Source organism: Patella vulgata, chromosome 6 (genome assembly GCF_932274485.2).
Source record: "Patella vulgata chromosome 6, xgPatVulg1.2, whole genome shotgun sequence".
NCBI lineage: Eukaryota > Metazoa > Mollusca > Gastropoda > Patellidae > Patella > Patella vulgata.
This window is the reverse complement of record NC_065884.2, coordinates 43,811,447-43,955,625: the sequence shown is the minus strand read 5'-3', so window position 1 is coordinate 43,955,625 and position 144,179 is coordinate 43,811,447. Positions and strand designations below refer to the sequence as shown.

General features: G+C 36.4%; 1 protein-coding gene across 1 annotated transcript; it reads right to left on the bottom strand.

The window, feature by feature from the left end:
* Positions 1 to 27,386: 27,386 nt before the first annotated feature.
* On the bottom strand, positions 27,387 to 89,610 carry LOC126823583 (buccalin). Its single transcript, XM_050552502.2, has 3 exons — positions 89,470 to 89,610; positions 41,595 to 42,458; positions 27,387 to 28,919 (listed from the first exon to the last, which is right to left on the bottom strand). Exons 2-3 carry the CDS (start codon positions 42,429 to 42,431, stop codon positions 28,896 to 28,898), a joined length of 861 nt encoding a protein of 286 aa, XP_050408459.1. The 5' UTR covers positions 42,432 to 42,458; positions 89,470 to 89,610; the 3' UTR covers positions 27,387 to 28,895.
* Positions 89,611 to 144,179: the final 54,569 nt, after the last annotated feature.

Sequence of the window (144,179 nt, the reverse complement as noted above, 5' to 3'; positions counted from 1 at the left end):
AGCTGACGATAAATGATTACTTTATTTAAAGAGTTCTTGTATTACGCAATGAATAATAAAGGTGTCTAGACCTTTTTTATTGGTATAATATTATGGTCAATATTATAGACAATGTTACTATGAATCTTATGGCCATTAAACAACCAATCTCAACCCCTTGCATTATGACATGATAATGATTTATACTGTAATAAAATTTTAGATACTAGGCGAATTGTATCATTATAAATTCGCTTGATTGAAAAAATAACCATTACTACATTATAACTCTCAATAATTTTATATAGAAACTTATCATTTTATCATAGAATAATGTGTATATCAACTAAAAGTTCGAGGTAAGACTTCTGACAAGGTGGCGATTAAGCCAAACCATCCACACAATCAACAGTCTACGAATTCGACTTGAACATTTATATTCTCATAAATTTGTTTGCAATATCACAATCTTGGAAACGGACGGTAAAATCCTACTAACAAACACATCATAGAAATGTGTAAACAGAACGTTTAGCCATCCACACAGTCAAAAACCTACGAATTAGACTTGAACTTATATACATATAACTTTGTCTGAAATAAATATGTAAACCAACTCAAAAGTTCGAGAAAAGACTTCTGACATGGGGCGATTAGTTCAAACCATCCCAATTAGAGTTAATCTTGCATATTTTTATAAATTTGTCTGCAATATCACTATATTGGATGCGGACGTTAAAGTTCTACCAGCAAATACCTAAATCACAGTGAACTTCATTGTTATCGTGGGAAGTTCCATTTCATGGTGCTATAACGTACAGAAAAAAGTATTTAACACTCATTTATAATAAGACCTAAAATGTCCAATTATTTATGTGAGCCTGACAGGCTTGGCTTTTTCTTTCTCAGATCGAAGATAGTTATACATCTAGTATGATTCTACTTATGTTAAAATGGAGATTGGTGGAAAATTGCTTGCTGTAATAATAATAGGGTAGTCAACCCAGCAACGTACATCTATATTTAATCTACCAAAGTAAGTTACGGGACATGGAACTTTTATAAGTTGTAATCAATAAAGAAATGTCATCAAAACCTGAAAGCATGATTTAAGATAATGATGGCATACTAATTCTTTAATCAATGTTGCCGCGTAGAAATAGAAGAACACATTATATTTCATCACATGAAAAATAATCTGTAAATTGAAGAGTGAAATATTTTCTTGTTAGAAAAAGGATGATAATAGATTTTAGATGATGTTCTGTCATTTTCTGTAGACTGGGTTTAGTTTAAATATAGGATAGTAGTGGTAGGTGGCCCATCGATTATAATCTACGTCTAGGGTCAATATAATGGCCAGGGTTTAGATGATGGTCAATCATCAATCGAACATAAGTTGTTGGCAAGTATCACAAATAACCCACACAGAATGAGGGCGAATATACTTGCGAAGATATCAATTTTGTAGATAAAACTGTATAGTTTTCAGTATAAAGTATCGCATAATGGTCTTGTTATCAAAATACATAGCTTAAATTAAAAATAAGGAATTAAATCAGAACCATAGGCCTATACATTATACCAAATTGTAGATATTATATGGATGTGCAGTTTCCAATGTTAAGTTTCGCATAATGGTCTCGTTTGCATCCCGTGTGGATTGAAAAATAAATGTTATACATACATATACATTATACAGAGTTGGAAACATCCATAGCATAAATAGTACATGTCCCTAATAAGTGTTCGCCGTTTGCAAAATAGAAAGTTACATAGATAACAGTGAGTTCAAAATACAGACCTTATATTATACTATACTTTTGTCTAGTTTAATTCAAGTGTAAATTCTGTATTGATTTGTCACGAAAATCAAAAACATTTTTTTAAATATGGCGTCCAAGGACTTTTGACTATCTTTTAGGAATACACCCAATTATTGTAGCACATTGGGAAATTAGAAATTTCTTACACGATTGATTATTATTGTTATATATAAAGTGTGAATGTTTTTACTTTATACATTGTGTATTTCAAAACTGACTTAAGTTTAAAGCACATCAATTGATACAGTAAATTGTCTTCAAAGGAGACCAGACTAATCAACAAAATTTTCATTTTATTTATTAGGGTTTCACACTGGATATCTTCGGCTTTACTGGGAAAGTGGGCGTGACTTAGAGATTAAAGCTATTACGAACGTTCTGCGACAATGCGAAATGTCCGAAATAACCGAAGTTGTCGTTTTTTGTTTAAAATATTGGCGTAACATTAACAAAAATCTTCTGATTTTAACATTTGATATTTTTTGACATAGCCAGAGACAAGTGACTTAGCTACGGTTCTTTAGATTTTTGATTTTCGAAGCATCTTCGGAAATATTGGGCGGCAAATTTTGAAAATTTAAATTTTGACAAAAATCTATTTTATTAATGAATATATTTTGATGCCATTTTACTCAGGGTTAAAGGGTCGTCTGATTTGAGCCATTTTACCCAGGGTTAAAGGGTCGTCTCGATAATTTTCCATGTCCGCTATTGGCTAATTCAGTTTATTGGTTCTAGATTAATTATTTAACGTTTTCTGTCGGCATCAGATGTTACACTATTTTTCTAAAAACTCCAATTTTGTCGAGTCGAAACGATTTTCGCTAGCAAATGTTAATTTTTAAAAATCTTATAGATCAAGATGAATGAACCTACTAAAGGCGCAAAAATATTCCGACTCAGTTTTTTAAATTTCGGTTTTGTTTTTGGCCATTTCGATTTAAAGGTGCAAAAAGGTGAAAAAATGAGCTATATACAACCCATTCAGGCTTTTCATATTTTAAAAATTTCTTTGTAAGTTTCATACGAAGAGAATGTATCTCAAAATTAGTTTGTAATATGAGCAGTTGCCGAGGAATGGTCAATTTTACAGGAGTCACTTTTTACGCTATTTTGCCTGTAAAACAGTCAATTATTTTTGGATTTTAATAAAAGTGACGCCAGTTGATGCATAAAGCCAATGTGTGTTATATCAAATTGACTACAATTTACAATTGACACCGGAGGTGACGGCATTGTGTCAAAAACCGTATATTTAACCTTTAAAATCAGTATTTTTTTCAACTACGAATTATTTTATATGTATTACAAATTTTAACTTTTAATTTAAATCAACATATCAATAAAAATGATACGGTCAAATAGATATCACAAAATCGTTCCTAACTTGTTCAGCTGAGGTGAGTATTTTTGGTCCTTAAAAGTGTCAATTATTAATCGATTTTCATAAAATGTTCACCATGTGATGCCTTATGTCATTTATGATTTCGTAAAATTAATTTAACATTTCCATTATCACCGGAAGTAATGTCTTTTGGGCAAAAACTGTAATTTTAGCCTCCAAAACAAATATTTGTTTAAAGTGATATTCATTATTCTAAAAATTAAGATTTTGTCAGGATCACTTTTTAAGATTTTTCGCATTTTAATTTCAGTTTATGGGTTCTAGGTTAATTATTTATTGCCGGATTTGTATAAAAGAAAAGCTCATGAGTTCCTTGGTACAAATTGTCAACGTTTTTCTACCGATAAAGTTTTCTGTCGGCAACGAAAGTGTCGTAATTTTGCCCAAATTTTGTCGGTTTTGTCTTTGCGACATTTTGATTTAAAGGTGAAAAAGGGGGTAACAATGAGCTATTTACATCCCATTAAGCGTCTCCATATTTTAAAATGTATGTACGAAGACAATGTATGTCAAAATTAGTTTGTAATTTTAGCAGTTGCCGAGAAATAGACAATTTTATATGAGTCACTTTTTACGTTATTTTGCCTGTAAAAAAGTCAATTATACGATCTTCATAAAAGTTATACCGTTTGTTGCATGAAGCAAATAAGTGTCAAACCGATTACAATTTAAAATTGACACTGGAAGTGACGCAATTTTGTACAAACAGTATTTCTAACCTCTAAAATCAATATTGTTCTTCAACTGAGTAATATTCGCTGTTGTTTGAAAATTTTAACTTTTAGTTTAAATCAACAGATAAATAAAAAGAATACGGTCATATAGATATCACAAAATCGTTTCTAACTTGTTCAGTTGCGGGGAAATATGCGAATTTTTAGAAGTCACTTTTCATGGTTTTTGGTCCATAAAAGTGGCAATTATTATTCAGTTTTCACAAACTTTTCACCATGTGAAGGCTAATGCCATTTATGATTTCATAAATTTAATTTAACATTTTCATTATTGCCTGAAGTAATGTCATTTTGGCAAAAAACTGTATTTTAAGCCTCCAAAATATATGTTGTTTTTTTTGAAGTAAGTTATATTCATTATTCAAATAAATTTTGATATTTGATTCCCATGACCAATTAGAATGAATCAATGAGATCATTTTGATGTCACAAAAGTGTGTACTGTGTCTGACATCTTTCCTTGCCGAGAAATAACCAGTTTTGTCAGGACCACTTTTTAAGATTTTTTTGGCTTTTTAGTAACGCTTTATAAAGGGTTAATGCTGTTCAATTTTTAATTAATTTTTCTGTCATTCAAAGTGATTATTTCTGTAATCCAATTTCAATATTTTACTGATAACAGAAGTGATGTCATCGTGTTGAGTCTTCGTTTGCTACTGTTTATTTTATGATGTAACAAATGTAGAAATGGAACTGTTATTGCTGGATTGCAATAGAATCTGATTGCAATGAGAATCTGATAAATTTGTATGTGCAGTGCTCATGTGGTAATCTGTTTAACGGTTTCGTTGGTACAGGAGGTAACACCAGTTCCAGGGTAACGTGGCACTGTAGTTCTAGTTTTTGTTGGTATGCTTATTAATCACTTGTGAAACCTTGTTGAAACGTCGCAGTGTAATAAACTATGGTAATTGTTCTTCATAGTGTTTTATTTGAAGGCGGAATTTATCACGTTGAACAGTTTTCAGTGGCGAATTGTAGCTCTGTTCCCGTTATGTTATGTCACACAGTACAATACATGTTATTTCTGAGGGGTGAAAAAAACTTTTCAATGTAGAATGATTAATTCTTTCTTTGATTATAACACGGTGACAAATTTACTTCCTTTTAGCGTTCAGTGTGGGTTCAGAGAGATCGAATTTTTCTTTTTTCTGTTTTAATTAAATAATCAGAAAAGATGTTGAATTAATGAACCATTTCTAGCACAGATTAATCTCTGTACAATTATTGATGATGTAAGGGAATGATCTAAAAATCCCATTATAGTCTACAGCTGTCTAATAGCACGTGATGTTGTTCCTCTTTAGAAGACGAAATTCAGCATCTGTCGTATCCCATAGACTTTAAAACAAATTGTAATGAAAATCACACGCTTCCTCCCCACTTGTTAACGCTATTAAAACCCCCTTTGATTATTTTATATTAATTTATTAATCAACTAAGATGGAAAACCGCTTAGGTTATTAGTCCTTTAAAAGAAGAATCAAATAAATGAAATGAAACTACACACGTTTTACATGTAGGCCTATTAATACTATTTATTAAGGAAAATATGTGTACGATGATATTTACAATTTTAATTATTTATAATTGTACCTGGATGGTTAATAAGTAATTGCAAATACGTATCTGCGTGGTACTTGGTTGTATAGGCATTATTGGCTTAGACAGCAGTTGGTCGTAATGAAATCGATTAAAATTAACATTAACATACAACGAGCAATGATTTCGTAGCGCAATGTCGCCTGCAAAATATAAATTGTTACGTGTCTCCCATATTTATTGGCTCAATCATCGATTCAATGTTTATTTTCATGCAGGGTTTGGCCTTTCACATTTTTTTGAACATTCAGATGACTTCCATCTGTTTAACCACAAAAGTTCATTTCGCAATATTTCTTATAAGAGTCTGGCCTGGACTTTAAACCCCATTTCATTGATAACAAGCGGATGCCATGATAGATATGCCCACTTTTTGCAAGAGATGGACAGAGAATAAGCTAAAAAAGCGATTTTTTGTACTATCAGTGGCTATAGTCCAGGAAATTAAGGTCCGATACGCGCAATTATCGACAGGAATTGAGATCTTTGGGATATAAATATATATTTAAGCTTCATGAGAATCTGATCAAACTTATGACCTCTAGACGATCCACAACCTTGGTATTACATACTCTTACACTATTTGCGTAAGGAGGGCAATTTTAGCGGCCAGTTTCGGTCCGATTTTCACGAAACTTGATTAACTCAACTGGCCTCTAGAGGGTTCACAAGCTAAAAACGCGATTTTTCGTACAACCATGGAAGTCGGGATAGTGGTGACGACAATATACGCCCACATGAAAATGTAGGCGCATAAAGATCGTAAATATGGGGGTGGCGGAGGGGGAACCATTTCAATACTTTGCTATGCGACATATTTTCCGGACAGTTGTTTTGGAGAGGATTTCCCCACCAAATGTCAGTTTACCTTCAGCTTTAAAATGATGAATATTCAATGGCAGAAATGTAAATTGTAACCTATTGTGGAATCTAGATTTAACAAATCAACAGCAGAAAAAACAAAAACTTAAATTTGATGTAGATGAACTTTGTCTAAGTAATTACCAGTCTAAGTCCTTATAGTTGTATTCTGTTCTCCCCAAGTACTTCAAAAATAATCAACCTCTGAGCAATTTATACACCCGTATGTGACTCCCGCGGATACCTATAAGATTGCGAATCACTGGATAAAAGCACTACAAGGGGCCACTAGACTGTGACAGCCGCTAGAGTATGAAGTCGCGTACACAGTCTCTTATGTTCCACCGTTTGGAATACAATTATCAAACTAATCTTTTAACTTTTTAAAGAAATTATATAGTACTACTGAAGGAAAAAGTCCGTAAAAGGAAAGGCAGTTTGTCTAGCGATAGAGGAAGTTTTCTAACGACAGTTCTACGAGTTGTATAGTTTTATGTTTTCTCTCATTATTACCGATATCATCAATTCTGCTATAAGTGAAAATTGTGCCCCTGATGTATTTAAGCATGCCACTGTTTTTCCTTTAATCAAAAAGCCCAGCCTCGACAGAAATCTTGAAAGAAACTATATAGACCAGTGTCTTATTTAAGTTTTATATTGAAGCTTTTAGAACGTTGTATTTCAAAACAGTGTCTCATATAAGTGATCATGATTTATTGGAAAAGTTCAAAATCGCCTACAGAAAATACCATAGCACTGAAACTGCTCTCATATGTGAACACAACGACATCAACTTATCTGTAGATAAGAGTGAATGCGTTCTACTTGTACTGTTGGACCTATCGACAGCTTTCGACACTGTTGACCGTCTAATACTCCTAAATCGACCACAGAATGTGTTTGGAATCAAAGAAAAAGCTCTTAAACTTATTACTTCGTATCTAACAAACCGACACCAACAGTTATAGTTGGTGATCACGCTTCGCCCAAAAGCATTCTTTCTTGTGGCGTTCCGCAAGGATCAGTTCTGGGACCGATACATTTTAGTCTCTATACATCACCCCTTCCAGACATGCATGCGGTGTGTTTGCAATTATACACAGATTTATCTCTCATTCAAACCCTCTGCTGACAATCATTTCATATTTTCTAGTCAAAACTTGAACAGTGCATAGATATGATGTTCTATTTCGGCCACTTCCCCGTCGCGTGCGCCCTTGAAGAAAGCAAAATCCGCGTCGCGCGTCGCCCTTTCCAATGTTGAGCTATAGAGAAAAAAAAGCGACGTCGACTTTTTAACACGACGTCGCTCTTCAAAAGGCAAGGCATGGCGCGTCGCTCGTAGCTTTTTCTAAAAGGATATTGTTTATAGTTTTGGTGATGAAATGCGCATGTACCAGGAGAACTCATTTGCAGTTTATTTTCCGTTAGGTATTTTATCTTCAATACAGTAATTTATATTGGACACAAGGAACTGCCATTAATATCCTTTCTATAACAATACATCTCTATAATACCCAGATTATATGTTATATTTTAAATCTCTATTCTAAACTTAAAATCGTAAACTCTGGTGTGAATGAGTGACCTCATACACTACTATAGTTAAACACACGATGACAGGGTACTGATAACGCTGTGGGTATGGTTTCCGTTATTTACAATCAAATATCAAGAAATTTGTTCGTACTAATTCTGAAATTATAAACCACTATAAACATAGGTTCTCAAGTGCTGTATTACTTATGAATATTCCATGACATTTTTGCTGACAGAATTAATACGAGAATATTGTTTTTGTGGATATGCTACTACGAATATATTAGCAACCCAGAAGAAATCAGTCTATAATCATTGAATGAAATATGGGAACGAAAGTCAGCTACTCACAAGACCCTCACACGCCTATGTGGCGCCCCAGGGCAAAGTTTCAGTGATGCCGCCCCCGCCATTGCATGCTGTAACTGTTTTGTTCAGTGTCGTAGCTCAGTTGAATTTTGATGATTAAAGAAATTTTAAAATACCATTTTTTATACTTTTAACACTTTGTCTAAATAACTATTTATGTAAAAAAAAATTATATTTATTTCCCCTTCAACTCTCTATTTGATCGAAAACCCCTATAATATGTCTTGTAAAAATCATAATTCTACCCCCTCTATTTGCTGAAATATGTCCTGGTTTACACATGTTTAGGAGGAGCGAAGACCGGGGATTTGTTATCTCTGCCTCTAAGATAAGCGCTCCGCAAGAAGAACTGCTTCGGGCGAATGCCCCACTCAGTACCCCTACACCCACCATGTGAGGGCCCTGGCTACTAGTACAAAATTTCTGAGATAAAACATTATCTCGGTTTATAAAGGGTCGAAGTCGTGTTAAAAAGTCGACGTCACTTTTTTTCTCCATAGCTTAACATTGAATAAAGCGACGCCGGAAGTGGCCGAAATAGAACAACATACATAGATGACAATAAAACTTGGACGACTTCAAACTTTCTTAAATTAAAGGATGACAAAACTGAATATCTACAAATTGGTTCTAAAAATGTGACTAGTAAAGTTGACTCCGATCCTTCAATTCGTGTGTGTAAAAGTGTTATATCCTCATCACAATGATCTAGGTTTTTTTTTAACTAATATAGTGAGAACTGCCAGCTCTTTATCTAATCTCCCATAATTCCCCTTCAATGGTTTAGCACCTCTATACTTGTCCGAAATGATACACATTCACACGTCAGTGAGAAACACAAGGTCTTCTAGTGATGATTTACTGTTAGTACAACCTCGAGTCAGACTAGCATCCTATGGCGAGAGGGCCTTTTCATTTCATGCACCGTTACTTTGGAACAAATTACCTTATGTTATTCTGAAATCACCTTCTATTATTACATTCAAGTCGCATTTGAAAACTCATTTATTCAAACAGGCTTTTTACTGATTTTACACATATGATTGTTTTATGTGTAGGTAAAATTTTTGATATCATTTTTACATTGCCTTTTTACTGTTTTACAACTTTTTGTTTTATCATAAATTGTATTTTTACTTTATTGTTAAGCGCATCTAAACACTTCGATGAAAGATACGCTATATAAATGTATTAAACAAATGATAATAATAATAATATATATTAGAACGAATTCCAATTTTAGAGCTATGAACATTATTTTGCTCTGAAACCTTATTAACGTTTTAGAGCTTAGACCAATCAATCTCATCGGTGACACCTATTTATGAGATGGGCGAATTTCACGTCATGGGAATGATATAGCCCTAGCGATTTGAAGAGGAAAAGTCGAGTTAACGAGTTAAACACCCTCCTTCTATACCAAAAAATACCTTCTTGATAAAATATGAATCCTCTAGAAGTTTGTGATCACAAAACAATAAGCTGTTAGTTATTAAACAATATCTCCAAAGTCTTCCCCAGTCTAGTCTATCATTGGAACTTCGTGCCATTAAAAATCTAACCGTGTAAAAGTAAGTTTTTATATTTTTAAAAGCAGGTTTAAAACACAATTACTGTAACAATATTTTGGATAAAAATTATGTACTGAACGGTGTTGTGTTATTTCAATATTTAGAGGCATGTCCGCCTCGGCATAAACTGCAGACATGGAAAGATACCCATCCCCCTCCACCCACGCCTTTCTTCAACCCCATCAGCCTTACTTCTTTGATTATTTAGAAACTACAACCTATATATTATTCAAGTTACATTTTCATTAAAAATTAAATTAATTTATTAATTTGCAGAATTCAGCTTTACCAATACTCCATCAAAACCTGCGAACAATACGTTTCCTGAGACGTTTTATACATTTTCGTTTTGCAACATTAGATACATTTGTTCGTTACCGTAACAATTACACATTGATAAGGTGGACAGCAATTCACGCCATGTTCCTAATGATATAGACTATTTGACATAGGTTCTTGTGGTGGCAATCAATATTTGATATATTTTTTACAATTTACCTAATGATTAAACTAAATACTTGCGGAAATTATTCAGTTAAAGCACGTAGCGCCAGTAATTATTCTTTAATTGATGTAATTAAAGTCATTTAATGCCAGTCTACTAGATTAAGGCAGTGAATATCCGGAAGAAGTACAATTGGTGGCTTGCAGGTAATGGAAATTAACTATGCAATGATTTGATGTCTGAGACCTTTGGATAAAAATACACATTAGGATGATTATATTTGGTTTATGTCCTGGGTTTTAACCCGGTATTGTATGTCACCATCATATTTCTTCGTACAATTCACCTGAAGCAATATATATAAAACATTAACCAATTAAAATGAATTCCACAAAATGAATTACACCGGAAAAGATACCCCACGGGCCTGGAAAAGCTTACTAAAAAGGGTGGGGCGGCTGTAAAATGAAGATTACTTATGCGTTTATCTAAAATTCCACCGGAGGTTTATTTCCTACTTCAAAATTTTCCGGAATGATTGGTCTTTAGCAGTGAGAGGAAACTGAAGGACCCTGAAGAAACCTACAAGGTTGGCCAGGCGACCTTACTCCTTGTCATGTACAACCGGGAAATCGACACCACGCCAGTTGAATCAATGACAGACCTTGTGATACAACGCACACGCGCTAACCATTCGACCATCTAACCCCCCTCCCTCCACAATCATCTGTGGATATCTTCCAGTGTTTATGTCAAATTTCTCTTCAATGTTAGCCACATACCGAGGCACATGGTGCAGATATTGTACCCATGTCAATAATATTTGGAATTAAAATAGAAACAGTTATTTTCTAGCAAATATTTAAAGCCATCCCACCCATTTGATAGGTTTCGTCCTCTCATCATTGGCGTATATGCCGGTAAGGGAGGGTAGGGTAGGGGGAGGAGGAGCAGCTGTCCGCAAAACTGGCAATCAGATCTTTCCTTAAATTGACTAATGGGTAAACCAGTGTGATAGTTAAGGTCGAGCGCCACCCTATAAATGTAAAGTAGTCTTAGCGCATCATCATTTGTTTCATCAGAGATGTATATGGTGCCATGTGAATACAACGGCAACAGTCTGATTGACTTCTTGAATGGAATTCAGATGGGTTATGTTGGACCACTTTCATGTAACTGTATTCTCGGGCTGAAATAGCAGGAAAACGTGTTTTGCGCCCGTTCATATGTCGGGGAGTGGGGTGCGGTGGGGTGTGCGGGTATATCCTTACACCACATAACGCTCGAGCTGGTGACCCAGTCTACCGGCCGCTGCTCCGAAAAATCTGAGCGGGATTTTTTATTTTATTTTAGGCGATTTCATTTCTGCCACCCACTCAAGCAACATCTGGAATCTATGTGGCTAAATTGCACTACTTTCTTGTTATTGTAATAACGCGCCGGAATAGCTGGAAAACACGTTTGCGCTTTTCTAATCTTCATAAATTACAGGGTCTTCTGGCGGCACTTTGTTACTGACCGGCTCACAGGAATCTGAATATGATATTTTTTCTGCCATTTCAATTCTGTCCATCCTACCCCCACCCCCCCCAAAAAAAAAATCAAAAAAAAATCAAAAGATCTGGAATTCAGGTCGGCACAGGGTGGGATTTCGGTTCCATTGGACTACTTTGCTCCTGGACCAAACGGGGGGGGGGGGCTGTTTCACGAAATTTTAAACTAAGATAAAATCCAAATTTTAGTAATTTGATTGGATAATATTAGAGAGATTTTAGTGTTAAGCCAATCAGATTTTAAAATAGTGGATATTAAATTACCCTACTTAAATCCTATTGATGAGTGTGGGTATTTCCTACAGTATCTGTAATCTCCGTTCTATGTCACATTCCAATTCACTGTAAAAGCGTTTGTTAGTTTCCGTGCAAATAACAGATGAAAACATACAAAAAGCACCCCACACCACTCTCAATTTACAAACATTTATCTAGTAGTAAATTTAACATGTTTCCAGGAAACTGTAGCCTCACCCCATCCTTTGATACAATGATACCAGTTTGTTCATCTAAGACTTGACGAAAGGATGAAACCGCTTTTTAGACCAATTACCTTTCGCCATTTTGTTTAATCCCGTGGTCTCCGTCATTTCCGAGTCGATTGATAACGGGAAATGTAAGATCAAGTTAAAGTAACGTATTCACTAATATTTTAAATATTGATTTTTTTAAAGATAATTGTAACTGATATCTAATAATATAGCGCAGTTTACAGTCGTTTGAAGTCAGAAAATAACGGGAAACGCAAGATCAAGTAGATCCTGTTAAAGTAACGTATTAACGCTACTGAGCTTATTGGCTTGTTTTTACTATAATTGTTACCGATATCTAATAATAAGTGTCGACTGCCCCATCTTCTCGGTACTATCATAGAATTGATTCTTCAAAATTATACATATGATAGCAAATGAAGGGTATTAAAGAAGAGAGTTCGAGATAGACATTTTATGCCTTCTATGTTTACTTGAATAAAACTTAAGCATTGGATTTCGACGTATAGGAATTTTATTTACAAATATGATATTTCAGATAGCAGCAAAAATATAAAATATTATGAAAACGCATTTTTTGAACTGAAGTTTTTTCCCCAGCGCATTCGCACACCAAACACAGACATTTGTAACGAGCTAAAGGAAATACATAATGCAGAGGGATACCAGTGTAACTTAATGTCATAAATTGGTATATGGGAGCCAGAAAAACAAAGTCTGTCAATACACGAGGCGCGTTGGGCATTCAACGAGAAGACACACAATCCCAAGTCTGCATGGCGTCGACAACAAAGACCCTGCAAAGCATGCAAGCACAGCACCGGAGGTCCTAAGTGTTTTGTGAATGGTAATGTCCTTTCTCAGATAGTAACGCCCTAAGAATTCTATCATATAAATTGGGAGCATTATTACTCAGTGAACTCTGGGTAGTTTTGAACTCATACTAGACATGGACAGCTTACTCTTTCAAAAACACCTGATACCACATGCCTTTAACTCTACTGAGAGGGATATAATTTGTGCCAGGCTAATATAACATAATTCAAATCACTTTTAGGCCTAAGATTGGATATGTTTGCAAAGTTAAGTGTGTATTTGTTTCGTGTGGGGTTTGCTATCCGCTTTTTGCACATTGTATAAATTGATACAGATAGAGGTTGGTTGATGATGTCGATAAAATTAAAACTAATCCACGTCAAGACAAAGTAATCTGGATAAAAAAAATATTTCTTTCATTGTTATTGATTTATACACCGTTGTTAATATCTTATACTCTATTCTTGCTTGAACAGGTTATATGGTGTTTTGGTGAGATTAATGTAACAGGAGCTAACTTGAAGCTATGTAAAAAATATTCAGAAGCGCCAACTAGGGGGTATTTGAATAATGTACAGCGGAGAAATAAGTTATAGACTGGAGGTTCAGTGCGCGAGGGTTTCCATCAAATGGGCACAAAACCAGACCCAACATTTCTAGTGTAAATTTTTTGCGTAGAATACGATGCCGAGTGGTAATCAGTTCGTCGTTGGGGCGTTTTCGAGATATTAGGGTCATTTGCACCTAAAGTGCAGCCATTCTTGTATCATGAAAACATGCCGAAAATGATCGAAAGTAATCACTCTTTCAATAAAAATGTAAACTTGCTAAATTCACCTTTGTTCTTTGTGACCCCGGAGGGGGAAAGGTAAAATTTTTCCGTTTATGCACTAGGAAGATTTAAAGCAATAAAATGTCAGCGCAAAATAGAAAAACTTTGCAGGCTGGAGTCTATCCATGAAATTATTCAATTGTTTTTTCGGACAACTAGTTTCATTATGTATAGCAATCGTTGTGAAACTAAATCGGAGAGATTTTGATTTGACAGTTTTTACGTATTTTTTAAACAGATTTCGAAGTGTTTTGGTTCTGTTATGCAAGATCTTTTTCGACGTTCCAAAGTAAAAGTTCGGTGCTAAGACCACCTAAAGATAAATTTCAAATGTTACTATTATTAATTAGAACAGCTTTCGCTTTATAGTGTGGTATGACATGTGATTCCGTAGGATTTGTATGCTAAAATTGATTTTATTGTTGTTTTGGGTTGAAGTTGGACCAAGCTATCCAAAAATGTGGGGGTTCAAATTTTCCGACCCATTGACCCCTCTGGGAGGGTCATATTTTAAACCAGGATCCCTCTGACCGAGGCCATGACTATCTCTGCCAATAATGGTTGAATTTTCATGATATGAAGTTCATTCTAGTGTTTTTTGATGATGCCGATCCCATCTATGCGAATGGAAGAAGTCTTCATTGACTTCCGGTAAGAAATACCAATTTCCGGTGTCAAATTCGGATCGAATTCAGCCAGTAACCTTTGGATTTTCATGATCTGATGTTCAACTGGGGTTTGTTCATCATGTGGACCCCATTCATGGGATCAAAGTTTTCGACCCTTGACCCCTTTGGGAGGGACCTTTTTGAAAGCCGGGCCCCCCTGGCCGAGCCCATGACTATCTCTGCCAACAATGGTTGGATTTTCATAATCTAAAGTTCATTCTGGGGTTTTATCATCATGTCGACCCTATCTATGATACACTTAAAGCAAATGGAAGTAGTTTTCATTCAATTCCGGTGGGGAATACTAATTTCCGGTGTCTCACTTTTTGTGGGTTTTGAAGCATGGTAAAATGATTCATGTTGTCACTTTTGGGTGAACATTCCAGTCACCCAGTTTGTAACAAGTAAATAAGTTTAATATCAAAAAGAAAAAGAAGTCGCCAGAAACGAAACAAAAAGGCCCTATCTTGGAAATAAATACAATGCAGTTCATTACATCAGTTATTCATCATTCTCGTCATCCTGCACACCCATGGTCATATTGGTACGGTCCCTATCAAAGCACGTGCAGAGAGATGTATAAGGCAGACCATTTTTGTGGCAACTGCATCGCCCCGTGCAGCCCGTTTTGCAACAATATTTTGTGAGCTCAATTGCAGCACGAGGGGCAGGTAAATCAAGATTTTGCACAGGAACATAAATGCCTTTGTCCAACTGCCAGCCGCTTTCGGTGTACTTTGTTCCTGTGATATGGGGCAGCAATGCAGCACGAGTCTGTGGAAGCATCTCTTCCTCCAAGTTTTCTGAACTGAACAATTGCCATTTAAGTGCTGGTAGGTTTAATGGAACAGATGAAGAATATACTTGTCAGACAAATCTCTCCAATTCCTTGACCTGCGAATTTAAGTCACCATTCACCAGCTCAGTTGAGATGATACATTCTCCAAGCTTCTTGAAACATATGATAACAAGGTCATCACCATCAAGCTTCCTGTATGCTCTAACCCATGTTTTCTTTGTGATGCCCATAAATGTACCTCTCAAGTCAGCACCAGAGAAGCTGCGAAGTCCAATCAGACCTTGAGACTTATGACTTCCAACGACACGCACTCGCTCGATTACATCTATCTATAGATCTCTGTATTTTGCGGCCTTCTCAGTTACAAACTTGAGATGACTGCGAATACCGAGACGACCCTGGTTGAATACAGTTGAGGACACATAGTATTTGGTCGCACATGAATAGGATGACACACTCATGCCTCACCAAGTCCTTGCATCTGTAGCTTATAGTAATGTCCTCACAACTCTCCTAGACCTTGTATCTCGAGGTCGTCTCAAGGTTTTAACTGCGACGGCCAAAATAACAGAGACAAACATGTCATTGGAAGTCACAATTAAGTGGCAAGGCCTGATTGGATTTCACAACCTCCACGGTACTGATCGGGGAGGTAAGTTGTGAGCACCACAAAAATATATGGGTAAATGCATACCTTAAGCTTGATGGTGACGACCCTAGCTGTAATCAACTGTTTTAAGAACTTTTTGAGGGCGTGATAATTACTGAATTGGTGAATTACACCGCCGTGCGCGACAAGTCGAACGTGACCAGATCCCCGAACCTTCCTGCCATTGAACAAACTGACTGGCAATTGGACAAAGGCATATATGTTCCTGTGCAGAATCTTACTCTGACAGACCAGCGTGCTTTAATTGAACTAACAGAAAGTGGTTGTAAAACCGGTTGCACGGGGCGGTGCAGTTTCCAGAATAATGTTAGACCTTGTGATCAGGGATGTGCAGGGGGACGAGGATGATGCATCGCTGATGTAGTGGGGTGTGTTGTATTTATTTCGAAGATAGGAATTTCGTTGTTTTCGTTTCTGGCGAGTTCTGACTTGTTATGATTTCTTTTTGTTTTTGATATCAAACTGATTCACTTGTCACAAACGTCATATTTGTCTTGAACCTCATGACAGAACATTCCAATGACCCAAAACTGACTGCATAAAACATTTACCAAGCTTAAGAAGCCACAAAAAAGTGGTACTTCCTGATAGATTTTTCTAAGCTGAAATCAATCCGAGTTTGACACTACTACTTCCATTCGCTTTAACTGTATCATAGATGGGATCGACATGATGAAAAAACCACCCAGAATGAACATCAGATCATGAAAATTCAAAGATTATTGGCTGAAATCAATCTGAGTTTGACACCGGAAATTGGAATTTCCCACCGGAACTCAATGGAAACTACTTTCATTCGCTTTAAGTGTATCATAGATGGGGTCGGCATGATACCCCCCCCCCCCAAAAAAAAAAAAACAACACAAAAAAGACACCAAACAGAATGAACTTCAGATCATGAAAATCCAAAGATTACTGGCTGAAATCAATCCGAGTTTGACGTCGGAATTAGACCGGGAGCCCAGGAGGTTAGCCTAGCTGAAAAGTGTACCAATTTTCACATATATGGCATCAAAGCATGCATATCTGGTATCATCAAAATGTAAGTCTGCCGGGTATCTGGTGGTGGGGGTGGCTGTGAGGGCTGCGATACTGGGCATGAATTCTTGGGCTAGATTAGCTCAAAAGTGTACCACATGAAAATGGCACAGCAGTGTACCTTACATCTTCAAGTATTACAAAAACATTTTGACAGACATTTCTAGTGGTGGGATACCCCCGACAGAGCTATGTAATTGCCAGACCACAGCTAGGCTAGATTAGCTGAAATCTGTACCACTTAAAACTGCGTTGGAGTTGTTCAGCACCACCACAGGAATCATGAATGATCACTGCCAGACAGTTTATGCGGTGGGTTACCCCTAACAGAACAGACACATCCAATATGCCACGCCTCCCAGCTAGGCTAGATTAGCTCAAACTGTTTGGAAGTCATTCAGCACCACAGGAATCATGAGTGATCACTGCCAGACAGTTTGTGCGGTGGGCTTCCCCTAGATTAGCTCAAATCCGTACCGCCTAAAACTGCTTGGAAGTCATTCAGCACCACAGGAATCATGAGTGATCACTGTCAGACAGTTTGTGCGGTGGGCTACCCCTAACGCACATGCCCAAAATGCCAGCCCCGCTCCTCCCCACCTAGGCTAGATTAGCCGAAGCCCGTACCACCTAAAACTGCTTGGAAGTTGTTCAGCACCACAGGAATCATAAATGATCACTGCTAGGCAGTTTGTGCGGTGGGTTACCCCTAACACTAATAGACACGCCAAAAATGCCACGCCCCAAACTAGAGTAGTCTAGCTGAAGCCCGTACTACCTAAAACTGCTTGGAAGTTGTTCAGCACCACCACATCAATCAAGAATGACCACTGCCAGACAGTTTGTGTGATGGGTTACCCTTGACAAACACGCCCAAAATACCACGACCCCCCCCCCAACTAGGCTAGATTAGTTGAAGTCCGTACGATCTACAATTAATTGGACGTTGTTCCGCAAAACCTCAGGAATCAAGGATTACCACTGCCAGACAGATTGTGTGGCGTGGTACCCTTGACGACCGGCCAAATTGCCACGCCCCGCAACTAGGCTCGATTAGCTGAAGTCGGTACCACCTAAAACTTTAAACTGGAGGTTGTTCAGCGCCACCACAGGAATCAAGATTGACCACTACAACACAGTTTGTTCGTGGGGTACCAATGACAAAAAGCCCAAAATGTCACGCCCCGCAACAAGGCTACATAAGCTGAAGGATGATGCCACTCTGGGGAAATTTTAATATTCAAGATGGCCGTCATGAGACATTTTCTGGTTATTTACTTTAATTTAGTGGGTTAAAATTCCGGAGAGATTCTCTCGAACCTTGGTATGAAGGTGGTTTCTATAAGAATTTGACCCATTGAATCCGACGAGCTTGGGTGTTCCTCCTAAAAGTGACTGCTAATTCCAGTAGGATGCCAAATTCACAATGGGGACTTATTTTTGAAGGAAACTCATAATGTTCCCTAAAACGGCGTGTAATATATTGAAATATAGGTTTTCGTTGTCAATTACTTCAAATATAAACATAAAAAACATGTTTCGACCAAAAGGTATTCCAATCCGATGATATTCTGTCCCTTGTATTCTGATAAGGACACAAATTATACACGGTCAAACAGAATTAACCATCGAACCTCATGTAAAAGTCTAACTTACGCTCGCTTGAATCACTGGAATACTTGAATCAGTATAACAGTCTGATTCTTCTGCTTTCATCATTATCATGTAACGGAGTTGAACCGTGTCTTGACAGTTATTAGGTCACTCATACGCGCGGGTAAAGCTGAGGTTGGCAAACATTTTCCATCCCTTCTTCCCCTCTGTTTTTTGGTAGAGAGGGTGTCATAGTGAATCATAATGTATCCTTGACAATTCGCTCTATGAATTCGGCGAATCAGAAAACTTATAGTTTAAAACATTAATTACATCGTTATGTCTCGCCAAAATTGGCCGCCATTTTGAATATGACCTCAACCTGGAATACCTTTTGGTCGGAATATGTTTTTATGTTTATATCTGAAGTAACTGACACTGAAAACCTATATTTTAATATACAGCACACCTTTGTTAGGGGACTATATGGGTTCCCCTCCAAAATAAGCCTCCATTTTGAATTTGCCCCCCTAGCGGAATTAGCCATCACTTTAAGGAGGGATAGCAAAATTCATTGGATTCAGCGGGTCAAATTACGATATAAACCAGCTTCATACCGATGTACGAGAGAATCTGTCCCGACTTTTACCCAACTAAATTAAAGTAAATAACCAGAAAACGTCTCATGTCGGCCATCTTGAATATTTAAATTTTCCGAATCTACACATATTAAAGACATATAATCCACTCAAAACCTACATTTCAATATATTGCACATCTTTTTAGTGAACTTTACGAGTTTCCCTCTAAAATGAGCCTCCATTTTGAATTTGGCCCTCTAGTGGAATTAGCCATCACATTCAGGAGGAATACCCTCGCTCATTGGATTCAGCGGGTCGAATTCTTCTAGTAACATATTCAAACCGAGGTCCGAGAGCAGCTGCCACATATTTTACCCCACTAAATAACCAGAAACCGCCTCATGTCGGCCATCTTGAAAATATAAATTTCTTCAGTTCTGAAGATACACATATAGAAGATATATAATCCACCAATAAACATTAGGTGGGCTATATTTCCATGTCAAGGCTTAAAATGGGGTTTGGCAACTGGACTTGATGGTTCGTATGTCAGTGGTCACTGAGTTGAACCACTACTTATTATTCTTCATACGATTACTTAATCTTTAATAGATATTACTTACTCATGAAAATATGTAATACCCAATAAGTCTGACCCAGCTGATAAACCCAAATTTTTGGGAGGGGGCGCTTGGCTGTCGTGTCTCTTGGGAGAACCCCGCCAAACAAACCCTCTAGCAATGGGCAGTGTGATCCCTGGGGTGCTGAACAATTTCCAAGCAGTTTTAAGTGGTACACACTTCAACCACTCTATAGCCTAATTGCGAGGTGTCATTTTGGGCGTGTCTGCTAGGGGTAACCCACCGTACAATCTGTTTGGCAGTGATCATTCTGCTAAACAACACCAAAGCAGTTATAGGTGGTACATATTTCAGCTAATCTAGCCTAGTTGCGGGACGGGGAATTTTGGGCGATTCTTTCAGGGGTACCCCACCGCAATATCTGTCTGGCAGTGGTAATTCATGATCCCCGTGGTGGTGCTTAACAACTTCCAAGCACTTTTAGGTGGTACGGACTTCAGCTAATCTAGTCTACTTGGGGGGGGGGGGTATTTTCGTCGTGTCTGTCGATGTAACCCACCGTACAAATTGTCTGGCAGTGATCATTCTTGATACCTGTGGTGGTGCTGAACAACTTCCAAGCACTTTTAGGTGGTACGGACTTCAGCTAATCTAGTCTAGTCGGGGGGGGGGGGGGTATTTTCGTCGTGTCTGTCGGGGTAACCCACCGTACAAATTGTCTGGCAGTGATCATTCTTGATACCTGTGGTGGTGCTGAACCACTTCAAAGCAGTTTTAAGTGGTACAGATTTCAGCTAATCTAGCCTAGCTGTGGTCTGGCAATTCCAGAACTCGGGTACCCCACCACTAGAAATGTCAGTCAGAGTGTTTTTGTAATACTTGAAGATGTACGGTACACTGCTGTACCATTTTCATGTAGTACACTTTTGAGCTAATCTAGCTCAAGAATCCATACACAGTATCGAAGCCCTCACAGACACACCCACCACCAGATACCCGGCAGACTTACATTTAGATGATACCAGATATGCATGCTTTGATACCATATATGCGAAAATTGGTACAATTTTCAGCGAGATTAACCCCCTGGGCTCCTGCTCTAGAAATTGGTATTCCCCACTGGAAGTCAATGAAAACTACTTTCAATTGCTTTAAGTATATCATAGATGGGGGTCGATATATAATGAAAAAACACGAGAATGAACTTCCGATCGTGAAAATACAACCATTTTTGGCGGAGATAGCCGTGTCCTCGTCCATAGGGTCCCGATTTCACAATTGCCCCTCCCAGAGGGGTCAAGGGGTCGGAAAATTTGAACCCCGACATTTTTTGATAACTTGGATAACTCAAAAAAAAAAAAAAATCAATTTTAGCATACAAATCCCACGGGAGCTGTTTTGATGACATGTCATACCACACTATTAGTTTTTATGTTTTACATTGATATTTATTGCTTTAAATCTTTCTAGTGCAAAAACGGAAAATTTACCTTTTTGACCTCCGGGGTCACAGAGAACAAAGGTGAATTTAGCAAGTTTACATTTTTATTAGAAGGTTGATTACTTTCGATCATTTTCAGCATGTTTTCATGATACAAGAATGACTGTGCATTCACTTTCAGTGCCCATTTGCCCCCCCCCCCCGCGCACTGAGCCTCTAGACTATTATGCTAGGTTCTGTAATACTATGGTCCTTGCGACCATATTGTATCTTTAACTAATTATTTGATTCACATTTTCTATAGAGTCAAATCACACATACTTAATGAATTGAATGATATATTTATATATATATATATATATAAAAAGTGATATTTTGCTAAAGTCCTTACCATTGTCAAAATATCCATCTCATTCTACCTTGCGTATGACATGTGTTTGGTAGACCAAATAAGGTAGTGTTCTCCCCCAGTCTTTGGAGAATGGGGATGTTTATTCCATATTTGGGAAGGAAATTAACGTCAAGGTCAGTCTATGACGTACAGTAATTAGGGGGTTATAAAAGAGGGTGTTCAGCGAAATTCACCAGAGCCCACCCAGAATTTCGAGCAGCTATCATCTATGCTTTATTGAGAACGAGGACCTTCGAAGCTAAAGAGTATAGCAGTAACGTTGTCGAAACGAACTATCTTGTAGTTCTATTTACGATCACAAAGGAAACACAAAAAGCAAGTCCGATATTACTACAGTTCCCACTTTCACGATTCGTGCTACGATTGAAATCTTGGCTTTAATCGTGGTGATCCTATCGATCTTATCATATTGAGATCAGTCGTAACAATCGCATTGGCCGCATCGAAGGGTATCCGAACGTATCTGCACGTAGCAGATCATGGACTCAATAAGGACAATCCTGTCGTAACGCATCGCACGACAGTGGGAACCCAAGAGATAGTTTAATGACACTTTCGTTTACACGCCACATTCTAATGCGGTCGTATATTGCTATTTATACCGGAATAAACTACAACCACCTTTTAAAATGTAAACACAAAATCAACAAAAAATATCGCTCTCACTGTTTTGGATCGCGTGGCGATTCACTACTATGAATATTCGGTTGCGAATTGATATGCCCATTAACTGTTCGTTTTCAGATGAATTGTCAGTGAGCTGAAATATTGTGTAGACGTTACCGCTCTCTACGTCAGTCCATGACAATACCCGATTTCCTTTTTCCTTTTCATCAGGCCCGAAAAGATCATCTCGTGATTTTTAGTGTACATGCAGTTTTCTGGATCAAGGTTCTGTACTGTATAATGATAACGATTCACGTTATGTCTAATATCCGCTAATCAATAGTCACGATGCAAAATGGACGAATGAACATGATTAGGGTAATGTACTTTCATCGTGATATTATATTGCTATATTTAAAAAGATTGCTGTAATTGCTTGAAACAGACCAATTAGCCCGCCTTAATTTTTACGGGAGGTATTGAAGATAAAATTTGAGTTTAAAGGTAGTAAACCTATAACTTAATATTATCCATAATATTCAAAATTAAAAACACAGATATTAGAATTCAATGTTGGTCCATTCCATTCAATATAGATGTTGTTATCTTATTAAATGTGAAAATATGGGATCTGAATATCCAATATTTAAGACACGAAGAAAATTTATAGTCAGTACACGAGTCAAGCACTTTATGGTTTCGGTAGTCATTTGTTATTACGAAAGAAAAACATATCCCAGGGGATAATGCGACAGTTATTAAAAATGGCTGATTCACAAACGACAAATTCAAAACACCCGCGAAGAATAGACTAAACAGGCGCAAACTACTGCCGTTCAACTTGGACTGTTCACGTATTTCAACGAACATAATTAATTAGAAATTACAAATTGTATTATTTGTTTGATGGAAATCCCTTTATATACATTCATTTTAATTAATATGTGATTTTAGACTCGTTACCGTTTAAACATACATTAATATTGTAACATTATGCAAGAGCTAAATCTGTCTATTGCAGGTCTTTCTTTAGGCCTGAAATGTTATCTAAATTATTAATTAGACATTAATTAACCTATCCAAACCATAATCAGCTCTAGATGTCATCGCTAGCCTGCAAGCTTTAGTGGATTGTGAGCCGATTTACTGCATAACTTTGCTTCACGATTTAACGATTAAATGGATAATCGAGACTAGGCGGAAATTCAATCGCTTTGTTCTCGGTTCATAGTGGATCAATTTGAATGAATTTTCAGCAAATTGCCTTTACATTATCTAGTTTTTAACTATTATAGTGAGAACTGCCAACTCGTTATCGAATCTCCCATAATGTATCTTTAAGTTTAAAAAAATAGAGAGCTATACGGCCTTTAAAACGTCTTATTAGTAATGAACTTTGAATAACAGATCGGGCCTATAACGTGACGACACATTAAATTTGGTGATATCATAATGCTATATTTATACAGATTGATGTAATTGATTGAAACAAACAAACCAATTATCTTCGTGCTGACGGGAAGTCTGTTTGTATTGTAGATAAGGTTTGAATTTAAAGAAATGACCAGGCCAATGACGCCAAGCCACATTAAATTTGATTCTTGTTTTGTGACGATCATGACGAAGTAGACCACCATTAATTTTCACCATCTCGATATATCTTGATCTGTTGAAGACGCCGACCTATTGTCTCAAACACTCATCCACAAGAACTTGTATTGGGCATCTACAAGAATCCTTTGTAATTGTAATACTCTGACCCACTCTTCGTGGGCTTTTTAATACGGAGGCAGTTTCTCTCTTGAGGTGCAGTTTACTTACCCTTTGAGCCCTCCTTTTTACGCGCTATGTTTTAAACTGAATGAAAATATTAAATTTGTTTGCTCGGTATGCCGGAGGCAAACATTAATAAGCACTACTGGCTTTTTCACGTTCGTCAGGAATAATTGTCGCGTTTTAACCACGTGCATAACAGTTTCGGGCTGTACTTCTGGTGCTCAGACCCGTGTGTGTCCAAAACACGTACTGTGGGTTGTGAGCTAAGCTTAAGCTATTTTCTAGGTGTTTGGTCAAAGATGGCAATCATGGTATGGTCAGTTTTAAAAATTACAGGTCTGTATTTCAAGACACCATTGCCCCAGTAGCGGATAGTAGCGGAAGCGCAAGCCCCCGACCGGATTTTTTTTTTATAGAAAATCTCCAAAAATTAAACTGAAAGAAAACTTGACATTGACCTGTGACCAGGGCCCCCCATCCAATGAAGAGACCCCCAGTGCAAGAAAAGGGATCCTGAATCAGAGAAAGGGACTTTTTTGACTTCAGTGCAATGGCCCCCGAGTCCACGAAAAGGTTCCTGAATCGGAGAAAAAGGCCCCGTTCACATCAATGCAAAACTCAATAGTAAGGAAGATGCTTCACCCGATCATTCATCAGTGCCGTTATCCCTAGGACAAGTTCTCATTAATTAATGTTTCCTTATCTTTGTTCAACGCAACGCATTGGGCGCTGGATATTCGCTAGCCTTTGATATCAACATTCTTTAGTTGATAGCATATGTACGTTTGTTGTTTATTACTTGCAATGTCTGTGTATATTCTGCGGGTGTGTCTTGTGGGTTTTTGTTTATGTATGGTGCCATCCCCATGCTCTAGTGTCAGTCGCGAATCACCAGCGTTTACCTATCTGGACTGCAAGTACTGCCATGCCCCCAGTATTTTGTTCAAAAATATTAATTTTTACATGGCTAAGAACTTAAATACATTCAAACACTTTGCTTTATTTAAAAATACATTATGCAAGAGCTAAATCTGATTATTTAGGCTTCAGATGTCATAGAAATTATAAATTAGATCTTTATTTACACAAAATCAACTCTGTAGACCCACGGATGGCTTGGATTCAGCTTGGATTTATACGGGATTTCGTTGACTGATTTAATTCTAAATGGCGTCGTGGGCGGAGATTAACCGTTACGTTGACGTCATACTCCCGGATCGAGGCTAAAATCCGATAGAGTGTACGAAGTGAGGCCGCTGTTCAGCGATGCCTTAACAAATGACATCTAAACTATCTATCTAAAGTGCAATAAACTAAACACAGATAATGACAAATTATACAATTCCTAGAGACCGTGTGATGACTAATACAGACGGACAGGTAAAATATTTTTATTTCCCGGATAGCAGGCACGACGCCACTGGTGTATACCTATAAATTTATCATAATTGTATTATAATATTATGTCCTATATTCAATTGATTTAATGCATGCCCAAAATACAAGTAAGAATGAAAATTTACCCTCTCACTCATTTTGTCCAATTTTTATAAAAATCCAAAAAGGTAAAACACAAATTCGGATATGATGACAGCAGACAAAAGACAGCAGAGATTATGTAGGTGGAGTTAACGCCTGTCAATCAAACGATTGGCCATACTAAGAAGCGGTGAAGATGGAATTCAATCCCATTTCTAGTCAAAAATTACACTGGTGATAACTATGTTCAGAATAAAGTAATTTGACTGAAATTTTCAATATATTCTTCTTTCATCATCTATTTTTGAACTTATTGCAAAAATGGCTAACTCCTTATAAAAAATCTCCCATAATGTATCTTTAATTTTTTTCATACAAATTTATCCAACAACTGAAATAACTTTTCACTTAATCTCTGGAGGCCCTCCAGCTTACGAAGGTCCCTGCTGCAGCCTCTAAGGCCCGTGAATGATATTGATCTCGAGGAAGTCATCAACATTTTTCCAATTCAGAAAGCTTGAAATATTTTATGAAATATTTTGCTTGTTCATTACCTCATAATTAATGGTGTGGTATTTTACGTGTCTTTTTTGTTTCAATGTAGCGGGTTATTAAGTATTGCAACACCACTCTCCAATTAGCGCTCCCAATCTTTATGGGGCAAAATTTCCCCCAGAGTACATTGCATGGCGTATGTCCGTCTTCATTATAAAACCTAGGACCCCTCTTCGTGTAACTCCAATGCTGTGAGTAACCTATATGGCGAATTGTTCATTATTTGTGTCTTTTAAGTTTTCAGTGCTAAATTCACTCAATATTCATCTTAATTCACATCCACCTTTATTGCCCTTTTATTGCAAATTTGTTCCTTGAGTGTCATTGCTTTCTATAACTGCTTTTATAAATAAGGCATACTTTCTTTTAATCTTTGATTATCTTAACTTTTCCGACTTGATGTAATTTGCCGTACATCTTTGATCGTCTGCTTGCCTTGTTTTTCAGTTGAATAATGATTCAATGGAAGGAATATTTTTTCTACACGGATGTATGTTATGCTTGAAATGTATTATGTTTCTATTTTCTGTCCTTTAATTTCTTATTTATATTACTTCCCAAACAACATAAATACCATTTTATTGATTCCGAAGTTTTAGGCCTGTGGAAACATAAAAAAAAGAATAAGAGAGTGTGTGTTCAGAATCGGTCAATGCAACAATTGGCCTATTTTCAATTATCTAGGCCTTGATGCCTTTACTGCTGACGCCAAACTGAAGAATACAATAAGTTAAATAAAAAAGCTGACTTACCACCCTTGCTGCAACAAAACGGATTTGAAAGATTTTGACCAAGTTAAGGCTAAACTGTCTGCAGTTGTTGAGTTTCGGATGGATATATGCAATAAAGTGGGGTTTAGCGTACTATTTTCTGCACCAATCGGGGAAATGATGACGGTGGGATCGATAATCTGCTAATAAATTACCATTGGACCTAAAATCTTTGTTTATCTGATATCGTGCCATTTTTCAGTCAGTAATAATGACTAATTTCTTTTATTAGAATTCCTTATGTATTCTTCATTCGGTGTTGCGGATCAACTAAAGAAGAAAGATATCTATGTTAAAATTATATTTGGAATACGTTTTGACCAGTTCTATTGCATATCTAAAATAGATGGACCCCCCAACAGTGTCCTCTGAAATGATACAAAACAACAACTCATTAAGCTGTCTGCCCAGCGTTTATTCCTCAATTTACATGTAATTTGTTGTGTTGGGAGTGATGGTGACCAATGTTTATTTAAATTTTGCACTGTTTTATGCCCCGACATTAACGGTAATTGTGTGCTGGTCGATTGAGCATGTATAATTAAAATCGTCTATTAGATGGTACATTTGATTTGTCTTTTAAAAAAAAGGGTATAATCCAACGTCCTTTAAAACCTTACAAGTTCAACGTATATAATTTTCAACTAAGGGATGTATATTTCGTTGTTTATATAGAACTTTAATGATACTATATTTTGAGTAAATATGCTAATCACGATATATTTTAATGTTGAGAAATAACACATGAACAAAAATCAAGACATTCTTTGAAATATTACCATATATCTGAAACTCAATAAATAAAATACAGTAGCCCATCATCGATGCTGAAGGTTATTCAGATTCAAAGATCGTAACTACAAAGAAAGAAGTTGACAGTGCCATGGTAACGTACTAAAATAACAGAAGTATCAAAGACAATGTCGTATAAGGTGTTCCGAAACGAGTAAGCAAACTCTACGTTTCGCACGACACCCGTCGCTTACACTACAACCCTTTCCCATATTAAACATCAGCATCCATGTGGGAAACAACATCAAAAATATAACCTTTTATATACTAATAACATATTTAATAACACCCTTGTATTTGATCCAGTAAATTACATTCGTGATAAATATTTAAGCAAACAGAAAGAATGTCCTTGACAAAAGAAAAAAAAGAGATTATTTAACATTTTCATGTAAAAGAGTTGGTAGGAAAACAATTGTAGCGATCTTCGGTGGTATTTTAATAAACAACAGCTAAAACAGATTTAATTATGCACAGATACACCAGAAAAAAACGTAACGGAATGTTCGAGCACCGAGGTTTCTAAATTGGACATAAAAGCCACGAAACTTAAATCATAATTATAACATTAGTAATAAAATAAAATTAATCAAAACAGTTCTAGAAATTATTGTACGATGAATGAAAATGTTCAATGTTTTCAAGACACTCGAGTCATTCAGATACGAGTTAATAATGGTAGGTAGATATACTGAAACACAATAACATTATTGCCTTATTCTCACAGTTCTTTTTCATTGTCGCTGTATATATTCAGAGACACTTGTGTTGGTCTATTGTCATTATTCTAAAAGTCAAAATCTAATAGTTAGCCTTATAATACATGTGTATGTCATGGGTGAAATTTTTGACCCAAGTCAGGATTTACTGAAGAGCAAAGACGCCTCTGGCAGAATTTCTTTCTTAGTTTAAACAATAACACCGTCTTCAGTATTATGCTGATTCAAGAGACGAAGCACCATTAGAATACTTGATAATCATGGTTGACTTCATGGAACCATTACCAGCACAGTAGCCTTAAGAATTTAGAGAACAAGGGTTGTTTACAGACCGAGAGAGTTGACTTTTTCGGCGTCTTCTGAGCGTATTATGCAGACGTAGATAGCTGCCCTTAGGCTTTTTCCGTCTCTTCAGCCTGAAAGAAAAAAGAATAGAAGATAATTAATGATTGTGTAGAATTTATCATATACATCACCCGACCATAATTATTTCATAAGGCCAAACAAATTTCATTTTTAGTTCTTCGGGGGTCTTGATCAATAAACAACCCACTCAATTGTTGTGTGCAATATTTCGTTAATATCTCAAAGCATTAATTTCTTTCCTGAAGGCCAAATTTTTAATAGACGTTCCCGAAGAACAGAAATTCAAAGTGGTGTGATCTAATGTTAGGACGTTATATTGTTATTGCTATATTCTTGCTTATACTTAAGGCACCTTTATGCATAATACACCAGACGCAGTTTACTTGCAATAGAAACGGACGTCAAAAGGGATATATTATACTGGAAACGGATGTTGCTGTGTATGTCTCTGTGTTTGTGTTTGTGCGGGAGATGGAGGTGGCGCAAACATTCTTAAAACGGGATTCACATAAATCGCAGATTGAGATTAATTTCAAGAAAATGGCGGTATCAGCAGTTACGATTTCCGTCAATAATTGGTTTAGCAAACGAAAAAAAAAAACAAAAAAAAAACATACTAAACAATGACATTACATTTACATGTATATAACTATATTGAAGAATAATATGCTATATTTACAGATTACAGAGTCGGATGTTTTTGTTTAATTTTTTGCTCAAGCAAGTGCTGCTTTAAATATACAGTTACCGGTTTCTCCGCACTGTCAAGGTTTTTTCTCAAAGTTGAGCTAACCGTTGACATTTCTTATCGGAATTGATCACATTTGTTTCGTATCTGCTATTACCTTTCCCGTTGACAAATTTGTTCTAAGCGTGAGTTGGAACAAGGCATCTCGTTGTAAATATAAACGAGGCTGTACAACATCGATATCTCTGGGCCCCTTTTCTGGTCCTATCTGGGGCCTATTTCACGAAATTTTAACTAAGATAAAATCCAAATTTTAGTAATTTGATTGGAAAATATTAGATTGATTTTAGCGCTAAGCCAAATCAAATTGAAGTATACATCTACTAAAATTTTGATTTTATCTTTAGGTTAAGATTTCGTGAAACAGAGCCCTTGGCAATGGAAACACCCTTTTTCGTTTAAACATATAATTCCATTACTTCCAGGGATAGTTTTTTCGAAGCGTACGGGCCCGGTGATGGGTGTTGGGTGTGTGTGTGGGGTGGTGTTGGGTGTGTGTGTGTGTGTGTGGGGGGGGGGGGGGGTGAGACCTGAAATGCCCGAAAAAATTTCGCTTTACAGACGGCGGCACCGAGCTTATCGTGTAGGGGCCTCTGCAAGAAAGTTGGGAAAACTGTACGGCTGCAAAGCCCTTTTTCTGCTGGTCCAACCCGTTAATACAACTACTTCAATGTGATCTTAATTGGCTGACCAGAATTCCAAACAACCAATCAATCATTTAGTCCACGGAGCCGCCGTCGGTCGTCCCTGAGCAAATTTTGAAAATGTAACCGACCTGAATTCCAATCAGACTGTTGGGTCTGCATTCACAAATAACAATTAATACCCGAAAAATTTCACACAAAGTAATGTGGCTCCAGACAAAATCTTTTAATCCATAGTCAATTCAGTACAAATTCGAGGTATTCAATTAAATAGTAGAATTAGTGTTTATTAGATTTCGGGTACTTTATTTGACCAACTAGATGATATTTTGCCAGGTAGAGTGGCTCTAGATAGTGTTTTAATCCATAGTCAATTCAGTACAAATTCGTGGTATTCAATAAACAGAAAAGAAAAATTAGTGTTTAACCGGACTTTATTTTGCCAACTAGATTATATCATAATGTTTCCCCATTTTACCTGTCTGCCCGAAAACAACAGATTGGACAAAAGTTAATGGGACAACGAGCTTCGTGTTTGTTCTCAAGCAGAGCCTTTTCTAGGCAAACAGCGTAAGTTTCGTATATAAAGCATATTACTATACGTAGTATTTGTTATCTTTATCCAAACACTTCCAATCCCAATAACAACAACAAATCATAAATCCAGTTGAAGTTAATACCCAAATCACAAAACGGTATTTCATAACGTAAATAGTCACGAGAAATAGTAGCAATAATCCACATGACATACGTCGTGTCTTTCCTATGGCCTGACAAAATAACAGGTGGCCGCTTAAACACACGAGCCTACAATCGACGATACCACCATGGCAACAGAAAAGGCAACTTATTTTATTCAAACACATCAAGCTAAAGTAATTGACACTGGAATTCAATAATTCATCTACGAGTTTAAAGATTAAATTAAGCAATTGCAACTAAAACAAATATGTGATTTAAAATGCTTGACAAAATAAAACAAAAATACATTTTGTGTCGTGAATATTTCTCCGACGGAGAAAGCGCCCAGACGTCCATATGGAACGATAATTTTCTAGACACCCTTGAGTATAAACTAAAACATACAAGTTTTACTCCAAACGTTTGCCGAATTTAAAATAAAATCATAATAATATTAGATATTCTTATATTTCTAGTATCTGTTCATCATTTGAGTTTAAATCCCTTGCAAACTACTGTGAAAGTTGAATCTCTGAAAGGGATATGTGTTCAAAATGGTTCAATTCTATTAAAGAAATGACACACTGAAAATTTGTCAACCTTCGACACCCTCTGCTTACGATATAAACAAGTTATGGTGAAAACAAGCCAGCACCATCCATAATTTATTTTTAATTCGATTAAATCCCAGAGGAGAGTTTATCGTCAATATCTTGATTTTGTTCTCTTATTTAAATGATAAGTAATTAATCGGAGTATATTTCAGCTTGGATTGAGACCTTAAACATTAGATATTGTCCGAAAATGCAAATGACGAACACCGACTGGAAATAAGATTTCTTTATTTAATTTTTCTTGAGGTAAAATAAGAATTTGTATAAAATCGCTTGTCATTTTAAAAATAACTTTTTTCCTTCCATTTCTCCTTAGATTCCTGGCATACTGATCAAACCACTCAGGGACTAATATTGTATTTAATAGGATGTAAAACTGTTTCAGGCATAATACAATAATAAAAACCATTATCTTTCATTTCATGTGCAGCATTATTATTTTAGAGATATGAACCAGTTAAACTATAATATAATAAAATAGGAAATTACTTGATTCAAGACCCCATACCACACAATGAGAACTATCTACCTTTGGAATTTGTTCTCAAGCGGAGCTAATTGTAGACAGACAGCGTAACTTTCGTATCTGGAAACAGTATTATATCGATTATCGACGGTTGACGTTATTTATCATGGATTGGCCCTGTGTCTACGATTTGGACGCAACGCATTACCGGACAGAGAATCCCGATATCTTTACGTCAAGTTGCTTTTGAAACGCCGAAACATGTTTTCAATAGTACCGCTTTCTGCGGTTTTCTACCCCTGAAATAATAATCACGTAACTCAAGATTTGTCGCTACACTTATAACTAGCTGTAAGTACCCCTACTCGGTTACTACTACAACCATTCCCGTACAATTATTTTCGATCCGACCAACGAGCCACTCTAGCGACCCTTTTCATTACTGACACTAGGTATATATAATCAGAAATTTCTATGCAACCTGTGTAAGTTTCATTTATACCAAGGGAAAGGTGTGGAGTCATTCGGATGGGACAAAAACTAAGGCTTACCCACGTGTACTCGTCACTCCTGAGAGTTGGAAATCGATGAAGAGTAAGCGAAACATCGCTGTTGAGTTAAAATATCCCCATAACACACTGCGTGGCATATGTCCTTTTTCCTTAGGTCTGTTAATGCACAAAAGTTGGTTTAAAACTATTTTATTTCATTTGACAAACATATTTACCATTGGTTTGAAATTCGGTTTCAGTCACATGGCAAAACACTTTATTTATGGTCTATTCGGTGTTCCTATACAAACCGATTAATTTGAAACTACTGCCTTCTTGTGTTGTAATTATCATTCAAAATTAACACCCACCCATCCCACGAAGACCACAAAACACATGAAATATAAACAAAAAGGGGCGCTTAATCTTCCTTTATGTTCGTTTCCGACTGTCGTGCGATGCGTTACGATAGGATTGTCCCTATTGAGTCCACGATCTGGTACGTGCAGAAACGTTCGGATACGTTTCGATACGATCAACACGATTGCTACGACTGACGTCAATATAATAATAAGACCTGATAGGATCACTACGATTACTCAACGATTAAAACAAGGATTTCAATTGTAGCGCGAATCGTGATAGGTGGGACCTAGCATTAAACGCATTTAGTACCTAGCATTAACGGAATTTAGTACCTGGATAGAGCAATAAACTATAACACATACTTATGGAAGAATAGTTATTAATTTATTTGGGCGACGTTCCTCAAGTTTATTGAGTGTTTAATCAATCTGGAAAATTAATAATTTTCTTTTGTTCTGACAGAAATACAACTTTCCCCTTCAACACAGGATATTATCAAATGCGGGCCCGTCACTTCCTACATATTCCACAGATCTATAGATACTTCACGTGATTGATGTCAGTGGGAATCGGGCTGATTAGTGTGTTCTATAAAACGGGTAGATAATGGATAGGCAATGGATTAATAACCCCTGAAAACTTTAGTTGTGTGACTTATAACAGGATATAGCAAGTTATCACCAGGACTGCGTTCTTGTCTCATACCTTTGATCAGCGTAATTCATAATTACAACTGCCAACTTTCCATTTGTCTTACTCACTTTAAAGGTATGGCGAGGCTTTAAAAGAAGACGGAATAACAGTGGAAATAAACAGATCAAAGGTAAACTGGATTAAATGTAGTATAAGACATTGAGGTCGATAAACTAGAAAATGTCTTGAATGTAACAGCTATTGGCCGAGCATAGCCAGACTATAAAATATTTAGGTTTAGGATTATTACCAGGCGAAGAAAGGCATTGAAATATAGTTAAACATGCATTATGCAAGAGCTAAATCTGATTATTGCAAGTCTTAATTTAGGCTTCAGATGTTATAGAAATTATAAATTAGATCTTTATTTAAACAACAAGACCAAAATCAACTCTGTAGACCCACGGATGGCTCGGCTACAGCTCGGATTTAAATAGGATTTCACTAATTGATTAAATCAGATAAGGGGTAACCTGATGAAAATACGTCAGTTAGATCGAGGCTAAATGATAGAGTGTACTTAGCGAGGCCGCTGTAAAGCGTTTCCGTATGCCATTGAAAACTTTACTTGATAATCGAGATATGTAGGTGGAGTTAACGCCTGTCAATCAAACGTTCGGCGAAGGTGAAGACACATTTCGCTACCATTTCTAGGCAAATATTACAACGATGATAACTATGTTCAGAATAAAGTAATTTATCTGAATTTTTCAATATATTCTTCTTTCATCATCTACTTTTGAACTGTTATAGCAAGAATGGCCAACTCTCTATAAATATCTCCCATAATGTATCTTTAAACTTTCACTCATCAATAGCAATGTCATTTCAGAACAAAAACGGTACATACTTATTTCAATAATTCGCTTGTGTCTTGTACGAGGGGGAACCCAGAGTACCCGGAGAACACAGATGAGGTTAGGAAGGCGATTTAGTAGATGCAAAACAAATATATTTCAAAAGTTTAAAGAGGCATAAAGATTATTTCATGAAATCGCACAAAAAAGTCATTCCTTTATCCAGTCCGAGTCAAAATGTCAGCTGAAAATAGTAGATGTAAAAGCTTGATATGATATGCACCACTTTTTCACAGGAATTTGAATTTCTAATTTCCGGTTCTTGCAGTGGTATGTGCTGACTATAATTTAAGGAGTCGTACTTACTAATTCTTAATAATTCCCCACAAATTATTGAACATAGGATGGTCTAAAACTGTTTCTCCCTAGCATCTTAGCAATTCCGGAAAAGGCCCAAATCTCTGCACTGAATAGTATCAGTATTGTCCAGGCTTTATTCACATTCCATAAAAAATAGACTATAAGTATGTTTTACGGAACAAATGCGTAAAACTTCAGATGATCATTTAATTGTCATGACTATGAATTCATGACGTTCATGGGCAAATCTATTATCATTTTGACTGATTTTACAACAAACTTGAAACACTTAAAATAGCCCAAAAGGTGAAGAAAGTGCACCATTCGGCGCTTTAACTTTCCGACGGACCAATGATGTTAAGGGACCAGTACAGGGAGAGAGAGAGAGGGGGTGGGAGGGGGTATATAACGTCCACTCCGTTATACCAGCCATGCGAATGAAATCTTAAGAAAAATAACTCTTTCGATTGTAAGAAAATAATAACGAGTTACTTTATCCCAAATACAACGGAAAGCCTCTGTTTATTAGCAAAATGTTAACATTTCTAGAAACGATTATAATCATCATTATAAGCATCATCCTTTGAAGATACCTTACCGCGTACAAACTGTGTGATTTGATGATATATTTGGACTAAAAACATATTTAAACCAATTAATCTATCAAAAATCTCAAACTTTGTAACCGCGAAGAGATGCCCAAAGCTATAAAAAAAATCTATTTTTAGACTCTATATTTGTCACCTAACTTGATTGAGGGAGGGTCCATTTTTCAGAATGAATTTTTTCATTACTTACTGTCCATTTACCATACATAATTGAGGTCTTAGTAAATTCTTGAATTATTTTCTGTCAACTTCTTTTTCCGCCGTTTAATTGCAGATTCTGTTATACATGTGCACCACTCAGTGTTCCCAAAACCGCCTAAACATTCGATCAAGAAATAACAACCGCTCCCTAAGTCAAGCTGGCAGACAATAAGCCGTCGGGTTACCAGTTAATGATATCCTGACATTTTTGACCAGTGCTTGCCCCATGGGTGTTTTTTTGGATAATCCAGTATTTTTCTATTAAGTTCGGGCGTCTATTTACTTTCAATATATACCAAATTTGCCATATTTGTATTGAAAATAACCACCCGATAAATACTTTCTCGAGAATGTATCTTTAAGGTAGGATGGTTTCTTATTCATGCAGCATGATTACAAAACGGGTTGTTATTGCAAAATTGTTCTCGTGCTTAATCCAATTTTGTAATAATACATTTACGGACAAAAAAAGAAGAAGAATTTAATACTGAGATCATCGTCGTCACCATGTTGGAATTATTGTCGAAATTGGAATTATCATCAGCAATCACCACTATGTCATCAGCATCATCGTCATTGTTGTCGTCGACGTTATTAAACATAGTTTTACATGGAGCGACAGATTCACATTCATAGTTTTCACCGAAACAGACTTGGTATATTCATCATCACAAACCTATGCTCATCATCATTCATTGAATAAGACCAAGAACATTACATTATAACCTTCTTCTCATCATATCATAGTCCTAAATGGTTGCGACGATGAGTAATCAGGACGTCCGTAATTCATAATTTAAGTCGAAGGCTACAAAGAGGCGGCGAATGGATAAGGGTGGGTCAAGGAACAGTTAATATGATGTTTTGGTTATTTATTTATTTTTTCTTTTGATGTGGGCGCGCACGCGTGTGTGGCTGGGGATGGATTTCCATAAAAGTACATAAGTATTGGGTGATATTGGGTAAATCGTCCCGCCGTAAGTACATGGACATACGCGTTTTCATAAAGAGCCACAATGGCGTCATCTGAGATTAATTTGTTTACAGTTTAGAAATTTATTTATAATTATGAAAGCGACACCTATAATGATAATAATGATGATAACACTAGGCTGTCAATGCCAGATTTAGATGAAGAGAGGCCCTCGAAATTCCACTTATGAAGTCCTGTCCAATCCCCCACTCACACGACTAGAGGAAGACGAAAACGTGTTTAAACACAATTGAGCAAAGTCGAGGATCATGGAGGATGTTGAAGACTACAGTGCATGGAAGAAAGGCTTGTTAAAAATATTATGTGCCTTGGCCGGAGGCAAGCGAGTTTTGGGCCAAATATCGCGATGCCGTAAGCTTTAGCCTGCCAAGCCAATAGGTAAATCTGGCACTGTAAGCAGTTGTAAATGGCAAAAGAGTTTGGATATCTCCAAACGGCATCTGAATAAGAAAGAAGTGCAACCACATCCCCAAGACAAACTGCAGTACTACACAACTTCTAAAATCCAACGCTATATTTCAATGAATAGTCGGCGATACTATAAACAAAATAATTTAACATTGCTTTACTATCACAATGTTTTGTTGATGAAGAAAGAAGATTATACATTTTACTTCTAAATATATTATAATTCATGCCATCAAGTGTATTTGATTTAATAGGGTGTTACTGTTATAAAAAAATGAATCCATTTTAGAATAGCTCATATTAGCGGAATCGTCTTTCAGGATTTGTTCCATTACAAATCACTGAATCTTGTCTAATATTATGTTATTTATTTAAATCCAATATACGCTGTGTACAAGTATACATGTTGAAAAATGTGATAAATATGAATAATAGAAAATGACATTTAAAAGCTATCTTGTCTGCCATCAGCGAAATGCCGGAGTGATAAATGGTTTTATTGAAGATTTTTTAAAATATCAATTTAATACATGTTAGCAATTATCTTAGACTGTGTAAAATTTCAGAGTATTTCCACGTCACTTCTCTACTTTTAGTGTGAATCTCACGCTGATTGATTACGTGTAACACTTCACGTGGACATTTTCAATATCTTTTATTGAGCTTACCAAGGCTGTAATTGCCATCTAAACTGCATGAACACGAAATGGAATAATTTTGATAAGTGCCGGAAGATTTTTTTTATTCTTCGAAGAATTGGATTGAACATAGTTCCAAATAGCTCTTTACCGATTTTCCACGTTTTTCTCTTACAAGATGGCAAATGGAAATGTCCAAGACCATGTTAAGAGTATGTTTTGTAATAACATAGTTTTTCTGAAAGTACAGTATCTGAGTGTGGTTATGATCAGTAACTGGTTTATCTTGCTGACGGTGGGGAGAACCACTAATGCAACCTAAACAATTGTAAGGTTATGAAAAATCCAATAACTGAAAAAACAAATTCAGAGAAATGTTGTAACAAGATTATAAGATTTATACTTGATTGTTTTTTTCGTGGGAAAGTAGAAAAAATAATTATCGATTTCGATGAAGACATTTTTCCTACAAGGTTAATTATATAAATTTAGCATTATGTAAATTATTGAACAAATGGTTGAATAATGTAGTAATATTTTCAAATAGTCTCTAGTTGGTTATATTTTCTTCTGAAATAGAATATGAGCGCGACTTAAACATGCATTATGGAAGGGTTAAACCTCTGCCTATTGCAGGTCCTTTAGGTCGTAAACTTAGCAAGACCATAATCAAAGACCATATTCAACCGTCGATGCCATAGTTAAACTGTGATATTTAGTGGATTTGAATACGTTTTGTGATGGAATATTTAACGTGAAAATGAATAAAAAAAAATTTGTTTATTATCGTACCAACATAAGTAATGGATATCGAGGCTAGCCTAAAATTGAATTGCTAACATCTCGGTTCAGAGTGAAGCCATTTCACTGATATGTACAGCATGTTCTCTTTTCATTATCTATTTTGCAACTATTATAACGAAAACTGTATCTAATCTTATTTAGTGTCTCCCTTAAAAGTTCACCAGAAGTCATCCTAGCGCGTATTATGATCTATAGATTCTAAAATTGCAATTGGATTCTAGTTACATAATATTAACTAAACAAATTAAAGTGACGCTGAATTTTAGAATCGGTGTTTCGGAATGAAGGCACTTTACGTAAAATAATACAAAATATCTAAATAACATAAAACACGAGTCATTATGGTACTTTGGTATACTTGGTGTAAAGTTAGGTAGGTATACGTACGATTCACACTTATATGCGCAAACAGAGAGGAGAGATGTTCTGATCTTCACTGAATTTAATGTTGACAAAATATGTATTCCTAAATACATCTTTCATTGAATGAATGAAACGTACTAGTGTCCAGGGTCATGCGACATGTAGTGTGCTACAAGACAAATTGTTCCCGGATAGCAGCTTTTGCGCCTACTCTTCAACTACCAAGGGCTCTTTTAGTATGCACACCACCGAGTACAGGAGTGGTTTATCGTCCAATCCGAACAACTAGACGTGTTCTCATCGCAAGGCCTTCTGCCATGTAAAATTGGCAAGAGGGAAACCAGGCAATATAATCCCAAAGAACTTTTCTGGCCAACACCGTGATCGAACCCATAACCTCATGGTAAATAAATATGCGCCTTACACACCATGTCACCGAAACCATCTTTGCTATTGAGTTCGCTCGCGAGACTAATTTTAATTCTAATGAGCATCTAAAACATTTTATTTTAGAACATAGAACATATTACAGTGTTGACTATTTGTCATTTAATATACTATTCAAAAAAAGTAGGGGATATTTGATTTTGGGGGCATAATACTAAAATATGCAAATGACTACGAAAAAAGTCACTATAGAACCTAACAGAAGAAACATTTCCAGTTACATGTGACGCCCAAACGCACCAATAGCTATTGAGTTCGCTCGCGAGACTAATTTTAATTCTAATGAGCATCTAAAACATTTTATTTTAGAACATAGAACATATTACAGTGTTGACTATTTGTCATTTAATATACTATTCAAAAAAAGTAGGGGATATTTGATTTTGGGGGCATAATACTAAAATATGCAAATGACTACGAAAAAAGTCACTATAGAACCTAACAGAAGAAACATTTCCAGTTACATGTGACGCCCAAACGCACCAATAGCTACCGCATGGAATGCAGGTGATGCTTGGGATCATCATGGGGGTCCAACCCAAGATTTGCACGACTCTGACTTTGAATGTTACAGTCATTGTGGCATTGAATTCCAGGGTGGAAACATCAGTTTAATTGTTTTAGTGACCAGAAAACAAATTTTGATATGCGTCGGCTTACCCAAAATGAAAGGTTACGTGCCCTTGGCATGCTACAGATCGGCACAACACAGGCGGTTGTGGCGCGGACGATGAATGTTTCTCAGTCTGTCATAAGCAGGCTATGGTCCAGATACCGTGATACACAATCTGTACAGGACAGACCACGCTCAGGTCGACCAAGGGCGACAACTCAAGCCCAGGATCGATTTATCCGTACCTTGGCCTTGAGAAATCGTGTCATCACAGCAAATCAGATCAGCGCTCGTCTTCAAACAGACACTGGTGTGAGAGTGAGTGGCCAGACGATTCGGAATCGACTGCATAGGGGTCACCTTCGCGCCCGACGTCCTCGCGTGATCCCTTGTTTGAGAGATCATCACATTCAGGCAAGACGTCGTTGGTGTAGGGATCGTCAACACTGGGATAATCGACGCTGGAGCAATGTGATGTTTTCAGATGAGTCAAGGTTCACTGTTGATTTTTTGGACAGACGTAGGAGGGTGTGGCGTCGTCGAAACGAGCGCTTCCAAGACGTTAACGTCATCAGACATGATCGATTTGGGGGTGGTTCTGTTATGGTGTGGGGAGGCATCACTGTTGCTGGAAGAACGGCTTTACATGTTGTTGCAGGGCGTGTTACAGGCCAGTACTACCGGGACAACATCTTGACAGTCCATGTTGTGCCGTTCGCACGACGTCATGGCCGCCGTTTCATCTTCCAGGATGACAACGCAAGATGTCACAGGGCCAGGATCGTTACAGGTTACCTCCAACAACAGAACATCACCACATTACCTTGGCCAGCACTGAGTCCCGACCTCTCCCCCATCGAGCATGTCTGGGACATGCTTGGACAGAGGTTACGTCAACGTCAACAACGTCCTGCCAATGTCCAAGAACTTGCTGCTGCGTTGCAACAGGAATGGGACAATCTGGACCAAAATGACCTTAGGCGTCTCATTAGGAGTATGCCACGTCGGATCAATGCTTGTTTGGCAAACAGAGGAGGATTTACCCGTTACTGACTTGGTTGTGATGCTGTGGTAACTTTGCTGTTTGACCCCGGGTATCATTTTACCCTTATAATGGTCAGTCTGTGCCTTACTTAGTCTAACGATCATTTGGAATAAATCGATGAATGTGAACTTCATTTCATTTTGTCATTTGTTTCTTCGTCAGTTTCATTAGGTGACTTTAATAACACTTAAAAATCAAATATTCCCTACTTTTTTTGAATAGTATATAAAAAGGGACATTTGGGTCAATTATGTGTTTAATTTATTCAGATAAAACATTACTACCTTTCTTGGAAGCTAATCGGATAGCGACATTTAATGTTTACAGACCGCATTCATGGATTGGTGCTATTCAATGTCTCAATGTTTTGCCAGTGTAACTAAAGGGTGTTACCTCTGTGAATTTCTCATATAAGGAATTGTACCATCTAGTCTAGAAATAATATGCACAGTCGGCTTAGTACATGACACCCGTCGCTGATTGCTAAATTGGCAATTATTTGTTCCTGAATCTAAGAATCCGAAGAAACCGGGAAAACGATAACCCCGAGATAACATGCCACCAGAATAATCAGCATCCCTGGGATTTGAATGCAGAAGAAAATATATAAATCTAGTATATAGAGGGTTCGATGTTCAAAAATAGCTCTATACCTCATTTCAAAAAAAGAAAAATGGATATGACAATAAAGTACTCCTGTATGAACTGAAAGAAATCAGAAACTGTAAGAAATTGCTTACTTACTGTGGATTCAACGGAACGTTTTCCTATTCCCGCACCAAGGAATGAATATTTGTCTATACTTTGTCTCTTTCCTAATTGGCCGATAAATCCCAACCTGTCAACCTGTCTTTTACCTAATTGTCCTGTAAAACCAAATCTATCCATTGCACGTTTTCCAAGTTGTCCTGTAAAGCCATATTGATCCATGCGCCGTTTTCCAAGTTGTCCTGTGAAACCATATTGGTCGATTCCACGTTTCCCAAGTTGACCTGTAAAACCAAGCTGGTCCATACTGCGTTTGCCAAGCTGTCCTGTGAAGCCATAATGATCCAGTCCGCGTTTTCCAAGTTGTCCTGTAAAACCATATTGGTCTAACCCGCGTTTTCCAAGCTGGCCTATGAAACCGTAATGATCCATACCCCGCTTTCCTAGTTGTCCTGTGAAACCATAGTGATCCATGTCGCGTTTCCCAAGTTGTCCTGTGAAGCCATAATGGTCAAGTCCACGTTTTCCGAGTTGTCCCGTGAAGCCATAATGGTCAAGCCCACGTTTTCCTAGTTGTCCTGTAAATCCGAAGGTGTCCATATCTCTTTTACCAAGTTGTCCAGCGAAGCTAAGCGCATCCATTGCACGTTTACCCAGCTGTCCTGTAAATCCAAATCTATCTAAACCACGCTTTCCTAATTGTCCAGTGAAACCAAATTTGTCCATGCTACGTTTGTCCATGTGCGAATTGTCTAAAGAAGAAGCATGTTCTTCGGAAACCTCACCCGAAGAACTACTTTCGGCTAAGGTGGCACTAATAAAACATAGGGTAGATGTCATCCACAGAAATAAGCCACGAGTTTTCTGTGCCATTGTGTGCTGGGTTTTTTAAAAGGTGGTCTGAAAAAAAAAGAAATTATAAAACATTATGTTTATCTTAATACAGAAAAAAATAAAAAAGATGAGAAAATCCATTGCAGGTGCATGGCTTTGATTTCAAGATGCACTATCGTAAAATTGAAACATTATACGTTTTGTCATAAATTACAATTTTAAAAATAAGCAGTCCCACTAATCAGCGACAAGAACGTTTCTGTTGTGAATAGCGCCCCAAATCATATTTTTCCTTGTAGGACATTTTTTGCAATACTTTGGGTGATATTGACAACAAATGTTCTGGTCGGTGTTTAGTCTATCCCAAATAAATAATAAAATACCTGGGAATAGTAAATGAAGCATGATTTTTCGATTTACTACAAGTACACTAATAAGTAATTTCGGACTTGTGGCATATACAAGGATACGTTTAAAGGGACAGTTGTCATACAAATGATAAACAACAATTCAAAAGATGATTTCCAATTAGTAATGATGCCGTTTAAGACGGTTCGGGAAACTACCAACCCATTATAAAATGATCTTCGTTAAAAAGTTTTCGCTTAATACTATGTTGAAATTCCATTTGAGGAAGTTAAGCCCTACAGAACTAGCTAGTACCGTTGTCACTGCATGCTCAAGTATAGTTAAAAACAGCTAATTTTCTAAAACTGCGTTTACTCCGTCAATTCTCAACCGATTGAGAACAAATAAGATTTAAAATTGATTAGAATGGAAGGGCAACTAAACTGATCCAAATTGCAGATCAAATTCGACAGCTTCACGTCTATTTTAAACAGATTAGTTGATTTTCAATCTTATTAAAATTTCGTTTCGTTTATTTTTTTCTAATTGTAATACTGCATTGCCATATAACCTGTTTTCCATCAAAATCATTTTCTGCCAGAAGAACATAAAAGATAAAACGAAATGAAACGAAACGTAAATAACATCTGATTTTAATCCTATTGAGCTGATAACTATACATTTATAAATTTCAAAGAATAACATATAAATGGAGGAAGTGGGCTTAAAACTGTGGTATATTCGTTCAAATTTTTAAAAGACCTAAACAAACAAACATTTCTACCCCGCAGTAAAACGCATCCTATCAACTCAGTGCACTATATCAAGGACTAATTATTATGAACGATGCCTCGAATTTCCGGACAACAGTACACATTGTGTTTTCTCTTGGCCCTTTGGTCGACAATGTGGCACACAGTGTGGTCAGTCATGCAGACCGACAAAGTATACAAGTTTACAAAAATATACAAAATCAGAGCATTTAGGGCCAAACGAAACACAATTTAGTGTTCATTTCATTTCGCTAATATGGACTAAAGCAAATCTTTTGAGTTGGGTTTTCACGTTCATTTCCTAGGAGAAATCCACAACAAAGTACTACGGAAATGATCTTGATCTGAATGGAGCGCAAAACTACCGGTTACGCAGACCATATTCCCGCCACCATATAACCATTGAAACAGTTAATACCGTGTTGATCGGTTGTGGCAGAAATTCCATTCGCTTGAGTGGGTAAACAGCATTTCACTGGCTTTACCAGTTAATGGTTTTACGGTTTCAATACAATTTCTGAGTCAATGTAGAGCGAATATTAGGAGAAAATCATTGCTTGACCAAACTTATTATCAGATTCTGGCTGTTATTCAAACGCCAAGATTACCACACGCTAAATAGTCTGTTAGGTGGTTTGTAGTTTCTGTAGGTTTGATGCCCAAAATATACGCTAGAAAGCACCATTTACAGTCAGTTTTAAACAAAAACCTGGCGCACGGTGGGACGCCCTTTTAGAGTAAGGATCCTAACGGGGCCAGACTCAAGGGCCCGAATTATCAATCAGACAAAACCTTTGCTGGGCTTTAATTTGTAAAGTAAGAACAAAAAGTTGTTACGAAGTAAAATTTCTAATGTTAATGTCGTCCTAATATCTACAAAAAGAAACCGTTAATTTGTAGCAAATCAGCAGTGTATTAATATGCCTGTATTAGAAAATTATAGCTTATTGGCTTTTTTAAAATTTAAATGTTGCATTTAGCATAGCCATGACCGAAGAACAGCAGTACCCATGAGGCATCCTCTCGTTAGTTAATCAATTGTTTAGTCAAGCGAATAGTTATATATAATTATCTAACTTAATAACGATGTCAGATCAATGTCAAACTATATCGAGGCCGGTTTACTATCACAAAACTGTTCACTAATCTATAGTGAATAGTGGGGTTGGCCGGTTGAATGGTTTAACGCGTGCGCTGAATCAACTGATGACCCCACGCTTGTATGCGAACACTACGCTCAAATGGCCTGCATTGTGTCGAGTCCACGTCCTCCTCCCTTCTGACGAATAAATGATCAATTGTTTCCGATTTTAAAGACGCTGTTAGAGAGACGTTTGGCAACTCTGACAAAATATTGTGCATACTTTCAACAGAAATGTACTTCAGGGTGTCGTACAAGAACCGGGGTTAGCTTACATTTTCCAGAAAGGCACTTCGACATATTTCAGTTGTACTTACACTTTCTTTAGTGAAATGATATCAAATAACAACTGACACAGTAAGAAAGGTTTACTGTTTGATAAAAGTGTTATGATTAATCCCGGTGTTAGCTAACCGATCATTTAATTATTAGTGAAATAGCTTTTTGTTCACAGCATGTTTATAAATTACAAATTGACCGTGAAATATCCCCAGAAAATTCCATTGTTGGTATTAAGTATCCACGATGGCAATCTGCACTATTAACAGAGAAGTGAGAAGATGGAGAAAGAAGCTGAAATATTTGAAGCGTGAGCTTTAATAATGCTTGGAACTGTTCGTTTCAGTAGTTCTATCAGAATATTGATTACAGATTCCCAAACTCTTAACTAGACCCTTTTCTCAAGCCGCTACATCAAATGGCTAATTAAGAAAATCTGGCGTGTTAAAAACTTCATTACACCCTAAAAAATTATCTGATCAGCGCCATGCAATTGATTTTTACTAATACTTTAATACTTCTCTTTACTAGATAGTCAGAACTAGGGATTCATTCGTTACTCAGCGTAAATATTTTTATATGAGATTATTAGCTCAACCTTTTAATATAGTACCGTTATCAAGCTATACAGTTTATCTCTACCGCTAAGATTGCTAGAATTAGAACTGGTTTAAGTCTCATTCGATATAAAACCAGATGACATGACCCCCTCCCGCCACCAGTATCTATATACTTGAAAGTATATGTACGGTAGATATAATAAATACACAAAAATACAATAAAATTCGCTTAGTTCAAAGAATCTACCACGTTTACTCTTTCCTTCTGATATACATCAAATCATAAGCTTTCTGTTTACCGTTACGTATGTTTAGTTTATGCCCCCCCCCCCCACCAAAACAACAAACAAACAAAAAAACAAACCCGAATATAGTTTGTCAGTTTCCAAACAAGATGGATGCATCAGATGTTCAAGAAAATAACACAAGTTACCCGTCGCTAATTGCAGCTATAGTTTGAACTACATGGTAGACTATGATATTAGCTCCCCACACCCACACCCACACAACCAGCGTTAGAATATAAAAGCCAAGGGGATTTTATATAATGGAATAAAAGGTTGCGCTTCTTCAATTATTATATATTAGATAAATCAACTATATTAGTAATACCCTTACGACTCGCGTAATCACAAGTGTACTTTAAAATATTTTAAATCTAAGGAGATTACAATACCAGCCGCAAATATAGTATAATATACCAAAGATTGTCCACTTAATTAGGGGGGGGGGGGCGAATTTTTAGCGCGTGCGCGTTGCATCATAAGATCTGCCATTGAGTCAACTGGCGTGGTCAAGCAAATTATTGAAATAAAATAGAACCATGTTAGTCCCGAAATTACCTAGTTGTGGACGTTAAACTCTCTCTCTCTCTCTCTCTCTCCACTTAATATAAGAATAACTTTAGCTGTAATAATGTATTCCCTTCCTCTGTTACCACCCTGCGGAACCAAATAATAAGCTTCAAGGCCAATCTACCTCAACCGACTTTTGTTTGCCCACTTTTGTTTGTTCATATCGAATAATTGTAAAATATATTGGTATTATGTCTAATAATCATAATTTGTTCTTAAGATAAATGATTAAACAGTCATTATGCAAGAGCTAAATATGTCTATTGCAGGTCTTTCTTTAGGCCTGAAATGTTATATAAACTATTATTAACATGGTATGACCTTAATCAACTCTCGATGCCATCTGATGAGTCCGGTTTTCCACAGATTTGCACCCGATCTGCTGTTCAACGGCCGGTGATGATTAACCATAAAATGGATAATCGAGACTTTGTTTATTATTGTAACAAATGTAAAATGACAATCGAGGCTACAGTGTTATGAGGATTTCTCGGCTTAGAGTGACGTTATTTGACTGAAATATTCAACATATTCCCTTTAAATTACCTATTAGCGAGAACTGTCCGCTCTTTATCTAATCTTCTTCCATAATGCCGCTTTAAATAATGCCATTTAAGATTAACACATTGACAAAATGGGTCAAAATTTTGAATAATAAAATTTGAGTCAGCGCAATATGTAAAGCCAGCGCGTCTACTAAAACACATTGGATACGAAATTAGAACATTACAATGCTGCGTCCAGTTAAAGGGCCGATCTCGATTATATTTTGGAGACTAAAACTGCTTAATTTTGTGTTAAAGGCCCTTAAAATTCTCTACCTAAGGGCCGAGCAACTAACTCAATAAACGTGATACGTTTTCTAACAACTTAAACCCGCCAGTTTTCATTTGGAAATGGAGACCCACGTCCTAAGCTGTATTATACGATGTCTGGATAAAACCAGACTGTTATTTTATAAAAAGAATAACGTGAAGGTGATATTTACCTTTCGCTATCAAGTACAGCACGTGGGTCATGTATAGTCCTCTAAAAGAACGGCATTATATTATCAGGTCACCCACAGAAAAAAAATTGACCCGAAATCTTACAATGGTTAGGTGTCCAGATAAGCGGCTTTGACGTTCACGTCCAAAACGACTCAATATTTTGAGCTGAAATTTTAAGACAGCGTAAATACACCATTCCCCTATATTTTGGCGGTTCAATTTATATGTACACAGACTTTTACTTCATTAGCCCAGGTTAGGAGCAGAACAGTAGGACGTTAAACCCCATTTCATTTCATTTCATTTACTTCTGAAGGGGTTGGCCCATTAACGTAGCTATGGCAGCTGGCTACTCTAAGAGAGAAGCCAAATTTGATCCCACAACTGATGATCGATTGTGAGAGAGAACGTGCCATTCGAGCACTGCCACTATTTTGGGCTCAAGAAGTCAATGGAAACGCGCGTTGCATCATTATCGTGCTGTAAGTTGGCACATTGTCTCTGAGCCTGTAGTACTGGATGTTCATTTTGCATCGCTATCCATTTGCACAATGCCATCATTGTACCATTTGCCACGGCGACGCCACACTAGCAGCCCCCGTCAGCGTTTCTTAGTGGAATCTGAATCAATAAGAGCAGAGGATACATGACCATTATTTTAACCGCAACTGTTGGGGATCAGGGCCCTGTTTCTCGAAATCTTAACTAAAGATAGAATCCAAATTTTAGTAGATACTTCAATTTTGATTGGCTAAGCACTAAATTCAGTCTAATATTATCCAATCAAATTACTAAAATTTGGATTTTTTCTTCGTTAAAATTTCGTGAAACAGACCCCAGTTGTCCAGAATAAACGGTTCTCACAATACCGTTGAGTTCGAATTGGTCAAATCTACGGCTATCTAACAGCCCAACAGAGCTTAATGCCACCCTGACACTTGCACGATTTTTGTCCCCACAAAGGCGCGCACTTCGACGTGTCAATGATTAATGTCTTCGGGGACTAGCGTGAGGAGTGCGTGAATGTTGCGGGTGTGCGTGTCATATCATAGAGAGAATTTTGAAATTTTCAAAAATTCGGCACGTATTAAACCAAACAAAACTAGTGGGGTTTTTTAAAGTTGGGATGAGTTGTTTAATATTAGGATGAGTTGTCTTTGGGATGAGTTGTCAGGTATCCGTTTTCGTGCAACTTGCGTGAACCATACGTTAACACTGTGCGAACTCGATTCGAACCCTGCCGACGGTGCGTATCAATACGTGTCAGTGAGTGCTACGGGAATCCACTACAAGCGCTGACACGTGTAACACTATCTTAGTGATAACAGTAGACCAGTTTAGTAAATATAAGATTTATTTACTTCGGATCAGAATATCAAACAGTTACATAGATACAACATGAACAAAACTACATCAGGAACTGAACTGAAATGAAATGGGGTTTAACGTCCTACTGTTTTGCTCCGAACTGGGCCAATGAAGACGGGCATACAGTGTGCTATGAGGGAAATTTTGCCTACGGCCAACTGAAATGAAATGAAATGGGGTTTAACGTCCTACTGTTCTGCTCCGAACTGGGCTAATGAAGACGGGCATACAGTGTGCTATGAGGGAAATTTTACCCGGCACTACGGCCTACTCTTATATCGAATTCCAACGGCAAGGGATCTTTTACGTGCACACCAATGTGTACACGGGACCTCGGATTTTCGTCACATCCGAACGACTAGACAGCTGTCCTTGTCAGGCCCCCCGTTCTGCATCACTGACAAGGGGGAACCACGCCGGAAAATTTGAATGAACTTTCTCGGCCAATGCAGGGATCGAACACCCGACCTCCAAGCTAGCGAGCCAGCGTCCTACCCACTTAGCCACCATGACCCACATCGGGGACTAGACTACAACAGAAACACATATAACAATATTAAATCCACCATTCCGCCCCCATACCAAGGCAGCGGCTGAACTCGGGTGAGTCCATACACTCGTCCAAGCCTCCCTTCTCCTCCCCACTCTGTCTGTCTAACTGTCAGTAAACTCATGATTATATAGCGCCGGAGAATAGATAAGACTCATGATCGAACATGCAATTGTTTCTTTATCACGTCATGGTATGCTTACTGGCCATTGCATATTCCTTTGAAGTCATGTGGAGCTTGTACACAGATCATATGTAGTGTGTATATGACATATGGGATTAATTACAGTTCGTGCCTTAACCGAAGTTTATACAGAGAGAGAGAGAGAGAGAGAGAGAGAGAGAAATGGGGTTTAACGTCCACTCGGTTCAATTTTATTTCAATAATTCGCTTGTGCGTAGGAGTCTTTATCAGTGGGAGGAAACGGAGGAGCCGGAGAAAACCCACAAGGTTGGATAGGCGACCCTACTCCTTGTCACGTACAACCGGGGGATCGAAACCCCGCCAGTTGACTCAATGACAGACCGTATGATACAGCGCGCGCGTGCTAACCATTCGGCCATCCAACCCCCCAGTTTATACAAAGTTGAAACGTCAATATCATATTTTATCACCCAATAATACATTCTACAGTAGATATCGCTTGTGTGATATAGTTCATAATCTACTGCGATATCTCCTTAGGAGATATCGCTTTACATGAATTTGATTGGTCAGTTGAAAAGGAACTACTTTTTTTTATTTTCAAAGAACATTTCATTTCTTATTAAAAGTAACTTTTTTTTTTTATTAAAAATGAACTATTGTTATTCAATTGACCTTGATGGAAACACTGGGTCAATATAAAGGACTTTGCAATGGTTGAATTGCTGTTAAAAAATGATGTATCACTACGCCGTAATGTTCAGTAAAAGTGAAATCTACAGCAAAGAATTATATTTATCTATTTGTGCATGTAAGAAGGGATTGGGTGATAAATAAAATCTCCTACTCGTCTTTTTTGATATCAAAAAATATCAACACTCGTTTTTTGTTACTTTATCAACTTGTGTTGATATTTTTTTATATCAAAAAAAGACTGGTAGGAGATTCTCTATATATTATCAAAAAACAGCTGAGGTCATACAGTTCTAAGCACCTAAATGATCGTTTAATTTGATGAAAGTTATAGAGTACTTTGTTACATATTCCTATCCTACCCACAAGTTATTTACAAAAGTAAATAACAAACTAACACCATTCTCACTGGTGGGACACTGTCTTCACATATATTAAATGATAATATAATATACACAATAAAGTAACATCAAACACGATATCATAACAATTCACGCGATATAAACGCCATTTCGAAACATTATAAAAAGGAAATTCATACAATCACAATATAATTCTAAGAAAAAAAAATAGCAACCATTTTATAAAATACAAAATTAACATAGGATTTTGTCATATTGTTTTTACTCGAGATAAATGATAATGAATGATTTGAACACATTTTACCAATCTTAAATAAGATATTTTTTAAGGAACTTAACAACGGGTTATCTCTCTATTTCTTAAACAAAACCCAAACCAAAACACTACATTCGCTTCTAACGTAAGCGCGACCATTTTTCCTTTAGGCTATACCGATTCTTCTTAATAAGAATACAAAACTCTCAATTTACGAGGCAAAACTCTTTAAAAACTTTCGTATTACATTGGGGTATATACAAAACACATAAAAAAATAACATGAGACAAAACCGTGAATACTATGTGAAAGTTTGTGATTTAATATTTTTACCGCAAATACAGCGATGGACGATGAAAAATCTATTCAGCCGTCTATTCAAGAAGTTCCTAATTAGGAACTTAACTCAATTCCAGCCAAACAATCACAAAATATTTTACTTCTAAATATAAACCTTTTAATATTTTGTTACTACTCATTTTAAAGCCAAAATATGTGTTCAAAAACAAACAATTATAATTTACATTCTTTTAAAAACAAAATGACTCACCGTAAAACAACAATTGCACACTTTTTCTGTTCCCGGCTGTTCCGCCGCCATCGATGCATAAGTCTTTTGTCGTGTTTAGTGATTTTCTCCATTTCCATTATTGAATTATGAATTTCCTGCTGTATATCCGCAAACATTGGCCCGTGATCATAGTAAAGGACTTCATACTGTTGTGACGATTAATTTCCAGGTTCAAAATCACGGTATCAATAAATTTTAAGCACCGTTTTCAACGTCTAGTATAACTGCGGGATTCTGGCGTCCAGCGAAATTTCCTTTATGTCTGGTTCACTGGTTCACGAGATACTGCAACACTAATTTGATGAATGTTATAGAGTACTTTGTTACACACGTCATGCCACGAATTGGTACGAACATTGATGCATATCGAATTGTTGGAAATTTCAAGGATTAGCATGCCACCAAGCGAAAAAAAAAGCGTGACAAAAGATTGCCAAGACGACTTAACGCAATGCGTGGCGATGCGCAAGTGCATTGCACTGTAGGACAAAGCATTAAGGCAGACATTTCGCGTACTGTCATGTCTGCCGTTGTTTCTAGCAGTGTTCACTTATGGTTCACGTGATGCCATTGCGGGAACGAAAATCGTGAAAGTGTCAGGGTGGTATAACCCTATGTTTGTAAAAGTCACATGTAATTATACCCAATGTCTGCACCATAAAAATGGTGTTTTCAACATTTCTATCCTGTCGAATTTATTTTATTTTTGTGTTTGAGAGCATCGATATGTGATGCCTTTCCTCGTTCGTTTGTTACCGCCAGGATCTGGTTTTCTTCCATTCAAAATTGCAAGATTAATGATGCAATAAAACTGGCTATTGCAAGTGATTTATTTTGTCTTCAAATGTTGTATAGTTTATTATATACCAATCCCATAATCATTTTTGTCTGCAAATGTTATATAGATTATTAAGTACGCATACATTCACATGCCGATTCCATAATGAACTATCTAGGGCATCGGATGGCCGTGATCTTATCTCTAGTTAAGAAATATTTTGCACTGCCAAGTTACGGTGTTTCATTTTCCAATGCAATCTATAATTCTGTTTATGCCAAAACCGTTTCCATAGTTTTCAAGACTAAATTAGTATATTTTGTATTTATAACAATCCTTTGCAAAGTTAATAGAACAGGTTATAATTATTACTTATATAATGGATATATATTTCAGTTCAAGATGAATACCCGTAGATGAGCGTTATTTCCAATGGAGGTGTCAGAGTATGATATTCATGAGCACCCAATTACATTTCACTCGAGTTCTTCTCATCGAATATCTAGTCCATAAAAGAAATTCCATTGCAGATAACCTGCTGTAGAAAATCGCCAGTTATGTTTTAAACACGAAAATATCCTATTTAGATAACATTTGTATTATTTTGTATTAATTATTTATATTAAACCGTTTAGAATAAAGTTTAAGACAATCGAAATTAAACAAAGGACAAAATCTGATGATAAAATATATTTCCTAACGCCATCTATATTCCACCTTGCCTGGAAGATGTGTTTCTATCGATAATATTGCTTCTTTTACCGAAGAGTAGGTTAATCTATATACAAGACACGAAATGTCAGCAAATTAAACGCCTTGTTTAGCTTATAAATGTTTATTAGTTCTTTTGAATACAATCCAGACTGTTTCTGTTTGTACGTTTGGTTTCTGGAAAAAAAACCCCAACGAACATTGAAAAAAGAAACAACCGAAATATCAAGCTATTGTAAAATTTGACACCCCTCTATATTTTTGTATTAGACAATCTGGTTTCTACAATCTTTATGTTTGTGTGAATTTACACTATTACCGCCAGTTAATGAAAAGTTATTACTCGTGAACCGCCACAAATCTAATCTAGATTATAAACAGAATTATTAATTGGCGAGTGCTTTGTATTGGTTTCTGTCAGTTACACATCAATGTCATTGGATAGAAATGCACTACCAAAGATGATCATGATGAGCATTCAACTAACTTCATTAGCAGAATCAACAAGCTATTAGCGTGATTAAATTATAGCTGTCCAACCTACAGTTTTCTGAAGAGAAGATATGACAAATGGTCATCCAGATTTCAGTAACCCCTATTGACGCTTTGACATCCTTGAATAAAGATTCGTTTGCCACGGGGAAAAATACATGTTTCTGACGCGTATATCATACATGCTATCGGAAGACAATTCGTCAGGAAAATTGGAAGCTACGCAGAAAATAGTTGTAATTATTCTTAGATTGCTCGCTATTACATATACTAGAGAACGCTGAAAGCCACTAAGACTGGTGATACTGTCTAGTCCATTAATCAGTTGCTTTCTTGGTTGGCTAAGTTGGGAGGGAGAACAAACATTAGTGTAACAACCTTTTTCTACGGTACTCCATAATAAAACATGCAGACCTGGCGAACTAATTATACACCGTCCCACCAACAGCTTGCCGGGTCGGTTTTTTTAACTGTAATTATTTGAGCTTTCAAGTATTCCGAAAATGTGTTCCCTAGAAATATACTTAATATAATCTTTGACTATATCTGACATGCGCGTTGCAAGTAGTTGAACAATCTCAGAAAATTACTGTTGGAACCGTCGTAAATTTTAAACGAATTTCTTCAATCGTGAACAAACTACTTAATTATGGTAATTAAAAACGTGTTTGAAATCACCTCCGGTTAAATAAAATCCAATGTATAATTAAATATACAATCGAATAACAAAAGTTTTCCCTTGAAAAGTTAATGTTTTTGTTTGTAAAAAATGGGAAGTTTCCTCTGGTTACCTAAATATCGTTTCGTCTTCGTATCGCCGACGTTCTTCAATTTGTGCGTTGACCTATATACATGTATAGACTGCAATGGCGACGCCCAAGCTTCGAGGGGAAGTCAATAAGTTCATAGAAGTGGATATAAAACAGAAGCCAACAGTTGTGATATTGATTTTATTTTTCAATATAATATCCCTCTACCGTAGCAATGATCAGTGTGTTGAAATTATATTTGGAATGAGTTTATCCAGTTCTATCACATATGTGATAATGACTGACACCAATATAGTCCTTTAAGTTCAGGGGGAGTTGGTTGGCCGAACGGTTAGCCCTTGCACGCTCAGCACACGATCTGTCAATGAGTCAGCTGGCGTGGTTTCGATTCCCCGGTTGTACGCGACAGAGAGTAGGGTCGCCTGTGCAACCTCGTGGGTTTTCTCCGGGTCCTCTGGTTTCCAAGCGAATTATTGAAATAAAATTGAACCATATGTTAGTCCCAAAATGACCTAGTTTTCGTGGAGTGGACGTTAAACCCATCTCTCTCTCTCTCTCTCTCTCTCTCTCTCTTTAAGTTCAGAGCTGAACTAATCAAAACATTGCACATGTCACATGATGAGCGAAACAATCGTAAGATGTTGAAGGGGAATAAAGGTTCACAAATTTGACAACCACGCGTGTTACAATCAAAGCAACGCGCGATCTTTTCGGTTGTTTGAGTTTGGGCAACAACAATTCCAACCGAAGACAATATAGAGCGGGAACCCAGGGGGTTAACCTAGCTGAAAAGTGTACCAATTTTCTCCTATATGGTATCAATGTATGTATATCTGGTATCATCATAATGTAAGTCTGCCGGGTTTCTGGTGGTGGGTGTGGTATTCCACGCCCAAAATGCCATGCCCCCCAACTCGTCTAGATTAGCTCAAAAGTGTACCACATGAAGATCGCACAGCAATTTACCGTACATCTTCAGATGTTACAAAAACACCCTGCCAGACATTTCTAGTGGTGGGGTACCCCTGACAGAGCTATGTAATTGTCAGACATTTGTAGTGATGGAGTATCCCTGACAAGAGTTATCTAATTTTCAGACCAAAGCTAGGCTTACATTCTGATGATACCAGATATACATACGTTGATACCATATAGGAGAAAATTGGTACACTTTTCAGCTAGGTTGACCCCCTGGGCTCCCGGTCTAATACCATAGGAGATAAATTCGGAAACAATTGATTGTCAGGCTACTAAATTTTATTCACAGTGAATATATCACCGATACTACACGGATACTCGTAAATATAATTATACTTATCACATCATCATCATCCCATATATTTTTTATAAATGACACCCAAACAGTCAAAAGCTTGGCGCTAGTTCTTTCAGATTCCTTGGCGCATCCAATACTTACGAGTTGAAAGGCGTCAGTCGCTAAATTCCAAACACATGTCCTAGATTATTCCCCGAGCCACCATTGAAGAACAATAAACCTCGCTGATCAACGACGACTGTCCAGTAAAACGTTTATCTAAAGTCGCATTCACCGAGACCTGCTAGATTAAAACTTGACAACCGTGTTCGGATAGGTTCACCTATTTTGACGTATTACAAATTTTACTCGAAGCGAAACATTAATTTATATAATGTTGTCGTTCCGGCCCATAATACCAAATATGAATATTTTGGGACAACTCAGAGAACTACAATAACAAATCAAATGACAATATTGAAAAAAAAAAAAATGAAAAATTTCGTTTCGTTTGGAATCCTGTTTGGAATTGAGTTTGCCAGAGTTCAACGAGGTCATTTTCTGTTTAATGTCGTTCCGGCCCATAGTACCAACTATGAATGTTTTGGGGCAACTTAGATAACTACAATAACAAAGTAAATGTTCATATTGAAAAAAAAAGAGAAAAATTTCGTTTCGTGTGGTATCCTGTTCGGAATTTTAGTTTGCCAGAGTTCTGCGGGGTCATTTTCTGTTTAATGATTTGCAGTTACAAGTCGGTGAAGAGTCCATGGTTACAGTCCGTGGTTGGGGCGTTTTCGAGATATTCGGGGTCAAATGAGGTCAATTGCACTGAAAGTGAATGCGCAGTTACTCTTATATATCATGAAAACATGCTGAAACTGATCGAAGGTAATCATTATTTCAATAAAAATGTAAACTTTCTAAATTCACTTTTGTTCTTTGTGACACCGGAGTACAAAAGGTCAAATTTTCTATTTTTACACTAGGAAGATTTAAAGCAATAAGTGTCAGCGTAAAATATAAAAACTAAAGCGAAATCTGCTCTAATTAATAATAGGAACATTTAAAAGTATCTTTCGGCGGTCTTAACACAGAACTTTTACTTTGGAACGTTGAAAAAGATCTTGGGTCTGGTTTTGTGCCCATTTGATGCCCTGCCCCCTCCCCCCCCCCCCCAGCACTGAGCCTCCAGACTAGAAGTACACTGTTCGGATGTTAAATGTTATACCCGTCAGAATGTCAAAGAGTAAATATCTAGCTTGTTGGATTAGACATTACCCCTGCACCCCCAAAGATGATAAATTCACGAATAATCACTTTGTCTTTTTAAATTTATTTTACGGTTGTTTTATAACTGTATTAACAATTTGTTTAAACCGTCCCAAGTTTATCCTAATTTGGCCGTCTTCTAATATTATTGATATAAGGGGTGTACTTTAGTGGCAAAGTACCCGAACGAATAGGTAGTTTGCCTTAATTCTTTATTTTTAAAATAACCTCTTCCATATTTTAATCGGTATTTTAATGTGGCACTAAGTTCATGTAGATTGTTTGCGGTGTGGGGTCCGTATTGGTTTTAATCTTTATGTCTAGAGCGCTTCTGAATTTATAACAAAACATACGGCCACCAGCAGTTATAAGCTACACAACCCAATTAAAACATAAACGATTGCAGCAGGATTCTTCATCTTAATGTGCTGCATATGGATTATCCTAGCCAATTTGATCAATTTCCAGGGCAAAGTAAAAGTTTCAGTTTTGTAAAATGCAACCCCATTCGTTACGATACAGCTGTGTTTATAGTAACAAACAAAATGTAAACAACTAATAGATTTACACAACTTTTTCACTACAAACACAAAACAATTCTGTTAAATTATAATAGCGTCTAAGCTCTAAAATGTATACTAGCCAGCAGAAAACAAAATTATTTCAAAGTCAAACTCTTGTATTAAGGTGAACTTTAAAATATCGTTAAGAAAAGCGGTTAATGAGATAAATACATTTATTTTCAATATTCTACAACTAATGAATAAAATAAGTGGACAATAAAATAAGGCATTATAAAATTTAACCTACTACTTCTCTCAGGAAAAGCTTATCAACACCGGATGAATACCGTATAGTAATTAGTATGGTACTTCAGTGCATAATTAACGTTCGCTGTCTTAATTTCGCCAATTATATAATTATAGTAGATTACGGAACCCAATACAAGAACATTTTACAGGATTTTAAATGTTTTAAAGGAGTGGGAGGAAAACCCACGGGGCTGAACAGGCGAACCTACTTCCTGTCACATACAACCGGGGGATCGAAACCACGCCATTTGACCCAATGACAGACCTCATAATACAGCGCGCCATCCCCCACCCCCTTCTGACGAAGAGAGAATGATACCCACTCACTCTTCTCACAACATCGAATTTTAACAACATATTTTAAAGTGACATTTTTACTTACAAAAACAGTTTTATGTTTTTAGCCTCTTATGCCTACTTATTTATGTAAATAATTTTTATTATATCAAACTGTCAATAACATCATAGCCAATGTATTGGACGTTAAAATTGTAAACTAAATTATAAACTGGATTTAAATTTAAGAAATAAAGAGTCGTCCAGTTGTCTATTTCGTCAAATCAGTTTTCAGCATCATGAAATTGAGAGAGAGAGAGAGAGAGAGAGAGAGAGAGAGAGAGAGAGAAATGGGTTTAACGTCCACTCGACACAAACTAGGTCATTTCGGGACTAACATATGGTTTAAATTTAATTTCAATAATTCGCATGCGCATAGGGGTCTTTAGCAGTGGGAGGAAACCGGAGGACCCGGAGAAAACCCACGAGGTTGGACAGGCGACCCTACTCCTTGTCACATACAACTGGGGATTCGAAACCACGCCAGTCGACTCAATGACAGACTTTATGATACAGCGCGCGCACGCTAACCATTCAGCCATTCCCCCCCCCCCCCTCATCATGAAATTGAGCTTCTGATGAACGATCAAAGCCGGTGTATAATTACTGGGTATCATCTGCGAACAAGTGGACATTAAGTCCACATTTCTGGAATTTTACATTATTATAACTGAGACAGGTCCAGTTATAAGGCTGATCGACAATTACAGGCTGATCGACAATTACAATTCTGTCATGATATTATGGCACGTCCGCCGCCATCTTAACGTGTTGGCGAAATCTAATTGATTGGCCTGTGTTTAATCTGATTGAAACCACGCGAGGAGATTATCTAGAGTTGATGTTTTGATTTTATTTTCTTAATTAATTTAATTGTCAATCTGGATACACATTACCATGGATTATACTGTGAGAAATATGATTTTTTCCGACAAAATACAAATCACTCACTGTGACTTACTGTTTATTATGAACAAAAAAGAGATCGCTAGTAATGATAAGGCTAAGTTGAACAGGGGCATGTTGGGGTATTCATTCTTTCACTAGTATGTGTAAAATCGGACCAATTCCTTTATTCACTAGCAAATACGACAATAAACAAGTATCTGTTATCAGTTTTTAAATTAAATTATTAATAGCGATCGTGTTTCAATACGTTCCAAATCACAACCATCCGATGTTCTAGAGAGTTGATTATTGGATTGTCATGTGAATAAATGTCTAATTAAAATAATTCATATAACATTTAAGGTCAAAAGAAAGATCCGCAATAGACATATTTAGCTTTTACATAATGCATCTTTAAGAAGGTATTGCTCAACATTTTCGTTTTGGCAACCACATTCACATTTCGAATTAATTTTACCCGATAAAGATTTAACATGCTGCATTCATGACGCAGTCTAGTATGAATGCTATTTTCCAAGTTCAACGGAAGATTCTTGTTAAAGATAAAGATCACATTCATGCCAGTCCCTGAACAAAGTCATAAAGGGGTTCTTAAATGAATGACAAATAGAACGGTTGTTACTGCACACCTAAACTTCGGCATTTAAACTAATTCTCTCGTAAAATCAATGAATAGTTTCATTGATTAATACTATCTTCATCAAACTGTGACCGATATGTAAATTTAATGCCTAATTAAGACTAGTTCAGATATTATTATACATGTTCATCGATATACGTATCTAGGTCTCTATTATCATTAATTTTACCAAGTATATTATTTTACTGTATGGTCTAGGAGCCTCTTGGTCAATCATTATCTTAAAACCAGCTTCTAATCACAGAACTATCTGTCTCCACACAGATTATAAGGTACATGAAGACGAGGCATTCTAACTAGTAACATGGACTGGGTAGACGTAAATTCTGTCTAGAGCCAACAAGTAAGCTTTCATTACATGCAAATTAGTTTTTCTGTTAACATTTTGTTGAGAGTTTTCATGAGTTAACAGATACTCGTGACCTACTTGGGATTTATTTCTTAATTTTTTTTAAATTCAATATTAGCTTTCATACAGTTAAATGGGAAGAGGTTGGTCTTGATGAAGACGCAGTATATATTTGGAGAGAAGACGCCAAGCACCTACAACCAGTACAGATTGGGCATGTGGAATCAGTTTGTCGGCGGCATTCGAAACTGTCACACATTGCCGGGGCGAATGACCATTAAAACTAACATAAGTAACATAACATATTCGCTACGGACTATCTCTTTTCTCATATTTGTTTTAAATTGCACGTTCCACGCTTGATAAACAATTAATCTGTTAGGGATTTGGTAATTTCATTGTAATTCGTTTACATACCGGTATGACCACCAACTACTTTTTGTTTGTTTTAGCTAGCGGAATATATCAGTTGTCACTCACTTCGGTTATATATATGGCGCCTGAAATAGCGACTGAATTGTTCGACGAACTTTCAAATTAAAGACAGACCAGATAAGGCGAGACTATGACAATATTTTCAAATTTGACATATAAAGATGCATTCTGTAAGCGTTAAATCTACATATCGCAGGTCTTTTTCCTGGCTTGAAGTCTTGTATAAATTATTCACATGAAAAGCCTATAATCAACTTTCTAGGACATAGGATGTCCGAGATATCAAACTCGCACCATTTAATAATCTAACGTTAAGACTTTGTTCATTATCGTAGCAGTAGTACGCCAAAGATATAAACAAAAGTAGAAATATGTAGTAAATACTATTTTTATGTAATTAAGCACACCCGTGTATAAACACAGATAGAATTACTATTGCTTTATTTGCCCAAGACACACAAGGGCGGTGGCCTTTAATCAGTAGAAACCATGTATTAAGTTAGGATTGGTCGATTTCAATAATATTTGGGAAAAACCTTTCTAATAAAGCTGCTTTCATTTTTATGACAATAGGTTAAAGATACATTAGATAACGAGCCCGTTGTCCGTGATATATATAATAGTTAAAATATAGATTATGAAAAAAAAAATGAATATCAGTCAAATTACTTTATTCTGAGCGATGTTATGAGTATTTGATCTTTGACACGATAGTCTTGGTTGACAAGTACCATTGCTACGAAAATATATACCTCGATTATCCATTTTAACGTTAAGCTATTAAATGGCGCGAGTGCTCTAATCCTTTCAATATCACGTCTGTCCATTCGATGCACTAGAGAGTTGATTATGGCGTGTCATGTGGAAAAAAAATCATTTATGGGAAATTTAGCTCTTGCATAATGCATCTTTAACCTTTATCTAGGTAATATATTTATATTTCTAACATCTACTTTTGTCTTCTTGTGTTGGGATTGTTACAGTTTTGAGTGCCAAGTTAGGATATCTGACTCCGACATCATGAAACACTAAAAGGCCACACTACAGTCCTTTTCTATTACTTAAATCTAAAGAATATGCTCAACTAAAATTATTTAGCCCTGGTTAACACAAAAAAGCGTATATCTGTCAATCAAAAAAGACAGCACATGCACACTTCATCACACAGACACTGAAATACATTGAGAACAAATTACACTTTAGTCAAAACTGAAGATTAGAAAGACTTCTGGGAACATACTGATATTGAGACTTGAATTAACGTAAGTAGGATATAACTATAGCAGACTTTATTCGCCTCTTGCACATATAATACGAGCTTCAGAGTAGTATTCTCTCGTGCCAGTCTAGCTGTACATCATCGGTGGGTTCACTAACCAATAGTCTCTGGGTTTGATCTCGATGTTAGCCGAGAGACCTCCTTGTTAAGCGCCGCTGTTAAAGACCGGAGCACCCGGAGAAAACCCACCAGGTTGAACAGGCAACCCCACGTCTTGACACGTACAAGTGTGAGATTGAAACCACGTCACTTGACTCAATGACAGATCTTATGATGTAAATGACACGCCTTAGATCATTCGGCCACCCAACCTGCCTCTACTTTTGAGACTAACACACTGATAATCTTTTTCCTTATTAGCTTTATTAAATGTTGCAATTACTCGTTACTAACGACCACTTTAAAAAAAAAGAGTCAGTAACGTCAATATGTTTTTTAATGATTTGAAACTTTAATTTGATACCGATATGGTGTGATCAATACATGAAAATAACAATATTAGGTATTTTGTTTTGTTAATGATGATCGTGTTTTTAAGTTATATCTTATATTATTATCATTTTAACTCACAATAAACAGATCTCGCACTGTAATATTTTGAGAAATGTTTTAAATACCAACTTTTCTTCAAGTGAGTGACTTTCATCTTTAAATAATGTTATTTCCAAATTTACAAAAAATCCACCATGTTAAAACCACTCCATATTTTAAAATAGCGAAAAATTGCGCCGTTTTTAGAACAAATCGTCTTTAATCGTTCATTAAGTGTCGAGATGGAGAAAATGCCAACCCGAATGCCAAATATAAACTAATCAACTATTTTTACTAAATATTATCTCCGTTCCAGGATTATTCCCGACACCCTCTTTTTCAGGAAACCACGTTAACGCGATCGAGGTTACACTTTTCAACAATTCATTTTTAAATATGGGTGTAAAGCATTAGGGTGAACTCTATTGATGTTCAAATTTGTGATTGGAGATGATGAGCCATGGTGATTTTAAGCCGTGTAGCGTTTTCTGTGTTCATTGTCAAGGGTCAAGATGAAGGAAATTTTATTTAGTTAAACCGTGTCAACGCAATAGAGGCGGTAATCTTTAAGGCGCTTGCTTTCAAGTTTGGCGTGAGGATCATGACTGTGAGAAGACGAACTCTATTGATTTTCAAAGTTTTGATCGAAGAGGATGAATCCTGTTGGTTCTCAGCATTGTATGACTTTCTGTTCCAGAGATATATTATGTGTCCAAAAAGCTTGCAGGCATTTCTTGAAGGCATACATGAACCTATCAAATCTGGTCAACATCCTTTTGGATAAGAGCCTATCTCTGGATATATGATGACTCTTGTTTTTGAGACAGCTTCTGTGTGGGAGTATTTCTGCGCGTAGCTTTTTTATTTGTGTATCTATAGTCCATAATCATGGACAAACTTGTAATTTTTCTATTTTACAATATATATCTGTATTTTTTTTCTGTTTTAAACTACATAATATAGATCTGTATATTTTTCTATTTCAAAATATATATCTATATTACTCTATCTTACTGTTTCAGTTGAAGGAGGGTTATAGAAAATTTTATTTCTCTCCCAGACTGTATTCTTTTAGATTAAATTAAATCAATCCTATTTAAAGAAGACTGGTTTAAGTTTCCACTAATTAAGATGTATAACACTATCAACTTTACAGAGTTAAACCATTACCTCTATATATTCTTATCACTGTTTCCATTACCTAATATTTATCAACCGCGGTCTTTCTTGTATTTATTTTGAATTAGAGAGATACTGCCTCGAGAAAGCTAGAAATTAATTTAAATTGATTGAAAAAAACATTTCCAATCGGAAGGATATAGTGTTTTTCCTCTCAATTATCAGAAAATTTTAACAGATAAAGACAAGGAAACCATTTATTGCATTATGGAAGAAGATAGTTTATAAGGTTAATTATTTCACCAAGAAAACGCGAAGAAAAACATACTACCAAAAGGTGAGCCGTGGAACTAGGAGTTATTTATAATTATATAATTGATGTCAGAGGATTCAAAGATACCATAGCCCAAGTGTAAAATGCTTGCAGGCTTTGTAAAGCTTGTTTTAACAAACACCTTGTCATTTTCTTCACGACACAAGACACTTGGGGCTAACTATGGCTTCTCTTCTCCCGGTAGCATACAATATTCCTTTGTGTTCTTTTATAACGGCTTTGCAATGCGCCCAATACTGATTGCTACACATGCAGAAATGACTTTACGTCATAACCGTTAATAATTTTCCTTTCAAGGCTTACTTTTGTTATGAACATCATTTGGTTGATCTCTCGAACAACCAACTCATCGGTGTCGTTCAAAACACTTAAGAGACCCAGACAGAGATCATATCATGGCTTAAGTGTAGAGTTGCATTTTATAGCCCCTAACACTTTGACACGCCTCTATGAAATGGCCATCCTAAATATTAGACAGTTTTTGTCTCTATCCTAATCCGCCCATCTACTAGCCTGGAGAGAAACCTTTAAAAAGATCTATGATACATCATAAATATATATTACCCCTGGTAAGTATACATGTATACATATCAGTCTAATATTAATTACGTCATTCTTTCGTTCAATTACACTACAGAACAGTTTAAGGAGTCTACAATAAGCTCCGCTTAAGAACAGACAGAACGTTGGTTTAGAACATTTATTTTTAATTTCTAAACTGACAATTTTAGTCGAAAACACCATGTTTTGTTTTTCAAAGTTACGGCGTTTTTAATGATATAGATAACATACTAGTAGGCAAACCTGCAGACAGTGTAATATAAAATAAAATGAAATGGGTTTAACGTCCTGCGCATACGGTATCTCGAGCGCTCGACTTAATTATCTCGAGTACTCGACTTAACTATCTCGAGCGCTCGACTTAGTATCTCGAGCGCTCGACTTAATATCTCAAGCGCTCGAGATATTATTATTTTTTTTGCGTGTCCTAAATCAGCTACCGTACTAGGGCAACTGTACGTCCACTTTGCATTAAACAGTATTCAAACCAGCTTTGGTGGCAAAATGTTTTTTTATTTCACAGAATCAAGGGGTGAATAAACTACCGGACTGAAAAATTTCAGAAGCCGCCTATGTTGCATTTTCGAGATATATTACCGTAAACATACTGAAATATAGGGGAATCGGGTTAGGATAGGCTCACCGCACATAACAATAAATTTGAAACCAGTTTTGGTGGCTCGAAGATCTTTATTTTATCAAATCGACAGATGGATAAGGTATAAACATGCAAAAGTTCATGGACTTCCTATGTTGCATTGTCGAGATATATTACCGTAATCATGCTAATATATGGGTAAATTAGGTTAGGGTAGGGTCACTGCGCACATAATAACTTCTAAACTAACTAACGTTCATTAACTTTCTATGTTGCATTATCGAGTTATATCACCTCAAAGTTCACAACACCCGGATTCGAGGCGAAGTTCGTGGGTTCAATAAACAGAGGATACGCCCACGTTATATGAAAAACCACCCAAACTAGTTTGGTTTGATGGGAGCTTGATCACCACAGCTCGAAAAGTTGAACCGGAAGAGGAATAGCAAGAACTCGATGGGTTTTTATAGCCCTCGTGCCAAGACGGGATTGCACACGCACTAAGAACGAGACGAGGACTAGTTGAAATGTCTCTAAACTGGGTGATCGGGTTACAAACTAGTTAGACTTAGTTAGAAACAAGTGCAGACGTATTGGGAACGATATAGAACCGGTTGCCTGCTTAGTTAGCCTAGTGTATGATATTTTAGTACGTTTACGGTAATAGTTTTTTTTTTCATTTTTGTCTATTGACGTCACAATGTCATAGTTACATTATTATACAGGCAAGGGTAGTAATTTCTTAGCCTACAGACTACAAATATTCAATCCCACAATGGTCTTTATTTTATTTAATTTAATTATTCTCTTATTTAGAATTAAGTTTCGGGTGGTACTTCTCAATAAAATAGCTTTCTTTCTTTTGTCTCCAAGAGGTCGTTGTTTTTGCTATTAAGTCTACATAAAGGAAAAACACTAAATTTACCCCCACCACATACTTCAAGATGCTCACTGAGCGGGATCATCCTGTATTTTGGTTGAAGTATGTGCTGTCGATGGAGGTTCATTCTCAACCTAAGCATCATTTGGGTCTTTCCTATAGCCTATACCTTCCCTTGCATCCCGGACACGCTATAAGGTAAGGTAATAATGTAACTATGACATTGTGACGTCATAGAATATTGTTAATTGAATTATTGTTTAATAAATGCCTGAAGGGCCGCCATCGCGGTGAAAACGTTAGCATAAAAATGTAGTTTTATTTTGCCATCTTTAATTTCAATTATATATATACTTTGCATTAATATGTAATAAAATGTTATTTTCTAATATAAAGGTAACAATTGATTATAATCGTGATAATATAGGTTTTTATTGGCGCTTGGAATATGTTTGCTAACTTTTTTCGAATCCGGGTGAGAGATCCCGCCTAGTTGTTTTTATACATACTACCTACATCATTGTCTTGATAATGTAATCATTCGTTTAGTTCCATGTCATTTTTGCTTTGAAATATCAAAAAAATGGTTTGATTCCGCAATTCAATGTACAAAAGTACCCCGATGACTATATTGGTGCTTGCGTCTGTGTAAAATCGTTCTGTATTTGCAGAGCCAATGAGTTACCCTGCTGTTCATTTTGTAAATGTACGATTGTCAAAGACTATGATGGAACTTGCAAAAATCCATTTTGAGTATTATCAACGAATTTCTTATTGTTTATACCATTGTAATTAATTTTGAAGTGTTTTTATTTTTATATTTTAGAGCTGTTTTCCCGTTGTCTCTTAAAAATTGGGTATGTGTTTTCGTGAAAAATTAATAAAAGTTTAATAACAAATATATTTTTCACTTTAGTTCGCCTAAACAGCATTCTGACATTTATTTCATAGAAATTGGCAGAAAACTAGAGCAGGTAGTATAAAATTTAAATAACATCGGCAGTCATCTTTGATGAAGTCATAGGGGAATAACGTACCACGTGATGAGAGTCCTCCCGAGTCCAAAACACTGACTTAAGCCACCTACTACACATTTCTACATAAAAATTCTCTCTACTCAAATTTTCCTACAGAAGCATAGTCAGATCCCGGACTACTACTTCTTTTCATTGAGTGGGCTAATGAAGACGGGCATACAATGTGCAACGAGGGAAATTTGGCCAGGATAATGGCGCTACAGGCTACTCTTATATCGAATTCCAATTGACAAAGGTTCTTTTACGTGCACGTCAATGTTTATCGAGGACCTCGCTTTTCGTCCCATCCGAACGACTAAAAAGTTGTCCTTTTCAGCCCCCCCCCCCCCGTTCAACTGACATGGCGAAATTCCGAGGAACTATCTCCACCAACACCGGGAGTGAACCCGAGACTTGCGGACAACGTAAAAGACTAATTACACAGACATTGCAAATAAAAAAAAGCCGTATATAGCAATCAAGTGAATAGATCCAAAGACTTCATGGAAATTTTGAATAATATACGGTTTCTTCAAAATCGCCCAGTATTTGTTATCTAAACTGGCACCGCACCTCCTAACAAAATGTCCCTTTAGGCATGACGTATGATCATCTTCAAATCTTTGCTGATTAAGGTTTTAAATAATATAGTGACAATAGATAATATAACAACATTTAATAATCCTCTTCAAGAATTCATTACATTGTATAGGGATTTGCTGCACACACGTATATATATATATATATATATATATAACATATCGCCAGCTCACGTCTCAGCTGAAGTTCGAAGGTAGTGCTGACATTTATTATTAATAATTGGGCTATGACTTAATGATATGCATCGCAACGGAATCCCCAGTCAATTGTACACAAACACCTACAGAAATCTAGAGAACTGAAGTATTCTTTGGGCACAAAGAGAGAGAGACAGCATTGGGGCATAATTCAACACGCAGATCACAAATTTACCTTTAAGGCAATTATATGAGCAAGCGTGGGCGAAATCCATAAGGATAGCCATACAAAACCAACTGTTTTTGAAATACTATTTGATGTTAAATAAAATGCAACGTCAGCATTTCGTCGGTGAGCTATCAAAATTGCGTATATCGTCAAAATTTCGTATATCCTTTTTTCCCAGTTTCTAAACCCGCGGCGTCTGGCGCGAATTTCTATCTGGGTCTCGTAGAAATACTCTTTTGGAACACGTGATAAAAATTCGTATTTTGATTGGTGATTATTTGGTATCGCATAATTTCGTACCTCGTGTGGTTTTGCCTAGCTAAACAATTGGACTTGTAGGTGAGTAATTTGTTATTTTTATAACTTAATGTTTACGATACTTATCAGACATGAAACTCGCTAAAAGAAACTACCAATCGGCCTGTAGAGTCCTAAATTATGATGATATTTAGAGAAAGGCTTCCTATGTATGCATCGTGGGTGTTATTTATTAATAAAATTGGTAGTATTTTCTATATATTCATTGCAACAATGTAATAGCTTTGTTAAAAAATATAATGAATACAGAGTGCTAATAACCGTATTAATTTGAAATTAGTGATATACGAGAATATAACATAGGAATATCTCTGACGTCTAAGCCTGTTGATAATCAATAAGTTAAACATATACGAATATTTGATATGTAATATTTGATAATGCCTTGAAGTGTTTATCGTAAGATTTTAAAAGATATTCTCAAATTAGGTTTCAGAAAATCAACAAAATGGGTGATTTTTCAAGAGGAAAATTGTTACTAAAAATGGCTCTAAACTCTAAAAGTAATAGGCCTTCAAATCCAGGTGAAGTGGAATCAACTTCGGCGTTTCAGAAAATTCCTAAGGATCCTGTTCTTACGTGGAATAGGAGAAAATCTCAAATATTTTCATCTGGAATTTCAGTTGCGAAGACTGACATAGGTCTATTACCATCAATGGTTGGCATTACCAAGGAAACGTCATCTGCATATCGAACAATGCTGTCTATACCTACGTCGACACCAAAACCAACACCCCACTTATCCGCATCAACCCCGTACTTGCTTGCATCTACTTCCAAGTTAACGTCATCAGCTATCTACTTACCTGTAACCACGTCCTACTTACCTGCAACATTGTCCTACTCACCTGTATCGACGACTAACTTACCGTCAACAACGTACTATTCACCCACATCGACGTCATGGTCCCATTTACCTGCATCAAAATCAACACTTTACATACCCCCTCAAATACCTACTTACCTGCCTCAGAGTTCTTCTCACCTGCATCAACAACCGGCTTATCCGTAACGACGCCCTACTCACACGCATCAACGTCATGGCCCTACTTACCTGCATCAAAATCAATTTCGTTTATAAATTCACCAATTACCTACCCACCTTTATCAACGACCATCTTACGCCTAACAACGTGCAACTCACGATTAGCTACGTCCTGGAAAAACTTACCAGTAATAACGTCGTCCTACATACCTGCATCACCGTCGTGGTCGTTCTTACCTACATCAACGTCCTGCTTACCTTCTTCCACATCCTACTTAGCTGAGCGTTCATCATCCACTTACTTACCTGAATCAAGGTCATATTTACCTGCATTAAACTCATATTTACCCGAAGCAACGCCTACCTGCATCAAACTGTTGTCTTTCTGCGGGACAAACATCAACGTCAGTTACGGATCAAAGCTTAAACAGTTAACCAAGGCTCCTTATATCAACTGATACAGAGGCCTTTTTCCATACACCACGCTCTGATCAAGAAGCATCAAATTTACCTGAACCTATTCTAGATATTAGTCTACCCATTCCTTGTGACAATCCATTCATACCAACTTCAGCAATTAGAATACAAGGACATCCAATATCACAAACTACCCCTTTAAAATCTAAAGTCAATTTGCGATGCTTCGATGATGATGATGATAGAGATCCAGAATGGACACCAAGAAAGAAGACTTCTATGTTTGAACTTGACTCTGATGATGGTGTACAGCCCATTCCGGATGATTATATTTTGACAACTATCATTATCGATTCACCGAATGCAACCATAAAAGAGCACTCTAAGAGTCGTGCTAAGCGTGGAAGGTCAAATCCATCAAACTGGGATAGAAATATAAATACAAGACTTCGTATGGAGGGTAAAAGTTACAGGGGCCTGAAACAAGATGAAGGTGGCAAATATGCGCTTTCAAGTGAAAGGATGGGTCGACAAATGGGTGAACCGAAGTGTGCAAAGTCTTGTCGAATGAGTAAAAAATGTTCTGTTTTCAATGAAGAAGAGCGACAATCGATATTCAATGGCTTTTGGGCTGACATGTCCTGGAACCAGAAGAAAGTCTTTGTGGCTGGCTTGGTTGATGAAGTGGTGGCTAGCAACAGAAAGAAACCAGCAGAAGAGAGCCGAAAAAAGAAGTCTTTTAAATACTACCTTTAAAAAGATAATGAACGTGTTAGCGTTTGCCGAAACATGTTCTTGGCTACTCTTGGTATTAATGATAAGACTGTTGAAAGGCAATTCTCGTGCGGGTATCCCAAAGACAGCTGCAGCAACTAAAAGACGCGTTTCGGTATCAAATACAGAGAAGGTCAACTATGCGCGACACTTCCTTAACGAACTCCCGAAATTACCTTCACATTATTGTAGGTCCTCTTCGAAAAAACATTATCTTGAGCCAGTCTTTACTAGTGCTTCTGAATTATACAAAGTGTATGTGAAGGATTGTAAACACAATGATAAGCTTTCATATCCGTATTCAATGATCTTAATTTGGGCATTCATCGGCCTAAGAAAGACAGATGTGACATTTGTTGTGGTTATGAGACAAATAATATCTCTGAAGCAGACTATAACTTACACATCTCACGTAAAAATGAGGCGAGAGCTGAGAAAGCTGCAGACAAACTTTGTTCAGAAACTGAAGATAAGGTTAAGGTTGTGACATTAGATCTCCAGTCCTTGTTATTGTGTCCTTTGCTTACAGATAGTTCCATGTACTACAAGACGAAATTGGGATGTCATAATTACACAATTTTTGATCTTGCGAGCAAAGATGTGGTCAATTATTTTTGGCATGAAGGTATTGGGGATCTTAATGCAAATACGTTTGCCTCTTGCTTAAATGATTATATAAATTCTATCGACCATGATGTCAAAGAACTTATTTTGTATAGCGATGGTTGTACATACCAAAATAGAAATGTAATTTTGTCAAATATGTTACTAAAAGCTGCTACTGAGAGAGAAATAACCATCGTGCAAAAATTTCTTGAAAAGGGTCACACTCAGATGGAATGTGATTCGGTTCACAGCACGATTGAGAGAAGAATTCGCTGTAAAACTATTTATATTCCACAGAATTACGTGGACTTAATACGTGCGGCAAGAGTAACCCCACTTTATAAAGTGAAATATCTTACACACGACTTTTTTAAAACTTTCTCACTGTTAGGTTATTATTCCACAATTCGTCCCGGTGCACGTAGTGGTGATCCTGTAGTTACGGATATTCGTGTTTTGCAGTGTACAAAATAAACTTTACTGACGAGTTTAATGATCTCCCCAGACGTAATAAAAAGTGTCCTCCGTCAAAGGACGACCCTCTGGAGCTCCATTGCTTATACGACGCCCCACTTAAAATCAAGTCAAAAAAGTACACCCATTTACAAGAACTTAAAAAGGTATTACCCTCTGATTACCATCCTTTTTATGACAATTTACTTCTAGAGGCGGAATAAGTTGAATATATATTATCAATTAGGTTGATTATTTGAATTTACTAAAATAATGTTGGTATTTTTTTCATGTTTTGTAAGGTTTAGCCAATCATAGGCCTACATTATGAAGTTTGTTATTATTTACTGTTGTTATATTGTAATTAACTTGAAATATCCACGTCCAGTAGACGTGTTCATGTTTTGTTTTAGTCAAAATAAATTAATAATGAACATTTTTGTTTGATATCTTTATTTTAACATTAGCTTCAAAATCTCCTAAAAAGACCACATTTTCCTATTACTACCATGTCAAAATTTCGTATGTGTGCTTACGTAAAATTACATCACGATTTTCCGTTGTACTTATTATCAGTAAGTAACGTGTAAAATAATGTTTCCCCGTTCCAAATTTCAAGATGATACGACAATATCCCACAAGGTGATTCAGTTTCTTTTTCCTCCTGTAACAAATTGAATTGAAATATATTTTTGCTCATAGTCTGAGGTAGAAAAAAAGTGAATACAGTATAAATGCACAGTTTAGTTGTAGACGGTAATAAAGTAATCTGTGTTAGAGACTGTCACCAATTTTCATTCGACTCTGAATTCCGATAGACTAATGACAAACTGAACAATTCTAATAGCCTACTGCGTAGTAGGTTTTATCAAGCATAGATAACTTCTTTGTTCACAGTTGACATGCCTTGCAAGGAGGAAAAAAATTCCTCCTGCCGAGCATAACAAATGACACAAACGCCATGGAATGACTGTGTGACAAGTTTAGTAGGAAACGATAGACTCTGCCAGCATTTCCAGTACTGGTAGAAATCTGCTATGGGATTAATCAATATTAAATTTGCAGTAATCCATGCACAATACATCTGAGCAGTAATACAATATGAACATAAGCCATTATTGTAATTGAGTTTCAGAATTCACTTAAAGCTTTTAGTGTATGTTTTTTGCATAGTATATGGAAATTTTACATTTCGTAGATATCAAAACCATGTTTTACTAGACGTTTTCGGAATTTGATTAAGCCACAGACAGAAAAGAATTAATGTCGGTTAAAATATAATTTCCATCTCTAATTGACGGAAATGTATGCTATATTACTGACTGCATAACTCTATTGAGCACAGTTGTTACGTCTGTGTCCCTTCCCTGGTGAGCAAGCTATGTAATATGAAATGAAATGAAATGGGGCTTAACATCCTACTGTACTGCACCGACTGAGCTAATGAAAAAGGAAATAAGCCATACATTGTGCTAAGGGGCAAATTACGACTGGGCAGCGGCGCTACCTCCTACTCTTATATCAAATTCCACTAAACACCGTCCTTGCCAGATCACCCATCCTTCACCAAAGACAAGAGGAAAATGCACCGGAACTTTCTCACTAATATGAATACCAAGGCTATTTAATTTATGAAAAAGAAGAAAATCTACGGATCTAACCATTTAATAGTAAGAAATGTGAACGGTAACAAAAATACGGATTTATATAACAGAAATGAAAATTACCATCCCTTCCAATCCGGAGGAGACAAAGTAGGCGATAGTTTTAAAGGATTTGACATTAGGCCATCTTGAAAGTCAATCAGCATCAGTGTTGTAATTTCACGAAAAAAATACGAGTTATTTGGCTATTCCTTAAATATTAAAGACACTTTTCGTCAATCTTACTCGGAAGGGAGACGGAAAATGCAATTATTGTCATTATTTATAATGTTAGGAATTGTATTTCTGTTCAGAAATAAGTAATTTTCGGAAAGGCAACGTAATTTTGAAAATTTATAAATTGTCTTCTAGATCAAAACACCTTCAATAAAAAGAAAGGTGAACTTATAGGGTTCAGTAATTAACATAGTTAATATATTATCTTCCTTTCAATCCTGTGACTTAAGGCAATTTTTGGTGTAATAATCAACAATATGTGATTACACTAGTATTAATCTATAGTTATCCTACTTACTTTCCCACACTTCTATTGGTACTTCGGTGAAACGGGAATCCAGTGCATACAGGTGAATGAACGTAAATTGATTCCACCACTAAAATGCTATAATGGGGCGTTTTTGGAAAAGGTTTATGTCGATTTCACTCATTTGGGGGGATTATGTGAAAGAAAAATCTGCCATTTTGATAGATTTTCTGGTAGTCCGGCATAAAGGTGAAATACTTGTGTGCATTTTTATACGCCCACATTTTCACGTGGAAGTATATTGTCATCTCCTATGTCTGTCCGTCCACAATTTGATTGTGGAGACTCTACAGGTCACAATGCTTATCCGATTTTGACGAAACCTGAAATTTAGGTTTATCTCTAAAAGATCTCGGCTCCTCTCAATATTGTCACGTATCGGATCGGAAATTCATGGATTATGGCCCACATGTATAGCTTTTTATACGCCCACATGTTCATGTGGAAGTATATTGTCGTCTCCCATGTCTGTCGGTCCACAGTTTGATTGTGGAGACTCTACAGTATACAATGCTTATCCGATTTGACGAAACTTGAAATATAGGTTTATCTCTAAAAGATCCCGGCCCCTCTCAATATTGGCACGTATCGGATCGGAAATTCATGGATTATGGAACCTGATTTTACGAAAAGTCACGTTTTTAGCTTGTGGACACTCTAGAGGTTACATTTTTTATCCGATTTAGATGAAACTTGAAATCTATGTTTATAACCACGGTTACTTGCGATATTCGCACATATTGGACCGCAACTTCCTGGGTTATAGCCCCTGAATTTACCCTCTATAGGGTCACAATTTTTATCCGATTTTAAAAAATCGTTTAAATATATCACCGCTGCACATTGATGATGATTGCGTTCGAATTTCGTAAAAATCGGACAGAAACTGCCCGACAAAATGGTCGCTCGTCGAAAGCAAATAGTGCAAAAAGTATGTAATACCAAGGTTGTAGACCGGCTAGAGGTCACAATTTTTGTCCGATTTTGAGGAAACTTAAAATATATGTTTATATCTCAAAGATCTCGGCTTCTTTCGACATTCAGGTATATCGGATCGTAACTTACTAGATTATGGCCCCTGATTGTACAGAAAATCCAGTTTTTAGCTTGTGGACAGTCAAGAGGTCACAATTTTTATCCGATTTTAAGAAAAACAATTAAATGTATCAGTGTTACAACCTAATGACGGTTGAGTTCGAATTTCGTGAAAATCAGACCGAAATTGCCCGACAAAATGGCTGCTCCTTGTACGCAAATAGTGTAAAAGTATGTAATACCAAGGTTGTAGACCATCTGGAGGTCAGAATTTTTATCTGATTTTGATGAAACTTAAAATATATGTTTATATCCCAGAGATTTCAATTCCATTTGATATTTGCGGATATTGGACCATAACTTCCTTTTTAGCCTGTTTTCTGTCCATCTCTTTCAAAATGTGGACGTATTTTACATGGCAACCGCTTGTTTGGTAAAAGCATAAAACGTAGCACCGTGATAGGTTATGGTATAAAGTGAGCAATATTAGATGTTAACCTAATCGTAATCTATCCCACAATTCCGATTCCTGTTTTACCACCTGGATTCAGGGAGAGGCAGAATACTTTAAAAATCAGCTGCACATTTACGTATATAAAACAGCTAAACACCTAGTGATGGTTTAAGAAGGGTCGTCATGACATCTATCAGACGGAATACGGGGCTGTTATATTTTAGGACATATCTTGAAGCTGATCTTTGAGTATTAAGCAATTAAAAACTTCAAAGCCATAAACTCAACATTAATACTGGTACGAGAGATTTACTTGACCTGAAGAAAGACAGTTCATTAACTAGAAAATTTAATTCAGTTCGTACTTTAAACGATCTGGTCACTTCTTAATTTATTATCTACTAACAAAGATGTAAAATATACAATAAGTAAAAGCCTGATGGTATCGAATTCAATACATTTTTATACGTAATGTTTTTAATGCGACCCTTTATGGTCGTAACAATGTGTGTGGTCAAACTTTCTTCTTAAAAATGCCTTTGCACGTACAAAAACTACTCCGAGCTGTAAAAATACATTTTTAAGAAGCCTTGTATTTGTTTTATTCGCTGTCCATTTACCATAAATATCGAAGCCGTTTAAGCGCAAAGTCTGGACGAAAATAACGAGGTCTCGTTAACATATTGCCGGATACTAAAAATAAAGCCTGTTAGTTGGAATTTGAACGAGATTTCGCAGCAGGGACCATGTTGAACTGTGGAGATGGGGATATGTATTATTATTCAATTTGCTGGTTGTACTAACCGGCCTGCTCAGCCAATTGGTCTATTATAACACACAGCATGAAAGCTTTAGACCTACTGCCAAGTTTACCTTTAAGTAACACCCATTTCTTCCACTCAGTATCCACCAAAAAGCAAGTTATCGGTAACAATGCACAATTGTGTAGTTTAATACACAAAAAAATAGTCGCTTTATATGTCACTTTAGTTAAATGAATGAAATTGGTCGATAAACTATTTTGTTTATTTCGGTGTACTATAATTTAAAGAGAAAACTTGGGCTTAACGTCAACTCTAAATAAAGTTCATAAATGATAAATCTTTATTGTAATATTTCAATTGGTCGGTAAGTAGATACAAGAATGAACCTGAAACGTATTTTGATGTGTCTGTTTAGCTACATGGTTTCCATTAGTTTTAACTGGAGAATACATTACTTAAAGAGGTATTGCAAAATTTGATGAACTATGAAGCATTAGGATATCCACACTATGTAGATCTGTAGACTGTACACTTTTCCTTGATTTCTTCGTACAACATACATTTTACAAGGCTTGTGGTATCATCAAAGATTTATCCAAATCTATGGAAGCCCCTAAAGTTGACTTTGCTAGGCTAACCGGACGTCCTACTTTGTGGAAGATAATTTTAGCCAAGTCAGCAGTACCTCGCTATCTATACGTAGAAGTAGGCTGGGTATAGCCAAGCGAGATGACTTGCGGTGCGATACCAACCACATGGACCGCACTTGTGATATCTATACGGATGCGTGTACCAAATATTTGTTGTTACTACTTTACTTTCATTCAATACGCAAACGCTGTTTATTTTTTTAGTATTGATTGATAAGCGTGAACAACGTTTTGATACCCTTTTGAATATTTACTGATGGGTGGTAAAAATTATCCATGGAATGTGGGCGATAACCCCTGATTTACAGTTAAGCCTGTCAGTGCAAGAGCTAACGGTAGGTACATGTAAATGTCCAATAACTTCGCCGGTTAATAAACATACCTCATTAATTAGGAAACAAAATTAAATTGTCTGTGTAGGTTAATAACAGAACAGACATATAGGTTGAGGTATAGAGATCTTCAAAGGGATTTGTGTAAAACATCTGAGATTGACCCATTATCTGTAACTGTTTAAATATAAAACTGCAGCGTTATTGTAAACGTTTGTTACATGTATCCAGTAAGAAGCTACGGAGCCTTTGCGTCCGTTAATAAAAGCACGACTGAATTACTAACAACTATGTCTATTTAAAAGAATATGTCAAGAAGGAATGCGTGTCTCTTGGGGAATATAGTCGACAACTTGTAGCTTTATTAATATAAATGCCATGACAAGAAATCTTGAAGTGTTAAACGAGTATTACGTTAAGAAAAAATGTCGTTCATAAAGTCTATGTCCGTATTTGATATTAATTATGTTGATACACTTTTTTGCCGCTAGAACACCTTTCTTAAGATTAATTTAGTCAAACATGTCCGAGAGTTGTATAAATCAATCAACTACTAGGTTGAGCTATGTCATATTTCATTTTTCTTCAAATCCTGGTAATAGACTAGATAAGGTGACAGCAACTCGTGATGCATAAACTATTCAGGAAATTATTAAAATCTAACACTGTAACTAATGTAGCACCGTCATTGCGTGTCGACTAGTTAACACCTAAGGCCACGATTGTTATAAAAGAACAAGCGCCTAGACGTCTTTTGACATACAATTTATAAATGATTTAATGTTCCAATTCTAATTGATGATCTTTTTGTTTAGATATTAAAATGGTGAAGAAAGCAACAATAAGCTAAAGGCTGAATGGCCAAACTGTTCTCTTAGTCAGGGAGCTTAGAAGGAGATTTGAGATGGATGTGAACGTTCCGGACAAAAAACGCCATATTTTCCTTGAAAGCTACTTACTACCTTAGCTTTCCACGTCCTCCAAATATATTATGGCAATTTTGGATCTTCAAGATTTTTTTATATAGGATCGCTATTTCGATGCCTGAATTACATGAACAAGATCAAGGAATAGAGCTACATCATCTAGAAAAGGCGACACTACCTCAAGCATATCTTTTGGCGTCCATCGTGGATCTTCAAGATTTTTACCATATAAAAACCGATATCTAACAATATCTTCGCTTCTAAACCTCTTAGGATTACACCCTTTGTGTCTAAAACTACAGAGTCAAGGAATGCAATTTAAACATCTAGAAGAGAATCAGATTACTTTAATTGATACACAAAACGTTCGGTATACCATTAGCGAAATATGGTATGACGTGGGGTCTGAGAGCTTGATCGATGCAGCGCACTGCTGTGTTGCCGCCTCCTCTGGTTCAAGCCGATTTCACCCCAAACCATTATGCTTGGACCTCCCCATGAATCTCGTTCCATGACACATTGGTTAGAATAACGCTGGCCAAACCGACGCCATATTCTGGTCCTGCCATCTTCAGTTGATACGCAATACCGACTCTCATCTGTGAACAGAACAGTTCTCCAATGTCTGTGCCGCCAGTTCTGGTGTTGTTGGGCAAACTGCAGACACTCACGTCGATGGCGCGGGGTGAGGATCGGTCCACGGTAAGGTATACGGCAATGGATGTTATCTCTGGTGAGACGTCGGCGCACTGTATCGGTACTGATGGGTCTTCCGTGTGTTCCCACTGTCTGACGTGCTGTCTCAGATGCCTGTGTGAAGGGATTCTGCACGTGCTGTCGCACAACTTGGCGGTCTTGTCGCCTTGTGGTAACCCTTGGTCTACCAGTTCGGGGGCGATCATCCGTGGTGTTGGTGGCCCGGAAGCGTTGCTGAAGCCTGTAGATGGTCCGGACATTGACCTGGACGTGATTGGCAACGGTTCGCGAAGTGGCCAGCGTCGAGTCTTCCAAGCACCTGGTTCCTCGTGAGTCGTGGTATGCTGCTGACGTTGTAGTGTGAATGATTCAACCAAGTATGGGGGTGCATTTTATAGGGCTGGTCCCGGTGAACAGCACGTGCAGCATGAGTTACACGAAAATCATGGAGAACACATTACCATCTCAGAACATTTCCTGGGTTCAATTCTGTGTTTGGGAAGGAGCCTTATTGCTCAGGTAAAGTTGGAGATGTGGTCACAAATATACAATAAAACCATTTGGCAAGTTTTATCCAATGCTTCTATTCAGAGTAACATACAACCTGACGTTTCTTTTGCTGCTTAGTATATCTTCGAGAAAAATAGAAATTGTCCGTACATTCCCTGGTTTTTATTCATTCCATACTAACAAAAACATGGTAATGCACGGACTTTTTCTATTTTTTTTTTTTTTCGTTTTTTCTTATCGAGTGACAGTCAATTTCTTATTTGAATTGTCAGATATTGCCCGTGTATCTATTAGCACTCGTCACTTCAGTCAGTTATATGGGAGGATAACTCCTGTTTTCCTTTTGCGTTCGTCACTTCCGTTTGTTGAAACCTTCATTGTTCATCTATCGTAGCAATGATCTCTGTGATAAAATTATATTTGGAACGGGTTTAACAAGTTCTATCACATATGTGATAATGATTGACATTAATATTCTCCTTTAACACTCATTGATAATTAAATCAAAACATGGATAATCGAGACTATGTTTTTCTATTTTTTATCGTACCGACTTTAGTAATGAGGATCGAGGCTAGACCCAAAAATCAATCGCTAAAATATCGGTTCAGAGTTGATCAATTTGACTGAAATGTTCAGCAAATTGCCTTTAAATTATCTATTTTTTTAACTATTATAGTGAGAACTGCCAGCATTTTATCTAATCTCGCATAATGTATATTTAAATGATTAAAGTAATTATGTCAACATATCCTTTCCATAAGTATAAAACGACCCCGAATGCCAATGTTACCTGCCAGGGGTAAATTTGAACGTTAGCGATTTCAGCCGTTCTTCGTGAGTAGTCGTAATTTTTGGCGAATAAAAAAGCCGTGACGTAATTTTAGTCTTCTGCTCATTCTTCATTAATCAGTACAGAACATAACAATATATATATATGGATAACAATAATCACACATTTATTTTTTCTCTTTACACACAATAATATGGTAAAATCAGAAGTCGTGATATAAACCCAGAATATAACAGATGGGCAGAATTATGTTAATTTGGAACGTTCCGGCCAAACAATCGAGAATACCGAATACACCTCGACACAGGAAGTAAAGAATAAAGAAACTTGTCAAGCTCGCCAGAAAATAAACTGGTTTACTTAGCTTAAAAAAAGAGGCGTAGATAATCAATTGTTCACACTTATTCTGTCTTAAAATAGAATGTTTTAGAATTTGCCACATAATATATATCTTTCGAACTTAATAAAGGTTCTTTTAGTTTCTTTCACACACAATCTAGCTACATCCAGAAAGGATGAAAAACAACAATAAAGAAACAAAATACACTTTAATAATATAGAAAAGTTTAAAATGGTATTTCAGTTTATTTGTGCGTAGACATAAAAAGTGACTGCAATACGAACAAATTGTGTATGTTTTACAAAATGTTTTATATTCACAAGGACTAAGCTAAAGATGGCTTTGGCCTCTAATAGGTGTGTCGCATAGCTAAATTAAAGACATATTTGTTTTTCTAAATATGTGCTGCCTTATTGTTTTAGAAGGTAAAAGGGCAGACCTCAAAATCATATCCAAGTATCTCCTAATGATTGAAAGTATGCGACTACAGATGGCCACAGTACGCCATGATTCCCCCAATGATTATAACGTTAACCCCCGTCTCTTTGACCGGTTCTAACTTTTCCCAAAATATGCACTGGGTGGAAAGCTTTCTACCACAGATGGAGGAACATGTGGCAAGCCCTTGCTCAAAAGCATGTATGACGTGAATCATCGAAACCTTTAGATTCCCAGCCTTGGAAATCACGTGAGGTTTATTGCTTATGCTAGGTTCTCTCTGACGTGCGATGCGTTACGATAGGATTGTCCCTATTATAGACTTTTGGCAAGCGGAATTTTCCCCATCCGTATCACGTATCTGTATCGAATACGTGATACGTTGTGCCAATGTAGTTTTAGAGTTTTGGCAGATATTCGCGTCGCGTACGTATGCATCTATTATAGCATGATGACAGTGTCTGGCCTACAATTTCCAAGACGCTCGACCGTCAGAGAGCTATTAAAAAAAAATTTGGTTTCACTAATCAATCATTTCAGAAAGTTTATACCCCTTTACTATATAATAAAATCATTTACAGATTTGCAAGGTCCCACCCCACTGAATTTAGCACGTAGATCAACCAGGAAAAGTATGAAAATTCTGGGAAAAAAACCATAAAAAATAATGATTCAATTCCAGTCTTTATCATGGCTAAAATCACATCAAATATACACCTTCGTGTTCTAGGATACACATAGATTCATAAAAAAAATGCTATGATATAACATTTCAACGTCTAAAAGTAGCAAAAAAGACAGTAAAAAGACGACAATCGTGTACGGAACATTTCCGTATGAAAGCTGTTCGATACGTATACGTGCTGACGTATCCGTGTGTCGTATCACGTATAAGAAATACACACACATTGATGACGTCACATGCACAATCCATACGCATACGTGATGCGGACCAGGAATTTACGCTTGCGAAAAGTCTCTATTGAGTCCACGATCTGGTACGTGTCGATACGTTTCGATTCGATCAACATGATTGCTACGACTGACTTCAATATATGATAAGATAGGATCACAACAATTGAAACAACGATCCCAATCGTATCGTGAGAGTGGGAACTTAGCATAAATGAGAAACATACTTTACAGCCTAAAAGCATATATTATACATGCACTAACTTCCCCCATAGCCAGCCTTCATTAAACCCACTCGGCGCAGAAAAGTAGACGTTAAACACCATTTCATTCCATTTATCACATGGGCACTCTGATCAGTTGTAGTTATTCTGTTATATCGAAATCGTGTCTTCTTGTATAAGAAATGAATGGTGGGGCAGGGGTATCGTACGTTTAATGGGTCTTTGGACCGAAAACTCGTTTTTAGGGAAAACTATCAAACCGAATAGATCAATGACATTGGTTATGGACGTTGCGTAAGTTTGTGTAAAGTTGGCATACTCCATTAAGAAATGTTAGTTAACAATTAAGTGATAGCCACAGACAGATTTATGATCTCTTAATATCGTTTTCATATAAGTATATCAAACCATTTCCAGCCACAGTAACAATTAGGATTGACACTCCGCCATTAACAACTTCTGACGTCTTGAAAATTTTAATTAATAAGTAAATGAAATTAATAGGGCTTAACGTTCTCCTTTGTTGCACCAAGTGGGATATTGGGCTAATGAATAATAATAGTAATCTTAAACTGCACATTTAAGAGTTGTTATGTTTCTTTGTAATCTGTACAATTCCGATAAAAAATCTGGATTTCTTTTTTATCACTATATAGTAGTGAACAGAATATAGATAGTTCAAGAATATGACTCGATAATAGTGTTAATTATATTACTTGGTGATTTACTGTTTGACCAGGTGTTAATATCAGAGTTTCGTGATAACTGTCGTATTTCTATTAACACCTCGACTTATTATTGGTCAAATTACAGATCGTCCTTGTTTCCGGATCTATTTGTATGGTTATAAATGAAATGAAAGTCCTACTTTTCTACTCCATCCGATTTGATGAAGTCGGGGATTGGGTTATGTATTACACAGTTGACTGAAAAGCATTTTGAATGGGTAATTCATTAAACAATTTGAACATTTACTGAAATGATACATATATGAGACAAATTTAAAGTTTTGTATTTTATTTTATTAATAAAAAATATATTGACAACTGAATCTAGGAAAATTGCTGACATGACAACTATCGGTTGGACAATTGCTGGTGAGGACACCTGTAGCTTATTAAATTATGAATAAACCTATCATGTACCTAGGCCGGGGTTGGTCGGTAAAACCACCTGGTTTTATCTACATGGTAAAAAACAGGAAGTTTCATCAAAATCGGATAAAAATTTGTGACAAGCTAAAAAAGTGAATTTTCGTACAATCAGGGACCATAATCCATGAAGTTACATGCCAATATCGATCGGAACCGAGGTTGTTGGGGTATAAACCTGGCGGGGGGGGGGGGGGGTTTAACGTCCACTCGACACAAACTAGGTCATTTCGCAACTAACATGGTTCACTTTTATTTCAATAATTCGCTTGCGCGTAGGTGCCTTTAGCATTGGAAGGAAACCGGGGGACCCGGAGAAACCCACGAGGTTAGACAGGGTCTTGAAGCACCGCTGTTCAATAACGGTTGTAATTCAAAATATAAAGTGACTCCGTTTCAAGACAGAGTAAACCAAGAACCGTATTTGTCGACGTAAATTTGATATACTGCACGCTAAATATCAGTTTGAACTTGCCAATTAGATAAGCAACACAAACCAGAGATTTCTGGAAAAGATATGAAAGCTTGGAATGACAGAAATATCGAAATACACTTAAACATGATGACAACCACAGTACCATAAGTAGAAATTATTGAACATGATTATACTATAACGTGTTAACAATTTGAAAGGGGGAACGACACATTCCTGTTAGTACCAAGGGAAGAAACGAACCACGCTATCCTTGAATTGTTCAAGTAATGTTATACATGGAAAATGATATTAAAGGTATTTAGTCCAAATCAATTTAAGTTCTTCGGGAACTTGATCAATAAATAACTCACTCAGTTCTTGTGTGTGATATTTTTGTTCAAATTTTGAACTACCAGCTGTACATTTTCGTCTTAATTGTGGACATAAATTCAGGTATTTGTCACACATTCATCCTGTACACGATTTAGACAACACAAGCCGTGTCCTAAAATTACTTAGCTCTTTTCTGTAGGTGTAATGGCAAAAGAGTTTACGAAATCATAGTAGAACCACGGGGTTGCACGTTCTGCACCATCTGGGCTAAAGGAAATGAGCAGCGGAGTCCTTTCCCACTCTTCGAATTTCAGATGTTAAGTGTACACGGATGGGCTTCGGTCGTTCTTCACAACTAGACCATTGACAATGAGTAACCAACCCGGTACTTTCTTGGTCAATATCAAGCTCGAACCCGGGATCTCTTGGTTATCCAGCCAACGTAATACTTACCGAGCAACTGTGACTCGCTTCCCAAAAAGGGATGTCTTATAGTAAAATAATAATATTTTCAGTTTATTTTTAAATAATACAAGTATTCTTTGCTTGATATCCACAAAGATTATACAAACTATGGACGTGTTCAGCAGGTAGACATGAAAACAGAATACTAGAATGATAAATAAATAGTTTTCAACAATTCCAAAATCCTAGCAAAGAAAAGCGTTAAGATAAGCCGGAAGTTCTCAGTTCACATGTCCAAACTCGCGTTGCAGACATTTATAAATAACTGTAGATGCTCGGTGCTGAGATAACAGGAATAATACTACAATTATTTAAGGGTTTAAAACTCGAGAATTATTGTGTAATAATCAGATATGGGAGACGGATGATCTTCGTTTTTCCTTCTTTAACAATGCATTTGCCCTTACTCGCCACAATCTTATTGATTTAGAACGATTATCGGATACCCGTTACATGTTAGTCAAATGTGATATTTAGAATGTAGTAGGAATGGTATGGTATTGTTCATGTCTCTGTCTTTTTGTAACTTTGTCTGTGTGGTAGATGGCCAAATTTGGCTGTAAAATATAGCCCGCGCGCACCGACATTAATCTGATGACAGTCGGGTTTCTAGAATAAGTCAGTCACCAAAGAATGTAATTAATTCGACCTATATCAGAATTTATAGCATAAAATAAGAAGGTTATTGACGTCAGAATATATTTTTGTTATAAATATGTGCTTATTTTGTAATTAAAATTGGTTTTTCGTTTTCACATATCTACGATACAATTTCCGGATGAGCTTCATTCAGTTGTGGTTTTGTCGTTTCTATCTCGACGAAATGATAGTTCCTTGGAGATAATAGAACAGTTCTGTTAAAGACGGGAGTTCATACCACATTTTTCGAAGAACCATGGTATCTCAGGGTCTGCATGTACATAATTATGGAAATACATATATACGATACTTAACATTAGGTTTGAACATATTAAATCCATTCTCTATTTGATTTAGGACTGAAAGAATGCTTGGATCTGCCAGACGATACGCATCGCAATTCATATAACTCCACGGTACCATTAATATCACAATGTAAAATACATTAAAATAATACATAAATATAATCGAATTTTATTTTATCGATTATAACTTAGATACACTGATTCCGACATTGACAGTCCATATTTAATATTAAAAATCATAATGAACCCCCATTCATTTTGTGATAGTGGAACAAAGTAATATATATTACAGCGACAAAAATACCTATCTATGAAATCATTTTAAATAGTTCACTGACAATAGTATTTGACACCTATGAGAACAAAACTATCATAGATCTGAAATGCAAACGAAATTATTCTGTATTTAAGAGGTGTCCTTAACCTATAGTGAAGTAATTATTTAGAGATACACCTGACAACAACTGTTCTTGCAATCTTCCGATATTCTTTCTCTGTAAAATATTTGCAAATGGGGTTATAATTTCAACAGACAGTATTCGAACAGTATGGTTGCCCATATACGACTTTTAAATATTTTGTTGTTTGGGTTTTGTTTTCTTAGTTTTAGATTTGTTTTTTAGTTCTCACCTAGGTGCAATCGGTCTGCGAACAACTATTCTTAACACCTTGTGGAAAAATCGCAAAAAATATCCAAAACAAGATTTGGAACCGGATGAACATCGCCTTTCTTATGAAGTATACTTTACGAGTTTTTGCTTAAACATGTATGTTCAATTTAAATATAAATATGCTTTATACGAAAGACGATATCTACTTCAAATTGTTTTCGTTCTGATATTCTCACATGGAGTCCTGATCGTCAAACGGATGACGTCGCAACAGAACATGTAAGGGTAGGCTTATAGGAGTCGACAGCTTCTGTTACTGTTAAAAATTCATAATTTAACATTAGCCATGCAACAGTTTTCATTCTACCCCCCCCCCCCCCAAATCGTAGCAATATAAAGTTCTCGGGTTACAAATGCGGTAAATATGACAATGTACGTATCTGCCACTTATACCCAGCCTTCAATAATACCCCAGCAATTCCACTGACCCTTTTAACGATATTTAACCCTCCCCCATCAGTTGCAAAAGCTGTTGCAGCCTTTGTTTATCTCGCCTTTAAGGAAAGAATCCGATAATCCCACATCTATAACCATATGTATGTTTACTCCATTTTAAAGACACACTTTGTAAGATTTAGATAAAGAGCTGTGATAGTTCGGAAATAGTGCAAAATGAATGTGCTCAAAATTACTTTATTCTGAGCCAAGATATTAGTATTATCACTGTTTACATGTATTATTATTGTTTCTTGTATTAGCCATTGTCATTATATTCATTATGTATAATGCTTTGTTCGTATTTGTATGCTGCCTCTAATGGGGTGTTTAGATACAATAAAATCTTATCTATCTTATATTATCTATTGACAAAGATATCGCTAAATACTGCTTTTCGGTAATGGCTGCATATATTCACGAAAATCGTTCAAACAAAATATTGATTATTTTTTATTTCCCTGTCCTTCAAATGTGAAATCAATCTTAAAATTCATTTAAACAAAAGAAAAATTGAACGAAATTAGACAAGAGCCTGCAAAATCCCTTTTACATAAATTCTGTACGCAATTACACACGAGGCTGGGCTATATATAACAACGTCAAAATTTATTACCTAAATAAGGCTGGATAACTTAATTAACATAAGAAAGCAGATTAGGTACAGATATATATAGTTTCATCTTTCACATTTACAATTAAATTCATTCAGTTGAAAATAGAATAACTGTCAAAATGACATTGTGTATCGTCCATTGAATTTAATAGCAAACCATTTAACTCTTAAAACAGAGCGGTAGATACTTCATTTTGACATGCAAAAATGTAATATTAAAATAAAGACATTCCCTAATCATATATTATTATAAAATATAGATTACCCTTTACAGAATGCTCGGCAATCTGGTTAGCCTACATTTCTACAGTAAATAACCTCTAGTTTCGTTTTACAGTATAAAGATTTTTGTTCCATGTAGGTTTCTATCAAACATCATGTGGCAACATAATGAGAATATGTCGATCAACATAACGATTTGTATTCATTAAATCTAATAAAAATATTAGCCCTTCTCCTTAAAACTGTTACATCAATGTTTGTTGTGTAAATATAATGTTTAATATCTAATTTCATAATTGTAAAATATGGCTATTTATTCTCTCTAACTATCGCATAATTATTGACACTTATAAATATTTTTAGATATTCCTGCAGTTTTTCATTCCCACTGACTGAAAAAGCTCCATATAATATCAACTCTAATCATTATATTATTTGTTTTTCATGTTTTTTTAAAAAATAAAAAAAAACGATAACAATTATTTCGAAACAAAACTAATTGTTCGATTTACCTGGTTTTTATTATAAGGTTTCGTGGATTTTTTCTTTTGTAACAATTGTACGGTAGAGTTCACTTAGGGTACGAAGATTAATGTCCCGCGCGGACCGGCCAGCTCTATTCGATGTGATGATTTGTTTAGTTATATTGAAAGTTGACAGGACAATAAATTTAAGAGGATTTTGACCAGTAAAGGCAAGATTTTTATAAACTAGATACAGTGCGGACCATTCGTGCAAACTTAACACCTATAATTAACCAGGACTGTTTTATTTTTAAGTTTTTAATATTTTTGTTCAGATGTACGTTATCTGAATGTCTATGTCCAGGTAAACAAAATCAACAATTTTGACTTTTTAATTCTAACCTATACGAAATCATAGTGTCTTCAGATGTTACAGTGCATAATACTAATGGCACAAACGCAAATCTTCAACTTTTCAATCTCAACGTGTTTCATGAAACATTTCAATATAGAATACCACCCTATTGCGCCCAGAAAACAAACCCAAGTGTGAGAAGGAAATACAAAATAAAACGAGCATGTATTCCTATTCTGTTATACTGGATTTCTGTTTTTTAAAAGACAACTGTGAACATCCAAAATAATGGGAGATATCGCCACCGATAGTTCAATACCAGACTCAATGGCTTTGAAATAAGGGCTGTCTTTAGGTTTTATCCGTAATTTATGTATTTGCTCTCAATTCTAAGATTCATTAAAAACAAAAAATAAATCAATATTTCTTTTAAAAAGTAGTAAAGCGACCCACTGTCGTAAATATTGGTTTAAAATTCATGTCTTATTCTAAGTGAATGAATAACATCTTTGTGCTATTTCCTTACACTGAACTTATACAGACACGGATTCCTACTTTATAAATTAAAACTGACGTAGCTATAGTTGAAAATGAAAACGGCTAAGCTAAGTCCTTCGTTTCACAACACATATATTTGTATGAACATCATTTTTGATTCGTTTTGTTAATGAATATAACGTATTACTTTTGTACTACAAATGGATATCAATCAATACAATAGTCCAAGGTATGATAGAATGTAATTGAAATCGTGAATTTTGGAAATAAAGAACTTGTTAAGAACTGTAAATAGAAAACACACACGTTATATTCATCCTCCTTAGACGTGTTAAGAAAATCTTACCACAGCGTCGTTTTACATTAATTTATATATAACGCTTGAGATGTCTCTCTGATTTAATATTCACGCCTTGCGAAAATGAAAATTAACCAACATATTGGATATACATGTATACTAAACCGCGTAAATGGTGGCGTAAAGTTTTCACCATTTTTCATTTCCGAATTTAGTCTATACCAGAAAATGATTATTGAGTAAACAATATATATCAATATGGAATCAACCTCAACAGTGTGAAATAGTCGTCATAGTAATTTCTAAGGTTTACAAAGCCCAGGATCCAGAAAATGTCATATCGGTACTCGGGAGTGATTTCTTCTAAATGTGTTAAAATTGAATTGTACGTTATGTGACAGAAAACCTTCAACACGGTGCTTGCCATTATTCTACCAACATATACGTGACGTTTTTCGCATTTCTATGGCAGCCTCTAGATGCAACAAATATTGACTTTGTTGGAAAGACAGATTGTACAGACATTCATGATCCTTAGGTCAACTTCTAACGTTACATAGATATCTTTAGTCCCAAAATATCTGTTAAACACTGGCAAATGTCACCATCAATACTTATCTCAGTTAATTGAAGTATATTTCTCCGATAGTTACTTTTGTATCTGTTTGGCTCATATATTTATATGAATGGCTTTCTAATAATTAATGTGTCAGGAAAAATTACGTTTGTCATAAAAGGAGATTTGAAACCTGTTATCTCAAGAAGCCGTTTAGAATATATTTTTGTCGGTTTATTTAAATTATAACAAAAGACAAATGAAAATAAAATATATTTTTTTATAAACTATATGTACGGTTCAAGATAAACTGAGGGAATGAAATGTATGATTCAGTGAACACAATTGAAAGCAAAACATAAGCAACTATTCGTTTACTGCAAAGTCAGTTATGAAGGATGACATACAACAGTACTACAAAAGATTGAAACATATAAGATATAATTTGTAAAATAATATATTTATTTTCGGTATACATTTTTTGTACCGAGTTGTTCATGAGAAAGTTGTCTTTTACAAAAAAAAAACGTGTGCGAATCGACTTTAAATATAGATATTTACATATTTTCTTAAATTCATAAACGTCGAATGCGAAAGTACCGTATGGGAACGTAAATTCAAATATTTTTAATACAGGTTTTATATCAAATATCTACATATTCTGAGATTTACGTGATATTGTTCAGGAATCCTGATATGGCTGTAAACTAAAGAAAAGAAACGACCTTTAACTGTTACGGTGATGCATAATAGAGAACAAGTTTTAAATCTTTGTGTAGTTCAACAAAGGAAATGCGTTGACAGAAAAAGGCCCAGCGTCAGCGTCCTCTTAAATTGAAAGCGTCACGGAACATTCAGAAAACCACACACAAAACATATTTGAAAGAAAGCGAAAATTATTAACTTACTGTTAGTTTGGTAGTATGAAGATTTTACTTGGTATCCTATGTTCTTTCTAGTTACACCTTTTTACAAAACCTTTGCCTGGACGCGGTAGCTCACCATAAACCTCTAACGGCGGTAATCTAAATCTTATATAGTTGAGAGTTTAGCGGTACCAGCAAGGCAATGAGAAATAATTCTGTGATCAATACTATCTGTAACTTTCACCTGTCAATCAAATATCGACGCCATGGCTGTTGTCCAATTATATGAGTGTGTATGACCACCTACGTGGACAGGAACTTATGACTTCAGTGTGAAAACTTCGGAATGCTAAAGTGCTGTGTGGTTTTCAAAATGAAATCCATTAACAATGATAGATTTTCTTACAATGAACACACATGTAGGCGAAGAGGCCAGTTTAAAAGATTACTACTGCCTGAATAAATATATAGCGGTATAAAGAGTACCTAATATTTTATTATATTTCAGGCTAATATTTCTTAATATCGGAGTTGCCCAACATGATGTTTTTCAGTAAAATAAAGTACATGCAACTAAATTCTAATTAATACCGAAGGCTCCAAATTATGTTTACTAATTAGTTAATGAAATGTTATTATTACAAGGTAGGCGTTTTTCGTTAATAATCCATTACTTTTACAGTGTCAATATAATTCCTTTCAAGAAATATATGATGTATCCTGCGTGACTAAGTAGAACTTATTTTTATAATAGAAAAGACGGGAAATGGGAAATATTTTTGTTACTCATTTTTTGAGTTCCACACGAATCAAATCATGCTTTCGCGCTTACTGGCAGTTTCGACTCCGCCTGTTCAAAAACATTTTCCTCATTTTGTTCCGTAATACTTAAAGATCTTAATGTGATCCATATGTAGTACTGATAATGATGACAGTTCCGATATGTGACCAACAGATGTACTAAGGGTAGATATAGACCGAATTCAATTTTTTTTATTGACATTATATAGTTAGGTCGCTTAAGTGAAAAAATCGTTAACATGACCTCTGAAACAAGTGATTTTTTGTTTTTCTTGCGAGGAGGTATATACATAGTATGGACGATTTGGTTTTAGTATCCGACCTCAATATGAACGAAGTTTGCAAAACCTATTTAAAGTAGCTAAATCTCAAACTCAATATCATCCAAAATCTTCAACATTGAAAACACGAATTATTGATGTTCTGATCTTACCGGGAAAAGATGGGCTTCTGATATCTTATATTTAAGACAAAATAAACATTTTATCATTGGTACACGACGTTTCAGTGCCATTTGTAACAACGGACTCGAAGAACGAGGCTAGACATATTCCACAAGTCATCTTAAACGGTGACCTCATATTCTTATCTGGAGAGTACGTACAATAAAATTTCTCAATGTAGACTGGAATATCCAGACGTCTACACTGTAAAAAATGTCCATTTTTAATGTGGCCGAACTCCGTAGTTGAACACTTTTTTTTCTGTTAAGGCCTTTTTTGGAGAAATGGCGTTAAAAGTGCGAATTATTTATTCAAATTACGTGTTTTATGTCTTTCTATGGAATATTCAGTATTAAACAGGAACTTTCCCTGAAATTTAGGGATAAAATGTTTTATTCCCTTCTATAATAGACTTAATTCTGTTATTTTACGGAATAAACGGTGATATGACCAGGAATTTCCGTAAAATTTAGGGATAAAATGTTTTATTCCGTTCTATAATGGACTTCAGTAATTATCATGTTATAGTATTTATTTCAATTTATTAACCATAATATGAAGAATCATATTTTTTAAAGTTTGGTATATTACATGGCATGTATATCTAATTTCCATTATTTATAAGATCTATAAAGTTTATTGTTATTTATCAAGCAGTAATCAGATTGTAAGTATTTTCATAAATGTATAAAAATATTTCTAACGCTACGTGTATATAAGTTGTATTATTTGGTAATCAAGCAAACTTAAATCCGGATAGTATAACCGACTGGCCAGTGTAAGCCGGTTTGTCTCTATGGCAGGATTTACACATGTGCATATTGATAGTACCGCAAGATTACATCCGAAAGTATCTAACCTGTCCAACCACTCTATTAGGATATTCAGGGAACCGTTTCACAAAAACTTAAACTAAAATCACTAAAATTGATTTTAACTAAAATCAAACTGTAATTTAAAATTTTATGCGTTTCACGAAGATCGATTGTAACTTATAACGCAGTGCACAATTCCGGCGAGGGCACTTAGGGTGTAAGCATATACACGCTTCGGAACTGAAAACTGCTGCCAGGTTGAACTAACCGTTACAATACCAATGAGGAGAGTTACATACGTTGGAACAATGTCTGCACATGGTCAGACAGTCGTAGAGAGATGAAATAAATATGTTTATTGCGGGTTATTCGCTTTGAGTTTGAAATGTATCAGTTGGTTGGCCTTGAACTTGCATGTCGCTTTTGTGACCTTGGCATTTGATTTACTCGCAGGCTTCAATATGGAAATAATGCGTATCGATAAACTAAATCGCTTGAATTTAGTAGTTTTATGGTATTTTCGATATGATTGAGAAATTGTCACATACATGTGATATTTCTGACTCAAACGATTAATCTAGACTAAAGTATTGTCGAATTTTAAAAGTATTTAATGACTAATACACGAAATAACCAATGTTCCATGGACCCTTTCAATAATAATTTTTAAATGCCAAAGTGCCCCACTACTTATTGGATAATGCCTATCTAACTTACTATATTAAAATGATTTCTTCCCAATATAAATTACCCTTGGCTCCTATATAAATCATCATAACCCCAAAATCATAAATCATAAATAGGGTCGCCCGTCCAACCTCGTGGGTTTTCTCCGGGTCCTCCGGTTTCCTCCCACTACTAAAGACCTCTACGCACCACTGAATTATTCAAATAAAATTAAACCATGCGTTGGTCCCGAAATGACCTAGTTTGTGTCCAGTGGACGTTATACCCCACTCTCTCTCTCTCTCTCTCTCTCTCTCTCTCTCATTTTAAACAATTGTAGGCCTAAAAGATATTTTTTAGAGACATTAGATATGAAGTGTGTTTAGATTTTTTTTTAGATTTTTTTTTTTGGTCTATTAATTATTTGAAAATAGTATAATTTATACTTGAATCATGTGGTAATATATAAAATTGTAGCAAAGAGTTTTGATTATTGGGGTTTTGAGGGGTTTTTTTGTTCTTGGGGTTATAATTTGGGGCGATATCTAATTGCTTATATTGCCTTACAATAAAATAAACGGGTGGGCCGCAGCTATATTTCCCATGCAATAAAAAGAAATTGAATGAAAATTATTTTTGTGAATGATAGTATGTTTAAATTATATTACCCGGGCCATTGGCAATATTATCATTATTCCAAATATATCTATATGTCGCAATAGATCTTACAACGTAGCTCTAATCAATGTGTGTTAATGTCGTGATTTTAAGTCAGGAAAGGGTGGCGGCTAACCTAAGTTAAAACTGATTTTAGTTAAAATTGTCCCTAAAATAGTTTTGTGAAACGCCACTATTTTAAGTTAAGATACAATTTTAACTTACAATATTATTTTAGTGGATTTTATCTAAAATGCTTAAAATCGTTTTGTGAAACGCATCTATCTTAAGTTAGGATGGAATTTTAGTTTAAGACGATTTTAAGGAGATTTAAGTTTTTGTGAAACAGGGCCCAGTATTCTTATATTAGCGGAGGTTTCGTATATATTACTGAGCGCCATGGAAAACGCATCACTTAGTTTTTCGTATAACAAAATGATCCTGTAAACATATCTTATTTATTTTGCTTCTTATTGTGAACAATATTCAAATGGGAACACATCAATAACAACACATTTGTACACTTATGGATGTTTAATCTGTAATCAACGGTACAAAGTCAGAGGGGTCAAAACCAAAAGTACGACACAGAAGTATGGTGGCCTATCGTTATCATTCATGATTTAACAAAATTTCTTTAAAAACCTAAATAAAATTAAATGAAAAGCAAATCAAAATCAAAAGTAAATTAAAAGCAAAAGTTCAACCAAAAGCAAAAGTTAAATCAAAACTAAAAATTAAATCAAAAGCAAAAATAAAAATAAAAGTAAAAGTAAAACCAAAATGTAAATTAAAATCAAAACACAAATGAAAACTTAAATCATTTTTAAAAGTAATTTGAAATGTAAAGCAAAAGTTCAACCAAAAGCAAAAGTTCAATCAAAACTAAAAATTAAATCAAAAGCAAAAATAAAAAAAAAGTAAAAGTAAAAGTAAAACCAAAATGTAAATTAAAATCAAAACACAAATGAAAACTAAAATCATTTTTAAAAGTAATTTGAAATGTAAAGCAAAAGTTCAACCAAAAGCAAAAGTTCAATCAAAACTAAAAATTAAATCAAAAGCAAAAATAAAAAAAAAAGTAAAAGTAAAAGTAAAAGTAAAACCAAAATGTAAATTAAAATCAAAACACAAATGAAAACTAAAATCATTTTTAAAAGTAATTTGAAATGTAAAACAAAAGTAAAAGTAAAAAGCAAAATAAAAATATTTGTCGGCCTATCGCTATCATTCAACTTTTTTTCACGCAAAAGTAAAATAAAAATATTTGGTCGGCCTATCGCTATCATTCAACGTCCTTGACCCCAATCGTTAACCGCCGGCTATTTCCGACCGCTTCGACTCGACGGTTTGTTCTCCCGCGGTACAAACAAAACTGAATCAGAACAGTGTTTTCTTATGGATTTGCGAACACAATATATATATTATATATATTATATATATATATATATATATATATATATATATTAGTAAACATTACTAATCAAACCTTTTGTTTTAATAATCTCTTCAATCCATCAAGCATCATTGCCCCGATCAGTGTTGCAGAATTTGTGATTTATAAGTCTACATAATATTAATTATATTACCCGTATCTATTTTATGCGCGCATGTTTTTTTTTTTGTCCTGTTTTTATTTTCTATAGCCTATTATGTATACTGTATGTATGGTTTATATTGTCTGTCTGTAAAATGATGCCCGTGTATAACTTTTTCATCTTTACATATTGTATATGGCCGCCCTAAAAGGGCGTTCCGATGCAATCAAATTCTATTTTGTTCTTTTCTATTCTATATACACATTTACACATTCGTTAGTGTAATGGTAGGCGTTACTGATTAAGCGTTGCACATCCCCCTACACTACCACCGCCTTTAGATGGGTAGCCCTCGAGACGTAGCTATACCCAAGGCCAGGCTATCGCTATCAGTTTTTTCGGAGAGAAGAAATGAAATGAAATGGGGTTTAACGTCCTACTGTTCTGCGCCTAAACTCGGCTAATGAAGACGGACATACGCCATCAATGTGCTATGAGGGAAATTTTGCCCGGACAGCTGCGCTACGGCCTACTCTTATATCGAATTCCAACTGCCAAGGGAATATGTACACGGGACCTCGGTTGGGCAAACAATGTGACAAGATACCGCGTCAAGAACGGAACCCGCTAATCCAGGCAGCTGAAAGTTTGACGTCATATTCAAAATGGATGCCTCCGTGTCTTGCCATTTTGGCGAGACAAACTTCGATTTAAAGTAGCTAAGTCTCTCACTCATTATCATCCAAAACCTTCGACATTGAAAACACGAATTATTTGTCAATTGTTATCAACATTGGTGTTGTGATCTTACCGGGGAAAGATGGGCTTCTGATATCCAATATTTAAGACAAAATAAACATTTTACGATTGGTAAACGAATAGTGTACCATAATGCGTTTCAGTGCAATTTGTAACAAGCGACTCGAAGAACGGGGTTAGACATATTCCACAAGTCATGTCAAACGTAGACCCCATATTCTTATCTGGAGAGCATGCGCAATAAATACTATCGGTGTAGACTGGAATAACCAGACGCTAGAGACTGCCATTCGATTGAGACTTCTGGCGTATTTCACCGAACATAACTGCTTTGAAATCAGTTAAGTTACATTCATATTACATTATTATGTACGTTGCGACCCATTTGTGTCAATTTGTAGGTCCCAAATATTATCGATTTAGCTCCTTTAACTGAAGAATTATCTATCAAAGAGAAATTGTGCCCGGACAGCGGCACTACGGCCTACTCTTATATAGAATTCCAACTGCCTGGGGATCTTTAACGTGCATGCCAATGTGAACACGGGACCTTGGTTTTTCGTCCCATCCGAACGATTGTCCCATAAGAAAATCGGATATTGATATCATCGCTACAGTCACATTGCATAACCCGTGGGTTTTCTCTGTTAACTCCCAAACTCAAAGCCCAGCTTAAACAGGGCTGGTCCCTGGATAATTCTTCAGTTAAATCGAAGTTTGTCTCGCCAAAGTGGCAAGACACGAAGGCAATCGGTTGGGAATATGACGTCAAACTTTCAGCTGTTTTGAATATGACGTCAAACTTTCAGCTGCCTGGATTAGCGGGTTCGGTTCTTGTTTGCCCATTGTTTGCCCAACGTGAGCGTCGGAGTGTTTCTTCTCTCCGACGAAAAACCGAGGTCCCGTGTACATACTGGCGTGCACGTAAAAGATCCCTTGGCAGTTGGAATTCGATATAAGAGTAGGCCGTAGCGCCGCTGTCCGGGCAAAATTTCCCTCATAGCACACTGTATGGCATATGTCCGTCATTATTAGCTCAGTTTAGGAGCAGAACAGTAACACTAACGAATGTGTAAATGTGTATATAGAATAGAAAAGAACAAAATAGAATTTGATTGCATTGGAACGCCCTTTTAGGGCGGCCATATACAATATGTAAAGATGAAAAAGTTATACACGGACATTAATTTACAGACAGACAATACAAACCATACATACAGTATACATAATACAGAAAATAAAAACAGGACAAAAAAAAAACAACATGCGCGCATAAAATAGATACGGGTAATATAATTAATATTATGTAGACATATAAATCACAAATTCTGTAACACTGATCGGGACAATGATGCTTGATGGATTGAAGAGATTATTAAAACAAAAGTTTTGATTAGTAATGTTTACGGTTGGATATATATATATATATATATATTGTGTTCGCAAATCCATAAGAAAATACTGTTCTGATTCAGTTTTATTTGTAGCCTACCGCGGGTGAACAAACCGTCGAGTCGAAGCGGTCGGAAATAGCCGATGGTTACCGATTGGGGTCAAGGACGTTGAATGATAGCGATAGGCCGACCAAATATTTTTATTTTACTTTTGCGTGAAAAAAAGTTGAATGATAGCGATAGGCCGTCAAATATTTTTATTTTGCTTTTTACTTTTGTTTTACATTTCAAATTACTTTTGAAAATGATTTTAGTTTTCATTTGTGTTTTGATTTTAATTTACATTTTGGTTTTACTTTTACTTTTATTTTTGCTTTTGATTTAATTTTTAGTTTTGATTGAACTTTTGCTTTTGGTTGAACTTTTGCTTTACATTTCAAATTACTTTTAAAAATGATTTTAGTTTTCATTTTAATTTACATTTTGGTTTTACTTTTATTTTTATTTTTGCTTTTGACTTAATTTTTAGTTTTGATTTAACTTTTGCTTTTGGTTGAACTTTTGCTTTTAATATATGCATAATATTATACATACAAAACCACCTAGTAATAAAATATTTGGGAAAAAAAGTGATGCGTTTTCCATGGCGCTCAGTATATAAAGATTGTCAGCCATATCAATTCGGTGGACGCGTACACTAGTAAAGCTATTTCACACACACGTATGAAGTCAATGGTTAATTCAATGAAATTTTTATCACGTCCATGCCCAGGAAAATGGAATTTCTGTTAATTGAAGGAATTTCTTTTAATTACATGAAAAACATATACGGATAAAATTTCACTGGTAATTTTTGTTTCCGAAATATTTTACGTTTTTTTTTTCACGGGAGTTTTTGTTACAGTAGAGATTGCCATTCGATTGAGACTTCTGACGTATTTCACCGAACATAACTGATTAGAAATTATAGTAAAAACAGAAACGATTGAATGCAAATTAGTTTATACACATTCATATTACATTATTATATGCGTTGCGACCCATTTGTGTCAATTGGTAGGCCCCAAATATTAGCGATTTAGCTCCTTTAAGGTATTCTGAACTTTATGCATTTTAAATGCATTATCAAATTGTCAGTAACCATAAACACACTTAACACTCTAATGTTTAATATATTTATGTATAGAATGTTTAATATGAATAGACGTTAGAAATAAGACGATAGCACGACATTAAAAAATTCAGAATTTTGAATATCTTTACCGCCATAGTAACCTGGGGCCTGTTTCACGAAATTTTAACTAAAATAAAATCCAAATTTTAGTACTTTGATTGGATAATATTAGATTGATTTTAGTGCTTAGCCAATCAAAATTGAAATATTTACTAAAACTTGGGTTTTATCATTAGTTAAGATTTCGAGAAACAGGGCCCTGAATTTGGTGTATCCATTTTTACAGCTGTATTAACTGGATTGATGAGAAGAAATGGGGTCTTTCCTTACTTGTTTGTGGGTTGATTGGTGTTGACCGTGCTGACATAGTCAGGTGTATCAATTATTACAGCTGTATTCCCTGTGTCCAGAAGACTTCATACTCTGTTTTGGTGTGGTTGTTTTGTTTTGTTTTTGTTTTTTGTTTTTTTGGGAGGGGGGGGGCAGATATTGCAGATTTGGTGTCGTGGATAGTCGACTTTACACCCCTGGTGCTAACTGGCGTAGTATATTCTCAATGGTGGCGATAAAATCATGGTTCGTTGGTTTTGTTGTGGGTACAAACTTGATAGTAGAGAGACTTGGTCAATTGTGAGGAGGGTGCGTTGGCTAACAGTTTTGAAAATAGTTTGGCATTGGCTTCAATCAGTTGCGAAGAAGGTTATATGTATCAGAAGCTAATGCGGAGGTGCGCTTGTGACGTTGAACTTTAGATAATTTGAACATACACTGTTTGACCTTCCAGTTGATAAATACGAGAGAACACTAGTCGAAACGTCGCCAGAAATAAGAATCTCAGTAACCCGTGTTTCATATAATTGTGTCATAGGTTAGAATAACTAAGTTCATAGTGTCTGAAATGTTCTGTATAGGGTAATTCAAGAGTCAGTGATTAAACTGTAAAGAGAAAGGGTTCCACAAGGGAAGGGGATTTTAGAAGTAGGATGGGTACTAAACCCAGAACGCCAGTAACGTTTTTTTGCCAAAGACAGATTTCGATGGATGTTTTTCCCAAAGTTGTACTCAAATAGACCTTTTTTTAAAAAAAACAAGAATAGTTTGTTTCTCCCACCAGACTCTTCCCACTATACTGACATTTCGAGATTAGATGAAATTTGTTACATTATCCACACGCTAGAATTACTTAAAGGAGCTAAGTAGCTAATATTTGGGACCTAGAAATTGACACAAATGGGTCGCAACGCATACAATAATGTAATATGAATGTATATAAATTGATTTGCATTCAATCGTTTCTGTTTTTACTGTAATTTCTAATCAGTTAGGTTCGACGACATATGCCAGTATTCTCAATCTAATTTCAATCTCTAGCTTCTGGTTATTCCAGTCTACGCCGATAGTATTTATTGTGCATGCTCTCCAGACAAGAATATAGCGTCACCGTTTGACATGACTCGTGGAATATGCCTAGCCTCGCTTTTCGAGTTCCTTATTACACACAGCGCTGAAACGCATTATGGTACACGATTCGTGTACCAATTGTAAAATGTTTATTTTGTCTTAATTATTGGATATCAGAAGGCTATCTTTTCCCGGTAATATCACAACATCAATGTTGATTTAATCCGACAAATAAATCGTTTTTTCGTCGCAGATTTTGGATGATATTGAGTCAGAGACTTAGCTACTTTAAGTCAAGGCACCCCCATTTTTTAGTAAATGCAGTCCCCTTTATTATTAGCACACGGTGTTCGCCAGCGACCGTGAACTATAGTTTCATTTTATGTCGCCTCACTTAAAGGACAATGTTGGTGTCCACCAATATTACATATGTAAATGAAATGAAATGGGGTTTAACGTCCTACTGTTCTGCTCGAACTGAGCTAATGAAGACGGGCATGCGCCATACAGTGTACTATAATGAAAATTTTGCCCGGACTGCGGCGCCACGGCGTACGCTTATATCGAATTTCAACTGCCAGGGGATCTGTAAAATGTTTATTTTGTCTTAAATATTGGATATCAGAAGGCCATCTTTTCCCGGTAATATCACAACATCAATGTTGATTTAATCCGACAAATAAATCGTTTTTTCAATGTCGAATATTTTGGATGATATTGAGTCAGAGACTTAGCTACTTTAAGTCAAGGCACCCCCATTTTTTTAGTAAATGCAGTCCCCTTTATTATTAGCACACGGTGTTCGCCAGCGACCGTGTACTATAGTTTCATTTTATGTCGCCTCACTTAAAGGACAATGTTGGTGTCCACCAATATTACATATGTAAATGAAATGAAATGGGGTTTAACGTCCTACTGTTCTGCTCGAACTGAGCTAATGAAGACGGGCATGCGCCATACAGTGTACTATAAGGAAAATTTTGTCCGGACTGCGGCGCCACGGCGTACGCTTATATCGAATTTCAACTGCCAGGGGATCTTTTACGTGCACGCCAATGTTTACGCGGGACCTCGGTTTTTCGTACCACCCGAACGACTAGACAGCTGTCCTTGTCAGTCCCTCCGTCCTGCACCACTGTCAAAGGGAAACCACGCTGGAACATCCCGGTGAACTTTCTCAGCCAACTCCGAGAGCGAACCCGTGACCTACAATAAAACTTTAACACAGAGATCTTTGTTGCAGTTAATCCGTAAAAACGATTTGAAAATCGGGAAGTGATGCAAAACAAAGGAAACAGTTAAACGCACTAGTAACTGAACGATCTGGCCAAATAAAACCAAGGGATTAATAGGTTGTTTTCCTGTATTTACCATTCTGTGAAATTCCAATATAGAAAGCCTACTTAACTGTTTCTGGGTTTAGTTTGCCTTTCCTTTTATGAACGTCTTACGATTTATTACGTACCATATCCTACGAATATTATCATCTGACGCAAATGAAACTTTAAAATATGAGATACTTTGCATTCATGATGATTTAATACGTTGTTGCCTCAGAAATAATATGTAAAATAAGACTCTTCGTCATTGCATTGGCATGTAAGATAATACGGTATTGTTCAATATTAAAGTATTGCTATAACATAATATTAATGTGGTGGTATTATTTTAATGGATCTATTTCATGAATTAAACACAATTTACTGTTCTAGTTTATTTCATTATTATTCAACAGTTGTTTCTTTTATACTGGCTGTGGGAGTGGCCCACTGCAAATAAAACAAACCAACGGTGAGGCTGGTGTCACATAATTCCACTGATTCCAGAATAATTAGATGAAACATTACTTGAAATTGTATCTTTTGATGAATAATACAAGACCCAAGCTCGGTCTATGATGCATCTTATAGAAATGGTACACTTTACTTTTTCTATTTTCTCACTTCTTCTTCCACGCTTTGGCAGACTGACAAGTATGTTTATTGTCTAGCGTTGAGCAGAGCAGTAGGACGTTAAACCCCATTTCATTTCATTTCATGTCTAGCGTTGATATTTTGATTCTGTTTCTTTAATTAAATGTTACATAATCAATTTAGGTACACATTAGCGTGGCTTTTAAAAGTCATGAGAAATTTACCCAATATCTGTTTTACGCAAATAGCGACAAAGCATGCAATACAGTATTCTAAAGTCTTGGGCTCTCTAAACATAAACATCAAGATAAGATGAATTGGGAGCATGAAAGCTAACGAATTACATCTGGGATGAACCCTATCGTCCGCACTCAAGGGCTTTAGCATCCATCTTGCAGATACTTTTGTCATTCCTAACTCGTTGGCGATAATGTGTTCAACCCTTTTATGAGAGATGCCCACAGCACTGGCAATATGTCGAGCGGTCAATCGTCGATCAGCCATCGCCATGACATGCACCCGGTTAATGTTTTCTTGAATGGTTGATGTTTATGACCTTCTAGGACGCGGGTCAGCGTCAAGGCTCTCTCTGGAAAAAGGAGAGGGGAATCATCCCCTAAAGTGGAGACCATGTCGGCATGTATCTGCGTTGAGGTTAGTCACAAGATGACCGGGTACGAAGGCAATAACACTACGGGTGCAGTTGTTATGTTTATGATTCATTAAGTGATTGTACTTGCAGGTGGCAAAAGTTTGTTTCAACCCAATTTTCAGGCTTAAAACTTTTCAGACATCCATCGTATGAGGGTTTTAAGTTCGGTGTAGTTTGGTCCTGTCATCACTCCCTTTTTGTGCTTGTAATGTTCTTAAACGTTCACGATGGAATCAATATATCTGTTTCAAAAATACCTTAATTTGATATTAACTGTTCAATCCCTAATATCTACAGAAAGAACTAATTGACCCTACACATTCTACTGCCATTAAAACGAATGCATGGATGAATGAAATGGTGTTTAATGGCACGTCAGCACCAATCGGGATATATTGCGCGAAACATATGGTTAATAGTAATAAAAATAAATTAAAACCAAGTACGAACAATCCAAACCATAAGACAGAATTCGAAGTCCTAAAAAACGTTATAGGCAAAATAGTGTAATCAGGAAATGGACTGCTCTTCGTGTACAAAATACACGACAAACAGTGGTAACAGTTGTCCGGGAGACAAACTAAATATAATCAGAAAATATATTGATGTATACATAAATAAATATCACAGAATATTAAATAAAATTAAAAACAAAACAAATATTACACAAATATTTAAAATTTAAAAACAAGATTAGATATATACAATTAAAGTGTTTAATAAAACCCATTAAAACGATGATTAATGAATAGAAACTAAAATCATATGGGTAATATTCTATGTGTGCTCTGCAAACCAGGCGCGCATACCCATAGACAATGAGGTCACATCAGTGAAGACGAACAGGATCGTAGAGAACATTTCAGACCAAACACTTGTTCACTTATGCCTACTTCTTTAACAAGTTTGGTGCTGTCGTGAAGACGATAGTTCCATATGTATAGTTAATGATCTGAGTTTTGTTAATATCGGTGTATTTTAGAATCTCTATCAAGGGGATTACATGAATTAAAACTGTCACCAAGACATTCTTAATTGATCAAATATTGTATTTGCCCATATAATATAATATTAGGTCTTGTAAATCGTGTAACCTATTTATGTGTATTTCCAACCTGCTTTATACAATTTTAGATTATTCTTCAAAGATGTCAGTTTTTCAGTGTGTATTGTATTTCGGAAACACTTTACCGTGCAATATGGGTAGTAGTTGAGGAACCCGGTTGTAAACAGAGTAAGATGTCAGGTCGATTTGCGGTTTGCAGTCCGTGCGCGACTTTTTCCTATTTATGTCCATATGAACCATCGATTTCATGGCAGTAAAAAATAGATCAACGATGACACTGAATGTTTAGTATTTTGTTCTTGATTTTCTTGGGTTTTTTCTGGATATCGTGCTAGTGTATCGTGTGGAAATTCGGGTTCGAACGCATACCCTCTCACAGTTTCATTTAACAGATCTTCGTCTTAATAGAACTGAACATCAGTTGTGTAACTGAAAAGTCTCTACTTTTGTTAATAACATATTCGGGCAGACATGACGGATCAACAATAGCAACAAACTTTATTTTTTGAATCTGTTTAACCTATTCTATCATATATTGTAGAAATATTGTCGTGGCGACATTGTTTTCAAATTTATAGACAAGGAATAGAGAAAAATGATGGCATTATATTGTATTAATTAATATTTTTGGCAAGTTATTAGATTCACATATATGTAGTATGTACTTAAATTAACTTAGTGAATGAATGAAATATTGTTATATATAAGAAGGAGTCATAATGTGCTAAACATTCAATTCTAGATTGATAACATATATCTTGTGGGAAGTTTCTTCGGTATATTTCCAATTTCCCTTTAAGAGTGGGTTTCGACGTCATTAGCCTAAATTGACCAATCTCTTTGATTATTTACATCATATTTGACCAATTGGATAATTGAACGTCAAAACCCAAGCTACAAGACAGCAGCTTGATTCTAGAAGGGAAAAGATGTAGCAATTTCTATCAGCAGACTCGCCCATCGAGTCTGACTGGCTAGTGTTTGAGAATGACTTTAGTATTGTAATCTATACTATGCTTGTATCCATTTATCCGGCTATGATATATAAAATGTAGAAACGAACTGTTGCATTGTTATTCCTGGAAAGACAAACGTTTTAAGAAAGCAGTAAAAAGTAAATACACAACGTGAAGGGTAAGCAAAGACAGCTAAAGACAAATTCTAGACGATCACAAGGCTACTAAAATATGTAGTAAGAAAAGATGCATGGGTCGTACGTATGATGTGGCGGCCGGTTTGGGATCACCCGCTCTCCACGTCTGACAAAAGACCCATATGGCGCCGAGATAGTTTGATTTTGTCCACCGTCTTTCGATAAATTCAGAGGATTATTAAAATAGGTTCGTCCCTCTGTCCATCGCACCTTTTGGGACACAATAACTCTGCTTCTAATTAGTAAATGTGTTTATTGGGTGAATGCAAATATAAATTGTGCAATTAATTAATATGTGTCATCTATTTATTTTCGGTTGAGGCGAGGGGTATCAGCTTCACCGTTCCCTTGTTTTATTTTTTCTTAATCGGCACACGGGCGGTACCTCTCTACTAATAACCTAGGAATGTTATAAAAATGTTATGAAAAGTCTAGCCATTACTACACTTTATATACGTATTCAACGATGGGTGAATTAAGATCAATTAGATATATGTGGCTTCACTACGAAGAGTTACCCTTGAGGCAGACGTAGTATCCAAAAGCCTCTTTTCTTTAAATATCTTTTGAATTTACAACACATTTACTAAGCAATTACGGTCATGGTGAAATAGACTACAGTTTTGTTAACCATCAGTATTCTCTGACCAAGATCCAGTCTATAGTTTATGTCAGAGCTCACTGAGACTGGAACATTTGTTGTTTAAACAATTTAAATAAAAAGCGACTTCTCTTTATAACTTTTAAAATATGCCTTTTCCAGTGCAATGTTCTTACAAGATGATTACATGCATCATGTGGTGAGTTCACTTCTTAGATACCATGATTAATTTTGACAATTTTAGTACTGATATTTTTGCTTTATGTTGCATTATGTATGCTGTATACAGTTACTGTTTATCATAGTTCTTTGTTGAGCAGTTGGGCCGGTGACACTATTTAATAACTAGCGGGTTAAACCTCACTTTTCCCTCATTTGGTTGTCTTGATCGAGGATTATAGTAGTATATTGGGCAAATTGGTGAAATCAGTTTACTAATAAATTTACATTGTGAGCTGTTGTGATGTAATAATTAATTTGAAATAAAAACAAATAACCTACTGATATTTAATCACAGCTTATCAGTTGGTATATATAGCTCATCTGAATCATAAATGGCCATTCCAAAATGACGTAATATTATTATATACTGGGAATGTTGTAAAAAAGCCTGTACAGCAAGGGTTACCATTCGCACTTACTATGTTATGTATTACTTATTATAATATAATATATGTATATATATATTTATTATATATGTGTACTTATTATATATTTATTATATTCTATATGTATTAATTTGTATATTATTAAAATTCTGGAAATGGTATAATATAAAAATCCATATTATATGTATTTATTTTTACATGTAATCTTTTTCACTAATATTATTTAAACCATTTTGTTGAAGTGTCACAAACTTGTTACAGACTATACTTTGTCGAGTGGTAATCAGTCCGTCGTTGGGCGTTTTCGAGATATTCGGGTTCAAAAGAGTTCATTTGCACTGAAAGTGAATGCGCAGTCATTCTTGTATTGTGAAAAGAAACTGAAAATGATCGAAAGTAATCACACTTTCAATAAAAATGTAAACTTGCTAAATTCACCTTTAGTCTTAGTGACCCTGGAGGTCAAAAGGTGAAATTTACCGTTTTTGCACTAGGAAGATTTAAAGCAATAAAATGTCAACATAAAATATAAAAACTAAAGCGAAACCTGTTCCAATGAATAATATGAAAATTTAAAATTTATCTTTAGGTGATCTTAGTACCGAACTTTTACTTTGGAACGTAGAGAATGATGTTGCATAACAGAACCAACACACTTTGACACCTGTTTCAAAAATACGTAAAAACTGTCAAATCGAAAATCTCAATTTCACAACGATTGTTATACATAATGATAATAGTTATCTGAAAAACAATTGAATAGTTTCAGTGTTGGACTCCAGCCAGCAGGCCGCGTGGATTTCCCAGAATCCCAGTCTAAGAAAACCGACGTTAATCTGTGACGGGAAAACACGTATCTGACGACGAGATTAAAAGTTTGCAAATTTTTTATGAATTTCGCCGGAACATGGACGTAGATAAAACCGACGAATGCATTGTACATCGTAGTTCACAGGATATATATGTCGTATTGGTAAATGTTAGCGGGGACAATTTTGGCAGGCTTTGTGACGCGGCCTGCAGGCTGGAGTCCAGCCATGGAACTATTCAATTGTTTTTTTTTCAGAAACAGGCTCCGAAGCGTTTTGGTTCTGTTATGCAAGATCATTTTCGAAGTTCCAAAGTAAAAGTTCGGTGCTAAGACCTCCTAAAGATAAATTTTAAATGTTCCTAATATTAATTAGAACAGGTTTCGCTTTAGTTTTTATATTTTACGCTGACATTTATTACTTTAAATCTTCCTAGTGCTAAAACGGAAAATGTGACCTTTTGACCTCTGGGGTCACAAAGCACAAAGGTGAATTTAGCAAGTTTCCATTTTTATTGAAAGTGTGATTACTTTCAATCATATTCAGCTTATTTTCTTGATACAAGAATGGCCGCGCATTCACTTTCAGTGCTAATGAAGCCATTTGACCTTTGACCCCGAATATCTCGAAAACGCCCCAACGGCGGACTGATTACCACTCTGGTTTTGTGCCCATTTGATGCCCCCCCCCCCCCCGCTTTGAGCCTCAAGACTAAATAGATGTGGGGAAAGTGAGGTGTCCCCAAATAGAGACAAACGAAAATCTTTGAATAACACCGTTCCGATCACTTGGTAATTATTGCACGAATGTGCGCTTATCGTGCACGTGGATTTACTCGGATTTCAATTCAAGGTGTTAAATTGTCTGGAACATTTGAGTAATAATGCAAATCGCCTCATTCCAAGCGATTGAAAGTTCTTTTCTTTTCGACATATATACAGATTAAAGTTGTAAATACGTATTTATTTATATCATTTATTTTTCAGTGTGATAGAATCAGATTTTACAATGATATATTAGGCATGCTCAAATTAGATTGTATGCAAACCCCGCGACATTGTTGTGAATCTCTTGTTTTTGGATTCAATTTACGAAACGTGTTATTTTATTGTCGATTTCGTGAACTCCAACGTGTTATTTTATTGTCGATTTCGTGAATTCCAACAGCGGAACATATCGTTTCTGTAAAAAATGAAATATGTCAGCGATAACATTGATTTAATAGTCAACGATCAATGAGACTGGTGAGGTACGTGTTTTAACTGGCCCAATTGTCAGAAAATGAAGAGACAATCACTAGTTAGATTATCAAGTCTAAGTCGTTTATTAAACATACATTATGCAAGAGCTAAATCTGTCTATTGCAGGTCTTTCTTTAGGCCTGAAATATTATCTAAATTATTAATTAGACATTAATTAACCTATCCAGACCATAATCAACTCTAGATGGCACAGCTAGCCTGCGATCTTACGTGGATTATGAGCCTATTTACTGCTTAACTTTTCTTCACGATTTAACGATTAAATGGGTAATCGAGACTATGCTGATTATCATACTGACTTTAGTAATGATGAGCAAGGTTGGAAATTTCACCGCTTAGTTTTCGGTTCATAGACGATCAATTTAAATGAAATTTTCAGCAAATTGCCTTTACATTATCTAGTTTTTAACTATTATAGTGAGAACTGCCAACTCGTTATTGAATCTCCCATAATGTATCTATTAATAATGGTAAACTTCGCCTTAAAGGGGCAATATGTAAGATTTAGATAGAGCTGTCCGTTCTCGATATAATATTTCAAAAATATATAATGCAAAACGTAAATATTATAAATTTCATTCAAATTACTTTATTTTGAGTGAAGTTTTCAATGGTTGTAGTTTTGACAAGATGTGTACATTGATCACAACCACCGTACTGGACATTTGAATCATAGCCTCGCTTCTCCATTTTTAAATTAAATCATTTAATGGCCGAACCGCTCTAATCTATTTAAAATCGGAGCCATTGGGAGTTGATTATGGTCTTGTCATTTTAATAAATGTCTAATTAATAATTTGTTTAACATTTAAGGCACAAAGAAAGACCTGCAATAGGCAGATTTAGCTCTAACATAATGCCTTTTTGAATACACCAGTAGCCGTTTTCCATGTGTTTTGTTGTTAGTCTAACTAGTTACTAAGTGCCATTCAAAGATTATAATGGTAAAGTGGTTGCAATTCTTTTTTTTACCATGCCTTGTGTGACATGAGCTTACCCATGCTTGTCTCCATCGTGAATTTGACCTGGAAAATATTCAACAATCTCCAGTTGTTTTTTTTATGGTAGATTTCGTCGTAGGTGACCCACCCCCGGAACGAGGCACCCCACCAATCGTGTCGTTTTGGGCGTCCCATTGATAGTCGTGGGCTCCCAATCAATTTCACTCGGCATAACAATCATATATTGTCATTGTAAAGCGCCCCACCAATCATGTTATTGGCGCCCCTCCGGGATAAGACACCAAAAAGATAATGTTTCCAATTGCTAAATGCCACTAAAGGATTAAGATAACACCGTTTTGTGCGCCCCATCAATCAAGTTGTGTTTATCGTTTGATTCATTCTGAGGCGCCTCACCATTTCGGGGGCGCCTCATAACGACATAAGTGACATTGGTTGGGCGCCGCGCCAATCTCGTCGTAGGCTTCTAACCAATGCCCCCCCCACCCCTTCGCTAGGTACGGGCCCGTGTCAGTAAAAATAATCCACAGACTTGTAGTGTCAGTGCTTTTATCATGTGTTTTTTCTCTCCAAAATCGTTATCATATTTTTTTTTATGATAGATGCATATGATCATTTTAATCCACAGACTTGTAGAGACTATCAGTGCTTTTATCATGTGTTTTTTTTTCTCTCCAAAATTCTTTATCATATTTCTATGATAGATGTATATGATAATTTTAATGGCTATTGTTTACATACCATGTGTTATTATGCAAACAGCGAAACATTTAATAAAATTAACTTACTTGTACTCGCCACACTACAATATTCCTTATATTCTAAGTATGTCTGGGTTTCAAAGACTGTTACGTTCAAGTGAGTTAAAGTTGAAAAGAAATATTGTTTTTAATTTCAGATAACGTGGAGGCTTGAATCTGTCGTCAACTAAGTAAAAGACAATATTCTATTTATACTATACTTATCTTCTGTATCCTACCAACTTTGATTTCTTAAAAGGAAGTCTTTGTTTAAGCCATCAAAGACATCAGACTGAGTAGCAACTTTTCTTCAAATTATAAGTAATTTTCTTCTAATTAACAAAATGCTTAAACCAATATTGATAATTGATGTTTGATTATTTAGTTTTAAAGGAGAAATATATAATCATCTTATATAGCCAATTTCCGAGAATCAATAGTTCTTATAAGACCACGTTTTAATTTACATTGGCTTCATCTATCACCTCCGTCGTTCACAATAACCCAAACAACTTTTTGATAAACTGATAAGCATTCCACAACCGCCGGTCCCCGAGTTACGCTCCTTTACCGAAATCCTTGTGAACATGGTAAGAGGCCACAGTCTTTAATGGATTTGTTTCAAATCCAACGTGTAGCTTTAGGGTAATGAGAGAATGAATCTAATAAAAGTTTATCGTTCTGTGACCCCTCATTACGGAGTTACCTCTCTTTTCAGAAGATCATATCAGCACGATATTGGTCAGATTTGATCTACATCCAAGTTACTTTGGATATAAGAAGCATATAGATCTATCTTGCATTGTTCCATGTAATAGTATTTTCGTTTCTTGGTTTTTGTCTGTGATTGTAGCATGCTCATTGATTATTGAGTTATGCATAGATCTATCTTACATTCCTTTACGACGTATTGACCATTCAACAAGAATTGACAATGCAGTTATTGTGACTGAATTACACCAAGCATGTTTAAAATTTGAGAAAAATATTATTTTAGTTCTATTTTATAAAATGAATTACATTTATTTTCTTGGTGAGAGTGTAATGCCACTTTAATGAAAAAGTGTGTATTTAAATTGATGATTTTGAAGTTCATAATTATCTTTTGGCCGATAATAAATTAATTACATTTATTTTAATGGTTAGAGTGATAACACCTCTATTATAAAACTTGAAAAAGTTTTGTGTTGAAATAGATAGTTTTTACTTTTTTCGGGATTTTAAAGAAAAAGAGAAGAGGTTATGTTAATAATTATCTTTTGACCGAGAATAAATCCCATTTCATTTCATTTCAGTATCAAAAAATGCTTACATGGCTTTTGTGTTTCTAGTGAATAGATTATTTGTTTAATCAATCTCTCCGTTCGTGCTAGAATAGGTTATCTGATTCCTCTCGCCCTCATCACATTGTTCATCTTATTATAGACTAATGTCTTAAATAACCACGCTAGAAAGCCAAAACGTCTTACGATAGCCAAGATTGAAAACAAACACGAAAACACAATCTCTATGGTGTCCTTCACTTTCCCTATGTTAAAATAGTGTTATATAAGTCGTTTTCCAATTACCATCATGCTACTATCACACTGGTATTACATTCTGCAAGCTGTGCCGGTCAAATGACGTTATTGAGCTGAAATAGGGATTTCATTTCGTCAGTTAATAGTATAAGTATTTGCCGATACCTTGATACATGACATGTAATTTTGACAGGAAGGACTTCAGACTTGTTGCTTCTCCCAATGAGGGGTTTAGGTTTGTTGTGAGAAAGATGCGCGTGTCAACTTTACTAATATCACTAAAGCAGAAGTGATTCTCAGGAGCACCGTAAATCAGGTTTAGTTTTCAAGAGACTGATTGCTATCACATTATATTTGATTTAGTAAAGCAACGACATGTAATTAAGTTTCATCTATCGAAAATAGAAAGCTAACCAAATGGCTTTAAGTTTGTGGTACCTGAATGTACTTCGCGATACCGACACAATTCTTGAGTGATTTCATGGCTGTCGTTGACATTTGCGTTTTCTTTCAGTGTCGTTTAAACACAGACAACAATCAAGAATATGAACAACTATATGTACCGGGAAACGGAACATAGTATAGTGATTTTCAGGCCTCCATTAAAGATTGGCAATGTGGTCTTGATATTTTTTGTTTTCTAGAAATGGTTACATACAGAATCGTGTTACACTGTTATTACTAATGGGTTCATATGCCGCATATCATACAAAAAGCAGGATATGCTTAATATTTCGATGACTGAAGTCACAATTCGTTTGTAGTTCTGCATTTCAGCATTTGAATGGGGGGGGGGGGGGCTAACATCCACTCGACAACAGACAAAAGGGTTATTTTCGGACTAACGTATATATAGCACAGTATTATTTCAATAATTCGCTTGCGCGATGGGGTCTTGAGCTGGGGAATCGAAAACACGCCACTTGGCTGAAATGGCAGTCCTTTAATGACAGACGTTATGATCTAAGGGCAAGGTAAAGTGACAAAAATTCTCACAACACCTTTAGTGCCTTTATTTTGGTGTCTAGACGTGCTTGAGATGATACTGAACAATAAAAAATGGATGAAAATAAAAAATAATGACTTTGGAATGTGTAACTTTGGGAAATATGAAGCAAATATACCATTCAGCACGGCGCAGCTACAGGGTAAATAACTCAACATGGGAAATCACAAAGTCTCACAGAGATACCTGAATATATACACTACAATCATCAAGGCTTCAAATTTTAAAAACCATCTTTGTTTTAGCACACCACGTCCATATAATTAAACTTTTATTTTTCAAATATCCTCCATTTTTTTCAAGGGACTACTTTCAGACTGTTTGTATGGAGTACCATCATAAACATCATGTTTCGGGTCTGTATGGAATATTGTAAATACTGCATCACAATTTCCTTGAAACTGCTTTTGGTTTTCAGCAATTTTTTATAATGAATACACATTGTTATCATTTGTATTACTGCTTAATTCACCCCTTGAAACTTTGTGCCAGGAAGCATAAAGATCTACTGACAATTAAACATTGAACATTTTTACTGAGTTTTACAGTAAAATAATTTGTTATTAATTTTATTCAATATTCATTCACACTCAACACATTGTTTAATCTTAGATTGTACACTAATACATGTAGTCCACTATTGAATGTGGAAAGGTCCAGCTGAATGATTGATTAGAAAATATGATGTTTTTCAAATGGTACTCCATAGAAATGAATTTGCCCCACAAAAATTATATCTAGGTAACAAATTCTATATCAGACCCTCAAAATGATTATTAATAGTGGGGGGAAACCAGGGGACCCGGAGAAAACCCACGAAGCTGGACAGGCGACCCAACTCCTTGTCACGTACAACCGGGGTATCGAAACCCCGTCAGTTGACTCAATGACAGAACGTATGATACAGCGCGCGCGTGCTAATCATGATGTAAGGATAATTGTGATAGTATTAGTCAAAAAGTATTTACTGCATTTTTATTTACCTTTCTGTGTCGAATTACCGCTCAAAGGAAGTGCTACTCGCATCAATGAGTTCATGCATGACTTATTTTTTTTAAATATTATCAAATAATATTATGAATTAATCGTATTCCGCAGTTGTTTAAATTAAAAAATTTTGACAATTTTAGTACTGATATTTTTGCTTTATGTTGCATTATGTATGCTGTATACAGTTACTGTTTATCATAGTTCTTTGTTGAGCAGTTGGGCCGGTGACACTATTTAATAACTAGCGGGTTAAACCTCACTTTTCCCTCATTTGGTTGTCTTGATCGAGGATTATAGTAGTATATTGGGCAAATTGGTGAAATCAGTTTACTAATAAATTTACATTGTGAGCTGTTGTGATGTAATAATTAATTTGAAATAAAAACAAATAACCTACTGATATTTAATCACAGCTTATCAGTTGGTATATATAGCTCATCTGAATCATAAATGGCCATTCCAAAATGACGTAATATTATTATATACTGGGAATGTTGTAAAAAAGCCTGTACAGCAAGGGTTACCATTCGCACTTACTATGTTATGTATTACTTATTATAATATAATATATGTATATATATATTTATTATATATGTGTACTTATTATATATTTATTATATTCTATATGTATTAATTTGTATATTATTAAAATTCTGGAAATGGTATAATATAAAAATCCATATTATATGTATTTATTTTTACATGTAATCTTTTTCACTAATATTATTTAAACCATTTTGTTGAAGTGTCACAAACTTGTTACAGACTATACTTTGTCGAGTGGTAATCAGTCCGTCGTTGGGCGTTTTCGAGATATTCGGGTTCAAAAGAGTTCATTTGCACTGAAAGTGAATGCGCAGTCATTCTTGTATTGTGAAAAGAAACTGAAAATGATCGAAAGTAATCACACTTTCAATAAAAATGTAAACTTGCTAAATTCACCTTTAGTCTTAGTGACCCTGGAGGTCAAAAGGTGAAATTTACCGTTTTTGCACTAGGAAGATTTAAAGCAATAAAATGTCAACATAAAATATAAAAACTAAAGCGAAACCTGTTCCAATGAATAATATGAAAATTTAAAATTTATCTTTAGGTGATCTTAGTACCGAACTTTTACTTTGGAACGTAGAGAATGATGTTGCATAACAGAACCAACACACTTTGACACCTGTTTCAAAAATACGTAAAAACTGTCAAATCGAAAATCTCAATTTCACAACGATTGTTATACATAATGATAATAGTTATCTGAAAAACAATTGAATAGTTTCAGTGTTGGACTCCAGCCAGCAGGCCGCGTGGATTTCCCAGAATCCCAGTCTAAGAAAACCGACGTTAATCTGTGACGGGAAAACACGTATCTGACGACGAGATTAAAAGTTTGCAAATTTTTTATGAATTTCGCCGGAACATGGACGTAGATAAAACCGACGAATGCATTGTACATCGTAGTTCACAGGATATATATGTCGTATTGGTAAATGTTAGCGGGGACAATTTTGGCAGGCTTTGTGACGCGGCCTGCAGGCTGGAGTCCAGCCATGGAACTATTCAATTGTTTTTTTTTCAGAAACAGGCTCCGAAGCGTTTTGGTTCTGTTATGCAAGATCATTTTCGAAGTTCCAAAGTAAAAGTTCGGTGCTAAGACCTCCTAAAGATAAATTTTAAATGTTCCTAATATTAATTAGAACAGGTTTCGCTTTAGTTTTTATATTTTACGCTGACATTTATTACTTTAAATCTTCCTAGTGCTAAAACGGAAAATGTGACCTTTTGACCTCTGGGGTCACAAAGCACAAAGGTGAATTTAGCAAGTTTCCATTTTTATTGAAAGTGTGATTACTTTCAATCATATTCAGCTTATTTTCTTGATACAAGAATGGCCGCGCATTCACTTTCAGTGCTAATGAAGCCATTTGACCTTTGACCCCGAATATCTCGAAAACGCCCCAACGGCGGACTGATTACCACTCTGGTTTTGTGCCCATTTGATGCCCCCCCCCCCCCCGCTTTGAGCCTCAAGACTAAATAGATGTGGGGAAAGTGAGGTGTCCCCAAATAGAGACAAACGAAAATCTTTGAATAACACCGTTCCGATCACTTGGTAATTATTGCACGAATGTGCGCTTATCGTGCACGTGGATTTACTCGGATTTCAATTCAAGGTGTTAAATTGTCTGGAACATTTGAGTAATAATGCAAATCGCCTCATTCCAAGCGATTGAAAGTTCTTTTCTTTTCGACATATATACAGATTAAAGTTGTAAATACGTATTTATTTATATCATTTATTTTTCAGTGTGATAGAATCAGATTTTACAATGATATATTAGGCATGCTCAAATTAGATTGTATGCAAACCCCGCGACATTGTTGTGAATCTCTTGTTTTTGGATTCAATTTACGAAACGTGTTATTTTATTGTCGATTTCGTGAACTCCAACGTGTTATTTTATTGTCGATTTCGTGAATTCCAACAGCGGAACATATCGTTTCTGTAAAAAATGAAATATGTCAGCGATAACATTGATTTAATAGTCAACGATCAATGAGACTGGTGAGGTACGTGTTTTAACTGGCCCAATTGTCAGAAAATGAAGAGACAATCACTAGTTAGATTATCAAGTCTAAGTCGTTTATTAAACATACATTATGCAAGAGCTAAATCTGTCTATTGCAGGTCTTTCTTTAGGCCTGAAATATTATCTAAATTATTAATTAGACATTAATTAACCTATCCAGACCATAATCAACTCTAGATGGCACAGCTAGCCTGCGATCTTACGTGGATTATGAGCCTATTTACTGCTTAACTTTTCTTCACGATTTAACGATTAAATGGGTAATCGAGACTATGCTGATTATCATACTGACTTTAGTAATGATGAGCAAGGTTGGAAATTTCACCGCTTAGTTTTCGGTTCATAGACGATCAATTTAAATGAAATTTTCAGCAAATTGCCTTTACATTATCTAGTTTTTAACTATTATAGTGAGAACTGCCAACTCGTTATTGAATCTCCCATAATGTATCTATTAATAATGGTAAACTTCGCCTTAAAGGGGCAATATGTAAGATTTAGATAGAGCTGTCCGTTCTCGATATAATATTTCAAAAATATATAATGCAAAACGTAAATATTATAAATTTCATTCAAATTACTTTATTTTGAGTGAAGTTTTCAATGGTTGTAGTTTTGACAAGATGTGTACATTGATCACAACCACCGTACTGGACATTTGAATCATAGCCTCGCTTCTCCATTTTTAAATTAAATCATTTAATGGCCGAACCGCTCTAATCTATTTAAAATCGGAGCCATTGGGAGTTGATTATGGTCTTGTCATTTTAATAAATGTCTAATTAATAATTTGTTTAACATTTAAGGCACAAAGAAAGACCTGCAATAGGCAGATTTAGCTCTAACATAATGCCTTTTTGAATACACCAGTAGCCGTTTTCCATGTGTTTTGTTGTTAGTCTAACTAGTTACTAAGTGCCATTCAAAGATTATAATGGTAAAGTGGTTGCAATTCTTTTTTTTACCATGCCTTGTGTGACATGAGCTTACCCATGCTTGTCTCCATCGTGAATTTGACCTGGAAAATATTCAACAATCTCCAGTTGTTTTTTTTATGGTAGATTTCGTCGTAGGTGACCCACCCCCGGAACGAGGCACCCCACCAATCGTGTCGTTTTGGGCGTCCCATTGATAGTCGTGGGCTCCCAATCAATTTCACTCGGCATAACAATCATATATTGTCATTGTAAAGCGCCCCACCAATCATGTTATTGGCGCCCCTCCGGGATAAGACACCAAAAAGATAATGTTTCCAATTGCTAAATGCCACTAAAGGATTAAGATAACACCGTTTTGTGCGCCCCATCAATCAAGTTGTGTTTATCGTTTGATTCATTCTGAGGCGCCTCACCATTTCGGGGGCGCCTCATAACGACATAAGTGACATTGGTTGGGCGCCGCGCCAATCTCGTCGTAGGCTTCTAACCAATGCCCCCCCCACCCCTTCGCTAGGTACGGGCCCGTGTCAGTAAAAATAATCCACAGACTTGTAGTGTCAGTGCTTTTATCATGTGTTTTTTCTCTCCAAAATCGTTATCATATTTTTTTTTATGATAGATGCATATGATCATTTTAATCCACAGACTTGTAGAGACTATCAGTGCTTTTATCATGTGTTTTTTTTTCTCTCCAAAATTCTTTATCATATTTCTATGATAGATGTATATGATAATTTTAATGGCTATTGTTTACATACCATGTGTTATTATGCAAACAGCGAAACATTTAATAAAATTAACTTACTTGTACTCGCCACACTACAATATTCCTTATATTCTAAGTATGTCTGGGTTTCAAAGACTGTTACGTTCAAGTGAGTTAAAGTTGAAAAGAAATATTGTTTTTAATTTCAGATAACGTGGAGGCTTGAATCTGTCGTCAACTAAGTAAAAGACAATATTCTATTTATACTATACTTATCTTCTGTATCCTACCAACTTTGATTTCTTAAAAGGAAGTCTTTGTTTAAGCCATCAAAGACATCAGACTGAGTAGCAACTTTTCTTCAAATTATAAGTAATTTTCTTCTAATTAACAAAATGCTTAAACCAATATTGATAATTGATGTTTGATTATTTAGTTTTAAAGGAGAAATATATAATCATCTTATATAGCCAATTTCCGAGAATCAATAGTTCTTATAAGACCACGTTTTAATTTACATTGGCTTCATCTATCACCTCCGTCGTTCACAATAACCCAAACAACTTTTTGATAAACTGATAAGCATTCCACAACCGCCGGTCCCCGAGTTACGCTCCTTTACCGAAATCCTTGTGAACATGGTAAGAGGCCACAGTCTTTAATGGATTTGTTTCAAATCCAACGTGTAGCTTTAGGGTAATGAGAGAATGAATCTAATAAAAGTTTATCGTTCTGTGACCCCTCATTACGGAGTTACCTCTCTTTTCAGAAGATCATATCAGCACGATATTGGTCAGATTTGATCTACATCCAAGTTACTTTGGATATAAGAAGCATATAGATCTATCTTGCATTGTTCCATGTAATAGTATTTTCGTTTCTTGGTTTTTGTCTGTGATTGTAGCATGCTCATTGATTATTGAGTTATGCATAGATCTATCTTACATTCCTTTACGACGTATTGACCATTCAACAAGAATTGACAATGCAGTTATTGTGACTGAATTACACCAAGCATGTTTAAAATTTGAGAAAAATATTATTTTAGTTCTATTTTATAAAATGAATTACATTTATTTTCTTGGTGAGAGTGTAATGCCACTTTAATGAAAAAGTGTGTATTTAAATTGATGATTTTGAAGTTCATAATTATCTTTTGGCCGATAATAAATTAATTACATTTATTTTAATGGTTAGAGTGATAACACCTCTATTATAAAACTTGAAAAAGTTTTGTGTTGAAATAGATAGTTTTTACTTTTTTCGGGATTTTAAAGAAAAAGAGAAGAGGTTATGTTAATAATTATCTTTTGACCGAGAATAAATCCCATTTCATTTCATTTCAGTATCAAAAAATGCTTACATGGCTTTTGTGTTTCTAGTGAATAGATTATTTGTTTAATCAATCTCTCCGTTCGTGCTAGAATAGGTTATCTGATTCCTCTCGCCCTCATCACATTGTTCATCTTATTATAGACTAATGTCCTAAATAACCACGCTAGAAAGCCAAAACGTCTTACGATAGCCAAGATTGAAAACAAACACGAAAACACAATCTCTATGGTGTCCTTCACTTTCCCTATGTTAAAATAGTGTTATATAAGTCGTTTTCCAATTACCATCATGCTACTATCACACTGGTATTACATTCTGCAAGCTGTGCCGGTCAAATGACGTTATTGAGCTGAAATAGGGATTTCATTTCGTCAGTTAATAGTATAAGTATTTGCCGATACCTTGATACATGACATGTAATTTTGACAGGAAGGACTTCAGACTTGTTGCTTCTCCCAATGAGGGGTTTAGGTTTGTTGTGAGAAAGATGCGCGTGTCAACTTTACTAATATCACTAAAGCAGAAGTGATTCTCAGGAGCACCGTAAATCAGGTTTAGTTTTCAAGAGACTGATTGCTATCACATTATATTTGATTTAGTAAAGCAACGACATGTAATTAAGTTTCATCTATCGAAAATAGAAAGCTAACCAAATGGCTTTAAGTTTGTGGTACCTGAATGTACTTCGCGATACCGACACAATTCTTGAGTGATTTCATGGCTGTCGTTGACATTTGCGTTTTCTTTCAGTGTCGTTTAAACACAGACAACAATCAAGAATATGAACAACTATATGTACCGGGAAACGGAACATAGTATAGTGATTTTCAGGCCTCCATTAAAGATTGGCAATGTGGTCTTGATATTTTTTGTTTTCTAGAAATGGTTACATACAGAATCGTGTTACACTGTTATTACTAATGGGTTCATATGCCGCATATCATACAAAAAGCAGGATATGCTTAATATTTCGATGACTGAAGTCACAATTCGTTTGTAGTTCTGCATTTCAGCATTTGAATGGGGGGGGGGGGGCTAACATCCACTCGACAACAGACAAAAGGGTTATTTTCGGACTAACGTATATATAGCACAGTATTATTTCAATAATTCGCTTGCGCGATGGGGTCTTGAGCTGGGGAATCGAAAACACGCCACTTGGCTGAAATGGCAGTCCTTTAATGACAGACGTTATGATCTAAGGGCAAGGTAAAGTGACAAAAATTCTCACAACACCTTTAGTGCCTTTATTTTGGTGTCTAGACGTGCTTGAGATGATACTGAACAATAAAAAATGGATGAAAATAAAAAATAATGACTTTGGAATGTGTAACTTTGGGAAATATGAAGCAAATATACCATTCAGCACGGCGCAGCTACAGGGTAAATAACTCAACATGGGAAATCACAAAGTCTCACAGAGATACCTGAATATATACACTACAATCATCAAGGCTTCAAATTTTAAAAACCATCTTTGTTTTAGCACACCACGTCCATATAATTAAACTTTTATTTTTCAAATATCCTCCATTTTTTTCAAGGGACTACTTTCAGACTGTTTGTATGGAGTACCATCATAAACATCATGTTTCGGGTCTGTATGGAATATTGTAAATACTGCATCACAATTTCCTTGAAACTGCTTTTGGTTTTCAGCAATTTTTTATAATGAATACACATTGTTATCATTTGTATTACTGCTTAATTCACCCCTTGAAACTTTGTGCCAGGAAGCATAAAGATCTACTGACAATTAAACATTGAACATTTTTACTGAGTTTTACAGTAAAATAATTTGTTATTAATTTTATTCAATATTCATTCACACTCAACACATTGTTTAATCTTAGATTGTACACTAATACATGTAGTCCACTATTGAATGTGGAAAGGTCCAGCTGAATGATTGATTAGAAAATATGATGTTTTTCAAATGGTACTCCATAGAAATGAATTTGCCCCACAAAAATTATATCTAGGTAACAAATTCTATATCAGACCCTCAAAATGATTATTAATAGTGGGGGGAAACCAGGGGACCCGGAGAAAACCCACGAAGCTGGACAGGCGACCCAACTCCTTGTCACGTACAACCGGGGTATCGAAACCCCGTCAGTTGACTCAATGACAGAACGTATGATACAGCGCGCGCGTGCTAATCATGATGTAAGGATAATTGTGATAGTATTAGTCAAAAAGTATTTACTGCATTTTTATTTACCTTTCTGTGTCGAATTACCGCTCAAAGGAAGTGCTACTCGCATCAATGAGTTCATGCATGACTTATTTTTTTTAAATATTATCAAATAATATTATGAATTAATCGTATTCCGCAGTTGTTTAAATTAAAAAATTAAAAATTTGTATTTAAAATTAACACATTGCTCATTGATTTTAGCATAAGGTCAAGGACATACCAGATATTCGGACACGAAAGCTACCCACGAAACATTGTTTGCATTTATTCAATGACGATTTAGATGAAATTTGAATGGCCGCTAACAGCCACCATACTTTGCATATCTATACAATGTTCCGCTAAGCGTTGTCAGTTTAACGATTATTCGCATCACTCGTCTAAAGATATGAAGGGTCATTTTCAAGATTGAAAAAGAAAATGGCGGATCCAAACCCCTTGGTAGCAAGACGTGGAAATCTCACACTACAAGAAAATAGGAAAGCTACTCGAAAATCTAAGACTCGACTATTGTACTACATAGATAAGATGAATATAGAGATAATAGCTCTCCCCAAGTGTTATCGTTTTGTCTGTAGGTGTAACCGCGATTGGGCAAGAAAGTGATGAAACTGAAATTTTCGTTTACGTGATAACACGCGAATGTACGAATTAAAGGGGTATTGACAGTGTATTGTGAGTAATAGAGTTTATTTTGGACGTTTGTATCCAAGGGTCACTATTCTGTGTTGGGAAATAATATCTCCAGCCTTGTTGGTGTTGAGACCACTATGCAACAAGATGGTGTCACTTTACCTTGCCCTTAAAGCGCACGCGTTAGTCCGTTCGACCACCCACCCCATTCGGCATTGGAAATTCGTGTCAAGAATATCATCAAGCTAGCAGTAGGAAGTTATGAGTGTCGTGAATTTGATATGGTATAGGGCAATTTCGTATAAAGTGCGTTCGTGAGGTTAAAGGGTAATATTGGTGCCAGTCATTATCACATATGTGATAGAACTGGTTAAACACGTTCCAAATATTATTTTATCACGGAGATCATTCAACAATAGGAAGTGACGAACGCAAAGGGAAAACACGAGTTATCCCTCTATATAACTGACTGAAGTGACGGGTGATAACAGATGCATGGTCGAATTTCTGCTCACTAATAATTCCTTCGAAGACCAAAAGTTGTTGTGTGAGACTGTGAAAGGATATCTGACTATTCATATAAAAAATTGATAATAGATAAGAGAACATGAAAGAAAAATAGAAAAAGTCTGTGCATTACCATATTTTTATAGAATTAATAAACACATAGAGCAGGAGCCCAAGGGGTCAACCTAGCTGAAAAGTGTACCAATTTTCACATACATGGTATTAATGCATGCATATCTGGTATCATCAGAATGTAAGTCTTCCGGGTATCTGGTGGTGGGTGTGGCTGTGAGGGCTGCGATTCTGGGTATGAATTCTTGAGCTAGATTAGCTCAAAAGTGTACCACGTGAAAATGGTACAGCAGTGTACCTTACATCTTCAAGTATTACAAAAACACTCTGACTGACATTTCTAGTGGTGGGGTACCCCCGACAGAGTTATGTAATTGCCAGCTAGATTAGCTGAAATCTGTACCACTTAAAACTGCTTGGAAGTTGTTTAGCACCACCACATGAACCAAGAATGATCACTGCCAGACAATTTGTGCGGTGGGTTACCCTGACAGGCACGACGAAAATACCCCCCCCCCCCACACCAACTAGGCTTGATTAGCTGAAGTCCGTACCACCTAAAAGTGCTTGGAAGTTGTTCAGCACCACCACAGGGATCATGAATTACCACTGCCAGACAGATATTGCGGTGGGGTACCCCTGAAAGAAACGCCCAAAATGTCCCGTCTCGCAACTAGGCTAGATTAGCTGAAATAGGTACCACTTATAACTGCTTTGGTGTTGTTCAGCGCCACCACAGGAATCATGAATGATCACTGCCAAACCGATTGTACGGTGGGTTACCCCTAACAGACACGCCCAAAATGACACGCCTCGCAATTAGGCTAGAGTAGCTGAAGTGTGTAACACTTAAAACTGCTTGGAAATTGTTCAGCACCCCATGGATCACACTGTCCATTGGTAGAGAGTTTGTTTGGTGGGGTTCTCCCATAAGCCACGACAGCCAAGCGCCCCCTCCTAAAAATTTGGCTTTATCAGCTGGGTCAGACTTATTGAGAATTCTGGGTATTACATATTTTCATGAGTATGTAATATCTATTAAAGATTAAGTAATCGTATGAAGAATAATAAGTAATGGTTCAACTCAGTGACCACTGACATACGAACCATAAAGTCCGGTTGCCAAACCCCATTTTAAGCCTTGACATGGAAATATAATCCACCTAATTTTTATTGGTGGATATATATCTTCTATATGTGTTGATTCAGAATTGGGGAAATTTTATATATTCAAGATGGCCGACATGAGGCGGTTTCTGGTTATTCAGTGGGGTAAAATATATGACAGCTGCTCTCGGACCTCGATTTGAAAAAGTTTATAGAAGAATTCGACTCGCTGAATCCAGTATTCCTCCTGAAAGTGATGGCTAATTTCGCTAGAGGGCCCAATTCAAAATGGAGGCTCATTTTAGAGGAAAACTCATAAAGTTCACTACAAGGATGTGCAATATATTGAATAGGTTTTGAGTGGATTATATGTCTTTATTATGTGTAGATTCAGAATCTGGGTAATGCCACCCTGGCACCCTTCGGAAAATTTAAATATTCAAGATGGCAGACATGAGACATTTTCTGGTTATTTACTTTAATTTAGTGGGGTAAAAGTCGGGACAGATTCTCTCGGACCTCGGTATGAAGCTGGTTTCTATCGTAATTTGACCCGCTGAATCCAATGAATTTTGCTATTCCTCCTAAAAGTGATGGCTAATTCCGCTAGGGGGCCAAATTCAAAATGGAGGCTTATTTTGGAGGGAAACCCATATAGTCCTCTAACAAAGGTGTGCAGTATATTAAAATATAGGTTTTCGGTGTCAGTTACTTCAGATATAAACATAAAAACATGTTCCAACCAAAGGGTAGTCCAGGTTGAGGTCATATTCAAAATGACGGCCAATTTTGGCGAGACATAACGATGTTAGTAATGTTTTAAACTATAGGTTTTCTGATTCGCCGAATCCATAGAGCGAATTGTCAAGCATACATTACGATGGTTGATTCTGTTTGACCGTGTATAATTTGTGTTCTTATAAGAATACAAGGGAAAGAATATCATCAGATTGGAATACCTTTTGGTCGAAACATGTTTTTTTATGTTTATATTTGAAGTAATTGACAACAAAAACCTATATTTCAATATATTACACGCCGTTTTAGGGATGATTATGAGCTTCCTTCAAAAATGAGCCCCCATTGTGAATTTGGCTTCCTAGTGGAATTAGCAGTCATTTTTACGAGGAACACCTAAGCTCGTCGGATTCAATGGGTCAAATTCTTATAAAAACTACCTTCATACCAAGGTTCGAGAGAATCTCTTCATCGAATTTTACCCCACTTACTTAAAGTAAATAACCAGAAAATGTCTCATGACGGCCATCTTGAATATTAAAATTTCCCCAGGGTGGCATCATCCTTCAGCTTATGTATCCTTGGTGCGGGTCGTGACATTTTGGCTTTTTTTGTCATTGGTACCCCACCGAACAAACTGTCTTGTAGTGGTCATTCTTGGTTCCTGTGGTGGTGCTGAACAACTTCAAAGCAGTTTTATGTAGTACGGGCTTCAGCTAGACTAGCCTAGTTGGGGGCGTGGCATTTTTGGGGTGTCTGTTTGTGTTAGGGGTAACCCACCGCACAAACTGCCTGGCAGTGATCATTCATGATTCCTGTGGTGCTGAACAACTTCCAAGCAGTTTTAGGTGGTAGAGGCTTCAGCTAATCTAGCCTAGGTGGGGAGGGGGCGGGGCTGGCATTTTGTGCATGGACGTTAGGGGTAGCCCACCGCACAATCTGTCTGGCAGTGATCATTCATGATTCCTGTGGTTCTGAAAGACTTCCAAGCAGTTTTAGGCGGTACGGATTTAAGCTAATCTAGCTTAGCTGGCAGGCGTGGCATATTGGGTGTGTCTGTTCTGTTAGGGATAACCCACCGCATAAACTGTCTGGCAGTGATCATTCATGATTCCTGTGGTGGTGCTGAACAACTCAAAAGCAGTTTTAAGTGGTACAGATTTCAGCTAATCTAGCCTAGCTGTGGTCTGGCAATTACATAACTCTGTCGGGGGTACCCAACCACTAGAAACGTCTGTCAAAATGTTTTTGTAATACTTGAAGATGTAAGGTACACTGCTGTACCATTTTCGTGTGCTACACTTTTGAGCTAATCTAGCCCAAGAATTCATGCCCAGAATCCCAGCCCTCACAGCCACACCCACCACCAGATACTCGGCAGACTTACATTCTGATGATACCTGATATGAATGCTTTGATACCATATATGTGACAAGAGCATCGCTAACGCTGCAATATACGTCCACATTCCAGCTTTGATTGATATATGGTACTTTTTAAAATGAAGAGAATGAAATATGAAATTGCTGTAATATGATCAGAGGCAAAGAAGGCTAGGCGTCGGGTTTGTTTTGCCAAATATCCAGAAAAATACTAACAATAAAGTGGGTGTGGCACTGCCCCAGGAGGTCGGGGCAAGCATCAAAATAAATAGTTGCTGTCTTTATGGTATAAGGAATAAATATGCAAAGTTCCAAGATGATCCATTCAGAATTGCAGCATGTAGACTATAAATACAAAAACTGGGCATGGCTCTGCCCGTTGGGGTTGGATATGGAAACAATATAAATAGGTACCATCCTGTTATTGAAATGACAACATCAATAGTTGCCATCCTTAGGGTATAAGGAATAAGTATACCAAGTTCCAAGATAATCCATTCAGAATTGTGGCCTTTGGGTGTTAAAGGCAAAAATTGGGCGTGGCTCTGCCCCGGGGGGTCAGGGCATTCACCAAAATCAATAGTTGATGCCCTTAGGCTATAAGGAATACAAATGCCAAGTACCAAGTTGATCCATTCAGAATTCCGGCCTGTAAATGATATAAACATAAAAATTGGGCGTGGCTCTGCCCCTGGGGGTCGTGATATGCAGTTGTCGTCTTTGGTTATAAGGAATACATATCCCAAGTTCAAAGACAATCCATAAAGAATCGTGGCCTGTAGGCAACTCACAGAGACACAAAGAAAAAATGGGTGTCGCTCTGCCCCTGGGGGTTGGGCAATCACCAAAAAACAATTGGGGGCATCCTTAGGGAAAAGGAATAGGTATGCAAAGTTTCAAAAGGAAATGTTAAGAATTGCGGCCTGTAGGCGACACAAAAGGCACACAAATTTTGGGCGTGGCTCTGTCTCAGGGGGTCGGGCAAGCACCAATAATAATAGAGGTCAGCCTTAGGGTATAAGGAATAAGTATAAAAAAGTTTTCAAGACGATCGATTAAGCATTGCAGGCTGTAAGTGACATACAGACACACAAAAAGAAAATGGGCGTGGCTCTGTCCCTGGGGGCTGGGCATTCACCACAAACAATAGGGATGTTCCTTAGGATAGAAGGAGTAAGTATGCAAAGTTTCAAGGTGATACGCTAAGAAATGCAGTCTGTAGATGACAAACAATGAATAAAAGAAATGGGCGTGGCTCTGCCACTGGGGGTCGGGCATGCACCAAAAACAATAGGGATCATCCTTAGGGTATAAGGAATTTATATGAAATTTTTTCAAGACGATCGATTAAGAATTGTGGCCTGTAGGCAACACACAGACACAAAAAGAAAATGGGCATGGCTCTGCCCCTGGGGGTTGGGCATGGACCCCAAACGATAGGGATGTTCCTTAGGTTACAAAGAATAAGTATGCAATACAAGAAATAGGCGTGGCTCTGCCCCTGGGGATCGGGCATGCACCAAAAATAATAGGGATCATCCATAGGGTATAAGAAATAAGAAAATGGGCATGGCTCTGCCCCTGGGGGTTGGGCATGCACCCCAAACGATAGGGATGTTCCTTAGGGTACAAAGAATGTGTATGCAAGATTATAAGTTAAGAAATGTGGCCTGTAGACGACAAACAAACAAATACTAGAAATGGGCGTGGCTCTGCCCCTGGGGGTCGGGCATGCACCAAAAACAATAGGGATCTTCCTTGGGGTATAAGGAATAAGTATACCAAGTTTGAAGAAAATCCAGTAAGAATTGCGCCCTGTAGGCGACACAAAGACACACGAAAAGAAAATGGGCGTGGCTCTGCCCCTGGGGGTTGGGCATGCACCCCAAACGATAGGGATGTTCCTTAGGGTACAAAGAATGTGTATGCAAAGTTTCAAGATTATTAGTTAAGAAATGTGGCCTGTAGACGACAAACAAACAAATACTAGAAATGGGCGTGGCTCTGCCCCGGGGGGTCGGGCATGCACCAAAAACAATAGGGATCTTCCTTGGGGTATAAGGAATAAGTATACCAAGTTTGAAGAAAATCCATGAAGAATTGCGCCCTGTAGGCGAACCACAGACACACACACACACATACATACATACACACACACACACACACACACAGACAGGGGCGACGGCATAATACGTTCACATTATGAATGTGGACGTATAAAAATTGGTACACTTTTCAGCTCCCGGTCTATAATCGAAACGTGTAACCATTAAAAAAAGGTAAATCTCAAAGTACTGTAACGGGTTTATCTTGCTGCGCCCATGAGTTTGAAAGTTAGAAAAGAAACGAAGCTATTACAGCTAGCTCTGTACCAAAATCTCCTAAATCAAAAATTAAATCAACGAGTACAATCGAAAGTTTTGTTTACGCTCGCGGTAAATTAATCACGAAAGTCGAGGGCGTAATGGTTGTATTTTTACTCGGATTTATATACCAATACTTGTTTGTTTAAAAGCTATTTGTAACGTATATTTGCTGCGATCTCCGACTCCACGTGTGCGGGATTAACCTTTGCTCACTCCCGAAAATCTCCTCGATGGTGCAGACAGACCGATTAGCGTGTAAGTTTTTATAAAGACAAATTATTGAGCCGTATATATGAACTACTCTAGCATGGGGTCTAAGGCAAGGGATAAAGTCTATTGTCTAGATGACTTATATTCCTACTGTCCATTTAAGTGTAGTAGGCACGTCTTTAAGCATGTGAGCCAATCATTATAATTAATTACCTAATATTTGGCCAATTATATAATATAAAACGCTAATATTTATAGAAATTCGCCGACATACACAGTTTACAAAATGTTGTCTTCGAATCGGCACCATCTGAATCTGAAACACAACAAATGAAACTTATCCGAATAAGAGGTGGCGGCGGGTACCTTTTCCGAAGCTTTGTTTTGAAATCGATTCCCATGTTCAACATGCTGCAAGAAACGACGGTGGTTCTCTTCAGAATAAAATGGTTTAAGGCCCTTAGTCACAATGTGTGACAACTACAAGGAACATGAAAGGCTTAGTTTGGATACTGTTAACTTACAATACTAGTTTATAGAAGACAGAATTGCTTCTATGGCAGAACCACTGTCTATGGCTGGAGAGCTGGAAATTATTACTGCAAGGAAAGTTCTGAAACGACCCATTTTCGCGTTTATAGGGATGGTAATATGATTGCCAGATATGGAGAAGAATTTCAGCATTCGTTGTATTGCACCAATCCTCACCATGTCAATTCCTCCAGCTTCCAGAAGTATTTTAATAAGTTAGTACTGGGGAGCAATAATGCGATAAATCTGAATGAAGAACACAGCATAATAGACCATGGGTGGGGAAAATCGACTAGAAAGAGGAACATAGTGTGCGTATCTCATGTCCACCCGTACAACTGACTACCGCTCTCGCTGTCTTAATGAAGAATGAATTCAATACATCATACTACGTCATCATCGGATATCTCACGTGAGGATCGATCAATTTTCAAAGGTTGGAATTGACGTGTGCCATTACGATTGCTTTTACACAGAAAGTCTTGAAAAGTTTGTTTTCAACGTACCTACTCCCCAACGAGCAGTAATTTTAATTTAAATGACGAATCATTGATAGTCTCATCCGATTCACAAACTAAAACATCGGCTAACCATGAAATCCTGGAAAAAATAAAAGAGATTTCAACAACTCCTAAGATAAAGGCCACGCGATCCAGAACAAGGAAGATAGAATCCACAGCTTTAATAACATCGTCACCATGTAAATTAGAGTTGGAGAAGAAATAAAATCAAAGAATACCATTTGTCGGTTTGGGGCGAACCATATGGCAACACACGACCCGGGCATGTATGGGTCCAGAGTCAATAGTGTCATAATTGGGCTCATGAAGAATTTCTATGCCCGAATTGTGATTCCAATAAGTATTTCTAGGCAGTTAACCCATTTAAATTTCTTGTTAACAATAATGTATTTATCACCCATACTATATGTAATTTAAAATATAAACAATAAACCGCTAAGAACGTTTTTCTAGGATGTTATAAACGTCGTTATTAATTGCGACAAACACGTAACAGTACCACGGGCAAAAATAATTAAAAGCTCTTAGATTCATTTTAAATTAAATATTTTAACAAAGCAGACATTATGTGGTGACCCAGCACCATGATGCCCTAAGGACGTGCTTATTTTGCTTAATGGTTAATCCAGCACTACCAAAGGGGCAGTATACATTAATACATTAATTATGACAACATTATAAGATACAATACAATTAACGCACAAAAAGATACCGGGGCAATTGGACAAATAAGTGTATAGAAGGATTCACGCGGTCCAGGCAAAATTTCACACATTGCACCGCTGACCATTGAATAGAAAGTCGAGAAATATGAATTGGGCAGCGAGGTTCCTTAAGGCGGGCACTTTTCCCAACTTACGATTACAAGACATCCCGGCGCTACTTCTTTTTGTTTATTTTGTCTAGCAGCCATATGTTTGTGTATTTTTCTATCCAGCGAGATGACCAATAACGTTTGACAATTTTGGTATATATGGAAAGTAGAGACTCCCAATTTTACTAGAAAAATACCGGATTCCCTGAAAAATATCCATGGAGTGCCCACAGGATAAAAATGAGAGGTTGTCACTAAATGTCAGTCTGCTCGAGTGACATCAATAGGTTGCACGCCTAGATTGTCTGGCCGATTTTCATAGGGAGCGCATAATGTATATGTTGATCAACATGATCGTAGGCGGACGTGGAAAAAGTGAGAGACTTAAACCTACAATAGATTCTTGGACTAAACTGCGCAAAAGGAAGTGGGCAGTGAATAATCAGAGAATTTACTAATTATGGTAAATGGACAGCGATTAAAGGCAACATCGTCTTTTATATGCAATGCATTCTCCTTAGGCTTGGCACCTTGGCTAGTTTCAGCGAACTTCAAAATCACCTGACAAAAACATGACTTCTTTAAATAGATTTTTATAGCTAGTTTTGAGGGGGATCTGAAGCAAATTTTTGATAAATTAATGAGTTTGAATATGGTTTTAGTCCAAATATATCACCAAATCACACAGTTTGTACACGGGAGGGTATCTTTAAGCTTTGTTATATTGAAAAGAAATCCGAAAGCCCTATAAAGCGATTGCAAGGTTTCGTTAACACGAGTACAAAGTCCTATAGCGTTTGCGACTTAATCAAATCAGCCTTGGTGGCACTGGAGTATTAATTCCAGTCTGAGACTTTTTGTAGTTTATAACGACTATATTACAAATTCTTGAGAATAGCTTATCAGCACAAAGGACTACTATCGGTAAATACAGCTGTAGGCGTTTATACAAGCCAACGCTGCGTTATTATTTTTGTGCTGCTTGTGTGCCACTAAAAACCTTTTTGGACATACGCCCTGCATATAATTATTCTACCTTTTTACTGAATATTTGTGTAAATATACTTTCAAGATGGAGTGAACAGTTGCTGGGATAAACGTTGCGTTATCAGAAGAATAGCATTAGACTATGGTCATATTCAAACATTAGTGGACTCGAATAACCAGCACCGTGGTTACGATAATAAACAGTGAATGATAACACAAAAGATAGAGTCTTACGAAAACTTTGACATCGTTAATCAATTTTAGCATATGGGCTTGGTGAAAATTATTATCAGTTATGGTTCGCTGCTCCTTCGCAGCCAGCAAGCTGGCTACGCGACTGGCTATCATGTATACCAAAACTTTTTTTAATAACATAAATGCATCAACATCTCTATCAGGGAGTTTTCAAGGGGGAGATTCCCCCCCCCCCCCAAAAAAAAATGGTTCGCTGCTCCTTCGCAGCCAGCAAGCTGGCTACGCGACTGGCTATCATGTATACCAAAACTTTTTTTAATAACATAAATGCATTAACATCTCTATCATATCCAATGTAATACTGTCCTGATTATCATACGTCATCCATGTCAGTCAGTATCATCGTCGCATTTATGATGTCGCCTACCTTTAAAAATCATTGCTAACATCATCGTTTGTCATCATTATCGCCACTTTTTTTCATGTAATTAGTCTGGTGCTTATCAAGATCGACAGCTTTGTAATAATAGTCATCAGAACCATCATTTTCATCAACATTATATTCGTCGCCATTTCCATCACAATTAATGGCTCGGCCATTACCACAATTATTATGATAGCCACCTTTTTCATCATCTTCGTCCATGTCAGCTTTTGTGTCATTATTATCGTCTAAGTATAGACGGCTATAGTTGAGGCAAGTGACAATTTAAATGTGTTTTACAACTTCATCTGATAATACCTTTGGTTGAGATTATGATGATAATTTTAAATTCGAAAATTTATATGGGAATTCAACGGTAAAATCTTCATTGCAAATAATGTATTCAACAGAATTAATTTACTAATATAGGTTTGCAATAATATTAACATGAACGCCATTACAGAGGTTCATACTATCAACTCGTACTCGGATAACCTTTTCTGAAAAATGGACAAAGTGAAACTTTGTACTGCATACTATCAACCCCGAAATGGGTCATTTTGGTACTGTCACAGCCGACACATTTATGTTTGTGCATAATTGAAAAATAAAATAAACCGCTTTCCTGTCTACGGGGAGGGTAAATTCGATATATGTGTAGATAGTAAGAGTATAAAAGAAATTGCTGAAGATTTAATATGGCACGGAGCTCAGTCGCCAGAAGGGCGATCTTGCTATAAATGCGTATATTATGTAAAATATTAAACGTATACACATTTGTTAACTTACTTTGTTGGATCATGAATATGGTATATTGTCTTAAAGACATTCGAGGTTGGGGGTGGGGGGATAAATGAAATGTCAAAACATCCTCTCCTTGATATTGCACAGTGTCTCGGCCAGCGAGCGCCGAATATGCAAAGTGCTACGTCGGAAGATATGGGCGTCCTCCCCGATAAAATTTTGAAAAATAGACTGACATTAGACGTGTTCCTGCTATTACAGTGTTCTAATAATATAGACTTATTTATATGTATGTGGTTTTGCAACCAGAATCCCACTCTTCCTATTTGAATTCCAATCAATCAGACTGTTGCTGCAGCATTCACCTACCACCAGAAATATTACTCTCCTAAAACTGACGAAACAAATGACGATGCCAAAAAATAATCCCCTTTTAAATCCACTGAGCCCATGAGCACCGAAACACAAAATGATAATGCCCGAAATAACGTCTCGCATACATCAGAGAGACAAATTATAATCCATAAGTAAATTTAAAGAAATTACGATTCCGAAAGAAAGCAAAATTCATTTTTTTTTTTTCACTTTGCTCCTCTGCCCGAAAAATCTAATTGCCCTATAGTTAGGAGGATGACTGCCCCCCCCCCCACCTCACCTCATACACCTATGCCAATATGGTTGCTATTTTCTGGTGAAGTGTAAAACCACTGTCTGCGCTCGTATACATGTATTAACTAAACATCAGGTATTTAACACGGATGCACGTAAAGGAGAAATTAGACAAATTATCTCAATGATGTTCGCAAAAAGTTAATGATTAACGAGAAGTTGATGTGCAATCATTTTCTCACATTTTACCTTCTATTCAACCAATTTCTTACAGAATACAGCCTTTGTCATTAGAATTATACTCTAGATGGGCGAGAAATTGAAACAAATAATGATGAAAGAGGGGTGATGATCGCCTATTATATTTGTAAATAGGTTTGGCGTGAATCATTGTCTTTAAAATGTGGCAGGTGATAAAAATAACATTAGCGAACAAAAATATTCAACAGTGTAAGACACAGGGATATTTCCAATTATTGTTCGTAATATCCTTTGATATTCCACAGTTATAACATAGCGTCATACACAAAATAAAACCAATATCGATGAATTCGACCCTGCAAATTTTGCGTGTGTGTGTGTGTGAGAGAGAGACAGAGAAAGAGAGAGAGAGAGAGAGAGCTTAGCGTCAACTCAACAAAAAAACACAAACTAGATCATTTCGCCACATTTGTGGTACAATATTATTTCAATTATTGGGTTGTGCGTAGGGGTCTTTAGCAGTGGGAGGAAACCCGGCCCAACTCTTACTCCATAACACGTACACCCTACTTGACTCACTGAAAGACCTTATGATCTCAAGCGCACTCGTTAGAACATTCGGCAACCCAGCCACACCCGTAGCCAGCCGAGGGCAAGGGGATTTGTCCCCACCCACCCCCTCCCCAAGAAGTTTTCTAAAATAATTACTCCAGATCATTAAATTGTCTTCTGAGCTGGCCGTCCAATTTTCAGAATTTTCCGGGGGAGGACCCACCGACTTCCCTCCATCAAGGGGGAGGACTATTGTAACGTGTGCACAAAAACGTTAATCTCACTTAATCAAGTTATATACCAATACTTCTGGTTTTAGGTGAATATTGATAGTGTCGAAATGGATAAATTATTCCGTTGATAACAAAGTTTGCGATGAAAATCTGATCTGTCACAGTAGGATTTTATCGATATCAATGCAGATGGAAAACATATTGCAATAATACTATATTGCAATATACCGACTCGCTGTTTTACACTATACAAATATACTACAACATATGAATATTGTGTTTTATTCCGTGATGTGCATTTTTAGTCTAAAATATTTAGAAATAAATGCAAAATCCGGGCTTTACTTCATTTTCTATTGCAAGTAAATAATCAGTTAAAAAACTGTCAACTGCAGGGCTATTTTGAAAATGAGACAATGAAATATTACAGAAATGAAAAAACAAACAAGAGGTTGCCATACAATATATACGTCCACATTATGTAAGAGATGCGTGGAGAACATATCAAAAGGAATCATTTCTCGCCACATCAGACACAATAATAAAAACATACGTGTGAATTGGTCCGCTACTACGAAACTTGCACAGGCCGCATATTTTTTTTAACCCACAATTCTACTTGAAAATAGCGTTGGATTATTATAAGTTTGTGTCAAATTTCGCAAGAAATGATTCCTTTTGACGAACATAAAAGAACTATGGTGAAATATAAAAGATAAGGACTCCAAAATAGCCTTGGAACAGAGGTAGGATAGAGCCGTAATTTCATGTTGCAGTTTAACAGGAACGGCCAGAGGACTTGGTGTGTGAGAGACCGTTCCGAAAAGAACTAATTAACATATATAGTACTTCAAAGTTTATCTAAAGTTGTAACTGGTAATTAACCAATGAATTGTGTGGGGAACTGGATTTATGTGGCAGGGATATGAATTTTTTTTGGCCACTTTTGCGGTGTGATATACGATTCGTAAATGTACTCCCATAATTTGATTACGTGTCTCCACATTAACACTTTATTCTTGGTATGTATAAATAATTTAACACTATTCTGTACATTTATTAATATCAGATATGCCTCATCACTTTCCAAATTTACATAATATAGTTACAATTACTTTTAATATAACACCGTGACAGGCGGCACACATATTGTTCTGACATCCATGTCACCTCGACTTGTGACAGGAGACTTCGGTGATAATTTAATGTGGTTTTAGGTGTGAGGTCATGTTTCCTATAACATATAAAATTGGACCTGCGGAGGCGGATTTAGTGAACCCCAGAAGTGCAGACTACAAAATACCAGTAATGAAATTAAAGATGCATTATGCAAGATTTAGATAATTAGTTGGCCGTTTTTGCTATGATGGTTCCAAAATGGATAATTCAAAATTAATATATTAAAAATTTCATTCAAATTACTTAATTCTGAGCGACGTTATCACTGCTTGAAGTTTTTACTTAAATTGATAATCGAGATGCGTCCTCGCTTCTCCATTTTAAAATTAAATCATTAGATGTTCTAGAGAGTTGGTTATAGACTTCCCATGTTAATAAATGTCTAAGTAATAATTTATATGCATTTGAAGCCAAAATAAAACTCTGTAATTGTCAGATTTAGCTCTTGCATCTTTAAACAAGCAGTTACCATACAAGGTATAATCTTTCAAACCGATTCTAATAATAGAAAGTCACACCGATATATACCCGAAACGTATTTGACCTCCAAGGGCTATTCACATTTACTTTCAGGGTTCCTGGCATGACAGAATAAAAAATGGTTCGCCCATCTGATAATGTCAGCTTTAGCTTGCTTATTCCGTTATGTAACGGCCGAAAAATCTCAATTGGCACATAGTCAACAGGTGCACAGAATAAACATATTCGTTAAAAGGTTGCCTAATCTTGGTAGTATTTGTTGCTGTATGTCACAACATGGCGTTGATACAGTTTATTCGACAATAAGTAATGAGGGGTGTTAAACCTGACATATACACCAGGACTGTAGGAACAATTTTCAATTGAAGCGGCACATGGGTTCCAATCGTGGAAATCGCAAGAGTGAAATAGTTAAATTATCCCTGTCTCTCGTATTGGTATCAGAATCTGCAATTTTAAATCCAGGGTTTAACACATGTGCTTTGGATCTTAAATGGCGTTGTTTTGATTCCTCGCTTGTATTATAGAATCACCGGTCCAATCTCATGGGTTTTTTGCGGTTTCCACCCACTGCTGAGTACTCTTTACGCGAAAGCGAATTATTGAAATAAAATTGAACCATGACAAAGTTTCTGTCGAGTGGACGTTAAATAATTAATTTCTCTTTCTCAAAATGAAGCGAATCCCTTGTCACACACAATATTGAGCTCTCTTGCATAGATGATGGTAAACATTATGCATATATTTTGATTTAAGATCTAAAATAAATGTATTTGCATTAATTTTTTTTTTTTTTTTAACTGATCCTGTTTACTATATTTGATATCATTCATGAGTGATAGTAATGAACTGTGCCTTCATCCAATGTTATGGTATGAAATGAAGATGAGGGGAAGTAACTCCAAATATTATGGAGGCAGACCACCATTAATTTCCCCATTGACTTCAATGTTAATTCTGGCCTCATTGCCCACCTCCAACTTTTCCCCAAATTTTCGTTGGGCTGAATGCTTTTCACTACAGACAGAGAAACAAATGGTCATGTCTTAGCACTAAAATTTGTATGAGGTTGACCACCAAAATTTTGAGATACACAAACTTGAAGAAGCATACTAAAAACATGTAACTAGTTGCCGTACATATCGCCGTAGCCAACCTGATAACCCTGTTATCCTTCCGCCTCAAAATCATGAATATTTACCAAAATCTGGCAGAAAATGTTAATTCAAACCCTCTTCGTCCATTCTAGACCAAAAAATCAACAAAAATGGGCATGCAAAAGGGGAGAAAAGAGAGAGAGAGAGAGAGAATTGCTATAAATAGACGAACGGGTACCGAGATGGTGAAATTTAATGGTGGTCTGCCTCCTATATGAGGTACTCTACTAAATTTTTTTTAAATAATGAAGTCCATTGTATGTCATATTTGATAACCTTATTTAAATATTCCGTGGAAACTAAAATGTCATAGGTTTATCCTCAACGAAATAAATCATTATAGAAATAAAAATTCAAGAACCATATGATGAACTATAGACCAAAATTGGGAGTTCCCGAAATGGGTCTATGGTTACCTTCTGATCTTTCCGCCTCTATAAATTATAAATCACAAAAACCTGGAGAACAAATCTAAAGAATTCATATCCTTTCAATAAATTCTAGACGAAAAAAATAAAGAGGATATGCTAAAAGGATTAGGGGAGCACCCATATCTAATAGATCATTGTTAATTCATCTTGTTCGTCAGGTTCTAACTATTCGAAAAATGGCCGTTAAACTTCCAATACATTAAACTAAGCCTCAATGTTGCGTTCAAAAGCATGCGTTTGGATGACCATGAATACATGATATATACCGGTGAAAACGTAATAAGAATTTATTTATCTCCCCCAGCTTTTTGAAAAACAAACAATCATGTCATTTATGTTTCCAATTTATATATTCATTTATATTTTAAATATTACCGGACTAATAATTTATTATCTATGCAGGGTATTGTTCATTTTTACCAAAATAATTTTTAAATCGCATATCGGGGAATTCTCGGGAGAATTTTTTTAAAATTTAAACATATTCAGATCGTAATTTTTGAATGCGATTTGCGTAGTCCATTTTTCATATCTTATTCACGATATGTACATGTATACATTGTTGCGTGGGGGGTGGATGGCCGAATAGATAGGGCGTGTCCGTTGCATCATAAGGTCTGTCATTGAGTCAACTGGCGTGGTTTCGATTCAACGGTTGTACGTAACAAGGAGTAGGATCGCCTGTCCAACCTCGTGGGTTTTCTCCGGGTCCCCCGGTTCCCCCCACTGCTAAAGATCCCTACCGCGCAACCGAATTACTGAAATAAAATTGAACCATGTGTTAGTCCCGAAAAGACCTAGTTTGCAAACAGGACTTGGTCAATTTAAATCAACATTGATGTTGTTATCTTACCGTGAAAAGATGGACAAAATCAATTTTAAAATGCTTTCGAACTCCATTTGTAATAAAGCGAGGCTCAACATATCCCACAGGAGAATACTACCGGTGTTAACTGGAAAATCAGACGCCAAACTGATTAGAAATTACAGTAAATCAGAAACGATTGAATGTATACTGCATATACTAAGCAGCAAAAGAAAAGTCAGGTTATGGTATGTTACTCTGAATAGACGCATTGCATAAAACTTGCCAAATGTTTTTATTGTATATTTGTGACCACATTTCCAACTTTACCTGAGCAATACGGCTCTATCCCAAACACAGAATTGAACTCAGGAAATGTCCTCAAAAACGCAACCTGACTTCTGAGATGGCAATGTGTTCTCCAGGATGCTGAACAACTCGTATTGTTATCTAATACCCTAAAAATAATAAATATATCGTTATGATTAATACGCGAAGATTTTTATCTCTAAGCCTTAAACTCAGGAAAATCTGTTATATTCTGATAGAATCAAGTTATATTAAGTGGAATTATCTCCGCAATTCTACAATTTAATGAAGTATCATTGACAGACAAATGGCGATAAATTACAGTGCCGTAACAAACAATTCCACGTAGAAGATAATCTCATGAGACACAATGGAAACACACCAATTTTATAAATGGATGCTTGTAAGTCTCTTTTTATATATCAGATCACGACAATAAAATATGAGAATAATGTTTTGACCGTCGCATAGACCATCACAAATTTCAAACATACACAAAAAGAATTTGACAGGATGGAAATGTTGAAAATCACGATTTTATGGTTCTGTGGCAGACGCAACAACATACCAAGGTTGACACCTAAAACGTTGAGTACCAGAGCCATCGCCTGATATTTTCCGACCGAACCCAGCAGACAAGTTCCACTAGCGATCGACCAAGGCCAGTCCGACATAGTGGAAAAACGCCTCGACAAGACCGGTACATTATCCAGCTGTCGGATGGCACGCTGGTGGCTTCCTCCACTAATGATACTGTGAGGGTTCCACATGGGTTCATCAGTGCCGACAACGCCCTGCGGGGCTGCATGCAAGAGACCTTTGGGCAGATTTTGACTCCAACGTTATCTGGATTGCCTACCCCCCTCCCCCCACCACATACACACACACTTACACACACATTCGGCGACGTCATATGGCGCGCGTGCCTCGTGTAGGTTGACACACGTTGCTGGCTTTTGATTTTTACCACATGTGCCCTCAATTCAAGAACACTTGAAAATCAAATGGTGTATCTCGAGCCGTTAAAGTGTTTGGACGCCCATCAGCTCTTCGATGATCAGTCGCTGCGGAGTGGCAAAAGATCATTATTGCTGTAAAGGCTAAAGCTGCTACCAATCAAGAGAAAGTCGATTGTATTTATAATGCACACTCTACAACTCTTCCTCTGTTAAGTGTTGGAAGCAAAGTCGTCATAGAGAATATGTAAACTAAGACTATATACGGTAGGCCTACTATTGTTCGTATTGGTGATCATCGTCCTTACGCATTACTAACACCATCTACGGTACTATTGTTGGTATTGGTGATCATTGTCACGACTTTGTCGCCACAGTTGAAGGTCGTGTTTTAAGTGGGAATAGACGATTTCTACCTCAAAGTGCCATGAAGTTCCATGATGCACTCAAATCAAGAAACACTGAAAAGGTTTGTATTCGCGTCGTGCTCCTAAACGGTTAGATATTTAGTCTTATTAAGATTCGTTATATGGCGTATACATCTAAAAATCTGAGGCTGCGGGTGGCGTTAGGATAAGTGGAGTTATCTCCCATTAGGTACTTGAACCGTTAAACACAGCACATCGCTAACATTTGGGACCTAGAAATTCACAAAAGTGGGTCGCAACGCATATAATACTGTAATATGAATGTGTATAAACTGATTTACATTTAATGGTTTCCGTTTTTACTCCAATTTCAAATCAGTTATGTTCGGCGAAATAAGTCAGCAATCTCCATCGAGTTCAAATTTCTAGCGTCTAGTTATTCTAGTCTACATAACTCCATTTGATTTGGTGCAATGTGTCTAGCCTCGTCCCTCGAGTCTCTCAATACAACTGGGGCTGAAGCGCATTATGGTACACGATTCGTGTACCAATGTTAAAAAAAATATTTTATCTTAAATATCGGATATCAGAAGCTCATCTTTTCCCGGTAAGTTTACATCATCAATGTTGATTTAAATTGACCAATAATTCGTGTTTTCGATGTCGAAGATTTTGGAGGATTTTGAGTTACGGACTTAGGTCCTTTAATTATAAGGTCCATGGTCACAGTTACCAATTACCCCCCCCCCCCTTGGATTCTGATTGGTTGAAAAGTGGCGTCGAATGAGTATAACAGTCCTCTAAATTTCCTGGGCGACTCACTGCGAATGAATATTTTCTGGGTAATATTTTCTGTTTGCAGTGGCCAAAAATTCTACACCTGAAAACTGTATTCTAGGAAATCTTCATGATTTTTTTCTTGTATGTCGTCAACAATGGAATTCAACCATTGGCTTATTGAAAAACACATCTGAAACACACAAAATAACAAAGCTACTGAGTCTATTTGAAAGATAATAAGTAAAATTCATTTCAAGGCTGGTCTGACAATAATGGTTCTGTCATAATCAGACTGGTCAAAATCATAGATTTTCAACAAGTGAATAAAAATACTAGAATTTATTGAACTCCCTATGGACCGTAAATAACTGATTTCTTTTTCTTCGCAAAAAACCCTGTGTATGAAAATTAGAAAAACCCTGTGTATGAAAATTAGACTCTGTCACACAGTCTAATTTTCATACACAGGTTTTTTGCGAAGAAAAAGAAAACACACCGTCGAAATGACATTTATCAAACATGATATGCAATTTATTTCGAACCTAGTCACTGCTTGAGTTCAAAATCATTTAAAAAGTACATAAAATATTTTGGGCTACAATATCGATAAACACCTCCTGTTTAGAATTTATCGCCTATCAAATGGACAATAACAGTCCGATAAATTCTAAATAGGAGGTGTTTATCTCCTAATTTTCTGGCAGGTTTGGTGAATATTCATGATTTTGAGGCGGAAGGATACAAGAGTTAAGAGGTTGGTTAGGTTGAAATACAGAGTGGAAAACTGCCAGTTCGTTTATCTCAAGTTTTCCATGATAAACCCCATACGTGCTTTTGAGCAAGAGGTTGCCACATGCCACTCGGCAAACCTAGGCAGATTCCGGTACCCTACATCTAGCCTCGGCTGTATGACAGTAAGTGATATGTACCTACGCCTATACATTTGCGATGCGGCACCGGTTTACTTATAAGGGAAACTTGCACGCGTTTAGAAAGAAGTTCTCAAAATTGCGTGGTTCGAAGAGTGTATAGAATTTTCAGTGCAAATTTGTCCTTGTCTAAAGAAAATCGGATAAACTTGAAAGAAAAACAGCTTCAAACTTTGAAAATTTTGTAAGGTAAAACATTTTTCAAATACGTCGTCATCAATCACGTCATTGGTCGTCATGGACAACGCCATTGTAATCCGGGAACTTGAAAGTAGTTCTAATGGCGGACTTTGTCATACAGCCGAGATTAGATGTAGGGTACTGGAATCTGTTGAGAGTGGCCACATGCTGCTCCATCTGTGGTAGAAAGCGTACTACCCAATGAAAATTTTGGGGAAAATTAGAGCCGGTCTAAGAGACGAGAATTAACATTAAATTTAATGAGGAAATCATTGGTTATCTAACAGTGGCCTCCTCTTACTTGATATAGGTGTCTAAATTGTATGACCATGATCGCTGCTAACCAATCACAGTCATTAGAACCAAGAGGAGCAGTCACCACATTTAGTCCTCCACTCTCTAAAGAGAGACTGAAACCGTACAGCTAGTATCCCCCTTTTTAAGTTGGGCAAGACCGATCTCGTGTAGGGAGAAAGAGAGAAATAGGTTTTAACGTCCTCTCGACAAAATCTAGTAGTAGGAGAGAACCCATGGGGTTGGACAGGTCATCCTACTCTGTCTTATGTACAAGCTGGGACTCGAAACCATACCACTTGAGTTAATGACAGACCTTATATGAACTACAGTACACACGTTAAACAATTCGGCGACCCCCCGCCCCCGATCTCGGGAGGAGATATAACCCATAATGGTGTCCTAAAGAACTTGGTATTTGAAATACTGTCATTGCTAATACCAGCCCATGACTACACGGGTTGAATCCGAATACCAAATGATGGATTTGCTTTATGTCATGATACCATCTATAAATATAGTGTTATATGATATATAATTAAGCAGAGGCGCAATCTTCGTAGCATACTGCAGTGCAAGTTTATGACGTCTGTCGTACAATGGGGGCTCGGGTGCCTCGACGTACAAACTGTGTACTGGAAATCTACGAATCGTAGAATAAAATTGAGTTTACAAGCGGTTAAATACTATTCCATTTAATAAAAACATTGCTTGAAAGGGAAGTAATATCCTGAAATGTTCTGATACATTTCCTAACAATTACAGTAAATAAAGAAACAGACCGGTAAAATCTTATTTACTTTTTTCTTACTTAGCAGTCATAAATGGAAAAAAGAACGGACTCTTCGGGTAGTAATTTAGAATTAATTCTAGGAAACGTTTTGAAAGATTGATTGCAACGAGATACCGTCGAAAAGGAAAAACAAAGTGTCAGAGGGTTTGAAGTGTGTAGATAATCGTTAGGAACTCGTTTGTCAAGGAGTTATGCACTCACTTGTCCAATCATCATTAACACCGCATCATCGGTATAAAAGAGATTTGTTAAAGAGTTCCTTAAATTTTGATCAATCACACTTCGATCTTAAGTATAGAAGCCTATAACTATCATTCAAAAATTTTGAGAAGTCGAAAAGTAGAAGTTACGACAAAATGTGAGGCGACAGCACGCTATACAAGCCAAAATGAACTTGAAAATAGGAAATTAAGAAATAATACACTGCGATAATAGCCCCCCTCGTTTTTTCCTAATTACTTATTTTCGACTTGCATTTTGGCTTGTGTACCGTCTTGTCGACTTTCGTCTTAGTCATATTTTTGTATCTATTGATGTCAGTAAGAAGGCGCCAACACGCACACCAAGCCATAAATGTCGCCTCACATTTTGTCGTAACTTCTACTTTTCGACTTTCGTGTTTTGAAGAGGCGAAAAGTAGAAATTATGAATGGTAGTTATAGGCTTCCATACTTAAGTGATAGCTCAGAGATATTTTCTGACCAATTCTCTTATGACGAGTGCTATATTTGTGTTATGCGCGTAAAATAATCTGCACGTATTGCGGTAATGTCTGGTTTTTATTAGGTTATTGGAATGTCCTGTTGAAGAACGATCAAACGTCATTGGGAAGAAAATTTGTGCCCTAAAGATATTTGTCATTTTGATAGGAAAATATATCCACAATATATTGGTTGCCAAATCATGCCATATATACGTTGTGGGGATGTTTACATTTTTGAACCAGAAGATCGGGGTGGCAGGTAGTCTTCGTTTAACGAAAGCCACGCAAAGCGTGGATATACGCCCACACAGCAGCTTTGACTCGAAAAAAAGAATGCCACATTGAGTTCCTATTCCGAACACAACATTTGATAAGGCATGTGCCTTCAAGAAATATAACCGATGTCATCTTCAGATGTTTGGAGGGGTGGGTAACTCTGGAACAGAAGGTTGCAGGGCACTGAAAATCGATAAGGTTCGTTCGCTGCTTACCGCAGTGCTTCATACAATTATGTTAAATATACATCTGTATATAAGGTACTAGATACTCGGACATTCTTGTGTTTGGGTTAAGTATCGGTCTTTTCTTATCAGGCAACCTCGAATTCTACAAGAAAACCTATAATTTTATTCGATGCATTATGTAGCCAAAAGGTGAATGCTAAACCCATATTCGACCTTCTTTAAAGATACTATTTTAACTAATTACATCATTCTTTCTTGCATCATGCATTTAGCAAAACCATTAGAAATGGCAAACAGGTTTTTGGCAAACAGGTTTTGATTAACAAGCTATGTCAAAACAATGGGCCAATGCTTTTTTTTAAATTTTGTTTTAGAGCTGTATGTCTATATAGGTCATGTTCATTTCATTACACCTTCCGGTAGCTAGCTAATGTGTGGTCGTGGTGGTGTGGGCCGGACTTAAGTGTGTATGTATGTTCGCCTATCACGCTTCGTCGCCACGCTCCACCCCACATGTGTGGTATCAAATTAACCAGCATAACCCCGTGCATGTTTTAGATCATGATTTATGAAGGTCAAGATCATTTATTAGTTTAAAGTCCGGACCACACCGCCACGACTTGCCCAAACTCTACCCAACGCAACGTCTTGTCTCAGATAATCAGTGCAGTGTGGACAGTCCCACGACCACGATTCAATCGTGGCCCGTCCGCCCAACTGAGCATGTTCTGTCGTAGTCGGATGCAGTTGGATGCAGTCGCGTAACCCATCGTGTTTGTGTGGTCACTCACACGACACGATCAATTGTGTTACTGTTGTTTAGCCAATCAGAGAGTAGCATTTAGTCATGTGACTGTGCAGGTCATGTGCTCCTTGTTTTCTTGGGAAAATTCAAGATGGCAGATTTTTGGACAGAAGAGAGAGAGGATGAGTCTCGCTAGAGGGAAGTGGCGTAACTCACGACGCATAATCTGTGAGAGTTGGGCCTGTGTGGACTGGTACCGTCGTAGGCAAGTGAAGTAAAGACGCGACCCGATTTTTTTTACAACTACCCAAGACGCTGAGTCCTGTCGGGTTGTGTGTAGTCGTAGCGGTATGGGCCGGGCTTAACACAGCCAAAAATCTGCAATTAACGGTTAACGGGAGCTAAGTCTGTTTATTATGCTAATTAATTTTAATAATAGTAACGGATGATGTAAGCTGGCGAGTAAAGAGATCTTGGACCCCGGGCGAAGCCGGGTATCGCGTTAGCCTATAAATAAAATCAAAGATCTGTGCATGTATGTTCGCCCATCATGCTACATCGCCGCGCTCCACCCCACATTTTATTTGGTATCAAATTAACCAGCATTACCCCATGAATGTTATGGGCCACTGCGAAATTGGGCCTGGGCCCGGGCGAATAAA

Bases quoted from the DNA above. Each gene is read 5' to 3' on its own strand.
- LOC126823583 (XM_050552502.2), bottom strand. From the start codon at position 42,431: ATGGCACAGAAAACTCGTGGCTTATTTCTGTGGATGACATCTACCCTA. The intron at 28,920-41,594 runs GTAAGTAAGCAA...TTTTTCTTTCAG, and splicing joins AACGTTCCGTTGAATCCACA to GCTGAAGAGACGGAAAAAGC.